This window comes from Tachyglossus aculeatus, chromosome Y4 (genome assembly GCF_015852505.1).
Source record: "Tachyglossus aculeatus isolate mTacAcu1 chromosome Y4, mTacAcu1.pri, whole genome shotgun sequence".
In the NCBI taxonomy this organism is placed as follows: Eukaryota; Metazoa; Chordata; class Mammalia; order Monotremata; family Tachyglossidae; genus Tachyglossus; species Tachyglossus aculeatus.
In genome coordinates, this window is record NC_052096.1 from 13,824,689 (window position 1) to 13,929,263 (window position 104,575).

Genomic DNA, 104,575 nt, shown 5'->3' on the forward strand with positions numbered 1-104,575 from the left:
TATTTATTTCTATTAACGTCTTTTCCCCCCTCTAGACTGTAAGCTCGTCATGAGCAGGGAGTGCGTCTGTTTATTGTTGCATTGTACTCTCCCAAGTGCTTAATATAGAACTCTACACACAGTAAGTGCTCAATAAATAGGATCGATTGACTGACAGACATGTTGAGTTTGAGGTGCCAGTGGGACGAGTCCCGGAAGCAAGAAGAGATGTGGGATTACAGGTTGCTTGAAAGAGGCCAGAGCTGGAACCTACTGTCTGAAAATCCTTCTTGTCATCATCATCATCATCATCAATCGTATTTATTGAGCGCTTACTGTGTGCAGAGCACTGTACTAAGCACTTGGGAAGTCCAAGTCGGCAACATATAGAGACAGTCCCTACCCAACAGTGGGCTCACGGTCTAAAAGGGGGAGACAGAGAACAAAACCAAACATACTAACAAAATAAAATAAATAGAATAGATATGTACAAGTAAAATAAATAAATAAATAGAGTAACAAATATGTACAAACATATATACATATACATGTCTCTCCCTGTTTGTCTATCGCAGGTCCCAGAGGGCAGGGCACGTGCGTCTTGCTTCTGTTCTCTCCTGAGTGCTTAGTCCAATGTTCTGGACTAAGCAGCGGCATGATCTAGTCAAAGGAGCACAGGCCTGGGAGCCGGAGGACCTGGGTTCTAATCCCAGCTCTCCCTATCGTCTGCTGGGTCACTTTACTTTTCCGGGCCTCAGTTACCTCATCAATAAAATGGAGATTAAGACTGGGAGCCTCATGTCATCATCATCAATCGTATTTATTGAGCGCTTACTATGTGCAGAGCACTGTACTAAGCGCTTGGGAAGTACAAATTGGCAACATATAGAGACAGTCCTTACCCGACATTGGGCTCACAGTCTAAAAGGGGGAGACAGAGAACAAAACCAAACATACTAACAAAATAAAATAAATAGAATAGATATGTACAAGTAAAATAAATAAACAAATAGAGTAATAAACATGTACAAACATACATACATATATACATGTGGGACAGGGACTGCGTCCTACCCTCTTTGCTTGTCTCTACCCTGGCGCTTAGTATGTGCCTGGCATAAAAACTAAGTGCATAACAAATAGCACGATTGTTATTATTACTATCTGCCTTCAGCAAGACACACAGGACAGTGCTCTGCACACAGTAGATATGGAGTTGGGGTTGGATAGAGGGTTGGAGGTGCAGCGTGGCTTAGTGGAAAGAGCACGGGCTTGGGAATCAGAAGTTGTGGGTTCTGATCCCAGCTCCGTCGCTTCTCAGCTGTGTGACTTTGGGCAAGTCACTTCACTTCTCCGAGCCTCAGTTACCTCGTCTGTAAAATGGGGATGAAGACCGTGAGCCCCATGTGGGACAACCTGATTACTTTGTATCTACCCCAGAGCTTAGAACAGTGCTTGGCACATAGTAAGTGCTTAACATGCCATTATTATTATTAGATAGCTGATATGGTGCTGTGCCCTGCACGGATGCTCGGGAACAATGATCTGCCAACAAGAGGTGCCCAGTTCAGTGCTTGCATTAGTCATCCCCTTCTCCTATAATGTAGGGGTTGGGTTTTGACAGGATCCTGTGTTCAGGGAAACAGGAATTGGCATCTGCAACTAGCATTCCATGCCACCACCATCTTTTTCATTCATTCATTCATTCAATCGTATTTATTGAGCGCTTACTGAGTGCAGAGCGCTGTACTAAGCGCTTGGGAAGGACAAGTCAGCAACATGTAGAGATGGTCCCTACTCAACAACGGGCTCACAGTCTAGAAGGGGGAGACAGGACAACAAAACAAAACATGTAGATGGGTGTCAAAATCATCAGAACAGATAGATTTAAAGCTACATGCACATCATTAACAAAATTAATAGAATAGTAAATATGTACAAGTAAAATAAATAGAGTAGTAAATCTGTACAAATATATGTACAAGTGATGTGGGGAGGGGAAGGAGGTAGGGCGGGGGGGATACGGAGGAGGAGAGGAAAAAGGGGGCTCAGTCTGGGAAGGCCTCCTGGAGGCCTTTTTCCTGCACTGGGTGGTGCTGAATCCAGACCGACTTGTGTTATCGGAATAACGTAATGTCATTCTGTGGTCGTGTTTTAGGCAAAGTACAGAATCCAAACCGCCCTCAGGGCAGGACTGGGTGTGGACGGGATCCTGCCCCCACCCAGCACAGTTTGGGTATGTGTGTAGGTACAAGATAAGCAGGTCTGACACAGTCCCTGTCCCACATGATACTTCAGTCAAAGAAGGAGGAAGAGCGGCAATTAAATCCCTATTTTACAAACGAGGAAACTGAGGCACAGAGAAGTTAAATGACTTGCCCAAGTGTGTGTCCGGCCTTCCCTGCCGGACCGGCAGCCCCTAATAATAATAATAATAATTGTGGTATTTGTTAAGCATCTAGACTGTGAGTCCGTTGTTGGGTAGGGACTGGCTCTACCTGTCGCTGAATTGTACTTTCCGAGCGCTTAGTACAGTGCTCGGCACACAGTAAATGCTCAATAAATGCGATTGAATGAATGAATGAATGAATTTACTACGTGCCAAGCATTGTTCTAAGCATTGCCCGCACCCTCTGCTCCTCTGCCGCTAACCTCCTCACTGTGCCTCGTTCTGGCCTGTCCCGCCGTCGACCCCCGGCCCACGTCCTCCCCTTGGCCCGGAATGCCCTCCGTCCGCACATCCGCCAAGCTGGCTCTCTTCCTCCCTTCAAAGCCCTACTGAGAGCTCACCTCCTCCGGGAGGCCTTCCCACACTGAGCCCCCTCTTTCCTCTCCCCCTCCCCAATCCCCCCGCCCTACCTCCTTCCCCTCCCCACAGCACCTGTCTATATATTTGTACAGATTTATTACTCTTTTACTTGTACATATTTACTATTCTACTGATTTTGTTAACGATGTGCATCGGTAAAATGGGGTTTAAGATTGTGAGTCCCACATGGGACAACCTGATCACCTTGTATCCTCCCCAGCGCTTAGAACAGTGCTTTGCACATAGTAAGCGCTTAACAAATACCAAAATTATTATCTAGCTCTACTTCTATTTATTCTGATGACTTGACACCCGTCCACATGTTTTGTTTTGTCGTCTGTGTCCCCCTTCTAGACTGTGAGCCCGTTGTTGGGTAGGGACCGTCTCTATATGTTGCCAACTTGTTCTTCCCAAGAGCTTAATCCAGTGCTCTGCACACAGTAAACGCTCAATAAATACGATTGAATGAATGAATGAGTGAGTGAATGAATGAATGAATGAATGAATGAATGAATGAATACAAGCAGATCGGGTTTGATGCAGTCCCTGTCCCACGTAGGGCTCACAGTGTTAATTCCTTTTTTACAGATGAGGGAACTGAGGCCCAGAGAAGTGAAGTGACTTGCCCAAGGCCACGCAACGGGCCAGGTGGTGAAGCCGGGATAAAATCCTTGATCTATAGACTCCCAGACCTGTGGTCTATCCACTAGGCTACGCTGCTTCTACTGCTTTGAATTCTGCACTCCCAACCACCTAGGAATAATAATAACGATAGAGGTAACTGTTATTTCCTGCTTAGACTGTGAGCTCAAGTGGGCCAGGGACTGTATGGGACCTATCTTGTATCTACCCCAGCGCTTACTACAGTGTCAGACACATAGTAAGCGCTTAACAAATATCATAATTATTATTAGTAAGCGCTTAACATGTACTACAGTTGTTATTATTAGTTAAGGGTTTACTACAGGCCAAGCGCTATACTCAGCTCTGGAGCAGAACCAACATAATCATGTCAGACACAGATGGGGCTTACTGCTTAAGTCTAAAGGACAACCTGATTACCTCGTATCTACCCCAGTGCTTAGAACAGTGGTTGGCACATAGTAAGCGCTTAAGGGGAGGGAGAACAGGAATTGAATCCCCATTTTACAGATGAGGAATCTGAGACACAGAGAACTTAAGTGAATTGCCCAAAGTTATGCAGCAGGTAAATGGCAGAGCTGGGATTAGATTTTACGTCCTCTAACCTCCAAATAGACTTGAACTCTTTCCACTAATAATAATAATAATAATGATGGCATTTATTAAGCGCTTACTATATGCAAAGCACTGTTCTAAGCGCTGGGGAGGTTACAAGGTGATCAGGAGGTCCCACGGGGGGCTCACAGTCCTAATCCCCATTTTACAGATGAGGTAACTGAGGCCCAGAGAAGTGAAGTGACTTGCCCAAAGTCACACAGCTGACAATTGGCAGAGCTGGGATTTGAACCCGTGACCTCTGACTCCAAAGCCCGTGCTCTTTCCACTAAGCCACACTGCTTCTCTAATGCTTCACCTGTAGCAATACTGTACCCGTGGCTTTACACACTCAATTACTTATGCACTCACTCATCTACGTACCCACTTTTCCTTCGTCAGTCAATCAGTGGTACTTATGGAGCGCTTACTGTGTGCAGAGCACTGTACTAAGCACTTGGGAAAGTACAATATAATAAAGTTGGTAGACACCTTCCCTCCCCACAGGCTTACCCATCTAGAAGACTTCTTCCTATTTGTAATTTATTTTAGTATCTGTCTCCCCTGCTTGTATGCTCCCAGAGGGCAGGGATCTTATATTCTAATTCTACTGCACACCCCTTCATGCTTGTAAATAATAATAATAATAATGGTATTTGTTAAGCGCTTACTATGTGCAAAGCACTTTTCTAAGCGCTGGGTAGGTTACAGGGTGATCATGTTGTCCCACGGGGGGCTCACAGTCTTCATCCCCATTTTACAGATGAGGTAACTGAGGCCCAGAGAAGTGAAGTGACTTGCCCAGAGTCACACAGCTGACAATTGGCAGAGCAGGGATTTAAACCCTTGACCTCTGACTCCAAAGCCCGGGCACTTTCCACTGAACCACGCTGCTTCCCCATAATAATAATAATAATGATGGCATTTATTAAGCGCTTACTATGTGCAAAGCACTGTTCTAAGCGCCGGGGAGGTAACAAGGCAATCAGGTTGTCCCACGGGGGGCTCATAGTCTTAATCCCCATTTTACAGATGAGGTAACTGGGGCACAGAGAAGTTAAGCGACTTGCCCAAAGTCACACAGCTGACAGTTGGCAGAGCTGGGATTTGAACCCATGACCTCTGACTCCAACGCCCGGGCTCTTTCCATAAATACTGTTGGTTGATCAGTTGGCCACCCAGTCTTGCGGCTCTCACTGAACAGCCATTTAGCACTCACCTCCCCCTGCCTCTAATCCTGGTGCTTGAGTCCCATTTGGCTTGGGGTCCACTAGGCCCCCAGCCCCTTGACCCTGACACCACCCCCCCCAAGGTGTTACCTCAAATCATCATCATCAATCGTATTTATTGAGCGCTTACTATGTGCAGAGCCCAGACTGAGCCCCTTCCTTCCTCTCCCCCTCATCCCCCTCTCCATCCCCCCATCTTACCTCCTTCCCTTCCCCGCAGCACCTGTATATATGTATGTATGTTTATACATATTTATTACTCTATTTATTTATTTATTTATTTTACTTGTACATATCTATTCTATTTATTTTATTTTGTTAGTATGTTTGGTTTTGTTCTCTGTCTCCCCCTTTTAGACTGTGAGCCCGCTGTTGGGTAGGGACTGTCTCTATATGTTGCCAATTTGTACTTCCCAAGCGCTTAGTACAGTGCTCTGCACATAGTAAGCGCTCAATAAATACGATTGATGATGAAATACGATTGATGTACTAAGCGCTGGAATCTTTAACTGACTTTATCCCTCGCTACCTAGGATCTCTCCAAAATTTACCACCTGCCTCATTTCTTTCTGACCTGCGGCCTGGGGTTTCTGTATTATTTTTCTAGGTCTCCCCCTGCTTGTTTTCCCTCCAGCTGCAGAGGAGGGAAAGTACTTAGTCCAGTGCTCTGCACACAGTAAGCGCTCAATAAATACGATTGATTGATTGATTGATTGATTGTAGAGTCGCCCCCTGGTGCGCAGGATCGCTTACTGTGTGCAGAGCACTGTACTAACTGTTTGAGAGCGTACAGTATAATCAATCAATCAATCAATCGTATTTATTGAGCGCTTACTATGTGCAGAGCACTGGACTAAGCGCTTGGGAAGTACAAGTCGGCAACACATAGAGACAGTCCCTACCCAACAGCGGGCTCACAGTCTAGAAGGGGGAGACAGAGAACAAAACCAAACATACCAACAAAATAAAATAAATAGAATAGATATGTACAAGTAAGATAAATAAATAAAGCGAGTAATAAATATGTACAAACATATATACAGGTGCTGTGGGGAAGGGAAGGAGGTGAGGTGGGGGGGATGGAGGGGGGACGAGGGGGAGAGGAAGGAAGGGGCTCAGTCTGGGAAGGCCTCCTGGAGGAGGTGAGCTCTCAGCAGGGCCTTGAAGGGAGGCAGAGACATTCCCTGTTTTCCTACCTATAATTTATGCTTTCTGTCCGCACTTCTCGAGTGTAAACACTCTTAATCAACCAGTGTTATTTATTGAGCCCTTACTGCTTGCGGAACACTGTAGAGTGCTTGGGAGAATACAGTGTAACAGAGTTGGTAGACACGTTTTCTGACCTCATGCGATTATGCACGTGAACACAAATTTATTTAATATTAATGCCTGTCTCCCATTCATTCATTCATTCCTTCAATCGTATTTATTGAGCGTTTACCGTGTATAGAGCACTGGACTAAGCGCTTGGGAAGTCCAAGTTGGCAACATATAGAGACGGTCCCTACCCAACAGCGGGCTCACGGTCTAGAAGGGGGAGACAGACAATAAAACATAACATATTAATAAGAGTAAATACGTACAACTAAAATAGAGTAATCATCATCATCATCATCATCATCAATCGTATTTATTGAGCACTTACTATGTGCAGAGCACTGTACTAAGCGCTTAGGAAGTACAAATTGGCAACATATAGAGACAGTCCCTACCCAACAGTGGGCTCACAGACTAAAAGGGGGAGACAGAGAACAAAACCAAACATACTAACAAAATAAAATAAATAGAATAGATATGTACAAGTAAAATAAATAAATAAATAGAGTAATAAATATGTACAAACATATATCCATATATACAGGTTCTGTGGGGAAGGGAAGGAGGTAAGATGGGGGGACGGAGAGGGGGATGAGGGGGAGAGGAAGGAAGAGTAATAAATACATACAAATGTATATACATATATACAGGGATCTACCTTTGTACTTAGCACATAATCTAATGCTTAACAAATCCCACAATTATTACTGTTTCAGTGATCTTGGTACATTTCAGGGGAGAGTTGAAATTAAGACCTAAGAGAATAGTCGTTTACGATGCCTGTGACTTACAAAAATATGGAGGTTGGGGAGGGACCAGAAAGAAATGTATATGTCAGAAAATGTATCTACCAATTCTGTCACCAGTATCAGGTGGGGTGAATATCAAGTGCCTAAAAAGGTACGGATCCTTCTGGGTAGGAATCACATCTACTAACTCTGAACTCTCTCGAGCGCTTAGGACAGTGTGTTGCACAGAAAGCACTCAGTATCTATTGATTGATTAACTGAAAGGTGTAAAAGGACCAGGGAGCCTAATCAATATCATTCGTCTTGGAAGTACTTTTTTCTGAGTCCTCCCCTTTCCCAAGCTGACCTGCAGTCCACCCTCACACAATCTCCACATTTTCCAACTCAGCAACCTTCTTGCTGTACCTCGATCTCGTCTCTCTCGCCCGAAACCTCCCTCTGGCCTGGAACGCCCTCATTAATTCATTAAATCATATTGATTGAGAGTGTACTGGGAGCAGAGCACTCTACTAAGCGCTTGGGAGAGTATAATATAACAAAAAACAGGCACATTCCCTGCCCATAACGAGCTTACAGTCTAGAGGCGGGGAGAGGAACATCAATACAAATAAATAAATTACAAATATGTACATAAGTGCTGTGGGGCTGGGAGGGGAGAGAACAAAACCCTCCTCCTCAAATCCAACAGACAGTTTCTCTCCCTGCCTTCAAAGCCCCGTTAAAAGCACATCTCCTCCAAGAGGCCTTCCCTAAGTCCCCCTTTCCTCTTCTCCCATTCCCTTCTGTGTCATCCTAGGCCTGTCCCCTTTAATAATAATGGCATTTATTAAGCGCTTACTATGTGCAAAGCACTGTTCTAAGCGCTGGGGGGATACAAGGTGATCAGGTTGCCCCACGGGGGCTCACAGTCAATCCCCATTTTACAGATGAGGTAACTGAGGCACAGAGAAGTTAAGTGACTTGCCCAAGGTCACACAGCTGGCAATTGGTGGAGCCAGGATTTGAACCCATGACCACTGACTCCAAAGCCCGTGCTCTTTCCATTGAGTCACGCTGCCTTTATTCATATGCCCTCCCAGCCGCTCCCGGCTCCGCCACGTCTGCCGTGACCTTGGGCAAGGCACTGAACTTCTCTGTGCCTCAGTACCCTCATCCATAAAATGGGGATGAAGACTGTGAATGCCACGTGGGACAACCGGATTACCTTGCATCTACTCCAGCATTTAGAACAGTGCTTGGCATATAGTAAGCGCTTGTCAAATACCATTATAATAAATAATAATAATAATAATGGCATTTATTAAGCACTTACTATGTGTAAAGCACTGTTCTAAGCGCTGGGGAGGTTACAAGGTGAGCAGATTGTCCCACGGGGGGCTCACAGTCTTAATCCCCATTTTACAGATGAAGGAACTGAGGCACAGAGAAGTCAAGTGACTTGCCCAAAGTCACACAGCTGACAATTGGCGGAGTCGCGATTTGAACCCATGACCTCTGACTCCAAAGCCCGGGCTCTTTTCCACTGAGCCACGCTGCTTATTATTATGTACATATCGGTAATTTATTAATGTCTGTCTCCCCCTCTAGACAGTAAGCTCGTTGCGGGCAGGGAATGTGTCAGTTTATTGTTATATCGTACTCTTCCAGGTGCTCAGTACAGTGCTCTACTCACAGTAAAGACTCAATAAATACGAATGAATGAATGAATGAATAGCAGCGAGGCAGCGAGAACACCCGGACCCCCAGCCCCCCGGGTCCCCAGGCCATCCCCTAGGACAACAACAACAACAACAAGAACCTCGACTTCACCACATGTCTGCTGTGTGACCTTGGGCAAGTCACTTAACTTCTCTGAGACAATGATGATAATAATAATGATGGCATTTATTAAGCGCTTACTATGTGCAAAGCACTGTTCTAAGCGCTGGGGAGGTTACAAGGTGATGAGGTTGTCCCACGGGGGACTCACAGTCTTCATCCCTGTTTTACATTCATTCATTCAATCATATTTATTCATTCATTCATTCCTTCAGTTACCTCATCTGTAAAATGGGGATTAAGACTGTGAGCCCCACGTGGAACAACTTGATCACCTTGTATCACCTTGTAGGAGGCCTTCCCAAACTGAGCCCCTTCCTTCCTCTCCCCCTCGTCTCCCTCTCCATCCCCCCATCTTACCTCCTTCCCTTCCCCACAGCACCTCTATATATGTATATATGTTTGTACATATTTATTACTCTATTTATTTATTTATTTTACTTGTACATATCTAGTCTATTTATTTTATTCTGTTAGTATGTTTGGTTTTGTTCTCTGTCTCCCCCTTTTAGACTGTGAGCCCACTGTTGGGTAGGGACTGTCTCTATGTGTTGCCAACTTGTACTTTCCAAGCGCTTAGTACAGTGCTCTGCACACAGTAAGCGCTCAATAAATACGATTGATTGATTAATAATGATGGCATTTATTAAGCGCTTACTATGTGCAAAGCACTGTTCTAAGCGCTGGGGAGGTTGCAAGGTGATGAGGTTGTTCCACGGGGGCTCACAGTCTTCATCCCCGTTTGACATTCATTCATTCAATCATATTTATTCATTCATTCATTCCTTCAGTGACCTTATCTGTAAAATGGGGATTAATCAATAATCAATCATATTTATTGAGCACTTACTGTGTGCAGAGCACTGTACTAAGCGATTTATTTTACTTGTACATATCTATTCTATTTATTTTATTCTGTTAGTATGTTTGGTTTTGTTTTCTGTCTCCCCCTTTTAGACTGTGAGCCCACTGTTGGGGAGGGACCGTCTCTATATGTTGCCAACTTGTACTTCCCAAGTGCTTAGTCCAGTGCTGTGCACACAGTAAGCGCTCAATAAATATGATTGATTGATTGATTAAGACTGTGGGACAACTTGATCACCTCGTTTCCCCCCGCAGCGCTTACAGCAGTCCTCGGCACACAGTAAGCGCTTAATCAATCAATCAATCAATCGTATTTATTGAGCGCTTACTCTGTGCAGAGCACTGTACTAAGCGCTTAACAAATGCCATTATTATTATTATTATTGTTAACAACAACAAGAAGAACAGAGAAGGAGCGTGGCTCAGTGGAAAAGAGCCCGGGCTTTGGAGTCAGAGGTCATGGGTTCAAATGCTGGCGCTGCCAATTGTCAGCCGTATGACTTTGGGCAAGTCACTTAACTTCTCTGGGCCTCAGTTACCTCATCTGTAAAACGGGGGTGAAGACTGTGAGCCCCCCATGGGACAACCTGATCACCCTGTAGCCTCCCCAGCGCTTAGAACCGTGCTTTGCACATAGTAAGCGCTTAATAAAGAGAAGCATTGTGGCTCAGTGGAAAAAGCCCGGGCTTTGGAGTCAGAGGTCGTGGGTTCGAATCCCGGCTCCACCACGTCTCATGTGTGACCTTGGGCAAGTCACTTAACTTCTCTGAGCCTCAGTTACCTCCTCTGTAAAAATGGGGATTAAGACTGTGAGCCCTACGTGGGACAACTTGATCACACTGTATCCCCGCCAGCGCTTAGAACGGTGCTTGGCACTTAGTAAGCGCTTAACAAATGCCATCATTATTATTATAAATGCCATTATTATTATTATTATTATTATTATAAGAACACGCCCCTCTTGAGGAGTCATGTCAAGCGGCCGTAAACTCCCAGACTCCCCCGCGCGGCCCCGTCGCACCTCCTGACGCGCGGGCGGCCCCGCCCCCCTTCCCTCCCTCCCCAGGCGGACTACAACTCCCGGCATGCCTCGCGCCCCGGCGCGGGCCCCCGGCGAGCGGCGCTTCCGGCGCGGGGCCCGCCGGGAGCCGTAGTCCTCGGACCCTGAGGCGACGCGGGAGGCGGGCGAAGGGGCGGCCATTAGTCGGGGGCCGCCGCGGGGGGAGGAGGGCGGCGGCGGGCGGCGGTCCGGGGCCATGTCGCTGGTGGCCTACGCCAGCAGCGAGGAGAGCGACGCGGACGAGGCGGAACCGGGGCCCGTCGAGGAGGAGGAGGAGGACGAGGACGAGGAGGAAGACGAGGAAGAGGAGGAAGGGGAAGAGGACGAGGAGGCGGTGACGGGCCCGGGCGGCCTGTTCGCGTCGCTGCCGCCGCCGCCCGCCCCGGGCTTCCCGGCCCTGCTGCTCCCGCCGCCCCCGCCGCCTCCACCGCCGCCCCCGTTCGGCCCGGCCGGGTTCCCCCCCCCCGCCCCCGCCGGGGCTCCCGGGCCCCGCGAGGCCGAGGAAGAGGACGGAGCCGGTGCGCATCGCCGCCCCCGAGCTGACCCGCGACGAGGTGAGGAACCGCCGCCGCCCCCCCCCCCCCGCCCCAAGCACAGCCTCATCACCCCCGATCATCATCATCATCATAATGATTTAATTTGTTAAGCGCTTACTATATGCGAAGCGCTGTTCAAACGGGCCATTTGATCATGGGACGACCTGATCACCTGGTAACCTCCCCAGCGCTTAGAACGGTGCTTTGCACATAGTAAGCGCTTAATAAATGCCACTATTATTATTATTATTATTATTATTATTATTATTATTCAATGCACTGTGGAGGATACAAGGTGATCAGGCGTCCCCCTCTAATAATAGTAATAATAATGATGGCATTTGTTAAGCGCTTACTAGGTGCACAGCACTGTTCAAATGGGCCATTTGATCATGGGACGACCGATCACCTGGTAACCTCCCCAGCGCTTAGAACAGTGCTTTGCACAGAGTAAGCGCTTAACAAATAATAATGATGACATTTGTTAAGCGCTTACTATATGCGAAGCACTGTTCAAACGGGCCATTTGATCATGGGACGACCTGATCACCTGGTAACCTCCCCAGCGCTTAGAACAGTGCTTTGCACAGAGTAAGCGCTTAATAAATGCCACTATTATTATTATTATCATTCAATGCACTGTGGAGGATACAAGGTGATCAGGCGTCCCCCTCTAATAATAGTAATAATAATGATGGCGTTTGTTAAGCGCTTACCAGGTGCGAAGCGCTGTTCAAACGGGCCATTTGATCATGGGACGACCTGATCACCTGGTAACCTCCCCAGCGCTTAGAACAGTGCTTTGCACAGAGTAAGCGCTTAACAAATGCCACCATTATTATTATTATTATAAGCACTGTGGAGGATATAAGGTGATCAGGCGTCCCCCTCTAATAATAGTAATAATAATGATGGCATTTGTTAAGCGCTTACGAGGTGCAAAGCACTGTTCAAATGGGCCACTTGATCATGGGACGACCTGATCACCTGGTAACCTCCCCAGCGCTTAGAACAGTGCTTTGCACATAGTAAGCGCTTAATAAATGCCACTATTATTATTATTATTATTATTAGTCAATGCACTGTGGAGGATACAAGGTGATCAGGCGTCCCCCTCTAATAATAGTAATAATAATGATGGCATTTGTTAAGCGCTTACTAGGTGCAAAGCGCTGTTCAAACGGGCCATTTGATCATGGGACGACCTGATCACCTTGTAACCTCCCCAGCGCTTAGAACAGTGCTTTACACATAGTAAGCGCTTAACAAATGCCACCATTATTATTATTATTATTATTATTATTATTATTATTCAATGCACTGTGGAGGATACAAGGTGATCAGGCTCCCCCCTCGTCCCCCTCTAATAATAATGATGGCATTTGTTAAGCACTTACTAGGTGCAAAGCACTGTTCAAATGGGCCATTTGATCATGGGACAACCTGATCACCTTGTAACCTCCCCAGCGCTTACAACAGCGCTTTGCACATAGTAAGCGCTTAACAAATGCCGCCATTATTATTATTATTATTATTATTCAAAGCACTGTGGAGGACACAAGGTGATCAGGCTCCCCCTCGTCCCCCTCTAATAATAATAATAATGATGGCATTTGTTAAGCGCTTACTATGCGCGAAGCGCTGTTCAAACGGGCCATTTGATCATGGGACGACCTGATCACCTGGTAACCTCCCCAGCGCTTAGAACAGTGCTTTGTACATAGTAAGCGCTTAACAAATGCCACCATTATTATCATTATTATTATTATTATTCAAAGCACTGTGGAGGATACAAGGTGATCAGGCGTCCCCCTCTAATAATAGTAATAATAATGATGGCATTTGTTAAGCACTTACTATGCGCAAAGCACTGTTCAAATGGGACATTTGATCATGGGACGACCTGATCACCTTGTAACCTCCCCAGCGCTTAGAACAGTGCTTTACACATAGTAAGCGCTTAACAAATGCCACCATTATTATTATTATTCAAAGCACTGTGGAGGATACAAGGTGATCAGGCGTCCCCCTCTAATAATAGTAATAATAATGATGGCATTTGTTAAGCGCTTACTAGGTGCAAAGCATGGGCCATTTGATCATGGGACAACCTGATCCCCAGCGCTTAAAACAGTGCTTGGCACATAGTAAGCGCTTAACAAATGCCACCGTTATTATTATTATTCAAAGCACCCCCCCCACCCCGTCCCCCTCTAATAATAATGATGGCATTTGTTAAGCGCTTACTATGTGCAAAGCACTGTTCTAAGCACTGTGGAGGATGTAAGGTGATCAGGCTCCCCCCTCGTCCCCCTCTAATAATAATAATGGCATTTGTTAAGCGCTTACTATGTGCAAAGCACTGTTCTAAGCACTGTGGAGGATATAAGGTGATCAGGCTCCCCCTCGCCCCCCTCTAATAATGGCATTTGTTAAGCACTTACTATGTGCAAAGCACTGTTCTAAGCACTGTGGAGGATACAAGGTGATCAGGCTCCCGCTCGTCCCCCTCTCCATCTTAGCTCCTTCCCTTCCCCACAGCACCTGTATATATGTTTGTACATATTTATTACTCCATTTATTTTACTTGTACATGTCTATTCTATTTATTTTATTTTGTTAGTATGTTTGGTTTTGTTCTCTGTCTCCCCCTTTTAGACTGTGAGCCCGCTGTTGGGTAGGGACCGTCTCTAGATGTTGCCAACTTGGACTTCCCAAGCGCTTAGTACGGTGCTCTGCACACAGTAAGCGCTCAATAAATACGATTGGTTGATTGATTCTAAGCACTGTGGAGGATCCAAGGTGATCAGGTTGTCCCACGTGGGGCTCACAGTCTTCATCCCCATTTGCCAACTTGGACTTCCCAAGCGCTTAGTACGGTGCTCTGCACACAGTAAGCGCTCAATAAATACGATTGGTTGATTGATTCTAAGCACTGTGGAGGATCCAAGGTGATCAGGTTGTCCCACGTGGGGCTCACAGTCTTCATCCCCATTTGCCAACTTGGACTTCCCAAGCGCTTAGTCCAGTGCTCTTTACACAGTAAGCGCTCAATAAATACGATTGATTGATTCTAAGCACTGTGGAGGATCCAAGGTGATCAGGTTGTCCCACGTGGGGCTCACAGTCTTCATCCCCATTTGCCAGTCTTTTAGACTGTGAGCCCACTGTTGGGTTGGGACCGTCTCTCTATGTTGCCAACTTGTACTTCCCAAGCGCTTAGTACAGTGCTCTGCACACAGTAAGCGCTCAATAAATACGATTGATTGATTGACAGATGAGGTAACTGAGGCACGGAGAAGCAAAGTGACTTGCCCAGAGTCACACAGCTGACAAGCGGCAGAGCCGGGATTTGAACCCATGAACTCTGACTCCAAAGCCCGTGCTCTTTCCACGGAGCCACGCTGCTTCTCTAGCCACGCTGCTTCTTTATACCACCATCATGGGTTCAAATCCCGGCCCCGCCAGTTGTCAGCTGTGCGACTTTGGGTAAGTCGCTTCACTTAGAAGCAGCGTGGCTCAGTGGAAAGAGCCCGGGCTTGGGAGTCAGAGGTCAAGGGTTCAAATTCCAGCTCCGCCACTTGTCAGCTGTGTGACTTTGGGCAAGTCACTTCACTTCTCTGGGCCTCAGTTACCTCATCTGGAAAATGGGGATTAAGATTATGAGCCCCACATGGGACAACCTGATCACCTTGTGTCCTCAATGCTTAGAACAGTGCTTTGCACATAGTAAGCGCTTAACAAATACCAAAATTGTTATTATTATTAACTTCTCTGGGCCTCAGTTACCTCATCTGGAAAATGGGGATTAAGATTATGAGCCCCACATGGGACAACCTGATCACCTTGTGTCCTCCTCAGTGCTTAGAACAGTGCTTTGCACACAGTAAGCGCTTAACAAATACCAAAATTATTATTATTATTATTATTATTATTAACTTCTCGGCCTCAGTTACCTCATCTGGAAAATGGGGTTTAAGATTGTGAGCCCCACATGGGACAACCTGATCACCTTGTGTCCTCCTCAGTGCTTAGAACAGTGCTTTGCACATAGTAAGCGCTTAACAAATACCAAAATTATTATTATTATTAACTTCTCTGGGCCTCAGTTACCTTATCTGGAAAATGGGGATTAAGACAGTGAGCCCCCCCGTGGGACAACCCGATGACCTTGTAACCTCCCCAGCGCTTAGAACAGTGCTTTGCACATAGTAAGCGCTTAATAAATGTCATTAAAAAAATAAACCATCATCCCCAGTCCCCCTCCGGGACCCCCACCCCCCAAGCACAGCGCTTACCCTGTGAAGAAGTAGCATCTGGAAAATGGGGATTAGGAATGTGAGCCCCACATGGGACAACCTGATCACCTTGTGTCCTCCTCAGTGCTTAGAACAGTGCTTTGCAAATAGTAAGTGCTTAACAGATGCCAAAATTATTTATTATTATTAACTTCTCTGTGCCTCAGTTACCTCGTCTGTAAAATGGGGATTAAGACTGTGAGCCCCACGTGGGACAACCTGATCACCTTGTATACCCCCCCAGCGCTTAGAACAGTGCTTTGCACATAGTAAGCGCTTAACAAATACCGCTATTATTATTATTATTATTACCCCCACCCAGCACAACTATCACCCCCAGACCTCCCCCCCGCACGGTGATCAATCCCAGCCCAGCAGTCACCCCCAGTCCTTTCCCAGGGCTCCCGCCCCCCAACGCTGCCATCTTTCCCAGCCGTCCCCCGGGACCCCCAAAATCCCGCCCCTCCGTGACCCCTGTCTTCTCCAGACACAACCGCTCACCCCACTCGGAATCTCCCCCCTCCCCTACTTCCCGTGAACCCCCCCCCCCCCCATGTTTGTCACCTGTCTCCCTCAGTCCCATAGCTTCCTGCTCCCGAAAACGATCCATTCTCCAGTGGGGTTGAAGCTGCAGGCCGCAGCGTGGAGGGGGGCCTGATGCCATGATTTCCCCGCGCCGCTTAGGGGTGGGGGCCCGTGGGGAGCGCTGATCCAATCCCCGGGGTCTCAAGGAACAGGAAGTTTCAGGCTCGGGGCCCTCCCCGGGACTCGGGCGGCAAGCAGGGTCGACTTCCAGCCTCGAGGATCCCGTGCGCTGTCCCGACCCGGGCCTGTGTGATCTGCCCCGACTCGGGGCCCGTGTGCTCTGACCCCTTCTTTTTCTCCTTCCCTCAGTCCGATTCTGAAGAGGATGAACCCAAGAGGAAGACGTCCCTCCAGGTGAGGCCCACAGGTCCCTCCGCCCTCCATCGCCATCGGCGGGGGCTGAGCTCATCCCCGTAGGGGGGAGGGGGTGGGCGAACAACGAGGGGAGGGCTAGGTTTCTTGGTCAGTGGGGAGTTTGGGCACGCTGAGCCTCATCTGCAAGGGGTGGAGTGTCCTTCCCAGCAAGGAGAAAGGAGGCAAAGGAGAGGCCGGTACTTTCTGCGGCTTCACGGGCCGTCTTCCCAGAGCATCGCTCGGTCCGCGTCTCTCCTCTCCCCAAAACGCTCTGCGCAGCAAACAGAAACTCCTCGCGATTGGCTTTGAGGCACTGTACCACCCGGCCCTAGTTTGCCTCGCTGCTCTCTTCACCCGCTGTCGTCACTTCTCCCGAACCCACCTTCCAGTCACACCTCGCTGTCGATTGTCACGTCCATCCCCTCGCCCCCTCTGCTCCCCGGGCCTGGAACTCCCTCCCACCGCTCGTCGGGCAGACCGCAACCCTCCCTGCCTTCAAACCCCAGCTCTCCTAAGATCCCACCTTCTCAGACGATCCATTTGCAATTACCGTTCTACTCCCTGAGCAGTAGCAACTCCTCAACCGACCCTAGTGCTTTTACATATGACACGGTTAAGTGTCTGCAACTTGCTAAGCACTGCACTAAGCATTGGGGTGGATTTGAGCTAATCAGATTGGACACGGTCCAAGTCTCACACGGGGCTCACAGTCTTAATCATCATCATCAATCGTATTTATTGAGCGCTTACCGTGTGCAGAGCACTGTACTAAGCGCTTGGGAAGTACAATTTGGCAACATATACAGTCCCTACCCAATAGTGGGCTCACAGTCTTTGCCCAAGGTCACACAGCAGACAAGTGGTGGAGCCGGGATTAATATGCAGGTCCTCCTGACTCCCGGGCCTGGGCGCTATCCACTAGGCAACGCTGCTTCTCCTTCCTTATTTTCCTTAGCACTCAGGTGTTTATGTCTACTTAGTTTATTGCGCCTGTATTTTTATGTTTGTCTCTCCCGTTAGAATGTAAGCCCCTTATGGGCAGGTAACTTGTCACTTTGTTATTCCATGGGTCTCCCCAAGTGCCTGTTATAGGGCACCCAAGTGGACATTCGGTAAATGCCGTTATTAATACTACAGGGAGAGGGAGAGAGGAATGAGGGCAGGCGTGGCCGGGGGCAGGGAGAGGAGGGGCTGGTTAATGGGTGATCCTGCCTCAACTGTCCGTCGCCCCTGACTAATCACTTCCTCTGGGTCTGTCCCCCTGCCCGCCCCCCCCCACCCCCAACTTCTTGTCTACCTGTGGCTCCGCGTGCCCAGGGGTCGGCTGGGGGCACCGGCCTGTCGGCCCTGCTCCCCCAGCCCAGGAACCTGACGGTGAAAGAGCCCGGTCGCGCGCTGCTGCCTCACGCCTTCTCCCGCAAGCCACCCGACGGCCCCCCCGCCTCCCGGCCGCCCCTGAAGGCGGCCGCCAGGGCCCCGCCCTCCGCCGCGCCCTTCCCGTCCCCCTCGGCCATCAAGGCTGCGGCCAAGAGCGCTGCCCTTCAGGTGGCCAAGCAGATGGCTCAGGATGGGGGCGACAGTGACGGTGAGGACCTGGCCCCCGAGAACTACTTCTCCCTCCCGGATCGGGTGGAACCGCCCCCTTCCTCGGCCGCCGCGCCCACCCCGGCCCCCCCGGCCCCCGCCGCCCCTTACCTCCCCTACGTCCCTGACGCCCTGGCGGCCGCCGCCGAAGACCCGCCCCCCGGCACGGAGCCGGAGCCGGACTTCCAGGGTGGCGCGGCGGACGCCCCGCTGGAGTTCAAGACGGCGGACGGCTGGCGCGGGGCCCCCTGGGTCCCCAGGGCCGGCGAGGAAGGCGAAGGCGGCGCCGGCCAGACTTCCGGGGGCCCGTTCCCCCCGTACGGCCAGCCGGGGGTCGCCGGAGCTTACTACCAGGTGGGTTGACCTCGGGGGGGATGGGCCTGGGTCCCGGAGAGGTGGGGAGGGCATTTGGGCCCCAGAGGGATTGCTGGGTGCGGCTGGCCTCCGGGCCTTGGTGTCACGGGGGTCTCGGCGGCGGCGGCTCTGCCCGCCTCCAGGGGCCAGGGGAGGGGTGGGTTGGGAGCTGTCCGTCCTCTTCCATCCTGTTCCTTCCGGCTCCAGGACTACTACGGCAGCGGCTACTACCCCGACCCTGACCCGGCCGTGGGGGCCCCCCAGGATCTCACCCCCGACGCCTCCTTCATGGATGATGAAGCGGTAACTTTGGGGCCGAAACGGTACCAGACCTCTCCCTCGCTGGGCATTGTGCAGCCCCCCGGAGCGCCCCCCGCCGCAACCGTCTCCTCTTCCCTCCCAGTTCAAGCGGCTGCAGGGCAAGCGGAACCGTGGGCGCGAGGAAATCAACTTCGTGGAGATCAAGGGTGACGACCAGCTGAGCGGCACCCAGCACTGGCTGGCCAAGTCCCTGACCGAGGAGAAGACCATGAAATCCTTCAGCAAGGTCTGGGCCGCGCCAGGCACCGGGCCGCTTGCTCCTCGCTCCCCCATCCTCCGCCCCAAGCTGGGGACCCTCACGGGCTTGACTGCGTGGTAGGGGCCGGGGCCGGGGGGTGGGGGGGGCTGGAGACCCCGGCATCCAGTGATGAACCCTAACCCCTCCCCTGCATGCTGACGCTCGGGTCTCTCTCCGCTCCTCCCCCCAACAGAAGAAGGGTGAGCAGCCAACGGGCCAGCAGAGGCGGAAACACCAGATCACCTACCTGATCCACCAGGTGAGTGAACTGTGGCTGCTGGTTTTTTTCTAGCCACAAAGTGGGGCTGTCGTTGGGGGGCTGCCCACCTTCCCCTTCCCTTTCCCGTGGGGGGCGGGGGCTGCCCCAGCCCGACTTTCGGTCCCTCCTCCCCAGGCCAAGGAGCGGGAGCTGGAGCTGAAGAACTCGTGGTCGGAGAACAAGCTGAGCCGCCGCCAGACTCAGGCCAAGTATGGCTTCTAGTCGGACCTCCGGACCCCGGGACCCCCTCCGCGCCCCGAGCCGAGGGCCCCGGCCGGGTCGGCGGATGGCCACCGCAGAGACTCCGGGCCCGGCCGCCGCTCCCGGCACCTCCGTTCAGGGCCATGAACTGCTGTTAGACGCCCCCCTCCTGGTTTTATAAACCCCAGCCCCCACCCTCCAAAACCCAACTCCAGGCGCCCTCCCCGCCCCCAACCCCCCACCCACTGGGTTTCTGTTTGTATCGTGGGTAAACACCGTCTCCACCCAGCCGGCCCGGGTGCCTCTTTCTGGGGTGGGAGCGGGGTAGGTGATGGGAGGGACCTGGGGGGGGAAGGTGGGGCCCAAGGGCAGGGAGTGGGCTTGTGGGGACGGGGGCTCCAGTGAGAAGTGGGCCCCGGAGGGAGGGCTTCAGGGAAGGGATTCGTTGGGAATGGGGGCCTTGGGGGGGGGGCCCGAGGGGAGAAGGGGACCATTAGGGAGGGAGGGTGCCGGGTTTCCGGTTCCCGGTCACCGCCCAACTCCTCTTTAGTACAGGAAACCCACATCCCCCGTGACCTGTGTTCTGACCTATTTACATCCAAACCCAGGCATCGTGGGATGAATGCGGGGGACAGTTACTGGTGCTGCCTCTTCCCCTTCCCCAGGACTCCTTTCACTGACCTGGTCCTCTCAGGTGCAGGAGGACGTTTCATTATGCACACGCACATACTTCACATGTGTGCACACTCTCCAAGGGGCCAAAACAATCAGTTTGTTGGTGAGGGAAAACATGGCAACAAGTATAGCTGGAGAATTTCATTTATCTCTGGCGGGACCTGGGGTCTCCCGGTCGCTCCCAGCTTTCTGCCGGCTCACAGGTCTTGCTGGGTCCAGGTTTTCGCAGTGTGACGGAGGCCTGGGCCGAGGGGCGAGGTGGATCCCGGCCTCCAGCTGAGATCGGTCACACACATGTCCGTGTGGGCCTGGGCTCTCCCTAACCATGGGGTCCTCCTTTCTGAGGTCTAACCTCACTCTCGTCCGTGTCCCTCCGTTTTCCCTCGCCCGGACCTTGGAAGGTACGGGGCGGAGCTCAGTGCTGCAAAGGCCTGGGTGGTCCTCGGCCTGGAGCAGGATCCCCCCCAGACCTCCAGCGGGGTCGATTCTGGGGCAGGGTCTGACTTTGGGGCTCCTGGGGGCCACGGCGGCTCGGAGGTATGGGTTGGCCGTACTCGATGACGTCCAGCTCCTGGTGAGGATTATTGGAGGGGTGGGATTACGGGATCAGCGGGGCCTCATGTCCCCGTTTCCCCCAGCCAGCCCAGCTCCCCCTCCCCGTTGGGTCCTGGGTGCCCTTTACACACCCACACACCCACACACGTACACACGCTCACACACCCCCCCCAACCCAATACCTGGGCCCTGGGCAGTGGCTGTGAAGGACTGGGCCGGAGGCGGCCATGGCTGTGAGCTGGGAGAGGTCTGTCGGGCTCCCGCTGGATCCCTTCGGGCTTCAGCTTTACCTCGGAGTAGACGTTCTCGGACTGGGGGGCCCACCGCCCCATCCCGCCCCCTTCCCAGCCCATGGCGTAGAAGGCGATGGGGTCATCGGGCTCGTGATAGATGGGGAGGGAGGAGGCGGGGGGCGTCAGGCTGCCCGGCCCCCGCCTCTGCACCGGGCTGTACAGTTCATCTAGTGGTGGCGCTTGGGTCTGGGGGGATGAGACAGGATGGTCGGCACCCGGACCTGCCTCCCACGCCCAACCAGGGGTCCAGACATGGTGAGAGACACTGCCCCGGTCCTGTTTTACCCCTCATGTGCCTCCCCTTTATTCACTTGCCCCCTTCCATCCTTCCCACCGTCACCGCCCCCCCCCCAGCCCCAGCCCGAACCTTCTGTTCTCTTGGGTCATCCTGTCCAGTGCCCAGCATGGGAAGCGATGGGAGGGGGGGGGTCCCGGGAAGGGTTCCGGCCCCTCTTGCAGACTGGGGCGTATTGAGGCGCTCCAAGGGTCGTCACTTCGGGTGGGCCTTGGGTCTGGAGCCCTGAAGTCTCCGAGGGTCGGGGGAAGAGGCCGGCTGGGAGGGACCCTTGCTGTGGGCAGGAGACAGGTGGCGGGCAGGACAGGAGCTCCTGCAGTGGGGGAGTGCGGGTGTGTGTGGGGGGCATGAGGCTTCCTGCTGGGACGGGGTGGACTTGGGGGGCTCCAGTTGGAAGGGGTAGGGGTGGGGTGCAGGCCAAGCCGCTCCCCATAAGGACTGAGAGGGGGGCAGAAGGGTACCCGCAAAGGGTGAATGTGGGGTAGGGGTGGGGTGCAAGTACCTGTCGGAGGCAGGGCGGTCCAAGCCGCTCCCCGTAGGGGCTGAGAGGCTCCCGGCCGTAGTGGTCCAGCAGGGCCTGCAGCCCAGGGAAGGCCCTTTCCTCCCCCAGCACCACGTGCTGCCCATCCCGGCCCTGGGCCAGGAGGAAGTGGCGACAGCGGTCCTGACCCCTGGGGAGGGAGCCCGGTTAATCGGGGGAGGGGCGTGGGACGGGCAACCCCAGGCCGCCTTCCACCCCCTCCCTCCATCACAGTGGCCAGCTGACGCCCCCCCCGCCCCGACCCCCGTCCCATCCCCTGCCACGTTCCACCTGTAGGACAGCACGAAGCCGACGCCGCTCTCGCTGAATCGCACCAGGAAGACGCCGTGGGGCCCCTCCTGCAGCCGCTGCTCTGCTTCCCTAAAAGACGGGAGAGGTGAGGGAGCCGGGCGACCCCGGCCTCCACCCCCCTACCCCTCGGCTTTGACAGGCCCGGAGAGCCCCGTGATTCCAGAACCCGGTTCGCCGACCCTCACCTGCGGGACACGAAGCCGTGGAACCAGGCTGGAGCCACCCCGTGAGGCAGGAGCTCTGACGCCTGGGTCCTCTCGAACCAGGCGAGGGTCTCGGCCCGGAGGCCCGGGCCCTCAGAACGGTCATCCCCCTAGGCCGGCAGAAAGCAGGTGAGGGGCTGGTGTGGCCAGATGGCAGCCGAACCCTCTCTCCCCACGACCTCCCTCCCTCCGGCCTATCTCCTGAAGGAAGCCCTCCCTCAAGGACATACTAGGGGCACCCCCCTCTCCCACCTTTCTCCCCACAGACCGGCTGCAGGGTGCAGGCCCCATCCCGCTCACCTCGACTGGGGCCCTGAGGGGTCCCGGGGGAGACTCTGTGTGGCCAGGCAGGTGGTAGCTTGGTTGGGTCTCCCCGCTAGCTCCCCGCCTCGTGCCCTGTGGGTGGAAGGTGCTGAAGGTTGGAGAGGGGGCTGCTCCTGCAGGCAGAACAGGTGTCCAGTTGAGAAGGCGGGAGGGTCTTCTCCATCCCTCGCTCCTCTCTGGATCCACTTGGATCCCCTCAGCCTGCCCGGGGGCCGCCCTCCCTGTACACGTGCTCCGGCCCACCCCGATCTCACCCGCCAGGTAGAGGTAAGGGGCTGTGGGGTTTACCTGGAAGAGGAATTGGGGTCAGGTCCATGGGGGGCTTGGGGTGTGTGAGTGTGTGTGTGTGTGTGTGTGTGCGTGTGCGTGCAAGCGAGTGTCTGTGGCAGGAAATGGAGCGCCGTGACCCACGACCCCGACGTCATGGAAACCAGCAGTACTGCTGACAGTCACCCGCCCCCACCCCAGGGCCTTGCCCTCCACCAACCCGCTGGCTGTGGGGCCCTCCTCCCCCAGGTCCCCAGCCCCCTCCCCTGTTTTCGTTCTCTACCTTCCTTCCTACTCCTCCCCACCTGCCTGGAGCACTGTACTTGTTTGGGCATGGAGGCAGGGGAAGGACCAGATGCCCTACCCTAGAGGGAGGTTCGGTCGTGATGAATCAATCCTTCCTTCCATCATTCAATCGTATTTATTGTTTGCAGAGCACTGTACTAAGCGCTTGGGGGAGTACACTATAACAATAAACAGACCCATTCCCTGCCCACAATGAGCTTACAGTCTGGGGGGGGGGGGGCAGACATTAATATGCACGAATTGTAGATAAGTACAATTCCCTTCAAGGCCCTACTGAGAGCTCACCTACTCCAGGAGGCCTTCCCAGACTGAGCCCCTTCCTTCCTCTCCCCCTCGTCCCCCTCTCCACCCCCCCATCTTACCTCCTTCCCTTCCCCACAGCACCTGTATATATGGATAGATGTTTGTACATATTTGTTACTCTATTTATTTATTTATTTTACTTGTACATATCTATTCTATTTATTTTATTTTGTTAGTATGTTTGGTTTTGTTCTCTGTCTCCCCCTTTTAGACTGTGAGCCCACTGTTGGGTAGGGACTGTCTCTATATGTTGCCAACTTGTACTTCCCAAGCGCTTAGTACAGTGCTCTGCACACAGTAAGCGCTCAATAAATACGATTGATGATGATGATATGTACATATTCATTTAACCGTATTTATTGAGCGCTTACTGTATGCGGAGCACTGTACTAAGCGCTTGGGAAGGACAAGTCGGCAACATATAGAGACGGGCTCACAGTCTAGAAGGGGGAGACAGACAACAAAACAAAACATGTAGACAGGTGTCAAAATCGTCGGAACAAATAGAATGTGGGGTGGGCGGGGCGGGGCTAAAAGATGGGAGCAAGTCAGGTCGACCCAGAAGGGAGTGGGAGAGGAGAAAGAGAGGGCGTAGTCAGGGAAGGCCTCTTGGAGGAGATGGGCCTTCAGTAAGACTTTGAAGGGGGAGAGAGAGTCATTGTCAGATACGAGGAGGGAGGGCCTGTGAGCCCGTTGTTGGGCAAGAATTGTCTCTATTTGTTGCCGAATTGTACTTTCCAAGTGCTTAGTACAGTGTCCTGCACACAGTAAGCGTTCAATCGATACAATTGAATGAATGAGGTCCTTCCATGAATGAGAAGCAGCGTGGCTCAGTGGAAAGAGCACGGGCTTTGGAGTCAGAGGTCATGAGTTCAAACCCTGGCTCCGCCAATTGTCAGCTGTGTGACAATTGGGCAAGTCACTTAACTTCTCTGGGCCTCAGTTACCTCATCTGTAAAATGGGGATTAAGACCGTGAGCCCCCAGTGGGACAACCTGATCACCTTGTAACCTCCCCCGTGCTTAGAACAGTGCTTTGCACATAGTAAGCACTTAATAAATGCCATTATTATTATTATTATTATTCCAGGCCAGAGACAGATGAGAGTGTCATTCATTCATTCACTCGGAAGTGACTTAGAATCCCTCCCCCACCCCACCCGGGGTCATTCCAATCATCCCCCTGCCTCCTCCTCCTTCCCACTCCCTGGGAAGGTGACTTTGTGGCTCACGGGTTTTCTCTTCTCCGGATGGGGGGGGAGACCTCCTTCCCGTCTCACAAGCCCGCAACCTTGGTGTCATCCTCGACTCCGCTCTCTCATTCACCCCTCACATCCAAGCCGTCACCAAAACCTGCCGGTCTCAGCTCCGCAACATTACCAAGATCCGCCCTTTCCTCTCCATCCATCCATACCGCTACCCTGCTCATTCAAGCTCTCATCCTATCCCGTCTGGACTACTGCATCAGCCTTCTCTCTGATCTCCCATCCTCCTGTCTCTCCCCACTTCAATCCATACTTCATGCTGCTGCCCAGATTATCTTTATCCAGAAACGCTCTGGGCATATTACTCCCCTCCTCAAAAATCTCCAGTGGCTACCGATCAATCTGCACATCGGGCAGAAACTCCTCACCCTGGGCTTCCAGGCTGTCCATCCATCCCCTCGCCCCCTCCTACCTCACCTCCCTTCACTCCTTCTCCAGCCCAGCCCGCAACCTCCGCTCCTCCGCCGCTAATCTCCTCCCCGCCGGCCCACGTCCTCCCCCGGGCCTGGAATGCCCTCCCTCTGCCCATCCGCCAAGCTACCTCTCTTCCTCCCTTCAAGGCCCTACTGAGAGCTCACCTCCTCCAGGAGGCCTTCCCAGACTGAGCCCCTTCCTTCCTCTCCCCCTCGTCCCCCTCTCCATACCCCCCATCTTACCTCCTTCCCTTCCCCACAGCACCTGTATATATGTATATATGTTTGTACGTATTTATCACTCTATTTATTTATTTTACTTGTACATATCTATTCTATTTATTTTATTTTGTTAGTATGTTTGGTTTTGTTCTCTGTCTCCCCCTTTTAGACTGTGAGCCCACTGTTGGGTAGGGACTGTCTCTATATGATGCCAACTTGACCTTCCCAAGCGCTTAGTCCAGTGCTCTGCACACAGTAAGAGCTCAATAAATACGATTGATGATGACGATGACCTCGCCCGGGCCCCCAACCTGGTGTACGTCCCGCTTTCCGCGCCCTGCCGGAGGCGGAGGCCTCCCCGGAGGCGGGGCCCCGGCCGTGCCCGCCCCCGATCCCTCGCCACCTTAACGTTGGCCCCGCCTTCCTCCTCCCCTCCGCTTCCGCGGGGCCGGGCGAGGCCGAGTGGGGCCCAGGCGGGGTGGGCTTTGGGATTGGGAAGACCCCCCACCCCCTCCCCGTCGGTGGACGCGAGCCTCGGCCAGGGCCTGGGGTGGCCAGGCCAGACCCGGGTTGGCGGCTGGACTTGGGCGTTGGGAAGCAAAGGGCCGCGGGCAGGGAGCAGGGAACAAGTGGGAGCGAGCAGGAAGCAGGGGGCAGGGAACAAGTGGGAGCGAGCAAGGTCCGGAGATCCGGTATCCGAGGCGGAGTCGGTCACCTCCCGCCGGCCCCAGGGTGGCGGCGGACATTGGGTCCCGGGCCCCGTCCGGGGCCCCGGAGACCACGGCGTCGGCGTCGGATGGGCCCGGGGACCCGGTGAGTCTCTCCCGGGGAGGAGAGGAGGTGGGGGGCGCAGAGGGCAGGGAGCTCCTTTTAGACTCTGAGCCCATTGTTGGGTAGGGACCGCCTCTATATGTTGCCAATTTGTACTTCCCAAGCGCTTAGTACAGTGCTCTGCACACAGTAAGCGCTCAATAAATAAATACGATTGATGATGACCGTGCGCGCCTGCATGGACCTGCCCCGACCACCACCGCCCTTGTGTGTGCATTTTTCCCAAACCCCGCCCCTTCCCAGAGCACGCCCCCTCCCTCCGCCCTGCCGCCGAGCTAGCTCTCTTCCTTCAAAGCCTTACTGAGAGCTCACCTCCTCCAGGAGGCCTTCCCACACTGAGCCCCCTCTTTCCTCTCCCCCGCCTTACCTCCTTCCCCTCCCCACAGCACCTGTCTATATGTTTGTACAGATTGATTACTCCATTTTACTTGTACATATTTGCTATTTTATTGACTTTGTTAATGATGTGCATCTAGCTTTACTTCTGTTTATTCTGACGACTTGACACCCGTCCACATGTTTTGTTCTGTCGTCTGTCTCCCCCTTTTAGACTGTGAGCCCGTTGTTGGGTAGGGACCGTCTCTCTATGTTGCCAACTTGGACTTCCCAAGCGCTTAGTCCAGTGCTCTGCACACAGTAAGCGCTCAATAAATATGATTGATTGATTGATTGATCTAGCTTTACTTCAATTTATTCTGACGACTTGACACCCATCCACATGTTTTGTTCTGTCGTCTGTCTCCCCCTTGTAGACTGTGAGCCCGCTGTCGGGTAGGGCCCGTCTCTAGATGTTGCCGACTTGTCCTTCCCAAGCGCTTAGTCCAGTGCTCTGCACACAGTAAGCGCTCAATCACTAGGAATGAACGAATGAAGGAAGGAACGGTCAGCGGCTAAGCCGCCGGCTCCGGGATTGGGCGGGCCGCTCCCCCGCCCTCGCCTGTTTCCGGCCGGGCCGGGCCGGGCCGTTGGGACCGTTGCTCCCCGGTAACGGCGGCGGGGCCCGGGGACCGGGCCGGGGCCCCGGAGAGCCCAGCCCAGCCCAGCCGTAGGGCCCGGAGCCAATCGCCGAGGTCCGATCGGGGGCTCGTGTGGATGCGGGGGGGGGGCGGGGGGGACGGCGCCTGGGAGAACGCGGCTCCACCCGCGGAGGGCTCTCCCCAAACCGGGCCACACCCCGCCCCCAGCCCGCCCCACACAGCCAGGACCCGCCCTCCCTCTGACAGCCTCCGGCCGGCCCTCCCTCCATGTGACAGGCCCCAGCTTCCCTCTCCCAGCCTCCCTCCCTTCCTCCCTCTGCCAGGCCCCATCTTCCCTCTGCCAGCCTCCCTCCCTCCCTCCCTCCCTCTGCCAGGCCCTGCCCTCCCTCTGCCAGCCTCCCTCCATCCCTCTGCCGGGCCCCGCCCTCCCTCTGCCAGCCTCCCTCCCTCTGCCAAGCCATGCCCTCCTTCTGCCAGCCTCCCTCCTTTCTTCTGCCAGCCTCCCTGCCTCCCTCCCTCCCTACCTCTGCCAGCCTCCCTCCCTCCCTCCGCCAGCCTCCCTCCATCCCATCCCATCCTCCCTCCCTCTGCCAGGCCGCGCCCTCCTTCTGCCAGCCTCCCTCCCTCCCTCTGCCAGCCTCCCTCCATCCCATCCCATCCTCCCTCCCTCTACCAGGCCCCGCCCTCCCTCTGCCAGGTCCCATCCTCCCTCTGCCAGGTCCCGTCCTCCCTCTGCCAGCCTCCCTCCCTCCCTCTGCCGGCCTCACCCCCGCTTTGTGCCCCCAGGTAGGGCCGGCCGGGCCCCGGTGTCCTGGAGCCTCCGGGCCCGAAGAGGATCGGGGCGCCATGGCCCACGCCAGGGCAGGCAACGTGGAGGAGATGTACGAGATGCTGGAGAAGCTGGGCAGGTGAGGATGGGGAGAGGCCCTGATCCCTCCGCGGAAACTGCCCGCTCTGACGCCTCCAAACACCTCCTTTTTTACCCAATCTAATGGCCACTACCCCATTTTAATCCTCCTCGACCTCTCAGCTGCCTTCGACACTGTGGACCACCCCCTTCTCCCAGAAGCAGTGTCCAACCGTGGCTTCATGGACACTGTACTCTCCTGGCTCTCCTTCTGCGGGCTCCTCTTCTGCCTCCCACCCCTAACTATGGGAGCCCCTCAAGGCTCAGTTCTGGGTCCCCTTTTATTCCCTGTCTACACCTGCTCTCTCGGAGGTTGTAGGTTCTAATCCCACGCTTAGTCCCCTGCTTAGTACGGTGCCTGGCACATAGTAAGCGCTTAACAAACACCGTAATAGTCATTATAAATACCACTGACTGATTGAATGAATGATTGACAGGCCACCAGCCTCTCCATACTCAAAGCCGGAGGATATGGGTTCTAATCCCGGCTCCGCCTCTTGTCTGCTGTGTGACCTTGGACAAGTCACTTAACTTCTCTGCGCCTCAATTCCCTCATCTGTAAAATGGGGATTAAGACTGTGAGCCCCTCGCAGGACAGGGGCTATGTCCAACCTGATTAGCGTGTGTCTACCCCAGCGCTTAGAACAGTGCTGGTTATATGATAAGCGCTTAACAAATACCACAGTTATTATTTATTCAGTGTCACAGCACTTATGTTCATGTCTGTAATTATATTAATGTCTGTCTCCTCTTCTAGACTGTATCCTGTGGGCAGGGAATGTGTCTATTGTTGTATTGTCCTCTCCCGAGCACTTAGTATAGTGCTTGGGATGCATGAGAAACAGCGTGGCTCAGTAGAAATAGCCCGGGCTTGGGAGTCAGAGGTCATGGGTTCTAATGCCGACTCCGCCACTTGTCAACTTCGTGACTCTGGGCAAGTCACTTCACTTCTCTGGGCCTCAGTTCCCTCATCTGTCAAATGGTGATGAAGACTGTGAGCCCCATGGGGGACAACCTGATCACCTTGTATCCTCCCCAGCGCTTAGAACAGTGCTTTGCACATAGTAAGAGCTTAACAAATACCATTATTATTATTACTATTATTAATAGAGAAGCATTAATTAATTAATTCATTCAATCAATCGTATTTATTGAGCACTTACTGTGTGCAGAGCACTGTACTAAGCGCTTGGGAAGTACAAGCTGGCAACATATAGAGACAGTCCTTACCCAACAGTGGGCTCACAGTCTTCATTCAATCGTATTTATTGAGCAGCGTGGCTCAGTGAGAAGAGCCCGGGCTTGGGAGTCAGAGGTCATGGGTTCGAATCCCGGCTCCGCCACTTGTCAACTGTGTGACTTGGGGCAAGTCACTTAACTTCTCTGGGCCTCAGTTACCTCATCTGTAAAATGGGGATTAAAAGTGCGAGCCCCACATGGGACAGCTTGACTACCTTGTATCCCCCAGCGCTTAGAACAATGCTTGACCCGTAGTAAGAGCTGAATAAGTGCCATCATCATCATAGTAAGCGCTTAACAAATGACATCATCATTATTATTATTATAGTGCTGTGCACACAGTAAGCGCTCAATAAATAGGACTGACTGACTGACTGACACCCGCCGCCCCCCACGCTGTGGGACGGGAGTCCCAGCTCCTCCCCTGACCTGACCCCTTCCCACCGTTCCCTTGTGTTCATTCATTCATTCATTCAATCGTATTTATTGAGCGCTTACTGTGTGCAGAGCACTGTACTAAGCACTTGGGAAGTACAAGTTGGCAACATATAGAGACGGTCCCTACCCAACAGTGGCTCACAGTCTAGAGCCCACTGTTGTTTCTTTGTGTGTTGTTTCTCTGTGTGTCTGCCCGCATTCCAGCGGGCACTTTGGGTTTGTGCAGCGCTGCCGGGAGCTGGCCACGGGCACCTGCTTCGCCGCCAAGTTTGTCAAGGTGCGGCGGCGGCGGGGCAGCCGGCTGGGGCTGGACCGGGGCCAGGTGGAGCGCGAGGTGGCCATCCTGCAGGCCTTGAACCACCCGCACGTCATTCGCCTACACGACATCTTCGCCAGCCGGGCTCAGGTGGTGCTGGTCCTGGAGCTGTGAGTGGCGGCGGCGGTGGCGGGCACGGACTCGGCGGGCACGGGCCGGGTGGGGGTGGGGGACTCGGCAGGGGAGCCGTGGGCGGGAAGGCCTGGGAGTCGGCGGGGGGGGGGGGGGGGGGGGGGGGGAGTTAGGTCGGTCCTCCCGCCAGCCCTGGCCCCGGCCTCGCCCCCTCCTCCCACCCCGGCCCCAGGATCCAGGGCGGGGAACTGTTCGACTTTGTCGCCGAGAAGGAGGCGCTGAGCGAGGTGGAGGCCATCGAGTTCCTCCAGCAGATTCTGGAGGGGGTGGCCTATCTGCACAGCCAACACATCGCGCACTTTGATCTCAAGGTGGGGCCTGGCCCAGACCCTCCGGACCCTCCCCCGGCTCCCCTGACCCTCTCCCACCTCTCCAGGAGCGGCGGGACTAGTAAGAATAGGCATTTGGCGCTGTACTGAAAGCTGAAAGCGAATCCCCAGGTGGGAATCTGGAAATCTCTCCCCCTTCTAGACTGTTCTCCCCCTTCTAGACTGTGAGCCCGTTTTTGGATAGGGACCGCCTCTCTATGTTGCCGACTCGTACTTCCCAAGCGCTTAGTCCGCTGCTGTGCACACAGAAAGCGCTCAGTAAATACGATTGAATGAATGAATGAGGCACCGTCCCTGTCCCGAGGGGTCGCTTACTGGCTCCCAACCCCAGGGTTCAGGGTTGGGTTCAACCCCAACTGCCAACCTAGTGCTGCCCTTGGAGGCCGAGTTGCCCGAGGGTCTTCAGGCTGGGGGGAGGGGTAGCAGGGGCAGTGGCAGGCACTGAGGCTGAGCCCTAAAAGCGCGCGCGCGCGCGCGCACACACACACACACACACATATCTATCTGTCTATCCCCCACCTCCCCCCCCCAAGCCTGAAAACATCATGCTGAAGCAGAAAGACACAGCCCGCCCCTGGATCAAGATCATCGACTTCGGCCTGGCGCAGCGGCTGCAGGAAGGCGTGGAGTTCAAGAGCACGTGCGGGACGCCCCAATATGTGGGTGAGCAGGCGGGCTCGCTTCCTGCCCCCCTCCCTCTGGCCCCAGGCCCCCGGCCCCAGCCCCTCGTTGCCGATTCCCTGGGAGCCCCTCTCAAGCCCTCCCACCCCTCCCCAAGTTTCAGCCGCCTCCTCCTCCTCCGCGCCGGCACCCATCCAGGGCACAGAGCGGTAGCCCCGGCCCCGATGACCAGACCATTTCCCCTCCAGCACCCGAACTGGTCAACTTCCAGCCGTTGGGAGTCCCCGCAGACATGTGGTGAGGCCCGCGGTGGGGGCCGGGGGTGGACAGGGCCTTGGTGGAGGCGGCGTTGGGGGTGGGGGGCGGCCGGCCGGCCGGAGCTTTGGGTCCCCGTCTGTCTCTGACCGCCCGTTCCCCCCCCCCCCCCCAACCCTGGCTGAGGGTGGCTCAGCCTCGGCCCTCCGCCCCGCGCCCCCAGGACCTGTCTGCCCTAGGGGCTTAGAGATCCCTGGCCAAAGCCACGGGTTGGGCTGCTTTGGACGCTGCCCCTGGAGAAGGAGTTGGGGGGAAGGGCCTGACAATAGCCTCTCGTGCCGGGACCCAACCTCACCTTTCCCCCTCTTCTTCCAGGAGCATCGGAGTCATCACCTACATCCTGTAAGCGCCCCTCCCACCCACCCTGGAGAGGGGAGGGACGGGGAGGGGGGGAAGACGTCCAGGGCCGCCCGCTGGCCTGCCTGCCGCCCCCCCTGAGCCCCTCCCTCCCTCGCTCCCTCTGCTCCCCCCAGGCTCAGCGGCCTGTCCCCGTTCCAGGGGGAGACGGACCAGGAGACGCTGGCCAACGTGGTGGCCGGAGCCTTCGAGTTTGAGGAGCAGTACTTCGGCCAGACGTCAGACGAGGCCAAGGACTTCATCCGCAGCCTGCTGGTGCAGGACCCCAGGTCCCGCGGACGCCCGGCCCCCCGGACCCTCCTCTTCCCCGCCCCTCGGGTCTTCATCCCCATCGGACAGATGAGGGAACTGAGGCCCAGAGTAGTGAAGTGACTTGCCCAAAGTCACACAGCTAATAAGTGGCAGAGACAGAACTAGAACCCATGACCTCTGACTCCCAAGCCCGGTCTCTTTCCCCTGAGACCCGCCGCTTCACGCTGAATCTTCCTGAAGGGCCCCTGTAACTCGGCCCCCCCCCCACCTCCCCCCCACGGGCCCTGCCCGGCCCACGCCCACCCCGGAGCGTCCGGGGCCCCAGGGTGGGGCGGGAGAGGAGGGGGCGACCTCCTCCTCGGGTCTGCTCTGCAAGGGGCTTCTCACCCTGTGGTTGTCAGGGAGCGGATGACGGCCAAGCAGTGCCTTCGACACCCCTGGATCCAGGTACCTTGCTGGGGCAGGAAAGGTGGGGGGCGTCGGCCGCTGGGCGGGGGGTGGGCAGGAGGTAGGGGATGGGAAGCGGGGGAGCGGACGCCGCTGAGCGGGCCTGCCCGCAGCCGCTGACACCCAGGCAGGAGAAGAGCCGCAGCCGCTCCTCCATCAACATGAAGAAATTCCGGCAGTTTAATATCCGGCGCAAGTGGAAGGTGAGCGGGAGAGACGCACGTGGTCCCGCTCCCCTGAGGCCTGAGGGGCCCCTCTCCCCACCGATCGTCGGGGTCTGGGCTCTTCCCCTCTTCCATCCCCCCTCGTCCCCCTCTCCATCCCCCCCATCTTACCTCCTTCCCTTCCCCACAGCACCTGTATATATGTATATATGTTTGTACATATTTCTTACTCTATTTCTTTTACTTGTACATATCTATTCTATTTATTTTATTTTGTTAGTATGTTTGGTTTTGTTCTCTGTCCCCCCCTTTTAGACTGTGAGCCCACTGTTGGGTAGGGACTGTCTCTATATGTTGCCAACTTGGACTTCCCAAGCGCTTAGTACAGTGCTCTGCACACAGTAAGCACTCAATACATACGATTGATTGATTGATTGATTGAACTGATCCCCCAGCTCTCCTACAACATGGTCTTCGCCTGCAACCGCTTCTGCCGGCTGGGGCTGCTCTGCAACCAGGGGCTGGAGGACGAGGAGCTGGTGAGAGCCCCCGTCCTTCCGTCCCCTCATCCCCTCCCACCCCCGCCGGGGCCTCGCGTGGGACCACCACCCCACCGGGTCCCGGCTGGGCCGCTCCCCGCGCCCCCTCCCGCTGGTGGGGTGTGAACCCAGCCCCTTCCCCTTCCCGCCCTCAGCGCGACTGCGAGAGTGACCAAGAGGAGAACGATCACCCGGTCTCCCTCCTCCGCCGCCGCCGCAGCAGCAGCTCCTGAGCCGGTGAAAGGGGGGGACTGTAGTAGGGGTGGCGGCTGGGGGAGGGCAGTCGGAGGCCACCCCTCATTTCCCCCTCAACATGACCCGCGATGTCTTCCCTCGTCCGTGTGCTTTTTGGGGTCGGGGGTGGCGGTTAGTGGGACCGTCCTCCTGGAACCGAGGCCCGCCAGCCCCGGGCTAGAGCTGCGGGCAGCGACGCCGGAAGGGGATGGGCTGGGGGCGCTTACTCCAAGCGTGGCCCCCCGTGCCCCCCGGATCGGGCAGGGGAGTAGCGACAGTCCTCACTCAGCGATGGATGACTTTGGGCAAAGTACTGTACTAAGCGCCGAGGAAGAACTGACGGATGAGATAGCCAGAGTCCCCTGGCCTGCCCGGCACAGCAGCCGCCCCAGCCCCTGGGCCCAGCGCTGCCCACCGCCCTTTCCCCGGATGCCGCCTGACTCTCCCGGACCTTGTCATGAATATAATCATCATCATCATCAGTCATATTTATTGAGCGCTTACTGTGTGCAGAGCACTGTACTAAGCGCTTGGGAAGTACAAGTTGGCAACATATAGAGACAGTCCCTACCCAACAGTGGGCTCACAGTCTAAAAGGGGGAGACAGAGAACAAAACCAAATATACTAATAAAATAAATAGAATAGACACGTACAAGTAAAATAAATAAATAAATAAATAGAGTAATAAGTATGTGTTTTGTTAAGCGCTTACTATGTGCGAAGCACTGTCCTCAGCCCTGGGGTGGATACATGGTGGTCAGGTTCTCCCACGTGGGGCTCACAGTCTTCATCCCCATTTGACAGATGAGGGAACTGAGGCCCAGAGTAGTGAAGTGACTTGCCCAAAGTCACACAGCTAATAAGTGGCAGAGCCGGAATTAGAACCCATGACCCCTGACTCCCAAGGCCGGGTACTGTTTCCACTGAGCCCCGCTGCTTCACGCTGAATCTTCCTGAAGGGCCCCTGTAACTCGGCCCAAAGCGCGTTGGGTCCCCGGGGGTCTTGGATGCGCTGGCCACGGGGCTGACCGAAAACGGACAAGAATAAGCCCCCCAGTTGCCGGGCTAAGGGGGGCGCGTTGCTACTGCTCCCTCTCGCCCGAGAAGAGGCTCTAAGTCGCCGGCCCAGCCCGCCCTCGGGGCCTGCCCTGCCACCTTATTTCCCCCAACAGAACCCCCCCCCCCCCCCCCCCCCCCCCCCCGTTATCAGGATAAATATTTTGAATTCAGCCGCGAGGAAGCACTGTCCACCTCCTCCCCCTCAGGCGCAGGGTGACCCCGGAGGTCACCTGGCCCGGGGGTCTGGTCGCCGGGCGCCACGGTTCGCCGGTACCAACGCCGGCCCAGGCCGTTCCCAAGCGCTTAGTACGGTGCTCTGCACACAGTAAGCGCTCAATAAATACGACTGACTGAATGAATGGCTGATTAATAACAGTAAGCGCTCAATAAAAATGATTGAATGAATTAAGGGAACTAAAGTTTCAACATCTGGTGCTGGGCCCCCAAGTAACTGAGTTTGTGACCAGAGTTCAGTTAACTGCACTGTGTTCCCACACCGCACTTGATCTCTTTGTCCCTTCAAAGCCCTACTGAGATATCACCTCCTCCAGGAGGCCTTCCCAGACTGAGCCCCCATTTTCCTCTCCTCCTCCCCATGCCCCCCACACTACCTCCTTCCCCTCCCCACTGCACTTGTATATATTGGTACATATTTATTACTTTATTTTACTTGTACATACTTACTACTCTATTTATTTTGTAAATGATGTGCATGTAGCTTTAATTCCATTTGTTCTGACGATTTTGACACCCGTCTACATGTTTTGTTGTCTGTCTCCCCCTTCTAGACTGTGAGCCCGTTGGTGGGTAGGGACCGCCTCTGTATGTTGCCGACTTGTACTTCCCAAGCGCTTAGTACAGTGCTCTGCGCACAGTAAGCGCTCAATAAATACGACTGAATGAATTCCCCACCCCCTGCTCCCTTCCACTTGTTCCCCTTCCCCCTTCTCCCCACCTAAGAGGTTCCCCGGCTTCCAGCTCCTTGTTCTCCAGCCCCTCGCCACCTCTCCGCTTCCTCCCATGCCCCCTGCCCTCCAAGCGGCGCGGCTCAGTGGAAAGAGCCCGGGCTTTGGAGTCAGAGGTCATGGGTTCAAATCCCTGCCCCGCCACTTGCCAGCTGTGTGACTCTGGGCAAGTCACTTCACTTCTCTGGGCCTCAGTTACCTCATCTGTAAAATGGGGATTAAAACTGTGAGTCCTTCGTGGGACAACCTGATCAACTCGTATCCTCCCCAGCGCTTAGAACAGTGCTTCGCACGTAGTAAGCGCTTAACAAATATCGTCATTATTATTATTATTATTATCGCCGCCCCGCCCGCACCGCGGCCAGCAGGGGGCGCCAGAGGTCCGTCAGTGCCCCGCCCCACGCCGCCGCGGCCGCCAGGGGGCGCCAGAGCCCCGTCCCTCTCAGGCCCCGCCGCGGCCAGCAGGGGGCGCCACAGCCCTGTCCCTGCCCCGCCCGCCCCCCCCCCCCCCCATGGTCCAGCCCCTCCGGCCGCAGACAGTGTCCCGCCCAGGCACAGTCTCAGCTCGGACGAGGTCTCTCTGCCCTCTCAGTCCGTGGCCCCTCTGTCGGTCTTTCTCCGCGTGGTGGGCCGAGGAGGGGAGGCCATGGTGACCCCCTCAGCCCCCCTGGGGCTGCCCCTCGCCTGCTTCCTTCTTGGACTCCTCCTTGGGACCCAGAGCCGGGACCCCCCCGACGGTAAGTCCTCCCCGCGGGGCCTCATCTCCCCTCTCTCCCTGGGTGGCAGCCCAGTCCCACCAGCGCGAAGGAGCTGGGCTAGCCTGCGGGGCAGCATAGCATAATAATAATAATAATGTTGGTATTTGTTAAGCGCTTACTATGTGCAAAGCACTGTTCTAAGCGCTGGGGAGGTCAAGCGCTTAGTACAGTGCCCTGCACACAGTAAGCGCTCAATAAATACGATTGATTGATCAGGTTGTCCCACGGGAGGCTCACAGTCTTCACCCCCATTTTGCAGATGAGGGAACCGAGGCACAGAGAAGTGAAGTGACTTGCCCAGAGTCACCCAGCTGCCAAGCGGCGGAGCCGGGATTTGAACCCATGACCTTTGACTCCCAAAGCCCGGGCTCTTTCCACTGAGCCGCGCTGCTTCTCAGTGCATAGAACTCGGGCCTGGAAGTCAGAAGGTCAGGAGTTCTAATCCCGGCTCTGCCACTTGTCTGCTGTGGGACCTTGGGCAAGTTCCTTCACTTCTCTGGGCCTCATTCCCCTCATCTGTAGCATGGGGATTAAAAGTGTGAGCCCCACGTGGGACAACCTGATTAGCCTGTATCCACCCCAGCGCTTAAAGCAGTGCTTGGCACATAGTAAGCGCTTAACAAATACCATTATTATTATTATATCACCCACTGGCCCAGTATAGTCCGGGTCTGGCGAGGCGCAGGGAGTGGATGAGGGGGGGAAGGTCCTGTTCAGAAGGTCCAGGACCCCAGGGCTGTGGGCTGGGCGGGACTGGGGTTGGATGATTCTGGGCACCCTCCCTGCGGATCTGCCCCTCTCGCCGCCCTGCCCTTCCACGGCCCTTCTCCCGAGAGCGGGGGGCTGGGGGGCATCCGGAGATGCCGCTCTGCTCTGGGACGTCATGTGGGTGGGGGACAAGAAGAAGAGGCGGGCCCCTTCTTGACTGTGAGCCCACTGTTGGGTAGGGACTGTCTCTATATGTTGCCAACTTGGACTTCCCAAGCGCTTAGCCCAGTGCTCTGCACATAGTAAGCGCTCAATAAATACGATTGATTGATTGATTGATCGACAACAAAAACAGTGAGAAGCAGAGACGGGCAGAGATGGAGGAGACGAGGGGGATCCAGGGTCGAGGGCGGTGGAGGCTGAGCAGGCCCTGGAGGGGACGAGGGGAGGGTTTCTGGACTTTCCCGGTCAGTCGCATTAATGGAGGTGACCCGGGTCGGCTAGTGGGCAGACGGCCGGGTAGGGAGATGGCACGGTGCCCAGCGCGGTGAGAGGCCGGCTGCCAGAAACCTCGGCTTCTCGGGGCCGGAGGGACGAGGCCGGGCCGGGGGTGCCTGCGTGGCCAGAGGGAGCAGGAGGCTACTTCCCCGCTCCCCCCCTCCCTGGGGCCCCTGGAGCAACCCCACCGACAGCCGCAGGTCGAGGTTATTCATTCATTCATCTTTCCTTCCTTTCCTTCCCTTCCTTTCTCCCATCCTCCCTCCTATCCATCCAGCCAGCCAGCCTGCCTGCCTTCCTCCCACCCTCCCTCCTATCCATCCAGCCAGCCAGCCTTCCTTCCTTCCTCCCACCTTCCCTCCTATCCATCCAGCCAGCCAGCCTTCCTTCCTTCCTCCCTCCCTTCCTTCCTTCCTCCCTCCTATCCATCCATCCTTCCATCCTTAGTTCCTTCCTTCCTCCCTCCTAGCCATCCAACCTTCCTTCCTTCCTTCCTCCCTCCTATCCATCATCCTTCCTTCCTTCCTTCCTTCCTCCGATCCTTCCTTCCTCTGATCCATCCATCCATCCTTCCTTCCTTCCTTCCTTCCTTCCTCCCTCCTATCCCTCCTTCCTTCCTTTCCTTCCCTTCCTTCCTCCCACCCTCCCTCCTATCCATCCATCCTTCCTTCCTTCCTCCCTCCCTTCCTTCCTCCCTCCTATCCATCCTTCCTTCCTTCCTTCCTTCCTTCCTTCCTTCCTTCCTTCCTTCCTTCCTTCCTTCCTTCCTCCCTCCCTCCCTCCCTCCCTCCTATCCATCCTTCCATCCTTCCTTCCTTTCCTTCCCTTCCTTCCTCCCACCCTCCTTCCTATCCATCCTTCCTTCCTTCCTTCCTTCCTTCCTCCCTCCCTCCCTTCCTTCCTCCCTCCCTCCTATCCATCCTTCCTTCCATCCTTCCTTCCTTCCTTCCTTCCTTCCTTCCTTCCTTCCTTCCTTCCTTCTGTACTTACTGTGTGCAGAGCACTGTCCCGAGCGCTTGGAAAAGTCGACTAGAGCAGTACAGAGACCGTCCCTGTCCCTGCCCGCAAGGAGCCGAGCGCCTGGGTTAGCCCCGGAGCCCCCGGGAGGGCGGAGGTCAGGGGCGGGTGGGGTCGGGTCGGGGGTGGTCCGGGGGGTGCCCGCGCCCCTCCGACCCCTCCCGGGCGCCCGGCAGTGTGCCCGAGCCAGGACATCCGGCACGACGTGAGGCGGCTGTCGGCGCTGGAGAACTGCAGCGTCATCGAGGGCCACCTGCAGATCCTGCTCATGTCGACGGCCACGGGCGACGACTTCCGGGCCCGGCGGTTCCCGCGGCTGGTCATGGTGACGGGCTACCTGCTGCTGTTCCGCGTGTACGGGCTGGAGAGCCTGCGCGACCTCTTCCCCAACCTGGCCGTGGTCCGCGGCGCCCGCCTCTTCTTCAGCTACGCGCTGGTGGTGGTGGAGATGCCGCACCTGCGGGACCTGGGCCTGCCCGCCCTGGCCGCCATCGCCCGCGGCGCCGTGCGCGTCGAGCGCAACCAGGAGCTGTGCCACGTGTCCACCGTGGACTGGGGGCTGCTGCAGGGCGGCCGGCCCGAGGGCAACCACATCGTGGCCAACAAGCCGCCGGAGGAGTGCGCCGAGCTCTGCCCGGGCCTGCGGGGCGGCGGGGAGAGGCCCTGCGCCCGCACCACCGTCAACGGCCGCAGCGGCTTCCGCTGCTGGACCTCGGCCCACTGCCAGCGGGGTGAGCGGGCGGGACGGGGCCGGAGGGACGGGGCCGGAGGGATGGGGCCAGCGGGACGGGGCCAGAGGGCCGGGGCCAGCGGGATGGGGCGAGAGGGCCGGGGCCAGCGGGACGGGCCGGCGGAGGGGACTTTAGAGGGGCAGCGTGGCTCAGGGGAAAGAGCCCGGGTTTTGCAGTCAGTGGTCGTGGGTTCGAATCCCCACTCCGCCAATCGTCAGCTGGCTGACTTTGGGCAAGTCACTTCCCTGCCCCGGGCCTCAGTGACCTCATCCGTAAAATGGGGAGGAAGACTGTGGGACAACCCGACACCTGGTAACCTCCATCAATCAATCAAATTTCTTGAGCGCTTACTGCGTGCAAAGCACTGTACTAAGCGCTTGGGAAGTACAAGTTAATGATGATGGCATTTATGAACCGCTTACTCCGTGCAAAGCACTGTTCTAAGCGCTGGGGAGGTTGCAAGGTGATCAGGTTGTCCCACGGGGGGCTCACGGTCTTCATCCCCATTTTACCGATGAGGGGATTGAGGTCCGGAGAAGTGAAGTGACTTGCCCAAAGTCACCCAGCTGACAAGCGGCGGAGCCGGGACTTGAACCCGTGACCTCTGATTCCAAAGCCCGGGCTCTTTCCATTTCTCTATATGTTGCCAATCTGTAATTCCCAAGCGCTTAGTACAGTGCTCTGCACATAGTAAGCGCTCAATAAATACGATCGATGATGATGATGATTGAGCCACGCTGCTTCCCCAGCCTCCCCGGGGCTTAGAACAGTGCTTGGCACCTAGTAGGCGCTGCGCTTCATCATCATCATCATCATCAATCGTATTTATTGAGCGCTTACTGTGCAGAGCACTGTACTAAGCGCTTCACAAATACCATTATTATTATTCTTATTGTTATTATGTAGGGGGCGGGCGCCAGGGGACACGGGCCCCAGGCTCGGGACCTCCCCCGCGGTCGCCGTCCCCCGGGGGCTGGGGGAGGCCGAGGAGAAGACAGCGGGGGCGTGGGGGGTGGAAGCGGGGCCCCGCTGCGTGTCCTCGGGGGGCGGGCGGCCGGCCCGCTGTTTTGGGTGAAGCGGCTCCTCCCGCCGGCCTTGTTGGCTGTACACAGCGCCCGGGCCCGGCCGCGCTGTTTCCTGTCAACACCCCCGCCGGGTCCCGGGTCCCGGGTCCCGGACCCCCCCCCAGCATCCCGCCCCCCCCCCACTCCGGCTCCCCCTCCTCCCTCGGCGAGCCCCCCGGGAGGGCGGGCCGGCGAGCGGGAGAGAGCGCCGGCGCTGACTCGGCCTCCGCCCGCCCTCCCGCAGTGTGTCCCTGCGAGGGCGGCACGTCCTGCACCGCCGCCGGGGCCTGCTGCCACCCCGAGTGCCTGGGGGGCTGCAGCCGGCCCGACGACCCCCGAGCCTGCGTGGCCTGCCGCCACTTCCACTTCGGCGGCCGCTGCCACGGCGCCTGCCCGCCGGGCACCTACCAGTACGAGGGCTGGCGCTGCGTGACGGCCGCCTACTGCGCCAGCCTCCGCGCCGTGTCCGAGGCGGCGGCCGGAGGCTCCTCCGACTTCGTCATCCACGGGGACGTGTGCCTGGCGCAGTGCCCGCCCGGCTTCGCGCGCAACGGCAGCAGGTGGGCGCGGGCGGCGGGGCCGGGCCGGGCCGGGCCGGGCCGGGCCGGGGCGCGGTTCCCGGGCGCGGGGCCCCGAGCGTCGCTCACAGCCTCGCCCCGCCACTCCCCGCCCGCAGCATCTTTTGCCGCAAGTGCGAAGGGCTGTGTCCTAAACGCTGCAGCGTGGGGACCAAGACCGTCGACTCCCCGCAGGCCGCGCAGGAGCTGACCGGATGCACCCACGTGGACGGGAATCTCATCTTCAACCTGCGCCGTGGCAGTGAGGCCCCCCCCCCGCCCCATATTCCCTTACCCGCCCCCCGACGGGGACCCCACGCGCGGGGCACCGCCCCCACCCCCGCCCGGAAGGCTCCCCCTTTCCAACCCCGCCCCTCGGCCCCGACCTCGCTCCTCCCCACTCATTCATCATTCAATCGTATTGACTGAGCGCTCACTGTGTGCAGAGCACTGTACTATGTGCTTGGAAAGTACAATTCAGCAGTAGAGGCAATTCCTGTCCACACCGGGCTCACAATCTTGAAGGGGGAAGACAGACTTCAAAACAAGTAGTCATCAATATAAATAAATAGAATTATAGATCTATGCATATCTAATCTATGCATAGATCTATGCATATATAGATCTATCTATCTCTATATATATAAATGTTGTGGGGTGGGGAGAATGGGGGAAGAGCAAAAAGAGCGAATCGAGGTGACGCAAACAGGAAGGGGAGCTGAGCGGGGCTTGGTCCGGGCAGGCCTCTTAGAGGAGGAAGGGGCTTTGGAGGGGGGAAGAGGGATTGTTCGGCGGGTTTGAGGAGGGAGGGTGTTCCAGGCCAATGGTAGGACGTGGGCCAGGGGTCGACGGCGGGACAGGCGAGGACGAGGCCCGGTGAGAAAGTAAGTGGCACCAGAGGAGTGGAGTGGGAGGGCTGGGATGGAGAAGGAGAGCGGGAAGGTGAGGTAAGAAGGGACAAGGTGATGGAGAGGTCTGAAGCCAATAGGGAGGAGTTTGTGTTTGATACGGAGGATGAGAGGCAACCGCTGGAGATTTTTGAGGAGTGAGGTGACATGCCCAGAGCGTTTCTGTAGAAAGATAATCAGAGTGAAATATGGACTTAAGTGGGGAGAGACAGGAGGTTGGGAGGTCAGAAAGGAGGCTGATGCAGTATTCCAGTCGGGAGAGGTCGAGTACAAACGTGGTAGCAGATGGAGAGGAAAGGGCGGATTTTGGCGATGTTATGAAGATGGGACAGGCAGGCTGTGGTGACAGATTCGATACGTGGGGCGAATGAGAGAGTCGAGTCGAGGATGACACCAAGGTTGCGAGTCTGTGAGATGGGAAGGATGGTTGTGCCGTCCACAGGGTCGGGAAAGTCAGGGAGAGGACAGGGTTTGGAAGGGAAGATAAGGAGCTCTGTTTTGGACATGTTGAGTTTTAGGTGGCGGGAGGACATCCAGGTGAAGATGTCCTGAAGGCAGGGGGAGATGAGAGCCTGGAAGGAGGGAGAGGGAACAGGGGAAGAGATATAGATTTGGGTGTCATCCGCATAGAGATGATCGTCGAAGCCGTGGGAGCGAATGAGTTCTCCAAGGGAGTAAGTGTAGATGGAGAATCGAAGGACACCAAGAACTGAACCTGGAGGGACCCCTTCAGTTAGGGGTTGGGGGGGGGTGGGAGCCCGCGAAGGAGACGGCGAAAGAACGTCCAGAGAGATAAAAGGAGAACCAGGAGAGGACGGAGTCGGTGAAGCCCAGGTTGGATAATGTATTGAGGAGAATAGGATGGTCCACAGTGTCTAAGGCAGCTGAGAGGATGAGGAAGATTAGGATGGAGTAGGAGCCGTTGGATTTGGCAAAAAGGAGGTCATTGGTGACCTTAGAGAGGGCTGTTTCGGTGGAGTGGAGTGGGTGGAAGCCAGATCGGAGGGGGTCCAGGAGAGAGTTGGAGGAGAGGAATTCGAGGCAGCGAGTGTAGCGACTCGCTCAAGGAGTTTGGAAAGGAACGGTAGGAGGGAGTTGGGGCCATAACTGGAAGGGGCTGTAAGGTCTAGGGAGGGCTTTTTTTTTTTTAGGATAGGGGAGACGTGGGCCTATTGGAAGGCAGTGGGGAAGAAGCCATTGGAGAGTGTGAGCTGTTGAAGGTGGTAGTTAAGAAGGGAAGGGGCGAGACTTTTTCTAAGGTGCGAAGGACTGGGGTCCGTTGTGCATGTGGAGGGGGTGGCACTTGAGAGGAGGCAGGAGATCTCGGCCCCGCTGTCACTCCGCGGCTCCTCCCCTCCCCGCAGCGGCCCAGTTTTCCCTTCCCGAGGCCCGGGCAGTGAGGCGTCCTCCCCCTCTCCCTTCCCCGTCCCACAGACAACCTGGCCGGGGAGCTGGAGAGGGCGCTGGGGCTGGTGGAGACCATCACCGGCTTCCTGAAGATCAAGCACTCCTCCGCTCTGCTGTCCCTCAGCTTCTTCCGCAACCTCAAGCTCATCCGCGGGGATTCCATGGTGGACGGGTGCGGGCTTCGGCTCCAGGGGCTCGCATTGGCCTGGGATTGGGCCTGGGGGCGCGTACGTGTGGTGTGTGTTTGTGTGTGTGTGTGAGTGTGTGTGTGTGTGTGTGTGTGTGTGTGTGTACACCTGTGGCTGTCCTTCGGTGTGAGTGACTGGGTGCTCATATATATGCCCATGCTTGTATATGTATGTGCCCATGTGACTGCGTGTACATGTGCAGGTGAGTGCTGCGCATTGTTGAGTAGTTGCTTGGAAGGACTTACTAGGTGCGATGTATATGAGAAGCAGCGTGGCTCAATGGATAGAGCACGAGCTTTGGAGTCAGAGGTTCATGGGTTCAAACCCCGGCTCCACCAATTGTCGGCTGTGTGACTCTGGGCAAGTCACTTAACTTCTCTGTGCCTCAGTTATCTCATCTGTAAAATGGGGATTAAGACTGTGAGCCCTACATGGGACAAACTGATCACCTTGTAACCTCCCCAGCGCTTAGAACAGTGCTTTGCACATAGTAAGTGCTTAATAAATGCCATTATTATTATTACTATTATGTACTGGGTATGGTGGGGGTTCCGGCCTTGCAGCCCCTCTCCCCCACCAGCCGCCTCTGCCCCTCAGGAACTACACGCTGTACGTATTGGACAACCAGAACCTGCAGCAGCTGTGGGCCTGGGGCCAGCAGCGGGGCCCGGCCATTCCCGTCGGCAAAGTCTACTTCGCCTTCAACCCCCGCCTCTGCCTCGCTGATATCTACCGGTTGGAGCAGGAGACCGGCACCCGCGGCCGGCAGAACAAGGCAGAAATCAACCCCCGGACCAACGGCGACCGCGCCTCCTGTGAGTGGGTGGGTGGGTGGGTGGGTTGAGGGGGGGATATCTTCGCCACACGGGCTCCAAGTGCCCTCAGAAGTGCACCTGACCGGTGGTGATAGCGCCTCCTCTGAGGGCATGCCCAGGCGGGGAGGGGGCGGGTTGGGTCCATCTGCCTGTCTGTGTGTCTCTCTGGGTGCCTTGCAGGCCTGAATATGTGCGTGTGTGTGTGTGTGTGTGTGTGTGTGTGTGTGTGTGTAGGGGTGGGTGGGACTGAGCAGCGGGGTGAGGCTCGGTGACAGACAGCCCCTGCCCCGCCCTCCCTCCGTCCCTCCCTCCATCCCTCCCTCCTCTTCCAGGCAGGACACGGGCCCTGAGCTTCGTGTCCAACGTGACGGAGCCTGACCGCATCGGGCTGCAGTGGGAGCGCTATGAGCCGCCCGAGGCCCGCGACCTCATCAGCTTCATCGTTTACTACAAGGAGGCGTAAGCAAAGGCCCCGGGGTCCTGGGGGCTAGGGGTCGGGGGGCCGGGGTCCTGGGGGCCAGGGGCCTGGGGACCCGGAGAAGGAGATGGGACAGGCAGGAAAGGGAGGGTGGAGGTAAGGACAGGGAGTCAAATGAAGGTGGGCAGGGAGTGGATGAGTAGAGGTTGAGGGACCGGAGAGCTGAAATCGGGAAACGGACGGTAAGCGTGCAGAGGGAGTGGCCCATGAAACTGAGGCTCGGACAGGGCTGCATCCCAGCCCGGGACGGGGAGTCAATTGCTGAAGACAGACCTGCATGGTGCATTGCCAGCCAGAAGGAAGCCACTCTCTTTGTGCAAAAACTTTGCAGGAAGAGAGAGGCAAGGAGGTAAAAAAGAGAGCAACGTCAGGCACTGGAAACATTAAGCACAACAACACAGCAAGAGGCAAACTTCTTGTGTGCCCGACGTGTCAGAGACTGTGATTCCAGAGTGGCCTGTTCAGCCACGCCTGGACTCGAGTGAACTTCATCATCAGCGGCATCTTCTTGGCATATGGTGGACGACCACAGCTCTGGCTAGAGCCATAGCCGCCTAGATATAGAGGGGCCAGGCTGCGGGCAGGGGGCTGAGGTGGTGGGCAGGGGGCCGGGCTCAGATTGGTGCTGAAAGGGGCTGAGGCTCCGGAAAGGAGCCCACCGGGCCCGACACGGGAACCACCAGTGGTAGAACCGAGGGAGGCGGGGAGAGGGCATTTGGGAAGCGGAATGTGGACAGAGGGCAGGGCCGGGGGCTGGCTCAGGGTCATCATCATCGTCTTCATCATCATCAATAGTATTTATTGGGCATTTACTGCAGGGGCAGGTAGGGTGGTCAGAGTGTGCGAGGAGTGGGGATGGGGGCAGCATTTGAGAAGGCAGGTAGACTCCACCTATCTAGTGTGAAGGCTGGGGGCTGGTCCTTTTGACCTCCGAGGGCCTGAAAGAAGCAGCATGGCCTAGTGGAAAGGCTTAACTTCTTGGTGCTTCAGTTTCCTCATCTGTAAAATGGGGTTAAATACCAGTGCACCTCTTAGGCCGTTCGCTTGATGTGGGACAGGGATTACATCCTACCAGATTACATCTTTCTACCCCAGCTTGGCAAATAGTAACAAATATCTTGATAATAGTATAATTATTAGTATTAATATAATATTATTTCAAGAAAATCCAGGATCTAGACAAACGCCATCATCCTTATCAACATCATCATTGTCTAGATCTCGGTTTTTCAGACCCAGTGAGGAGAAGGAAGGGGCAGGTGGATTTGTGCCAATGAGAGGATTGGAGTGGATAACTAGTGACATGCAAACGACTCGTTGGGGGACAGATTGAGCCAATCAGGTGGAAGATGCAAGATTAATTTAGGCATGCTGAAGCAGCCCCTTAGGGTGTGTGTGTATTTGTGTGTGTGTGGGGGGGGGGGGGAAGGGGAGTGGATGGAGAGGAGCAGGAGGGCAAGGGCGAAGAGAAGGGGAGCTACAATCTGTTAGGATTGTGGGTAGATCGTCACTTAATTATTTATTAACGAGGCTGACCATCTGTGCAGGAGGGAAACAGTGGCAGCTGCTGTGGCTCCATAGGAGGGCCGGACAGGAAGGAAGGAAGGAAGGAAGAAAGGAAGGAAGGAAGGAAGAAAGAAAGAGAAGCAGCGTGGCTAAGTGGAAAGAGCACGGGCTTTGGAGTCAGAGGTCATGGGTTCAAATCCTGGCTCCGCCACTTGTCAGCTGTGTGACTTTGGGCAAGTCACTTCACTTCTCTGTGCCTCAGTCCCCTCATCTGTAAAATGGGGATTAAGATTGTGAGCCCCACGTGGGACCACCTGATCACCTTGTATCCCCCCAGCGCTTAGAACAGTGCTTTGCACATAGTAAGCACTTAACAAATACCATCATTATTATTATTATTAAGGGAGGATGCTGGAGGGATGCGGGCTAGACTGCAGCCAGGGCTCGGGGCTCCGTGGCCGGGGGTGAGGAGGGAGAGAGGGAAGGAACCGGAGCCCCGACCCCCTCCCCACGACCCCCTCCCCCACGAGCCCGCCGCTTCCCCGCCCCAGCCCCTTCCAGAACGTGACGGACCACGTCGGGCCGGACGCCTGCGGGGGCCAGAGCTGGAGCCTGCTGGACGTGGAGCTGCCCCTGAGCCGCGACCAGCTGCCGGCCGCCTCGCTGAGGGGCCTCAGGCCCTGGACCCAGTACGCGGTGTTCGTGCGGGCCATCACGCTCAGCTCGGCCGGCGAGGACCGGCCCCCCGGGGCCCAGACCCCGGTCATCTACCTCCGCACTCTGCCCGCAGGTACCGGCCCGGGACGGCGCCTCAGTTTCCCCAGCTCTCCCAGCGCCTCGGTTTCACCAGGTCACCCGGTGCTTCCCCGATCGCCCGGCTGGGGCTTGACGGGGTCGGGGGGGAGGGGGAGGGATGTCCACGCGCTCCCTGCGGCCCCCCACCCCCTTAGAGAAGCTTAGAGAAGCAGCGTGGCTCAGTGGAAAGAGCCCGGGCTTTGGAGTCAGAGGTCATGGGTTCGAGTCCCGGCTCTGCCGTATGTCTGCCGTGTGACCTTGGGCAAGTCACTTAACTTCTCGGAGCCTCAGTTACCTCATCTGTAAAATGGGGATGATGACTGTAAGCCCCACGTGGGACAACCTGATCACCTTGTATCCCCCCGCAGCGCTTAGAACAGTGCTTTGCACATAGTAAGCGCTTAACAAATGCCATCATCGTCATCCTCCCCCCCCGCCCCTCAGTTCACCCCACGCCCGCACCCCGGGGCCCGTGCCTCTCGCGTCTCTTCTTCTCCTGCTCCGGGGGCGGAGGTGGAGGGGGTGGGGTCTCCCGGGACCTGAGCGCCCCCCACCCTGCCTTCGAAGCGCCCACGGGGCCCCAGGACGTCATCTCCGTGTCCAACTCGTCCTCCCACCTCCTGGTGCGATGGAAACCGCCGACCCAGCGCAACGGCAACATCACCTATTACCTGGTGCTGTGGCAGCGGCAGGCGGAGGACGCCGACCTCTTCCTCAATGACCACTGCCACAAGGGTGGGCGCTCCCCACCGCCCCTCCCCGCCCCGTCCCCTTGTCCCCGGCCCCGGCCCCAGGCAGTGGGGGGGGGGGGGGCCGGGAGGGGGAGGCTCCGGGGTCCGGGCCTCAGCCTGACGCTGCGAGCCCGCGGCCCCAGGGCTGCGCCTTCCCAGCAGCAGCGGCAGCGCAGACCCCCGCTTCGACGGGGACGGGGAGGAGGGCGGCGCCGAGGCGGAGGAGGACGCGGGTGCGGCCTGCTGCCCCTGCCAGCACCGCGAGGGGTCTGCGGCCCAGCCCCCGCCTGCCCAAGAGGCTTCCTTCCAGAAGGAGTTTGAGACCTTTCTGCACAACGCCATCATCATCCCCAGGTCAGGGGAGCGGGGTGGGGAGCTGGGGGGGGGGGGGACTCAGGGGAGAGGGCTGGGGTGGAGGGGGGGCTCCACGGCTCACGTCCAGCCCGCTGACCCCCGCCCCCCCCCCAGCTCAACGTCTCAGCCCCAGCCCTCGGCCACCTGCTTCCCCGGTCCGGGCTGCCCTCGTCCCCCATGCCACCGGGCTCCGCTTCCAAGTGCTGTGCCTCTGCCCCTCCTTCCCCCATCCACCCCCGCCCCACTCTCCCTGAGGCTCAGAACCCCGTACTTCGGCCCCCGGCCCAGGATCCCCCATTGGTGGCGTCCTGTGTCCCCCATTTCCCCGGAACCCGCCTCTTCGTCCTGTGCCTCTGCCGGTTCCCCCGACGGCTCAGTCCTAGCCCCCCCCCCGCCCCCCGTTCTCCCACGACTTCGCCTTCTCTAACCGCTGGGGCTCAACCCGGGCCCACTCGGCCCCCACATCCCCAGGCCCCCGTGGAAAGTGACGTCCGTGAACAAGAACTCGCAGGGGTGAGCGCGAGGGTGTGGCGGGGAGGGAGCGGTTCCGATGGGGGGAACCACGGTTCAGAGGGGGAGGGGGGCCGGCCGACCCTGGCGGTCAGAGGGGAGTCCCGATCCCGGGGGCGGTCCGTTGTGGGGGGGGGGCCTGGCCCCGGCGGCGGCCAGTGGTGATGGGGGGGGGGGGGGCCCTAATCGCAGGGGCGGGCCCACAGAGTGCTGAGCCGGCGGCGACGGCGGCAGGACGCGGGGGTCGGGGCCGCCAACGCGTCGGGGGCCGAGGAGGATTTCTGGATCCGAGAGGACAAGGTGGTGCGGGAGCGGGTGGCGCTGAGCGGCCTGCGGCATTTCACCGAGTATCGAATCGACATCCACGCCTGCAACCACGCCGCCCACACCGTGGGCTGCAGCGCCCCGACCTTCGTCTTCGCCCGCACCATGCCGCAGCGTAGGTAGCCCCTAGGTAGCCCCCTGCTCCCCCCCCACCCCTCGCCGCCGACCCCCTGACTCCCGCTCGTCTCAACACCTCGGTCCCTCGGACCCCGCCCCTTCCTCGGGCTCCGTCCTCTCCCCTCTCCCTTTTCCCCTCTCCGCGGCCCCGCCCGGGTCCCGCCGGAGCGCGGAGCTGCCCGGGAAAGTGATTGCCCCGTCCCTTACACGGTCACGATCCTTCCCCCGCCCCGTGGCCCCCGGCGCAGTGGAGGCGGACAGCATTCCCGGGAACGTGTCCTGGGCCTCGGCCGGGAAGAGCAGCGTGTTCCTGCGCTGGGAGAAGCCCCCCAACCCCAACGGCCTCGTCCTCAAGTACGAGATCAAATACAAGCGGGAGGGCGAGGTAGGGACGCCGTTCCTCGGCCTCGGCCACCGGCCCCGGCTCCGGCCCCCGGCCCCCGCTCCAGCTCCCGGCCCCGGTCCCCGCCCCGGCCCCGGTCCCGGCCCCGGCCCCAGCCCGTCGCTCCCCCCCTCGCCCCCCACAGGAGGTGGCCACGGTGCTGTGCGTGTCCCCGGCCCGCTACAAGTCTCTGGGGGGCGTCCACTTGGCCCTGCTCCATCCGGGGAACTACTCGGCCCGCGTGCGCGCCACCTCGCTGGCCGGGAACGGCTCCTGGACCCGCAGTCTGCCCTTCCACGTCGGCGGTCCCGGTACGGTGCGGCCCAGCCCCCTCCCCAGCCCCCTCCCCAGCCCCCTCGCTCCACCGTCCCTCCCTCCCCGAGGGCCGCATCCCCTTCCGCTGGCTGTGGGACGGTCTCTTTGGGCCTGATGTCCCCTGCGCCCCCCACCCCGCCCCGCCCCGCCCCAGTCCGGGGAGTCAGGTGTTGTGATGCCCACATACACCCGCTGCACTTCCCTGCACACACGCACACACACACACACACACACACACACACGCGCCTCTCAATGCTCACGGCTCCCCGGCCTGACCCCGCTGCCCTCTCCCAGTGGAGGAAGAAGGGGGGAGGAATCAAGTACAGTGATTCCAGGGCCAGCCCGGGTCCCCCCAATACACACCTGCCTCTCTTCTGCCTGACCCTGCTGCCCCCCACCCTAACCTCCTTGCTCTCCAGCCTGATCCTGCTGCTCCGGCCTGACCCCACTGTCCCCTGATCTGACCCCATTGCTCCCCAGCTCGACCCTCAATCAATCAATCAATCAATCGTATTTATTGAGCGCTTACTGTGTGCAGAGCACTGTACTAAGCGCTTGGGAAGTACAAGTTGGCAACATATAGAGACAGAGACCTTCCTGTTCCCCCGGCCTGACCCCTGTGGCCTGACCCCCACTTCTTCCCAGCCCGACGCCACCGCTCCTCAGCCTGACCCTCCTATTCCCCAGCCAGACCCCGCTGCCCCCTGGCCTGACCCCGCTGCCCCCTGGCCTGACCTTGCTGCCCCCGGTCTGACCCCGCTTTCCCCTGGCCTGACCTCCCTGCCCCCTTGCCTGACCCCGCTGCCCCCGGTCTGACCCCGTTACCCCCTATGCCTTCCCCCAGCGGAGGAGGACTCCAGCCGCCTCCATGTGCTGCTCACCGTCACCCCGGTGGGGCTGATTCTGCTCCTCGCTGCCCTGGCCGCCCTGGTTTTCTACAACAGAAAGAGGTGACCTCTTCCGGCCTTCCCCCTTCCCCTCTCCCCTCCTTTCCCCCCCGCTGCCATCTCCCTTCGCCGAGCCTTACCCCTCCCTCCTCTCCCCTCACGCCCAGGATCGGGGACGGCTACCTCAACGGGACCCTCTACGCCTCGGTCAATCCTGAGTACTTCAGCACGTCCGACGGTAGGTGCCCCCGCGGGGCGTGGCCCGGGGCCGCGGGGGAGGGCTGCCTGGAGGAGGGGGCTCTGTCGTCGTCCGAGCTGGCGGGAGGCGGGCGGGGGAGGGGGCCACAGGCTCGGTCCTGAGCCGTTGTCCTCCCCATCCCGGTCCCCGTCCCGGTCCCCGCCTCGCTCCCCGCAGTGTACGTGCCGGACGAATGGGAGGTGCCGCGGGAGCGGATCGCGGTGCTGCGGGAGCTGGGCCAGGGCTCGTTCGGCATGGTGTACGAGGGGCTCATGCGCGGGCTGGACCCGGGGGACGCGCCCACCCCCGTGGCGCTGAAGGCGGTCAACGAGCTGGCCAGCCTCCGGGAGAGGATCGACTTCCTCAACGAGGCGTCCGTCATGAAAGCCTTCCAGTGCCACCACGTGGTGCGGGGGGTCAGGGGTCGCCCGGGGGCGGGGGGCTCCCGTCCCAGGGAGGAGAGGCCTGGGGCCATGACGGAGGGGTGGGGGCTGCAGAAGCCCGGCTGCCTGGTTCGAGCTCCCCCACTCCCGCTGCGGGCACCCACTCGCCCACTCACCCCACCCTCCTCGGCCTCCCCGTTGGAGCCAGTTACCCCCCCCTCCCCGCCCCTCCCCGCGGGTCCCCACCTCCCCCCGCGGGTCCCCACCTCCCCCGTCCTGTCATCCCGCCCCAGGTGCGTCTCCTGGGGGTGGTGTCCCAAGGGCAGCCGGCCCTGGTCATCATGGAGCTCATGACCCGCGGAGACCTCAAGAGTTACCTGCGCTCCTTGCGGCCCGAGGCCGAGGTGGGAGAGAGCGCGCCGGGGACCCGAACTCCCCGCCCCCCGCCCCCAATCAATCAATCAATCAATCAATCGTATTTATTGAGCGCTTACTGTGTGCAGAGCACTGTACTAAGCGCTTGGGAAGTCCAAGTTGGCAACGTATAGAGACAGTCCCTACCCAACAGTGGGCTCACAGTCTAAAAGCCCCGCTCCACGGGCCCGTCCCTCCCAGCCCCCCGCTCCCCGCTCCGACCCGGGGCGGCTCCCTCTGTCCCCGCAGGACAACCCGGGGCTGCCGCGGCCGGCGCTCGGGGACATGATCCAGATGGCGGGGGAGATCGCGGACGGCATGGCCTACCTCTCCGCCAACAAGTTCGTGCACCGCGACCTGGCCGCCCGCAACTGCATGGTGTCCCAGGACTTCACCGTCAAGATCGGGGGTGCGGGTCGGGGGTGCGGGCTGGGGGGGGGGTCCTCGTCGGGGCCGGGAGAGGCGGGGGTCTGCCTCCGAGGCCGGCGGAGGAGCGGGCGCAGGGGACAAGGAGGGGTCCCGCCCGCCCCGGCCCCGCCTGGATCCCTCCAGACAACGAGCGTCCTCCCGGGCGGGACTTCTCCGGAATGGGGCGGGGCTTGACTGGGACCCCCTCCCCTCCCCTCCCCTCCCCTTCCCTCCCCTCCAGATTTCGGGATGACGCGGGACATCTACGAGACGGACTATTACCGCCGCGGCGGCAAGGGGCTGCTGCCGGTGCGCTGGATGGCGCCCGAGTCCCTGAAGGACGGCATCTTCAGCACGCAGTCCGACGTCTGGTGGGGCCGGGAGCGGGGCCGGGGCCCGCGGGGAGCGGGGCCGGGAGCGGGGCCGGGGCCCGCGGGGAGTGGGGCCGGGAGCGGGGCCGGGGCCCGCGGGGAGCGGGGAGCAAGGGGAAGCCGGGGCGGGGCGCGGTGGGCTGCGGGGTGCGAGGCCCGGGCGGGCCCGCCCTGAGCAGGTCGTTGCGGGGAGGGCGCGGGGCGGTGCGGGGTCTGAAGGCCGGGCCCGCCCTCGGCAGGTCGTTCGGGGTGGTGCTGTGGGAGATCGTGACTCTGGCCGAGCAGCCCTATCAGGGTCTGTCCAACGAGCAGGTGCTGAGATTCGTCATGGACAGCGGCGTCCTCGGGGAGCCGGACCACTGCCCCCCGCAGCTGTGAGGCCCCCTCCCCGCCGGGCCTCTCCGTCCTTCCCCCGGCCCCCCGCCCCCCGCAGCCCAGACCCTTCGTCCCCCTCCTCCCCGGAGCCCGGAGCTTCCGACCCTTCCCCGTCCCCCGGGCCTCGCCCCACCCTCCCCGACGACAGCCTCGGTCGCCCGCCCGCCCTCCCTCTCCTCTCCCCTCACCCAGCCTGCTCTCCCCGGGGGCAGAGGAGATGATCTGGGGTCAGGGGCTGCGGTCCCTCCCTCTGACCCTCCCCTCCCCTCCTCTCCCCGCCCCTCCTCCCCCAGACAGGAGCTGATGCACCGCTGCTGGCTGCAGAATCCGCGGCTGCGACCGACCTTCGTGCAGATCCTGACCTCGATGGCGGCCGGCCTGCGGCCCTCGTTCCGGCTCTGCTCCTTCTTCCACAGCCCCGAGGGCCGCGCTCGCCCCGCCCCCAGCGACCCCGAGCCGCCCACGGACAGCGCCTCCACGCACGGCGGGCCCCAGGCCCCGGTCCCGGTCCCGGCCCCGGTCCCGGCCCCGTCCCGCAGGGATCCTTCACGCACTGCCTGAGGCCTGTCCGCTGCCCTTACACACGCATCTCACATATGCACGACTCCCCGCCACAACAAAATAGACAACACAAACACCTACATATGCTTACACACGCAACTGACTAGACACCACACAATAGTCTCCCCTCCCGGACATCACGCACACACACAAACACACACACACCATTACGACCCCCCAATAAACCATCCCACCCTTCACCAGCAACTCGCCCCCACCCACAACCACAGTCTCAGGCTGGCGATGGCCTAGAGGTTGGGCAGCGAGGGTCAGGGGGCAGCAGACGATGACCGGCCCCCAGGGGATCTCCAAGCCCGTTGTCCCTTGCCCCCTCCAACTCAGAAGGAGACCAGACCCCACATGAGGCCCGCTCCGCCCACTTCCCTCTTTCCTATGTCTGGCACTTCCCGGCCTCCTCGCCCCTCGCTGACGGCCCTGGGGGAGGGGGGTGTCTCCAGTTTGCTTTGGGGCCTCTCTCGGTCGATCGATCCGTCCCTTCCCTGCCTCTCTGCCGGAGGAGGAGACACACAATAAAACTTGGAGTCTCTTTGTACCCCGGGTCCCGTTGGCCTTCCTGCCGCCTAGCGATGGCACAGGAAAGACGTGCTGCCCTCGGTAACAGCGAGCCTGGAAGTGGGCGGAGGGCAGGAAAGTGGGGTGGGAGTGGAGTGTGTGTGTGTGTGTGGGGGGGGGGGGAGACTGGCGTTTCGGCTTCCAGGTCCTGGCTGCGGATCGCTCTGATGGGGGGTGGAGAAGGAAGGAGGGCGGGTTAAGGATCGGTCCACGAGACGGACGTCTCGGCCAGGAAAAAATAAAAAGTTGGGGGCGACTCCCCTCAGCCTCTGGAGTCCGAAAGCCCGGGAGTTGGGGGCGCCTCCGGGGATGGGCTTGAGTGAAGACGGGGGGGATGGACGAGGCGACGTCCGGGACCGCGCCCCTCCAGCCCGGGGACGGGCAGCGACCCCGTGACCCGGGGCGAGCAGGGCCCAAGCGGCCGGTTGGGTCCCCTCGGAGAGCCAACGGGAGATAGACCGATCGACCGACCGATCGATCGATCACTTATTTATTTCCCCGAGAAACCGCCCGAGCCGACCTCGTCCGGCCCAGGCCCGCGACCCTCAACTCCCCCTTCAGCTCCGCCGGCCCCGCCTCCCGGTCCCTGCGGGGAGGCGGCCCGTCCCCTCCTCAGATCAGGCCGGACCCTCCCTGCTCGGGGTCAGAGGGGCCGGGACGGGGGGGCGCCCCCTCCTCAGATCGAGCCAGCCCCTGCTCGGGGGCAGCGGCCCGGGGCGGTCCCTCGGCCCCTCTTCCCCTCCTACAATGCAGCCGAATCTGGGGAGGGGCGGTCGCCGCTGAAGAACAGGCTCCTGGGCAGAGGCAGATGGGCCCAGCTGGGCCGGGGGCTCCGCGGGAGAGGGCCGGGGGAGCTAAGGAGGGGAAGGGAGCGGGCAGGAGGAGGGGGAGGGTCTGGAACCAGATGGTTGAGGGGCCGAGGCCACCAGGGCTCCAGCTCCTCCCCTTTAGGGCAGCCTCTCCCGGCCCCGCCCCCCTAAAGAGTCCCCGAGTGGGGAGGGGCAGGAGGTGGGGGGGGGGGGGTTGGGGCGGGGCGGGGCGGGGTCCGCCCGCGGATGGGGAGGGCGCGGACGGCACCGGGCGATGCTCAGAGCCGGGCAGGGGCCGGGACAGGCGGGCGAGCGCTCGATCATGGCGGGGCCGGCGGGGCCGGCGGGGCCCTGGGCGCTGCTGGGGTGGCTGTTGGCGTGGGCCGCGGGCGTCGGCGCCTGCCCGGCCGCCTGCACCTGTTGGGGCAGCGCGGGGCTGCAGTGCTCCGAGCCGGACCAGCTCCGGAGCCTGGCGCCGCTGGCCGCGATGGAGAACCTCACCGACCTGTAAGCGCCGCCCCCGACGGACGGCTCGGACGGACGGCTCGGACGGACGGCCCGGACCGACGGCCCGGACCGACGGCCCGGACGGACGGCAGAGGGGTCCGGGAGCGGGGGGTGGGACCTGGGGTCTTGGGGCCGCTGGGGCACGGAGCCGGGCACTGGGCCGGGGCACGGGGACAGGAGGGCAGGGGGACAGGAGGGCCGGGGGACAGGATGGCAGGGGGACAGGAGGGCCGGGGGCAGGAGGGCCGGGGGACAGGAGGGCCGGGGGCAGAAGCAAGCGCCACTGTGGGGACCGGCCGGGGGGGGGGGGGGGCGGGCGGTTGGCAGGCTCCGTGTCCCGGCGACGTTTGCAGGCGAGGGGCAGGGGCAGAAGGGGCAGGGGCCGTAGGGGCAGGGGTGGCGGCGGCGGCGGCGGCGGCGGCGGCGGCCGCGGAGGGATTAGCTCGTACCCGATGCCCCCTGGGTCGTTCTTCCTCCCCACCTGCTCCCCATCAGGTCGCGCTCCTCCGCTCTGCCCCGCCGCCCCCTGCCCCACCCAGGACCCCCGCTCTGCCCCGCCGCCCCCTGCCCCACCCAGGACCCCTGATCTGCCCCGACGCTCTCTGACCACCCAGGGCCCCCGCTCTGTCCAGCCACCTCCATCCCATCCAGGACCCCCGCTCTGTCCAGCCACCCCCATTCCACCCAGGACCCCCGCTCTGTCCAGCCACCCCATCCCACCCAAGACCTCCGCTCTGTCCAGCCACTCCCATCCCACCCAGGACCCCCGCTCTGTCCAGCCACCTCCATCCCACCCAGGACCCCCGCTCTGTCCAGCCACTCCCATCCCACCCAGGACCCCCGCTCTGTCCAGCCACCTCCATCCCACCCAGGACCCCCGCTCTGTCCAGCCACCTCCATCCCACCCAGGACCCCCGCTCTGTCCAGCCACTCCCATCCCACCCAGGACCCCCGCTCTGTCCAGCCACCTCCATCCCACCCAGGACCCCCGCTCTGTCCAGCCACCCCCATTCCACCCAGGACCCCCGCTCTGTCCAGCCACCTCCATCCCACCCAGGACCCCTACTCTGTCCAGCAACCCCATCCCACCCAGGACCCCTACTCTGTCCAGCAACCCCATCCCACCCAGGACCCCCTCTCTGTCCAGCCACCCCCATCCCACCCAGGACCCCCGCTCTGTCCAGCCACCAACTATCTCACCCAGGATCCCCATCTCCCCGTTGCGTCGCCCCCAACAGGGTCCCCGGCATCCGGGAAAGGGCGGGGTGAGTTTCAAGGCTCAGAGAGAGGGAGCAGAGATAAAAATAATAATAATGATGGTATTTGTTAAGCTCTTACTATGTGCCAAGCACTGTTCTAAGCGCTGATCTCTCCGCCCTCCGCACCTGGATCTTCCCCTCTGCAGACCCCCCGGCCATCAGCGGCCCCGGGGTCTGGGGAAAAACTCCCCCCATGAAGCTTCCTGGCCCAAAGAGGCGACAGCGCCCGTTCCTCCGCTCGCCCCCTCCCCGCCCCCTCCCCGCCCCTCTCCTGCCACTTCCCACCCCGGACACGCGGAGACGGAGCCTGGCAGGTGCACGGCCCGCTCCGGGAAAGGCGAGGGGCGGGGGGCGCCCAGCCCAAGGCTGACCCCTCTCGAGCCCACCGGCCTTGAGTGGGGGGGGAGGGGGAAGCCGTGTTAGGGTGTTGCGGGGTCTCTGGAGGCGGGGCGGGGGGGGGGGGGCGGCTAATGGCCAGAGCGGGGAGAACGAATGGGCATTGATTTTCAATCTGAATGAGTTATCCCACTCGTGCCAGCCCACCGGGAGGGCCTGGGCTGGGGGCTCCGCGCGAGTTGGGGACAAAGAGAGAGGCTGGAGCGGGTCGCCCCGGAACTCCTGGGTCCTCGTCCGCCCCCGAGTCTGGGGTCTGAGCTGGCCGGGGGAACAGTGAAGTGGTGGCGAGCGTGGGTCACACAGTACGTGTGGTTATCTGTGTTCACGTGTGTGTGGGGGGGTTATATGTATGTGTTCATATATGTGCGCCCCGGCCCCCGGCCCCGCCCGCAGGTATCTGGAGCAGCAGCCGCGACTGGAAACTCTGAGTCTCAGCGATTTGGGCGGCCTGCGGGAGCTGCGCAACCTGTGAGCCTGGACGCGGGGGGGGGGGGGGGGGTCCGCGCCCCTGACCCTGCTGGGGGCGGGGGGTTTCGCTCCTGACCCTGGTTTCAGTTCCGGCCCCACACCCAGACCCTCCCGCACCTACTACGGAACCTGTGGGGCCTGGGGATGCGTTGGCCCTACGCCCCGCCCCGGTCCCACCCTCCCAGCCCCACCCTCTTCTGCTGCGAAACCTGTGGGGCCTGGGGATGTCCTAGGGCGCCCTCGCCCCCATCCCCGCCCCCAGAGAAGCAGCGTGGCTCAGTGGAAAGAGCCCGGGCTTTGGAGTCAGAGGTCATGGGTTCAAATCCCGGCTCCGCCGTTTGTCAGCTGTGTGACTTTGGGCAAGTCACTTCACTTCTCTGTGCCTCAGTTCCCTCATCTGTAAAATGGGGATTAAGACTGTGAGCCGCCAGTGGGACAACCAATGTTCACTTTGTAACCTCCCCAGCGCTTAGAACACTTTGCACATAGTAAGCGCTTAATAAATGCCATGATTATTATTATTATTGTTATTATTGTCCCCGGCTCCATCTCCCGTGCCCCGCCCCTCGCCTTGATCTCGGCCCCTGGAACCTGGAAGCCTCTGGGGAGAGGGTTGGTCCCGGGCCCCGCCCTCGCAGCCCATCCGCTCGCCCGCCCACCCACCCGCTCGCCCTCCTTCCATGCGGGATCTGTGGGCCTCGGGATTCTCTCTGGCTACTCCCCTCCCTGCCGGCTGGCAGGGGCCGGGAGGTGGGGGGTCCCGGGGCCGGGGATCCTCCCGGGCCTCCTGACCCCCAGCCCCGTCTCCTCCAGCACCATCGTCCACAGCGGCCTCCGCTCCGTGGCCCCTGATGCGTTCAGCCACAACTCTCGGCTGAGCCGCCTGTGAGTGGGGAAACGCCTGCCCCGGGTCACGGCTGGGTCACCCACTCTTGCCTGCCTCCCCTGTGACTGGGGCCTGGCAGAAGGTTGGGGAGGGGACTGGGCTTTCGGCAGGACCCCGGGGGGTGGACAGCAGGTAGCTGGTGGGTAGATGGAAGGTGGGTAGTGGATGGATGGCTGGAGGGTGGCCGGAGGGTGACCAGTGGGTGGATTCATTCGGTGGATGGACGGTGTATGGATGGCAGGTGGGTGGTAGGTGGATGGAGGGTGGGTGATGGGTAGCTGGTGGGTAGATGAAGGATGGACAGAGGGTGACTGGCAGATGGACAGAGGGTGGGTGACTCCTTTCCCCCCTTATCTCCCTGGCCCCCCTCGCCCAGCCACAGCCTAGTGCAACTCATATTTATTGAACACTTATTACGTGCAGAACAGTGTACTGAGTGCTTGGGAGGGTACAATGCGAGAGTGTTGGTAGACATGTTTCCTGCCCACAAGGAGCTTACAGTCACAACTTGATCCAGCTGGGTCAGGGAGAAGGGAGATGGTGGCTGTCTTTGACTGTCACAGAGACTCTGTCTTGGACTGTCTGTGTGTCCGTGTCACTGAGTCTCTTACTGTCTTCATCTACCTTGCAGGAATTTCTCCTTCAATGCTCTGCAGAATCTTTCCTGGAGAACCTTCCAGGACCTTCCACTGCAGGAACTGTGAGTGGCTGTTGCAGGAAAAGGCATGTGGGTGCATGATGGTGTGTGCCGTATGTGTGAGTTTATAATAATAATAATGATGACGGTATTTGTTAAGCGCTTACTATGTGCCAAGCACTGTTCTAAGCTCTGGGGTAGATACAGGGTAATCAGGTTGTCCCACATGGGGCTCACACTTTTAATCCCCATTTTACAGGGGAGGTAACTGAGACACAGAGAAGTTGGATGACTTGCCCAAGGTCATACAGCAGACAAGTGGCGGAGGCGGGATTAGAACACACATCCTCTGACTCCCAAGCCCACACTCTTTCCACTAAGCCATGCTGCTTCTCTGTAGGTGTGTGTGTGCATGCGTATGTGTACATGGGTGATGATGTCACCGTAGGACGCTTCCCAGCTCCCCAGGATGCCAGCATTACAGAAACTGGCAGATCAAGATGAGGAACGGGGCGAAGGGTGGTGGGTGGGCCAAGCAGGACGAGCCCCGGGGCTCTGCAGAACACTTCCAAAACCAAAGTGTCCACTCGCTGCTAGGGACACTGCAGGCCCCTATCCATGCTTCCTTCGGAAGCCTCGGCCCAGGTGCGGAGGGAATTAGGCGGGAGCGGGGAGCCTCCCACATTCTCCTCCATCGCCCGCCTTCCACAAGCGAGGATGAGGCCTGCCCCAAGGGCAAAACCTTCCACCGTGTGAAGGCACAGCCTTTCTCCCATTTCCTGGGGAAGACCGTGACGGCACTCAGAGCCACGAGGGATGACCGTCCACGAGGGCCTCTGCACCCCATGGCAGCACTGCTCAGCTCTACACAGGCGGGGCCCAGACCCCCTGCTGAAACCCCAATCCAAGCTCTCCCTCAGCTTTTGCGGCCGTCCTCCATATTCCAAGCTCTCCCTCTGCACGTACCGCCATCCTCTGTATTCCAAGCCACCGCTAATGGTGAACTTCACCTACGAGAGCCTGTGAGGCCAAAAATTCGGCGACACTCGCACACACACAGAACCCCTGAGGAATGGATACAGGATCTCAATCACGCCACCACTGTCCCCATCATCAGGAAGAAAGGCACGAGATTGAACTGAGGCAATCATCGAGGCATCCTATTGCTCTCCTTTGCTAGCATGATTGCAGCCAAGTCTTCCTATATCAACCACCGAAGAATTAATGTGGATCAGAAACCCCCGGATCCTCAGCGGGACAGTGGGCCACGACGTGGCAGCTGGTTGCCATCACTGCTCCGGGTCTGTTAACGGAGAAGGGCAGTGAGCGGCCCCACAACCCCTGGGCAGGCCTGGCGGACTTTACAGAAGCATTGGATAGTGTCAGGAGATCTGGGCCCTGGAAAGTACCCGGCAGATCCAGCCCCCCTGAAAAGCTCATCCAAGTTCTGAGATGGCTTCTCCATGGCACGGCTTTGTCACGGCACAGCTGGTCGGGCCCGACCCCATCACCAGCGGGGTGAAGCAGGGATGGGAAGTGGGCCCGGTCTTGTTCAGTGTCACCTCCGCAATACAAAAAGTGCTCCCCTGACGGGGAGGGGGAGTAGAGAGCACATCAAGAAATAGGCATACTTACATGACTGGAACAACAGGAGGGATGGGGACCTTGGGTACCCAAGTGGTGGGGCGATAGGGTGTTGTGGGGGGTGAGATATGAATCAGGGAAGGCCTTCTGGAGGAGGTGAGATTTCAGAAGAGCCTCGATGATGGGGAGAGCAGCGGACTGCCAGAGGTGCAAGGGGGAGGGCGTTCCAGGCGAATGAGCTAGGTGTGGACGGTGAGAGGGAGGAGCACTGGGCTCAGTGAGTCGGTCGGCTTGGGAGGAGCCAAGTGTGCAAGAGGCAGAATGTTGGCCTAGATGGAGTGTTCCGACCGAGGGCCTTGAATTCCAACCCATTTCCTCTCATGAGCGCTGTTTGACTTCTCTCATGCCTGCAGCCTGATCTCAGTCTGCCTCGCTGCCCCTCAGCATCCATCTTTGCCTCCCTGTCTCGCTCTGTGTTTTAAAAGCCTCACCTGCGCACTTGTGTTCTACCTCGCATCCCTCCTGCTGTCTCAGCAGCCGCTGGCCCTGCCCTGGCTTCCAGTTTGTACCACTTATGGACCTCCTGTTTTAATTTTTTATGGTATTTGGTAAGCGCTGACCATGTTTTAAGCACTATTCTAAGCCCTAGGGTAGATATGAGTTATTCATATACTCCCGTCTCACACAGGGCTCATAGTCTAAGTAGGAGGGAGAACAGGTATTGAATCCCGATTTTGCAATTGAGGAAACTGAAGCTCAGAGAAATGAAATCACTTTTCCAAGGTCACACAGCACACAAGTGGTGGAGCCAGAATGAGAACCCAAGTCCTCTGACCCTCAGGCCCGGGCTTTATCCACTGGTCCCCACTGCTTCCCTGCATCTCTTCAAACTCTTTGGCTTCTCTCTGTCAGGAATGAATTCTAGTCCCCATTTTTGGCACTGGACTGTAAGCTCCTGGAGGATCAGGGATCAGGGATCAAGCGTACTAATTCTATTTCACTCTCCCAGGCGTTCAGTCTCTGGGGCTCTAGTCAGAGGAAGCTCAAAAAGTACCAGGACCAGATTGATCGACGGATCGATTGACAGGATCCGATGTGTGTTTCTGGTGTGAGTGCGAGGGGTGTGTGTTGAGCTTGCATGCCCAGGGCTTGCTGGAGAGGCACCCGGCTGGGGCTTGTGTGTCCCCTCCCTCTCCAGCACCCTCCCTTCCCCTCTCCTTCCCTCTCTTCCCCTCCCCCTGTAGGGTCCTGACCGGCAATCCCCTGCACTGTTCCTGTGGGATCCGGTGGCTGCAGCTGTGGCAGGCCCAAGGGCTGCTGGGGCTTGGCGGGCAGGCCCTGCTCTGCCAGGGCGAGGGGCCTGGGGCCCCCGAGCTCCTGTCTGACGCACCCATTGGGAACTGCGGTAAGTCGGGGACGGGGCTTACGGGTGGTCTCGGGCTGATCTGGGGAAAGTGGTCATGGGCTGATCTGGGGGTAGGGGTCTCAGCTGATCTGAAGGGTTGGTCTTGGGGGACAGGTCATGGGGTCTAACTGGGGGAAGGGTCTCGGACTGATCCAGGGGGAAGGTGACGGACTGATCTTTAGGGTAGGGGAGGGGACAGGAGGTCTGAGTACTTAGCCCCCTCGGTGAGGCCGAGGGGGTTCTGGTTGTTCCCGACTGACTGCCTGCTGCACCCCACCCCCACCTCCGGCCCCTCCCCAGAGCTTCCGATGCTGCAGATTATGTTTCTGAGCCCGATGCCGGGCGTGGGTGGCTCTGTGATACTGCTGTGCAATGTGAGCGGGCAGCCCCCTGCCCAGGCCCACTGGAATGGGGCAGAACTGGAGGACTTCGCCAGTGTTTCCGTGAGCTGGTCCCCACCCCCGACCTCAGCCTCCATCACCCCTGTGCCCCTCTGTGAACCCCCTCCCCACACTGTGACCTCTGTGGCCTGCTAATGACCCTTCCCTGGGAACCCCCCACCATATCTCCCATCCAGACCCCCAGAGGAGCCCCAGGTGCCATGCCCCCTGCCTGCCCCCAAACCCCTATGACCCAGCTGGGATGGAGGGCAGTGGGCTGGGAGGTCATAGTCGGTGGTCCTGAGCCCTGGTCCACCTGGGTGTTGGCATCTCTCCCACCAGGAGTCTTGGGAGGGCAAAGCCCCAAGTCTGACCCTGGCCAACGTGTCCCGGGAGCTGAACCGCAAGAACGTGACCTGTTGGGCCGAGAACGAGGTGGGGCGGACCGAGCGCTCTGTCTGGGTCAACGTGTCCTGTGAGTCCCGCCCCACTGCCTGAGGTCCTCGCCCCACGGCCTGGGGCCTCTGGTCCCTCTCTCTGATTTCACTGGCATCCCCTGCCCCACCCTGCACCAGTATCCCTTGTTTCGATGCCTCATTCTCTTGGGCTCCTCCACCCTGGGTCCCCAGACTCGCAACCCGGTGTCCTTGGCCCACTGCTTGGGGTGTCTGGTGTTTTTCTCTGATTTTTTTCCCCTCCCCAACCTTCACTCTGTCAGGTTCCTGCAGTCCCCGGCCTTGCTGCCCGATGTCCTCGGTCCCACCACCCCTGAGCCTCATGGTCCCCGCTGCCCCTGAGCCCCACAGTCCCTGCTGCCCCTGAGCCCCACAGTCCCCACTGATGGCCGCCACCTCCTCCCTGCCCCCGCAGTCCCAGCCAGCGTCCAGCTGCATGAGCCGGTGGCCCAGCACCACTGGTGTATCCCGTTCACGGTGGACGGGCAGCCGGCGCCGGCCCTGCGCTGGCTTTTCAACGGCTCGGCACTAGTGGAGACCAGCTACATCTTCACCGAGTACCTGGAGCCCAGCGCCAATGAGACCCTGCGCCACGGCTGCCTGCGCCTCAACCAGCCGACACACGTCAACAACGGTGTCTACACGCTCATCGCCTGGAACGCCGGTGGCCGCGCCCAGGCCTCTGTGTCTGCCGCCTTCATGAACAACCCGTTCCACTTCAACCCTGAGGATCCCATTCCCGGTGCGCAGACCCACTGCTCCCCCCTGCCTCCTTCCCGCCTCCTCCCTCCCCCCTGCCAATCCCTCCAGCCCCCAGCCCTCAGGGTTGGGTGCAGAGTGCCGGGGGGCTGTGCGGGGCCCTGGGCCGTGTGCTCGGTACCAGGCCGGGCCACGTGTAAGGTGCTGGGCCGTGTGCGGAGGGCCGTGTGTGTGCTGGGCTGTGTGAAGACAGAGCTCTGGGATGTGTGCATGTGTAGAATGCTGGGCCACATGTGCAGAGGGCCACGTGTGTGCTGGGTTACATGCAGAGTGCCGGGCTACAGTGTGCAGAGCTCTGGGCCAGATCAAATATAAAGCAGTGGGCCACGTGCAGAGAGACAGGTGAAATGTTGTGTTGTGTGAAGAAGGCTGGGCCACACGCAGGGAGCCGATATGTCCACAGCTCCAGATCGGGCCAGATGTAGAATGCTGGGTCGTGTGCAGAGGGCCTGGGGAAGTATTGGGCTGAGTACAGAAGGCCGGGCCAACTGCACAAGGCCATATGTGCAGAGGGCTGCATGCAGAGGGGGTTGGGTCACAGAAAGACGGTCAACCACACAGAAGAGATGATAGAGATCAGACACCTTCCCTGTGCTTAACGAGTTTATGTTCCAACAGGGGAGACAGACAGAAGCAGCATGGAATAGTACTTAGTACTTAGTACTGAGTACAAACCTGGGAATCAGAAGGTCAATGGTTCTACTCCTGGCTCTGCCACTTGTCTGCTTTGTGACCTTGGGCATCACTTCACTTCTCTGGGCCTCAGTTTCACCTTCTGTAAAATGGGGATTAAGACTCGGAGCTTCACATGAAACAGGGATTGTATCTAACTCGATTTACTTGTATTCACCCCGGCGCTTAGTACAGTGCCTGACATGTAGTAAGCAGTTAACAAATACCACAATTATTATAGTCAGACAGGCCAACAGAAGTGATTTACAAATAGCTGGATCAGGAGAGAGAACAAGACCACTGCTGTTGTTCTCAGGAGTCTGGCAGACTTAGAAGAGGAATAAACTGGACAGGGAGAGAATGAGGGGAGATGAGCAGGGGCTGAGGGTTAGGGTCCACCTTAGTGCTAGGGGGAAGTGAGCCCTGGGAAGGAGGAGACTGTCCGGCAGGCCTCCTGGAGGAGGAGGAGGAAGAGGAGGAATAGGAGGGATTTCAGGAGACTCTGAAGATGGGGAGAGCTGTGGTCCAGCAGGATGGGAGAGGGAGGGAGCTCCAGGGCAGAGAAACAACAGGAGGGAGCAAAGATGCTGGAGAGTCGAGAGTGAGGGCTGATGAGGCTAGCGAGGGAGTCAATCAATCTGTCCATGATGGGAAAAGTGAAGAGTGTGAGCTTGGAGGTAGTGGGAGAGGAGAGCAGATGAATAAGGATGAAAGTTGGTGAACAACCTCGGATCCAGTGGTTGAGAGCTGTATGATGCAGTGGGAGATGAGAGCTTTTGGAGGGTTTGGAGGAAGGGGAGGAGTGTGCTGAGGGATGTTTCGGGAAGATGATCTGGGCAGCAGGTGGGAGGAGGGGCAGAATCGGGGAGAGGAAAGGCTGGAGGCAAAGAGCCCAGCGAGGAGGCCGATGCAGTCATCTCACTCCCCCTTGTAAGCGCAATCCAGTGCCTGTCTCCCCAGGGCCCGAGTCCTCCCCCCTGGGGTGGGGGTTGCAAATGGCTAAGACCTCTGCCCTCAGGATAGAAGGGTTAACCCATACTCCACCCCCCCCCCCCCCGTCTGTCTACCTGTTTCTCTCTCTTCCCCCTCCCGGATTTCAGTCTCCCTGTCACCCGTGGGTGAGTACTAAGGACTTTATCAAAGGGGCCTTGGGCACTTACCCTTAAGACCTGTGGGAGAGGGAATTTTACCCCAATCCCTCTGGCCTAGGTGGAGGGTGGGGGGCAGACCCAGGACCCTGACTCAGTCTGGCTCAGTCTGAGAGGAGGGATTTGGAGGGCGGGCTGGAACCAGATCGGGGTCCTTGCTGCCTCCCCTCCCCCTCTCCCTAGCAGGTGGCAACAGTACCACTGGGGACCCCGTGGAGAAGCAGGACGACCCCCCTTTCGGGGTGAGTAGGAGACCGGGGGGCGTCACTGTCTGAGGGAGGAGCCGACTGAGATTCCCGGCCACCTTGCGGGGGTCACCACTCTTGGGCTTGGAGGAGGAAAAGGGGTAGAGGGGAGGCGTGAGACCTGGAGCTGAGAAGTGGGTCAGAATAAAGTTCTCGGACACCCCCGCGGGCCCGGTGCAGTCTGACAGGACCAGGGTTCTCCGACCTCTCCTAGCCGGGGACCTGATGGCTTTGTTGGGAGGGCAGAGGGGGGAGTCAGGGGGGAAAGGAGCAGCAGTCCAGAGCAGGAACTGGGAGCAGGGAGCAGGAGTCCAGGGGCAGGGAGCAGAAGCTGGGAGCAGGAAATCGGGGGCAGGGAGAAGGAGCCGGGGGTGGAGAGCAGGTGGGAAGGGGTGGCAGGGGTTGGGGAGGGTGGGGGAGGAGCCAGTGACGGTTGGGGGGGGGCACTTAGTCAATGTACCTCTCCCAGAGTCCCGGGTGGAAACCAGGAGCTGGTGCCGGGCTTGGAGTCAATAGAGCGGGGCCTCTGCTGGACGCCACTGGTCCTCTCCAGCCCCGTGCTGGCCCCAATCAGTTTGGCGGTTGGTCCTTCCCTCTCTCCCTCCCTCCCTCTCTCCCTCCCTCTCTCCCTCCCTCTCTCCAACCCTCCCCCTCCACCCCGCCAGGTGTCCGTGGCCGTGGGTCTGGCCGTCTTCGCCTGCGTCTTCCTGTCGGGGCTGCTCCTCACCCTCAACAAATGTGGGCGACGCTCCAAGTTCGGGTTTCACCGTGAGTTTTGCCCCTCACCTCCCTCCCGCTCCATCTTCCGGGCAACGTCTCTCTGTCTCTGTCCATCTCTGTCCATCTCTCAGAGAAGCAGCGTGGCTCAGTGGAAAGAGCACGGGCTTTGGAGTCAGAGGTCATGGGTTCAAACCCCGGCTCCGCCACTTGTCAGCTGCGTGACTTTGGGCAAGTCACTTAACTTCTCTGTGCCTCAGTTACCTCATCTGTAAAATGGGGATTAAGGTTGTGAGCCCCCCATGGGACAACCTGATCACCTTGTAAACTCCCCAGTGCTTAGAACAGTACTTTGCACATAGTAAACGCTTAATAAATGCCATCATTATTATTATTATCTGTAAAATGGGGATGAAGACTGTGAGCCTTCTGTGGGACAATCTGATCATCTTGTAACCTCGCCAGCGCTTAGAACAGTGCTTTGCACATAGTAAGTGCTTAATAAATGCCATTATTATTATTATTATTGTTATCTCTGTACTAGAGTCCCTCTGTCTCTGTCCATCTCTTTGCCAGAGTCTTTCTGTCTCTGTTTCTGTCTCTGGGTCTCTCTGACTCAGTGCCAGGGTCTCTCTGTATCTCTCTGCCTCTGTACCAGAGTCTCTCTGTGTCTCTCCATCTCCACACCCGAGTTTCTCTGTCTCTCTCTGTCCCCATGCCAGTAGTGAGGAGGATGATTTAAAAAAGTTCAAAAGTGCTAGAGTTGGTTGAGGGGTTGCTACGACTCAGAGAATAGAACATTAATCGGGGAAGACTTGTTGGAGGAGGTGGGACCTCTAACTCCAAAGCCCGGGCTCTTTCCACTGAGCCACACTGCTTCTCTTATCTGAGTGACCTTGAGCAAGTCACTTCTCTTCTCTTTGTCTCAGTTACCATATCTGTAATATGCGGGTTGGGACTGTGAGCCTCATGTGGGACATGGACTGTGTCCAATCTGATTTACTTGTATCTACCCCAGAGTTTAGAACAGTGCCTGGCACATAGTAAGTGCATAACAATTACCATAAAAAAAAAGAAAAATTCTATGGGGAGAGGTCATTTTTATCCTAGTTTAAATTCATGATTACGTTGACCTATGCCTTACAGAAGGTGACATTTGTTGTGAAACAAAATTATTCTCCTGAGTGGCAGATAAGCATAAATATGCTGTTTGAAACGGGAATATTATCCTGTGTCCACGTTTTGTTTTGTTGTCTGTCTCCCCCTTCTAGACTGTGAGCCCGCTGTTGGGTAGGGATGGTCTCTATATGTTGCCAGCTTGTACTTCCCAAGCGCTTAGTACAGTGCTCTGCACACAGTAAGCGCTCAATAAATATGATTGAATGAATGAATGAATGAATAAATACGATTGAATGAATGAATGTATGTATGTTTGTACATATTTATTACTCTATTTTCCTAGTACATATTTGCTATTCTATCTATTTTCTTTTGTTAATATGTTTTGTTTTGTTGTCTGTCTCCCCCTTCTAGACTGTGAGCCCGCTGTTGGGTAGGGACAGTCTCTATATGTGGCCAACTTGTACTTCCCAAGCATTTAGTACAGTGCTCTGCACACAGTAAGTGATCAATAAATACGATTGAATGAATGCATGATGGTTAGGAGGAGTGGGGTTTGAAGGCAGGGAAGGCTGCGGAGGTGGAGCAGGAGGAACAGGGGAAGCGAGGGGATGGAGGTAGCGGAGTCGGGAGTGAAATGCAGCTGGAAGGTGGGCTCGGGAGCAGCAGAGACTGAATTGGGGAAGAGCAGATGAAGGAAGCAGGGAGAGGAGTGAATCAATCAGTGGTATTTATTGAGTACTGACTGTGTGCAGAGCATTGTACAAAGCGCATGGGAGAGGTAAGGTGTAGCTAGGGGACAGAGAGCCTCAAAGGCAATTGTGAGAGGATTTTGTGTGACACAGGGAGGCAGTGGAAGGGAGCTGAGTGGCCTTTTGGAAGTCCATCTGGACAGTGGCAGCAACGTGGAGTGTAGAGCCGAGGGGGTGTTGTTGTTAATGGTATTTGTTAAGCGCTTACTATGTGCCAGTTGCCATTCTAAATGTTGGGTTAGATACAAGCTAATCAGGGTGGATACAATCGAGGTCCTACATGGGGCTCACAGTCTTAATCCCAATTTTACAGATAAGGGAATTGAGGCACAGAGAAGTGAAGTGAATTTTCCAAGGTCACATAGCAGACAAGTAGCAGAGCCAGGATTAGAACCGGGTGGGAGAGACCGAAGGCCATGAGCCCAGCAAAGAGGCTGAGGCAGTAGTCAGGCCGTGGCCCGGCCTCGGCTTGGACCTAGGGTCTGGGAGCAGGAGTCCAGATGGAGAGGCGGGAGCCGGGCCTGGCCCAGAAGGGTTGGCAGGAAAAACTGTAGGATGGGGCACTCTTTCTTTGTCTCCAGCCAGCATCTCTCTGTCTCTGTTTACCTCTGTGCCAGCCTCTTTTGTCTCTGTCCAGCTCCATGCCAACATCTCTGACTCCTCTCTGTGTCAGCATCTCTGTCTGTGGGCAATGCCAGCCTGCCACTGGGAGCATAGAGTTGGAAAGGGGACTCGGATTTTACTCTGCTATAGTGTACTCTCCCAAGCGCTTATTACAGTGGTCCCCGCACAATAAGCGCTCAGTAAATTCTATTGATTGATTGATGAGGTCTTGGGTGGGAGGGTGAGGGGCAGGCTTCAAAGAGCTCCTAGGCATGGCAGTGGCCGTTTTTGGCCTTTTCAGTCTTGAATGGGGGCCCTGGGGCCTGGTTGTAGGAGAGCCGGCTTTGGGGGTCGGGCAACCCCCTGGGACAGGGGGACAGTTTTCACCCCCATGGAGTGGGCACGTTGTCCTCTTTGTCTCTCTCCACTTCTCTGTCTCTTCCAACCTCTCCTTTGCCTCTCGATCTCTCTGGATCTCTGCAGTGAGCCTCACGTTGTTCAGTGTGGCGAGGGGCACGGGGGTGGGGGGGAAGGGAGAGGGCGGAGGAGGGGAGAGCGGGCCAGGCGGTGGATGTGGGGGAGGGGGGTGGCTGGGAGGGGTCTCCTTGCTCCCAGGCCCTGGGGACAGACCAGCAGCTGCTAATCTGTGCTTGGAACAGAGTCAAACACTAAGTGCAGCAGCAGCAGCAGAAGCAGCAGCAGCAGCAGAGGGTAGTGGCAGCAGCAGCGTCTGGGAGCCGGGCCCTGGGGGAAGCGGCGGGGGTGGGAGTGGGGGGAGGAGGGGAGGGGTGTGGGGACCTGAGACCCGTCCTGGACCCAGTCAGGCCTGAATGAGGGCTCTCTAACCCCTTCCAACCTCGGCCCAGAGAGACGGAGGCTGGGGTGCCCTGGTCTCCTCTTTCTACTCCTCCCCGCCAGCCTCTCCTCCCCATCAACATTCAGCTCCACGCCCCCGCCCCGGGGTGTGGGGGGCGGGCGGGGCCGTGATGATCCCCAAACGGTCTTGGGGTTGCACGGGGAAACGTGCGTGCCCGGGGTTCGGAAGGAGGGTGGGTAGGCTCCGTTTCGATGTGAGGTCCGTCTGTCTGGCTAGTTCTGGGTCTGTCTCTCTGGGGGTGTTGGTTGGAGTGGAGGGGTGTGTGTGTGTATGCGTGTATCTTAGGGATGTGTTTGGGCGTTGACCCTCCCGCCGTGTCCCCGTGTCTCCCCCCCCCCCCCCACGCTCCCCGGGCCCCCGCCCCCAGGCCCTGCGGCGCTGACCCCCGAGGACGGCCTGGCCATGTCTCTGCACTTCATGACGTTGGGCGGCAGCCCCCTGTCGCCGGCCGAGGGGAAACTGGACGGCCTGAAGGGCAACGTCATTGAGAATCCACAGTATTTCTGCGACACCTGTGAGAGGCAGGGAGGCGACGGCCGAGGGAGGCATCGGGCTGGGGGGCGGTCACTGGCGGGGACAGAGTCGGGGGGGGGGGAGGGGGCGGTCACCGCCGGGGAGAGCGAGTCAGTGGGAAGGGGGCGAGGGCTCCTGGGGGTGCTGACCCTAACTCGACGCTCGCGACCTTCCCCGCCCGTCCCGGAAGGCGTCCACCACATCAAGCGTCGCGACATCGTGCTGAAGTGGGAGCTGGGAGAAGGCGCTTTCGGAAAGGTGTTCCTGGCCGAGTGCTCGCACCTGCTGTCGGAGCCCGACAAGGTGCTCGTGGCCGTCAAGGTGAGGCAGGGGGGCGGGCGGGCGGGCGGGCCGCAGGGACCCTCGGCCGCGACCCTCCCAGCCGCCCCCAACGGCCGCGACTCCAGCCTTAACCCCGGGGGCCGGGGGCTGCGGGCCGCCATCTGGGCCAGGGCCAGGGCCAGGGCCAGGGCCAAGGGTCTGCTGACCCGCTTGGGGGTATTGCGGGCAGGCGCTGAAGGAGGTGTCGGAGTCGGCCCGCCAGGACTTCCAGCGGGAGGCGGAGCTGCTGACCACCCTGCAGCACGAACACATCGTCCGCTTCTTCGGGGTCTGCACGGACGGGGACGGGGACCCGCTGCTCATGGTCTTCGAGTACATGCAACACGGGGATCTCAACCGCTTTCTCAGGTCCGCCCCGGCCCCCCTGCTCCCCGCCCCGCCCACCCTGTCCTCCAGCTCCCCACTCCGGCCTCGCCCCCCGCTCCTGGTAATCAATCACATTTATTTAGCGCTTACTGTGTGCAGAGCACTGTACTAAGAGCTTGGGAAGTACAAGTTGGCAACATATAGAGACGGTCCCTACCCAACGGCGGGCTCACAGTCTAGAAGACATCTGGTCCTCACCCTTGCCAGCTTCCAGGCTGCCCCCCCCCTCCCCGCTCCTTGCCCCCCGTCCCAGCCCCTGTGACCTCCCCCTCTCCCTCCCCCAGGTCCCACGGCCCGGACGCTAAGATCCTGCAGAGCCGAGGAGGCCCGGAGCTGGAGTCGGGGTCAGAGCCCGGGCCCGGGCCGGGGCCGGGGCCGGAGCCGGAGCCGGGCTTCGGCCCACTGAGCCTGGGTCAGCTGCTGGGCGTGGCCGTGCAGATCGCCTCCGGCGTGGTCTACCTGGCCGGGCTGCACTTCGTCCACCGAGACCTGGCCACGCGCAACTGCCTGGTGGGCGCCGGGATGGTCGTAAAGATCGGAGACTTTGGCATGAGCAGGGACATCTACAGCACCGACTACTACCGGGTGCGGGCCGGGGGCTGGGGGAGCTGGGGGACTGGGGGCGGTGAGCGGGCTCGGCACCGAGCGCGGCCGGGCCGAGGGCTGAGACGGCTCCAGCCCTCGCTCGCCCCTCCCCGCGCTCAGTGCGGGCCCTTTGCCCCGCCCCCGCCCCGGCCTTGTCTCCCCGGGCTCCCGGGGTCCTGGCGACTGGTTGGGATTCTCAGATTTTCCCTTTTAGCCTCGGCCCCAGGGCCCGATCCAGAGGTAATGGCCAAAGGGGCGGGGGGCAGGGAGAAAGGGAGCAATTAGCCCCTCTTCATCCCTGCGGGCACCAGGGCGGGGAGGGGGGAACTACTGCCTCCTCCTCCTCCCCCTCTCCCTCCTCCTTCTCCTCTCTCGCCTCTCCTCCTCCTCCCCCCCGCCTCATCTCCTTCTCCTCTCTCCCCCTCCCTCTTCCTTTCTCTGTCCCTCTCTGCATCCCCCCTCTCCCCTCCCTGTTTCTCCGTCTCCCTCTTCTCCTTGTCCGCCCCCTCCTCCACGCCGCCCCTGGGCCCGACCTGCGCGTCCCCCAACCCCGGACTCCGGCCCGGTCCCGACGCGTGTCCGCTGAGCGGTCGCCGGTGTCCGTGTGTGCGGGCAGGTCGGGGGCCGCACGATGCTTCCCATTCGCTGGATGCCTCCCGAGAGCATCCTCTACCGCAAGTTCACGGCGGAGAGCGACGTGTGGAGCTTCGGCGTGGTCCTGTGGGAGATCTTCACGCACGGCAAACAGCCGTGGTACCAATTGTCCAACCTGGAGGTGCGGGACTCCTCCCGCCGCCACCCCCAGCCTCGGCTCTCCTCTGCCCTTGACCCCATTTTCATTCCCCGGGTGCTCGGACACGGTCGGGCGCCACCGAGCCACCTGGTCTCTCGAGTCTCTCCCTTCCCGGCCCGAGCACCCAGGGATTTCTGCGCGCCTTGCGCTCCGGCGAGGGGCTTGGAAATGGCCGGGGAGCGGGGCCGGGAGACCCGTGAAGGGGGGGGGGGGGGTGGGGGGCTGTGGGAAGGGTCAAGCGGGTGTCGGCAAACTCGCCGATCGACTGGACGTGGAGGGATGGAGGGATAGACAGACTCACCCACCCCTTCTCCCTACACTCCCGCCCGACAGAGGCCAGCCGCTCCCCTCTGATGCTTCCTTCCTTCCTTCCTTCATTCAATCGCATTTACCGTGTGCAGAGCACTGTACTAGGCGCTTGGAAGAGTACACTAGAATGACAGACACAGTCCCTGCCCACAACGAGCTTACAGTCTAGAGGACGCCGACTCTCCCCCAACATGGCACAGAGGCTGAGCCTTCCCCCCCCCCGACGCCAACCGCCCCCACCCCCCGACCCCCTCCCGATAATCTGAACTCTCCCAAGCGCTTAATACAGTGCTCTGCACATAGTAAACGCTCAATAAATACCATTCAGGCTAATGATGATGATACAGCCCCCCCTCAGGGGGCAGAGGCCGAGTGAGTCTCTCCCGATACCGCTCCCCTCCCCCGACCCTCCTCAAGGGTTAGAGGCTGAGTCCCCGTTGTCCCCCGTTGTCCCGCCGCAGGCCATCGAGTGCATCACGCAGGGCCGAGAGCTGGAGCGACCCCGGGCCTGTCCGGCGGAGGTCTACGGCATCATGCAGTCTTGTTGGCAGCGCGAGCCGCAGCAGCGTCACAGCATCCGGGACATCTACAACCGCCTGGAGGCCCTGGCCAAGGCGCCCCCGGTCTACCTGGACGTCCTCAGCTAGCCCCGCTCCCTCACGCACCCTCATCATCCGGAGGGGCCCAACTAGCCTCTCCCCCACCCTCGCAGCTGGTCGGCTTGGACATTTCCAGCTAGTTCCCCCCCCCCTCTCCCCCAACCCGGTCTTTCTGAACATGCCCACCTAGACGCATCCCCATGTATCCCGTCTGTCTGGGCATCCCCAGCTAGTTGCACCCCCATGCATCCAATCTATCCGGACGTCCCCAGATCGTTGCAACCCCATGCATCCAGTCTATCCGGATGTGCCCAGCTAGTTGCACCTCCAAGCATCTAGCTAATCTGGACGTCCCCAACTGGCCTCACCCCACGTGACCAACTTTTTGGACGTCCCCAGCTAGCCCCATCCCCACACTCTTGGTTTATCTGGACGTCCCCAGTTAGACCTACCCCTCCACGTGCCCTGTCTACCTGGGCATCCTCATCTAGACCCACCCCCACGCTCTTGGTTAATCTGGATAACCCCGGCTAAACCCACCCCAACACGCAGTTCTTCAGAACATCCCCAGCTAGCACCCTCCCCCCCCACCACACACTCTAGGTTTTTCTGGGAGTCCCCAGCTAGACACTCCCCCCCAACGTGGCTGATCTAGCTGGAAGTCCCCAGTTGGCCCCACCCCCACACTTCCGTGGTATTTGGACTTCCCCAACGAGCCCCAGCCCCACCCCCATGCTCCTGGTCTAGCTGGACGTCCCCAGCTGCCCCCCTCTAAAGGGAAAATGCCCTTCCAGCCCTCTGTGGCTCTTGACCTTGTCCTCCAGGCCTGCCGAGGAAGGGGCTGGCGAGCGCTGAAGAGCCTCCCAGTCTCACTCCCGCTTGCTCTATATCTGTCGGAGTCTCCATCTTAACCTGAAGAAACATGGGTGGGATCCCGGCAGCGGGAAGTTCAAGCGGATCGGTGCTGAGGGTCTGGGGGTCCAGGTTGGGGTGGGGTGGGGAGAAGGTGCTGTAACGCATGGATTACAGAATCATGACCATAATATTTATCCTTGCCTCTGACTTTGCTTCTATTCTTGGGGACTACTGGGGAGGGGTGGGGGTCCCCACAGTTTTTCTCTCAGCCCGGGGAGGCCAGAACCAGTGTGGCATAATGGAAAGAGACTGGGCCTGGGAGTTGGAAGACCTGGGTTCTAATCCCAGTCGTCGTGTTTCCTTGGGAAAGTCACTTGACTTCTCTGTGCCTCAATTTCTTCATCTGTAAAATAGAGATTCAGTCCCTGTTCTGTCTCCCTCTGATATGGCGAGCCCCATGTGGGGCAGGGACGGTGTTCAATTTAAATATCTTGTCTCTATTCCAGGGCTTAGTCCCGTGCTGGGTACACAGTAATTACTGAGCACATACCACGATGATGATGATGATGATGATGATTAGGAACCTGTGAGGGCTGCAATTCTCCCATCATCCTCTTCCTGACCCTGGATAGGGGGTGGTTGGAGATGGGAGGGTCCCTAACCCAGAGGTGATTTGGCTGCACTAGCTCATCTGGCTCCAGGAAATGGGGGGGGGGGGGGGGCGGAGAGGGGCGGAGAAGCCCCAAACCTCTTGCAAAAAGTCTTGCCCCACCCCCCACCCATCTGTCTCGTACTGTCCCTGACTTCCAATCCATCAGTATTTACTGAGTGTCTACTGTGTGCAGAGCACTGCATTAAGGAAGCAAGCAAGCAGTCATATTTATTGAGTGCTTACTGTGTGAAGAGCACTGGACTAAGCTCTTGGGACAGTACAGTATAATAGAGTTTGTAGACACGTTCCCTGCCCACAATGAGCTTCCAGTCTAGGGGGGAGACAGAATAATAGACATGAATAAATAAATTACGGATATGGACCTAAGTGCTATGGAGCTGAGGGAGGGTGGATTAAGGGTGCAAATAAAGAGCAAGGGCAAGGCAGAAGGGAGTTTGAGAAGAGGAAATGAGGGGTTAGTTGAGCTTTAAAGGACTCATGGAGGAGATGTGGCTTTCATAAGGCTTCGAGGTTGGGGAGAGTGATTGTCTGTCAAATATGAAGAGGGTGGCTGTTCCAGGCCAGAGGCGGGATGTGGGCATAGGGGTCTGTGGCGAGATGGATGAGATCAAGGTACAGACAGTAGGTTGGGATTAGAGGAGCGAAGTGTGCGGGCTGGGTTGTAGCAGGAAAACGGCGAGGTGAGAAGCAGCATAGTATAGTGAGAAGAAGCATGGTGTAACGGATAGAGCACGGGTCTGAAGGTCATGGTTCTAATCCCAACTCTGCCACTTGTCTGCTTTGTGATGTTGGGCAAGTCACTTCAGTTCTCTGTGCCTCATTTACCTCATCTGTAAAATGGGGATTGAGATTGTGAACTCCACTTGGGACGGACTGTGACGACGATGATGGTATATATTAAGCACTTCCTATGTGTTAGGCTGTGTCCAACCTGATTTGCTTGTATCCACCCCAGTGCTTAGAGAAGCAGTGTGGCTCAGTGCAAAGAGCACGGGCTTGGGAGTCAGAGGTCATGGGTTCAAATCCCGACTCTGCCGCTTGTCAGCTGTGTGACTTTGGGCAAATCGCTTAGCCTCTCTGTGCCTCAGTTACCTCATCTGTAAAATGGGGATTAAGATTGTGAGCCCCACACGGGACAACGTGATCACCTTGTATCCTCCCCAGCGCTTAGAACAGTGCTTTGCACATAGTAAGTGCTTAACAAATACCAAAATTATTATTATTATTATTAGTAGTATAGTTCCTGACACATAGCACTTAACCAATACCACAATTATTAATTATTATTATTATGACTAGATAGGAGGGGGGTGAGGTGGTTGAGCACTCTAGACAGTAAGCACTCTAGACTCTAAGATCCCTGTGAGCAGGGAACGCGTCTTTCAACTCCTTTGTAGTGTACTCCCACAAGGGCTTGGTATAGTGCTCTGCACATGGTCAGCGCTCAATAAATACCACTAACAGATCTTTGGGGTTAGTACATCAGAGTAAGGAGATACGGTTCCTGTCCCCTGCGAGTTCATAGTCTAGGGGGAGAGACAGTAATTGCAATAAATGCCAGTGGCTCCCGGGGACCAGGCTGGTCAAACTCGAGAGGGGATGGGGGAGGGAGGGGGGCTCTCCTGCCGGCTCCTGGATGTGGCTCAGGGAAGGTTCGGGGGGGGGGGGGGTCAGTGCAGCGTTGGGAGTGGAGGGGGCTCCATTTGAGGCAGGGGGATCTTGAGGAGGCTGAAGCCCCAGTCCGGGCCAACTCTGACCAGTGACAGTGGTGGACCTTGGCCGGAGGAGGAAAGGAAGGATTCTGGAGAGATGGTGAAGCGAGAACCGTCAGATGAACATGGAAAGTTGCAAGAGAGAGATGAGCCGAGAGTAATGCCAAGGTTGCAGACTCGAGACTTCTCGCTCAGTCCCTCTCTTTCTTCCCCTTTCTCCCCATCCTCCCCATCCTCCCCATCCACCCTCTTCCCCGCTTCGCTGTCCACCTCCTTCCCTTTCCCCTGGTTCTCGTGCTCCCGCGCCTCCCCTAATCGAGTCAGCCTCCAGGTGCGCCCCCCCCCCCGCCCCCACCGGGAAATCAAACGTAGTCAGAGCCCTCAGGCCCCGCATTAAACCAGCGCCCCCCACTCCGCCTCCGGTCCTTTAATTACATCTGCTTCTTATCGCCCGCCACTGCCCGGGGGCGGTGGCTAATGCGCCCTTGACCTGAATCGGAGGGCTGATTGCTGACACGTGATCCCACTCCTCCGGGAGACGGGGGATGGGGACACGGGGACGAGGGGGGGATGTGGAGCCCCCCCGTCCCCGGTCCCCGTCCCCGTTCGTCCCGGGTCAAGCCCGAGTGGGAGTCTTCTTCTTCCTGGGGGATAGAGGAGAGGAGACAGATCCTACCCCACACGCCCCTGCCCGCTTCCCCCCTCCCCCCACTCCCAAGGTTGCTCAGAAGCAGGGCGAGGGACGGGATGGGCCGTCCCCGATGGCGCTTTGAGATCCCCGGCAGATCGGAGATGGGGGCGGGGCGTGCCGGGAAAGGGCCGGTCCGCGGGGAGGGAAAAGGGAAAAGTTCCCGTGGGCGGCCCGGGAGACGCAACTGGAGAAGCTTCATCGATCGGGGGCAAACAGGAAAATCAATGTCCTCGCACGGACCAGACACCCGCCCCGCCCCGGCCCCTCTCTCCTTCCCCCCGAATTGACCTAGACCTTCCCGGGTTTAGGTCTCTACCCCCGGCCCAACTTTAGACAATCCCCTCCCCATCCCCGCCCTCCGGCCCCTACCTAGACCACTCCCCACCCTCCCTCCAGCCAGGGCCTAGGCCCTTCCCCATTTTCCCTCCGACCCAGACCTAGACTCCTCCCCCCCCCTCTCTCCAGCCAAGGCCTAGATCCCTTCCCATTTTCCCTCTGACCTAGGCCTAGACCCCTCCTCACCCTCCCTCAGGCTTGGGCCTAGACTCCTCCCCACCCTCCCTCCAGCCAAGGCCTAGATCCTTTCCCATTTTCCCTCTGACCTAGGACTAGACCCCTCCTCACCCTCCCTCAGGCTTGGGCCTAGACTCCTCCCCATCCTCCCTCAGGCCCAGAACTAATTCCCCCTTCCCTTTCCCACCCCACAGAATCCCCAGACTCATTCTGCCCGCTGCTCTCCAGGGCCTCTGTCCCTGGAGTCTCTGTTCCTCCTCCTCCTAGTCCTCCTCCCCCACCCTAACTCAGCTCCTTCCAGGAAGCAGGGACGACGGCAGTCCGCCCGGCTTCTGCCAGGAACCCCACCCGGGGAAAGGGGAGGCTGGGAAGGGGCCTAGTGGGACCCGGGAGCTTCTCTTGACTTCCCCACAGCTGTGAGGGTACGGGAACTTGGCTGGGGCATGGGGAACGAGTGTGGGGCTAGGGTGGGAGGAAGGGAGGGGATAGTTTGGTTCTTCTCCAGCCTCCTCCCTGAACTGCTGGGTTTCTTTGGGCAGATGGAACACTTTCTCTGGGCCCTCCTGGCGAGGGGGGAATCCTGGGTTCTGGCTCCACAAGGGTCCTTGGGACCCTTCTCTCTCTGGACTTTTTCAGAGTGGATTTGGGTGGGGGGACGGGGAGGGCAGGGAACGGGGTTGGGGGCCACCTGTTCTCCATCCCAGCACCCCCTCTGCCCTTCTCTTCCTCCTCTCTTTCCTCCCCCACTCCACCCTTCCTCCCCTCCCCACTACTCCCTCCCACCCCTTCGACTCTCCCCACTACACCCTAGCTCACCCCTTCCCCCTTCCTCCCCTTCTCCCAACTCCCTAGCTCATCCTGAATCTTCTCCCTCTCCAGCTCCCCCTTCTCCTCTGCCCCTCCCCCGGCTCCCGGGGGTTCCCCGTCCATCGACCCCCGCTCCCGCACTTTCTCCATTTCATCTCTCTGGCCGCTGGGCGAACGCGGCCTCGGGGACCGTCCTAATGTACTGACCCCGCGAGGTAATTAACAGGCGCGGGCGGGGGGCCGGACCGGTGGCCTGGGGCGGGGGAAGAGAACGAGAGCGGCAGGGACTGAGGGGGCGGGCCTCGGGAGCGGGCGCATCTCCGTCCGAATGCCCACCTAACCGCCTAGGCTGGTAGCCCCGCGCTCCTTCCGAGAGCTGGTCCTCGGGGTGGGGGCTGAGCTGGGGTCTGCCAGAGAGACGAGTGGGTGGGGTTGGGGGCGGGGTCCGTCGGCCCCCTTCCCTCCCTCCTTCCCGGCTATTCCTCTTCCCTTTTCCCTTCTCCCACGGTCAGCGGCGCCTGGAGCCTCAGCCCCCAGCCCCCCGCCCCCTGCCCCCCGCTCTAAAATGGAAAGTTTCTGGGCTCCGGCGCCATGGCCGTCCCAGAGAGGAGGCCGGAGCCCTTCGGCTCCCTCAACTCAGGTTCATCTCTGGCGGGAGCCTGGCCGTTCCGACCAGCTCCTCTCCGGCCCCTTTCCCTCCAGAGACCTTCAGAGACCCCAGACCCTGGCTGGGGTAACCAGGGCGGAGCACAGAGAGCGTTGTGCCCCATCTCCAGAGTCCCGCGCCTTTAGGCGGTGGCCTTGGGGCGAGTAACTGGAGGGGCGCGTCTAGCCGGGGGAGGGGGCGGGTAACCCCTCTCCTCTCCTCGTGCTTTCCAACGGGGAGGGCCTTTGAGATCTCTGGCCGAGAAAGAGGGGGAAGGGACATTTCGGAAGCTTCGCTGGCCCGCTGCCGGGATCCATGGCGTTGCCGGGAGAGGGGCTGGGAAGCTGGGGAAGTCAGGGGGGACCGCGGGAGAGGAGTCGGAGCCTTCTCCGCCGAATGGGCCTCAGTTTTCGGTTTCGACAGCTCAGACTGGTGGTGAGGGGGTGGGCGTCGGAGGGTAGGGAGGTGGGGAGATGATGGGAGGTAGGGGTGGGGAAAATTGGGTGGGGGGGTGGAAGGAGGGAGATGGGGAAGAGAAGGAGTTCTGGATGGGTTTTAGGGGTTGGAGGTGAAGGAAATGAGGGGTGGTGACAAAGGGAATAAAGGATGGGGGCGAGGGGGTTGGGGCATGAGGATGAGGGCGATGGGGGGGATGAGGGATGGGGGGAGTTAGGGGGGGCGCAGCATCGAGACCGAATGGGCGGTGCCTCTGTGAACGAGCTGCAGCCTCTACACTCCAGTCCTTTGGGGATCTCTATGGGGATCCTCCCCCCTCCCTCCTTCTCTCCCTCCCCGAGGGAACAAGGAGGCGGGGTAAGACGCTCCTCAATCCCCGCCCGCGGTCGGTCTCGCCCCCCCCTTCCCACTCGCTCTCGGCGCAGGGAGGGGGCAGGAGGTAATTAAAGTCTGAGAGAGGCAGCCGGGTCCCTGGGGAGACGGCCCTAATGTCCAAATTAATCTCCGTCCGGCCTCGGGGGGGACAGCCAGGGCCCGCCCTCGCGCCTCCCCCCCCGCCCTTCGGCTTGCCTGCGGTGGCGGCGGGGGTCGGTACGCACAGGTCCGAGCGGCCAGGAGCCCGGGGACCCGGCCGTCTCCCCGCCCACCCCTTCTCTTTTCCCATCTCTCCCCCACCCCGGCCTCCACTTAGCTATTCATAGAGCTGGTCCATTAGACAACCGCAATTGATGTCAAGTCGCTGTTAATTGTCTTCCCGCGTTTCTCTAATCACTTCAGCACTAGCCCCTCCCCACCCCCTGCCGCCCAGGCGGCACATTAGCGAGGCCCCAGCCGCCCCCACCCCTTCTCTAGCAACCCCAGCCAGACCACGTATGGGCTTTTCTCTCTCTCTCTCTCTCTCTCTCTCTCTCTCTCTCTCTCTCTCTCTCTGTGTGTGTGTGTATTTGTGTCGGAGCCGGGAAGCAGGGGAGCTGGATATGTGACTGAATGAGTGTAAACTGGGACCGGGGGTCAGGGTGTGATGTGTGGTGTGCGTGTGGTGTGATGTGTGTGGTGTGCTTGTGAGTGTGCTGTATGTGTGTGTGGTGTCTGTAGTGTGCGTCCGCTTCTGTTGTTTTTGTGGCAGGTTGGAGGGTATTTGGGTATGATATGAGCGTTGCGTGCGTCTGTCTGGGTGTGATGTGTGTGTCTGGGTGTAATGCGTGTGTGGGCTGCGTCTGGATGTGATGTATGTGCTGAGTGTGGGCATCTCCTGGGCGGGCACCTTGTCGGGCACCCCTAGAGGCGCCATAGGCTCTGGGCACCTCCTATGTCTATTTACCATCTTTTCGCTTTCTGGCGACTCCCAGCTCTATCCTGTTTCCCTTTCTGCTTCCACGAGGCGAATGCGGGATACCCGCATTCTGCATACTGCATACTGCAAAGAACAGTGCTTTGCACATAGTAAGCGCTAAATAAATGCCATTATTATTATTATTATTATTATTATTATTCTTACCCGTAGCCCATTACCAAGCGCCCACGAAGGTTTTGACGCGCAGGGGCCATCGGCCCCGGAAGCGACTGCAGCCCAGCGCCGATGCCCCCGTGGTCAGGAGCCAGGTCCACGCCCTTAGGGACCCCAAACGTCTGACCCTAGGCAGCTCCTGCCGAAAGCGAAGGCCCCTGCTCAGCCGGCGCTCACTAAACACCGTAGTACTCTGATTATTTGTCCAGCATCTCCCCCGGCCCCGACACACACACGCTTCCAGGTGACAGCCACTGGACTAGGGGCTTGGGGACTGAAGAATAACCAAGTGATATGTTTCTGGCCCAAGGAGTTTATCTTCTCACAGTGGAGACAAACATTTATTTTGTAGTGAATTTTTCTTTCCTGAGTCGAGCAGACAAATATGACGAATAGGAGGCCTTCCCAGATTGAGCCCCCTCCTCCCCTCCCCATCCCCCCTGCCTTACCTCCTTCCTCTCCCCACAGCTCCTGTATATGTGTATATATGTTTGTACATATTTATTACTCTATTTATTTATTTTACTTGTACATATTTATTCTATTTATTTTATTTTGTTAATATGTTTGGTTTTGTTGTCTGTCCCCCCCTTCTAGACTGTGAACCCGCTGTTGGGTAGGGACCGTCTCTATATGTTGCCAACTTGTACTTCCCAAGCGCTTAGTACAGTGCTCTGCACACAGTAAGCGCTCAATAAATAGGATTGCATGAATGAATGAATGAATGAACGTGGGTAGAGATGGCTTGTAGGGGTGATCTGACTCGGAGTTGGGAAATAGCTTGTTGGAAAAGGTGCGATTTTAGGGTTAGGGATTCGCCCTCTCCAACGGTCTCCAAAAGCCCCCGTTTCCCTCGTCATTTCCGGTGGGGTAAACTGAGTCAAGGGGAGGGGGTGGCTGAAGAGCCGGGTGAAATGCTCCATTTTAAAGGCGTGGTGGGAGGGGAAGGGGCTTCCGGGTTTGGGGTGTCAGATGAGGCGGGGGCTGGCTCTGGGCCGCTGGTCTCTGCTGCCATCCCATGGCACTGGACGGCACCACACGCTGGCAGATTCCTTAATTAATAATAATAATAATAATAATAATAATAATAATAATAATAATAATAATAATAGCACTTGTTAAGCGCTTACTATGTGCAAAGCACTGTTCTAAGCGCTGGGGAGGTTACAAGGTGATCAGGTTGTCCCGCGGGGGGCTCGTAGTCTTCATCCCCATTTTACAGACGAGGTAACTGAGGCACAGAGAAGAAAAGTGTCTTGCCCAAAGTCACACAGCTGACAACTGTCGGAGCCGGGATTTGAACCCATGATCTCTGACTCCAAGGCCCGTGCTCTTTCCACTGAGCCACGCTGCTTCTCATCAATCAATCAATCGTATTTGTTGAGTGCCGACTGGATTTAGAGCACTGTACTAAGCGCTTGGGAGAGTGCAATATAACCGAGTTGGTTGTCACGTTCCTTGCTCACAACGAGTGGATAGAGCAGAGGCCTGGGAGTCAGAAGGATGTCTGATGTGTGGCCTTGGGGAAGTCACTTAACTTGTCTGGGTCTCAGTTATTTCATCTGTAAAATGGGGTTAACAGTGTGAGCTCCATGCGGGACAGGGATTATGTTCAACCCGATTAACTTGTATCTATCCCAGTGCTTACAACAGTGCTTGGCACATAGTAAGTGCTTAACAAGTACTATTATTACTATCACAGTCTAGGGGAGTGGTTCAGAAATTAATATAAATAAAAAATTTACAGACCTGTGCATAAGTGCTGTGGGGCTAGGGTGGGGTGAATACCAAATGCCAAATGCTTACCGTGTGCACAGCATTGTACTAAGTGCTTGAGGGACTCTAATATAACAATAAACAGACACATTCCCTGCCCACAGTGAACTTACATTCTAGAGGGGGTGACAGACATTTATATACATAAATGAGTTATAGATATGGATATGAATTCTGTGGGGCTTGCTTTGGGGGGAGATGAATAAAGGGAACAGAAGGGAGTGGGAGAAGAGAACAGGAGGGCTTAGTCAGGGAATGCCTCTTGGAGGAGATGGGCCTTCAGAAAGGCTTTGAAGGTGGGGAAAGAGGGGCAGCTCAGCCAAGTCCCACAGAGGGGTCAGTCATGTGTCCCGCCACGTGCAGCTGCACCATTGGTGCGAGGCCTCAATGACTTGATTTCGGGGAGGGAGCCAGACACCCTCTGCAGCCTCAGCATGTTGCAGGGGCTGGCCGGGAGGAAGGGTCGACAGTGGTGCGCCCCTTCCTTGGGGGCAACAGAAATGAAGAGAAACCAAATGAAAGTCAGGCAGTGGGCCAGAAGAAACACAGAGCCGGAGAATCCCTGAGAAGCCATCAGGTCCGGGCCCCTGCCTTCGGATCAGGGAGAGAGGCAGGAGCATCCAGGCAGGAGGCCTGGACTAGACTGTGAGCCCGCCTTCTAGACTGTGAGCCCGCTGTTGGATAGGGACCGTCTCTATATGTTGCCAACTTGGACTTCCCAAGCGCTTAGTACAGTGCTCTGCACACAGTAAGCGCTCAATAAATACGATTGAATGAATAAATACGATTGAATGAGTGAATGAATGAGGCTGTCTGTTTTCTCCCGGAGGGTGTCTGGAGCCACGAGCCCATACTGCCCAGCCCCGAGTGCCCCAGACAGGCTCTGCCTGCTGTTGCCCAAACCCCTGACCAGGCACTGTCCCGCATCCCACTCCTTGGGAGTGTCTCACCTGCATTGTGATCTCTGTGAAGGGGAAGTACCCCAGGGGGACAGCCCCAGCCTGATCCCCCATCCCAGCAATGGCAATCCCCTGCCTCGGGTCTCTGCCTTGGCCAAAGCTGGACCCTTTCTCAGCCACTATCCCTACATTTCAGAAGTGGAGCAGCTTTGAGCGGTCCTGGGCTCCCTGCCCATCTCCGCCTGAGCCCCTAACTTTCTGCTTCCCAACCCCCTCCACTCCGCTCCCCATCCCCCTCCGCTCCCTGGCCCCCATCCTCCCCAGCCCCCATCCTTCCAGACCCCCTGTCCTCCCCGGCCCCCTCTGTTCCTTGGCCCTGCCTGGGCCCTATCCCCTTCTGCTCCCCATCCCTTTCTGGATCTCAGCCCCCTCCACTCCCCACCTCCCATTTCCCAATACTTCCTTCTCTCCCTGACCTCTCCATTCCCCGACCCCTCAGCATCTTAGCCCCCTCTGCACCCCGAACCCCTTCCCCCTCTCCCCCCCTACTCCCCACTCTGCCAGAACTTCCTGACTCCCCCGGCCCCCTCTGCTCTCAAGCCCTCTTTGCTCCCCACTTGGGTGTCTCCCTCATCTAGACAATTGGTCCTCACCAATTGTGAGGGGAAGAGTTTCCAGCACCTGCACACCTATACTGTGGATGGACATCTTAACACAAAGATGCAAGTGTTCGCAGGGGAGCACACGCTCACGTAGAGAAACTCAGGCCTATGTAGAGGTGGGCACATATGCACGCGCACACACACACACATGCTCATATAAAAGAAGCACAGGCACACTCACTCTTGTGGATGTCTCAACCCAGAGACACAAATGTTCACAGAGAAACACATGCTAACGTAGAAAAACTCAGGCCCACCCAGAGGCACAAACATAGACACATAGACACATAGACACATGCTCACATAGAAGAAGCATATGCTCAGAAGCACACGTACACCTGGGGACACACCCAGAGAAAGACTCACATGTACACTACACATGTTCACAGACTCACATGCACATTCTGACACACATATGTACAGACATATATGCCCAGGCAAAGATGTCCACATGGAGATACAGAGGCTTATGCATGCACATGTGCTCACTGCACACTACTTTCACAGGGTATAGATTCACAATGGGGTCTTCCCTAGCCCTTCCTCCGGCCTTGGGAGAGAGCTAAATTGGAACCCTACCCCAGTGCTTCACTTCTAAGGCTTGCAGCTACTATTAGTAGTAGTTATAATGGTATTAGTAATTATGATGGTATTTGTTAAGTGTCTATTATGTGCCAGGCACTGTTCTAAACACTGGAGTAGATACAGGCTAATCAGGTTGGACACAGTTCCCACCTCACCTGGGGCTTCGAGTCTTAATCCCCATTTTACAGATGAAGAAACTGAGGCACAGAGAATTCATTCAATCATTCATTCAACTGTATTTAATGAGTGCTTACTCTGTGCAGAGCACTGTAATAAGCACTTAGAAAGTACAGTTCAGCCACAAATAGAGACAACCCCTACCCAACGGGCTCAAAGTCTAGAAGGGGGGAGACAGACAAAAAACAAAACAAAGCAAGTGGAGGCATCAATAGCATCAATGTAAATAAATATAATTTTAGATATATGCACATCATTAATAAAATGAATAGAATAATAGATATGTACATATATACACAAGTGCTGTGGGACGGGGAGAGGGGGTAGAGCAGAGGGAGGGAGTAGGGGCGATGGGGAAGGAAGGAGGAGCGGAGTAAAAGGGGGGCAGAGAAGTTCCATGACTTGGCCAAGGTTACACAGCAGACAAATTGCTGAGCTGGGAATAGAACCCAGGTCCTTCTGACTCTTAGGCCAGTGCTTTATCCACTAGGCCATGAAGTAATGGTATTAGTAATATGAAGAGTACTGGTACTAATAGTAATGGTATAAATAATGATGGTATTAGTAGCAACAGTATTAGTAGTAATAGTATTAATTGTAATGGTATGAGTAGTGATTGAAGGAGTAGTGATGGTATTGGTAGTAATGATGGTGGTGGTGGTGGTGGTAGTAGTAGTAGTAGTAGTAGTAGTAGTAGTAGTGGTAGTAGTAGTAATGGTGTGGGCTGAGAAGCCACAGGCGTGCTCCTCGCTGATCTCCCCATCCAGTCCATCCTTCACTTTTTCACCCAGATCATTTTTGTAAGACATCGTTATGCACGCACACAGCTCCCACTCCTCAAAACCCTCCAATGCTTGCCCATTCTTTTTTGAACCGATCAATTGTATTAGTTTAGTAGAAACTCCTGACTGTCAGCTTTCAAGCGTCCAATCAGCTTTCTCTCTTTCTCTTCCCCCCATTCCCAATATAGCCACTTTGTTTTCCCTCCACACCTCAGATAATAATAATAATAATAATAATAATAATGCCATTTGTTAAGTGCTTACTATGTGCAAAGCACTGTACTAAGCTCTGGGGAGGTATAAGGTGATCAGGTTGTCCCACGTGGGGCTCACAATCTTAATCCCCATTTTACAGATGAGGTAACTGAGGCTCAGAGAAGTTAAGTGACTTGCCCAAGGTTACACAGCAGACGTGGTGGAGCTGGGATTTGAACCCATGACCTCTGACTCCAAAGCCCGGGCTCTTTCCACTGAGCCACGCTGCTTCTCTAATCACCCACCTTGCTCCTCTCAAGCTGCCCTCTTCACTGTGCCTCTTTCTCACCTCTCCGTCTGCTAACCACTTCTTCATGCTGACTCTTGCCTGGATCCCCCTCCCCCTTCACATCCAGCAGACAACTCTCCCCATCTTTGAAGTTCTTGTGAAATCAGGCCTCCCCCAGGAGGTCTTCCTCAATTCATTTCTGATGTTTCTACATTATATCACCTAACTCTCATGTTGGTAGTCAGATGACAAATAAGCAGTGTGGTTTAATGGGAAGAGCATGGGCTTGGGAATCAGAGGTCTGGGTTCTAATCCCAGCTCCTCCACTTGAGAGCTGTGTGACTTTGGGCAAATCACTGAACTTCTCTGTGCCTCAGTTACCTCGTCTGTAAAATGGGGATTAAAACCGTGAGCTCCACATGGGACAACCTGATTACCTTGTATCTACCCAAGCGATTAGAACAGTGCTTAGCACATAGTAAGCGCTTAACAAATACCATCATTAACAACATCATCGTTTAATTATTCACAAGGTTCTGTAGTCCTGTTTGGTTGATTCTGTACCTGAGTTTCATACCCCTTTACCTCAGCACTAGCTCCACTCCTCCCTAGCTCAACCTCCCCCTGCACCTCGCTCCTGACTGCCCTCCCAGGCCCTGTGAGGCTGTCTGATGCCCACCTGTGCTTTCTTTCCCAGTGCTTCGAGCAGTGCTCAGAACAGTGCTCGGCACACTGTGAGTGGTTAATAAATGCAACTGCTACAAAGGACCTTCCCACCCCAGGCCTCTTCACCTGCCTTTGCCCACACATGGTCCCAGGAAGAGTCACTGAGAAACTTGGGAGGTCTGGCCCCTTTGCCCCAAATCTGTACGGTGCCAATAGGGTTCAAAGTCCTGAAGTGGGCATACAGGGCAGGCTTGCTATCTGGAATAGACACCATCTCTGCCCTCAGAGGCTTCCAGTCTAATGGGAGAGGCACAGAGGTGCCCCAAACAAGGGCATGTGCCACCCACATGCAGAATATGAGAAGAAAGAAAGAAGCCTGGGCAACATGGGTTAGTCAGGACAGTTTTTTTAGAGGAGATGAGCTTTGGACTAGCAGGATAGCCTAATGGCAAGAGCACAGATCTGGAAGTCAGAGGACTTGAGTTTTAATCTCAGCTCTGCCACTTGTCTACTGAGCGACCTTGGTCAAGTCACTTGACTTCTCTGTGCTTCAGTTGCCCCATCTGGAAAATAAGGATTAAGATTGTGAGCCTCATGTGGGACAGGGACTGTGTTCAACTTGATGCTCTTGTGTCTACCCCAGCACTTAGTATAGTCCCTGGCATATAGTGTTTAACAAATGTCATAAAGAGAGAGAGAGAGAGAGAGAGAGAGAGAGAGAGAGAGAGAGAGAGAGAGAGAGAGAGAGAGAGTGAGTGAACACTCCAAGCGATTCAATGTGGATCCCCAGGTTTACAGGAGCTTCGTTTCCCCTAAGACACACACGTGCACGCACGCACACACACACACACACACACACACACACACACACACACACACACACACACACACACACACACACACACACACACACACACATATCCCCCCCACTCCTCCAGCCACCATCTGGGCCATCATGAAAATAGTGTTCTCAAAGAAGCTCTCGGAAGGCATCGTGTGCCAGGCTCCTAAACGAACCACTTCTTAAATTGCAAAGGAATTTACTTGCAAGCTAGACTTTAAGTTGAACTGTAAGATCATTGTGGGCAGGGAATGAGTCTGTTATATAGTTGTGTTGTAGGGAAGCAGCATGTTCTAGTGGGTAGAGTACGGGCCTGAGAGTCGGAAGGACCTGGGTTCTAATCCCAGCTCCACCACTTAACTGGTGTGTGACCTTGGGCAAGTCACTTCACTTCTCTGGGCCTCAGTGACCTCATCTGTAAAATGGGGATTAAGACTGCAAGCACAATGTAGGACAGAGACTGTGTCCAACCTTGTAACTACCCCAGTGCTTAATGCAGTGCCTGACACATAGTAAGTGCTCAACAAATACCATGATATTATTACTATTATTGGGTTGTACTCTCCTAAGCGCTTAGTACAGTGCCCTGTACAGTGTAAGCTGTCAATAAATATGACTGATAGGGAATGGGGCAACTTGAGAGAAGAGCCCACATGCCCCAGGCTTTAAGGCCTGTACCACCTCAGCTTCCTCTCTCTTCCTGGGTAGCGTTTAACACAAACAGGTGCTTATCATCAGTGCCCATCCTTGCCCCACCCCAACCCCTTCATCTTCTGGGAGAATAAAGTTGATGGATTCTTTGGGATAGGCCATTAAGTTCCTAGTGAATAGAAGGGGGGAAATGTGTTTACTCATGACTGCAGGGTCAGTATAACTGGGGGAGGGAAGGAAAGGATCTGATTCCAGATCCTCTGATTCCTGTGAGTCCTATGTGGGACCGGGACTGTATCTGACCTGATTACCTTGTATCTTACCCCAGAGCTTTGAACTGTGCTTGGCATATAGTAAGCACTTAACAAATACCACTATTATTATTATTAGCCCAGTGCTGTTTTCACTGGGCCACACTTCTTATCTATTAATGATTCTGCATTAATCCAGACCTGTGAAGTGGGCAGTCACATCTGACTACTGCAAAGTGATGCATTTCCTGCTTACATTCCAAAGGGCCAGACTAAAAATTTTGCAAGAGTCATGTTTCACTGACACCAGTCCACAGCACTGGCAAACATGTATCACAGGTGGCTGAACTGGGGCCCAGAAACCGGGCTCTTGGGAATTAGCCATAAGGGGACTTGGAGAAAGTGGGATTATAAGGGGGCTCTGGGTAATTAGAGAGCTGAGGTTTGGTAGCTTGGGTGGGGAGGATTCTAGACTGTGAGCCCATTGTTGAGTAGGGACCGTCCCTATATGTTGCCGACTTATACTTCCCAAGTGCTTAGTACAGCGCTCTGCACACAGTAAACAGTCAATAAATACGATTGAATGAATGAATGAATGAGGGGTGAGGGGTGAGGGGAGAGTACTGAGAACTAGGTGACCTTGGGAGAGCTTAAGCAATTAGAGAAGCAGCATGGCCTAGTGGCAATAACACAGACTTGGGAGTCACAGGACATAGGTTCTAATCCCGGCACTGCCACTTGTCTCCTGTGTGACCTTGGCTGAGTCACTTAACTTCTCTGGGCATCAGTTACCTCTCCTGTAAAATGGGGATTAAGACTGTGAGCCCCACAAGGGACAACCTGGTTACTTTGGTAACTACCTCAGCACTCAGAATAGTGGTTTACTATTCTATTTATTTTATTTTGTTAATATGTTTTGTTTTGTTGTCTGACTCCCCCTTCTAGACTGTGAGCCCACTGTTGGGTAGGGACCATCTCTGTATGTTGCCAATTTGTACTTCCCAAGCGCTTAGTACAGTGCTCTGCACATAGTAAGCGCTCAATAAATACGATTGATGATAATAATAATAATTATTAATAATCAGGATCCCACATTGAGATGTCTCTACTGACCAAGGAGGGCTCCCAGGTGCAGATGGCCATTCTGGGCTGGGCCTGGCTCAGGGAATGCTGCGTGCGGGGTCACCTGTGTTGGGTCTGCAGTAGTGGAGAGGGTGGAGGCTTCTCTTTGGGGTGCAAAGGGGCCACCAGCTTCTGGGAGCCAAGACAGTCCCCAAACTGGGCCAACCAGGAACCTCCTCAAACCCCACCTCCCAACCCCCGAAACGGAGTGGTTAGTAGGTAGATGTCCAAGAGGATGTGTCTATTGATGAGAGACAGGGAAAGACCAACGGGTCCTCCGTACAGGAAGTATTCACCACATTGCCTCGGCCACGAGGCCTGTACCCCTTCAGTGTGGTTACAGAGCAGCTGCTTTCTGACTCTAATGACTCTAATCCTTGTGGAGACAAGGAGTAGGAGCCAGGACCTGTGCTGCCTCCTCTATGGGAAGGCGGTGTTTGTGGATGTTGACTAGATTGGTGTGTGAGTGAACACGCAGGATAGCTCATATCTAGAGGAGAAGAGGGAGAAGGGGACTGATACTACCATCACTGAGGCTGGTCCTGGAAACAGAGGGCCAGGGATCTGTGCAGGGAACTGGTTTTGTCTGACCTGAGAGTGGGACTGAGAAGACCTGGGGCCCTTAATTCTGTAGCTGGGTCCAATTTCCTTGTGCTCACAATCCTGTCCTGTCTGCAGGGTCACCCTGCTCCTACTCAGTCCCTGGAGAAGGGATCTTTCTGGGCCTGCCATTGATGACTCCAGGGGGCCTAGTGGGAGAAGGTGGACAGGGTCAAGCCACCCTGTTGTCCTCACGGGGTCCAAGGTGGACCCACAGCCACAGAGGGGGCTCTGAGAGGGGGCTGTGACCTTCTGATGTTGCTCCTCTCTTCTCCCCTGGCCCCACTCACCTGCACTGCCTGCCAAATGCACACCCCAACCCCAAAGCTGTTGCAGCGCAGGCTACTCAAGACCTTCACCCTATCATAGCTTGGGATCTACCCTAGCTCCCTGGGTTTCCCCAAAGCCTAGGTGTTTTGGGGGGTGTCCTCCAACTTCATTACATTACTAATTTAGTAATTGAGGCATAAAGAAATTAAGTGACTTGCCCAATGTCACACAAAAGGCATGTGACAGAGCTGGGATTAGGACCCAGGTCCTTTTGACTTCCAAGCCTGTGCTCCATCCATTAACCCACATGGCTTCTCCCCCACTAGACTGTAAGGTCCTCGTGGGCAGGAAATATACCTAAGAACTCTATTGCATTGTATTCTCCAAACTCCTTACGTTCATGTCTGTAATTTTATTAATTTCTATTAACGTCTGTCTTCCCCTCTAGATTGTAAAATTGTTGTAGGCAGGGGATGTATCTACCAACACCATTGTATTGAACTCTCCCTACTGCTTATGTACTAGCTGTAATTTTATGTTTATTAATGTTTGTCTTCCCCTCTAGGCTGTGAGCTTGTTGTGGGCAGGGAATGTGCCCGTTAGAGCACACCCTTCCAAGCGCTTAGTACAGTGCTCTGCATACAGTTAGCACTCAATAAATACAATTGACTGCTCTGCACACAGTAAATGCTTTAAAAATACAATTGATGGATTGAGCGATGGGTGATTAGAACGGGAGCAGGCTGAAAGGCCCCAGGCCTGAGGGTCAGAGGCTGTGGGTTCTAATCCCTGCTCTTCCACATGTCTGCTGCGTGACCTTGGGCAAGTCACTTCCCTTCCCTGTGCCTCAGTTTCCTTATCTGTAATATGGGGATTGGGATTGTGAGCCCCATGTGGGACAGGGACTGTGTCCAGCCTGAATACCTTGTGTCTACTCAAGCATTTCGAACAGCTCTTGGCAAAGAGTAAGCATTTAAAAAAAACCACTATTATTATTATTTTTAATAATATTATTCTCCCATGCCGTGGTCAGCGCCTCAGCGCCTCCGGGACAGCCACATCCCGCCACAACCAGTCGCTCGGAGTCGGGAGCAGAGGTGTGTGTGGGGGGTCAGTCAGGCGTCCAAGGATCCACAGAGGGCAGACCCCCTCCCCCGGAGCCCAGGAGATTCCTCAACCCCCGCCCCTCGCGCAGCCGGCCGGGCACAGCCGCGGGGCGGGTGGGGGGCTTTGTCCGGGTAGCGCTATGGGAGCAGGGCCACTTCGAAGGGGCGGGAATTCATCTCCTCCCCCTCCCATTGCCCCGCCCCTCTTGCACCGCCCCCCCGCTCGATAGGAGAGTCGAAATCAACCCAAAGGGTCAGTGGAAACTGGAATAATCACTTCGTCAAGCCCCTAGGGAAAAGATCAAATGTCGGACAATTAGCCTGACCTGAGCACGGTTTTCGAGAAAGTGGGCTCGGATGAGGCGATCCCGGGGAGTCTCGTTCATTCATTCAATCGTATTTATTGAGCGCTTACTGGGTGCAGAGCACTGTACTAAGCGCTTGGGAAAGTACAATACAGCAATAAAGAGACAAGCCCTGCCCACAACGAGCTCCCAGCCTAGCGGGGTGGGGGGTGGGGGCCGGGGATAGACATCAATGCAAGTGGAGAAACATCAATATAAATACATAAAATGACATAAACATAAATACGATTGAAGGAAAGTGCTGTGGGGAGGCGGGGGGAGAGCAAAGGGAGCGAGTCACGGTGACGCGGAAGGGGAGGGGGAGACGAGAAAAAGTGGGGCTTAGTTTGGGAAGGTCTCTTGGAGGAGATGGGCCTCAGTAAGGCTTTAAAGGGAGGGGTGGAGTAATTGTCTGTGGGATTTGATGCGGGAGGGCTTTCCAGGCCAGAGGCAGGACGCGCACCAGGGGTCGGCGGTGAGGCAGCTGAGATCGAGGCAACGTGAGAAAGTCAGCACCCGAGGAGTGAAGTGTTCGGGCTGGGAAGAGAAATACTACACACAGTAAGCGCTCAATAAATACGACTGAATGAATGAAAGTAAGCACTCAATAAATATGACTGACTGATCGATTCATTACCACCGTGCGCCGATACAGAGGCGCAGCCTCCGAGGACAAGCCTACTGCCACTAGGGGGCAACAGAGGCGCGGTCTCGCAGAATAGCGACTTGTGCCACCAGGGGGCGATAGAGAAGCGCAGGCCTGCAGGATCACGCCTAGTACCACGAGGGGGCGGTAGAGAGCGGACACAGCCTTACAGGACAATATCTGGTACCACCAAGAGACTGTATGGAGGCACAGCTTTGCAGAACAAGTGTTAGTGCCACCAGGAGAAAATAGAGAGGCACAGACCCCCAGAATAACGCTTGGTACCAACAGGGAAGACTAGCTATGAAGACCCTGGAAAAAGCCCTGAAATGTGCTGATGTACAATTGCCACAAAAATACAAAGTGCCAATTCCAGGGTTTAGAACAGTGCTGGGCACATAGTAAGTGCTTAACAAATACCATCATTATTAATAATTCTATGGTGTTTCCAGTGACAATGGAGGGATCCGAAAGCTGAACAGTGAAAAAACAGGTTAGAAATAGCATCGATTCTTTTGAAATGTAGTGTTGAAGAAGGCTTTCGTAAATACCATGGATGACCCAAAAAACAAACTGTCGGATTTTGGAGCAAATTAAGCCAAAGTGGTCTTTGGAAGGTCAAGTGACTCGAATTACATTAACATATTTTGTACACATAATCAGGGAGACTAATTCTCTGGAGAAGACACTATTGCTAGGAAAAGTCCAGGGAAAACGTGGAAGAGGCAGACCAGCAGCTAGATGGATAGAGACCATAACAACGATAACGGAAGAACCGTTAACAAGTTTATGGACTATGGCAGGAGACAGGACGTTCTGGAGAAAATATATCTACAGAGTCGCTATGAATGGGAGACGCTTCGATGGCACTTGATAATAATAATAATAACACTAATAACCACCAGGGGGCAATAGAGAGGCGCAGCCGTCCGAACAAGCCTACCGCCACCACCTACTGGCGATTGAGAGGCACAACCCCCAGGATAACATTTGGTGCCACCAGGGGGCGATAGAGAGGCACAGCTGCCTAGAATAACATGGATCTCGTCTGTCCGGCCGCCGACCCCTTACCTACATCCTCCCTGTGGCCTGGAATGCTCTACTTCCTCAAACCCGACAGACTTTCCCTGCCTAAGCCCCCTTTCCCTCTTTTCCCACTCCCTTCTGCGTAGCCCTGACTTGAGAGAGGGATTTCAGAGTTGGTGAGGGTGGACACAGTGCAGCTATAGGAGATGATGAGGTCGAGGGTATGACCAAGTTGGTGAGTGGGTGAGGTGGGGTGGAGCAAGAGGTTGGCAGCGTCGAGGAGAGATAGAAGGTGGGCGGCAGAGGAGTCACCAGGGATATCCATGTGGATGTTGAAGTCACCGAGGATCAGAGTGGGCAAGGAAAAGGAGAGAAGGAAGGTGAGGAAGGGGTCAAAATCGTTAAAGAAGTTGGAGGTGGGGCCGGGGGGGGGGGGGGGGGCGGTAGATGACGGTTACAAGAATCTGGAGGGGGTGGTAGAGGCGAATAATGTGGGCTTCAAAGGAAGGGAAGGAAAGGGAAGGGGGAAGACCTGCTTATGTACAGGTCTGTAGTTTTATTGATGTATATTAATATTTGTCTCCCCGCCAGTCTGTAAACTTGTTGTGGGCAGGGAAGGTGTCTGTTATATTGTTACACTGTACTCTTCCAAGCACTTAGTACACTGCTCTTGTACTCTTCCAAGCACTCAGTACAGTGCTCTGCACACAGTTGGCATTCAATAAATAAAACTGCCCGACAGCTCTAGGTTCAGGAAACGCTCAATCAATCAATCAATCAATCGTATTTATTGAGCACTTACTGTGTGCAGAGCACTGTACTAAGCACTTGGGAAGTACAAGTCGGCAACACATAGAGACAGTCCCTACCCAACAGCGGGCTCACAGTCTAGAAGGGGGAGACAGAGAACAAAACCAAACATACTAACAAAATAAAATAAATAGAATAGATATGCACAAGTAAGATAAATAAATAAATAGAGTAATACGTATGTACAAACATATATACATATATACAGGTGCTGTGGGGAAGGGAAGGAGGTAAGATGGGGGGATGGAGAGGGGGATGAGAGGGAGAGGAAGGAAGGGGCTCAGTCTGGGAAGGCCTCCTGGAGGAGGTGAGCTATCAGGAGGGCCTTGAAGGGAGGAAGAGAGCTAGCTTGGCAGATGGGCAGAGGGAGGGCATTCCAGGCCCGAGGGATGACGTGGGCCGGGGGTCGATGGCGGTGGTCGATGATGATGGCTCAATTGATACGATCCGTCAATCGAAGGTCGATCGGAGCGGGAGGAGGCTGAAAGATTCCAGGCCTGAGAGTCAGAGACCGTAGGTTCTCATCCCTGCTCTGCCACATAATAATCATAATCATAATTGTATTTGTTAAGCACTTACTGTGTCCCAGGCACTGTGGTAGATGCAAGGTAATTGGGTTGAGCACAGTCCCCATCCCACATAGGGCTCACAGTCCTAGTCCCCATTCTCTGGAGGAGGGAACTGAGGCCCAGAGAAGCGTAGTGACTTGCTCAAGGTCACACAGCAGACAAGTGGCAGAGCAGTTATTAGAACCCAGGTCCATCTGATTCCCCAGTCCGTGCTCTATCCACTAAACCCTCTTCTGGGTGACCTTGAGCAAATCACTTCACTTCTTTGTGCCTCACCTTTCTCCTCTGTAAAATGGGGATTAGGATGGTGGGGCCCACGTGGGACAGACACCGTGCCCAGCCTGATTACCTCGTATGTACCCCAGCGCTCAGAACAGTGCCTGGAACATAGTAAGTGCTTAACAAATGCCACAGTTATTATCATTATTCGCTCTCTGAAGATCCAGAGAAAGGGGGTCCCCCTCCCCCGGATGGCAGGGGACCCCCCTCGCCCTCCAGGGGCAGACGGCCGGGCAGAGCCGTGGGAGGGGGCTTTGTCACCTCCTTCCCGAGACCCCCCCACCCCGCCCCCACCCCCTGCTTCTCAGGAGGGGCCAAATCCAACCAAAATGTCAGTGGAAAAGGGAATAATGACATTGTCAAACCCCCGATAAAGAGATCAAATGTGGGGCGGCTAGCCCGCTGTGACCACGGCTTTCTAGAAAGTGGGTTCACTTTGGGGGGGTCCCGGGGAGACTCCTGGGCCCCGCCCCACCCTAGCCCCCCTCCTCCATGGAGGCCTCTGTGATTTCCTCCCAGGAGGCTACCGACCCCACTCCATCCCCAGCCCAGGTGTTCCTCCTCCAGCCCGGGAGATGAGCTACTCCTGGACGGTCCGGCCCCTGCTTGCTTCCCACCCTAATCAGCTGCTCCCAATTAAGCTCCCTGACCCATATAAGCCTCCAGGGAGGTGGCAACCTTTACTGGGCTGCTTCTGTGTGTTCTGGTGAAGAGCTGCTTTCCTTGCTGGAGCTTGGTGAGTGGGGGTTATTTTGGGTTTTCTTTGTTCTTTTTTTTGGGGGTAGGGGCTCTTGCTCTGGGGTAGTATGCCATGTTGATCCCGGGTCGGGGGTGGGCAGTTAGTTGTAGGTGTGGTGGGTGTGTGGGTAGGGGGCTGGCACTGGTTGGGGTTTTGAGGACCAGCTGACTCATCTATTTCCCTTTTCACTGTATTGCTGAACTAATTCATTCTGAGTAACTTTCTGCATTAATTTTCAGATGTCATGTGACCCAGAACCTGGTGGTGACTTAGCTATTTCTAACCAACCCCCCCCCCCCCAAGATGAGTAATGCAAATGCTCTGTTTTCTTTCTTACTTTTTTTCTCTTTCTGCATCCAATATCAATTATGGTAAGGATTTTTTTTGTTCTCTTCTCTCCTGAAACTCACTCCTGCAATTTGTTCCCCCACACCTCTAATTCTCTCATATCAGTACAGGGACCAGCTGCTTCTTAAGGAAGCAGCACGATACAGGGGATAGAGTATATTCCTGAGAATGAGAAGGACTCGAGTTTTAATCTCAGTTCTACTGCTGGGGTACTGAGTGACCTTGGGTAAGTTACTTCATTTCGCTGGTCCTCAAGGATTTTATCTGTAAACCGATGATGGAGTTCGTGGATTCCATGAGGGGCAGGGACTGTTACACATCACTTGCTTGTTTTCACCCCCGGTCTTAATAAATATCTTCTAGGCAGTCAATCACCTTCTCTCTTCTGCCTCCCCTTTTTTTCTCCTGTACGCCAACTCACACCAGACACTCTTTTCTTCCAATGCCACCCTTCTTACTGTATCTCTATCCTATTCTCTTCTTTAGTAATTCAGCTGGCTAAAACCCAGACCTTGTACTCCATTCCACCACTTAAAAATCTATTTTTTTACTACAGTGCAATCTCCTTTGCCGCTTTAACCTGTTTCCCTGATACCCACTATTTTTGTTTATTTTGGAAGCCCTTTTATCTGTCTTCCACCACCCCTCTGCCTGCCCCAATCTGAATCTGGGAAAGAAGTCCCGCACCCTCAATCCTTCCCTCTGTACAGGCTGGGGGGCGGGGGGTGACTAAGGGCAGACTCTGACCAGGTATTATTATTTCCACAGACGTTGCCTGATGAGGACCATCCATCTGCCATTTGGATTGAGGTCAATTTTGAGACCTGACCTGCCCTGTCATCGAGGTGGAGCTGTGGGCTTCAAACCTTCAAAGGGAAGGCATTGGGAGGTGGGTTTTTTTTTTTTTTTTTGGATGTGTGAAGGGGGTTAGGATTAGTTGGGTTGGGGGATGGAGTGGTGAGCCAAGGGAGGCCACTGTGGACAACAGAAGCTGCTTCTGGAGAAGGGTCTGAGGCTCTGTGCAGAGAACTGGTTCTGTTTGATTCGACTGTGGGTCTGAGAAGGCCCGGGACCCTTAATTCTATAGACGGGTCTGATCTCTGGTTACTCACAGTCCTGTCTCCAGAGTCACTCTGTATATCCTCGGTCTCCTTCGAGGGGACTCTTCTGTATCTAGCAGTTGCTTTTGGGGGGAAAAGAAGTGGGACGTAGTTCTAGGAGAGAGAGGCAGGGAAGGGCACTGTCTACTTGATTCTCTAGTAAGAAATGCTTGTCATGAGACAAATCTGAGGTACAATGAATGAGTTACATAGAGCCTGGAGAGCTGAAAATGCAGACATTTGTACTATAAACTCACTTTTTCCAATATACAGAGGTGTGGGGTATCTTTGGAGTCAAGAATATCAATCCTACAGGTCTGAAACTTTCTCGGTGGTGAAGAATCTTTGGCGTGGAGAGAGGGATCCAGTGCAGGGGTAGGGGAGAGCATAGTCAACAATTCTCTCATCGGATCTGCTTTACACATCCGTAGTACCCACAGAAATGACTCTTTTTATATCTGTAAGGGGTTACTTACAAGGGAGTGAGGGGTCAGTGTCAAGATGAGGTAGAAGGGTGGGTGTGTGTTTGTGTCCCCACCCCGTTCTTCTCTGAAGCCCCATAGCCTCTTCTATGAGTTGGGGTAGGGAGCATAGAAAGCAGAAATGGTCCTGGGTATTGTAGGTTTTCCCTCAGCCCCGTTTATTCAGCAGTTGCCCTGGAGACCACCCGTTTTTTGTGTGGAGACCTTAACTAAGCTAGGGGGAGGGAAGGGAAGAGTGGAGAATCCAGGGTGCCCATGGGTGTTGTCTTATGCATCTTCATCAATAGGCAGATTTGGGGGTGGGGTGGAGGAATGCATCCTTCAGAGAAACTGAATTGTTTGCATTTCTTCCCATTTCCTTCTCAGCATCCAGGAGCACCAACAGCTCTTCTACTTTCCAGCTTTCATGCCACAGAGGGAAGCTGGTGTGAATCGGGCACTAGGACTATGTCCGAGCAGGTGAGAAGGAATTCAAACCTTGCTCTGCCTCGCTCAGCAACAGTGGTTCCCCTCCCTCATTGACTTTCCTATTGCCTTCAGCATGGGTTCCAGACTTAACTCTGCCCTGAATCCCTAGTTTTCCTTACCTCCTCCTTGTCACTGAGGTGACTATCAGCACTTAGTACAGTGCTTTGCACTTGGCAAGTGTTTAATAAATATTATTACTACTATCCTATCCAGGAATCTGATACCTGAAGCCACTGGATTCTTTCCCTTCCCCAAATATTCCACATCAATCCTCATTGTTCTCAGCTGTAACACTTGCATCACTCAGATTAGTCTCTTCAAGCTTTTGACTACCTATGCTTCATTCACATCCTCTCTTCTTCTCTTCCCGATGACCAGTTCCAAGCTCTCCTGCTGTGCCAAATTAAGTTTCTTCATGCAGCTACAGTGGCTGCACGTGTGGGTGTGATGACCACAGGGAGATTTTTATTTGCTATGACTCTTGTCTACAGCAGATGTCCAATACTTTCTGGCCTCGAAGACCATCCCTCTGCTGCTGGGACCTTGGGCTTAAATTTCGGAGCTGCCCTGTCACTGAGATGGAGCCATGGACTGTACTGCTACCTCTAAGGGAAGGTATTTTTTGTTGTTGCTTAGTGAGCGTGTGTGTGTGTGTGTGTGTGTGTGTGTGACAGAGAATGGAGGGTGTTTAGGGTTAGCTGGGTTGGGAGAGAGGGGAAGAGGAGGCCACTGTCAACACAGAACCTGCTTCTGGAAATGGGGGCTGGGGCTCGGTGCAGGGAATTGGTTCAGGTTGACTCAACTGTGCATCTGAGAAGACCCAGGGCCCTTAATTCTATAGATGGGTCTAATCTCTGGGTGCTCACAGTCCTGTCTCCAGAGTCACTCTACATCCTCAGTCTCCCACGAAGGGACTCTTCTGTGTCTGGCAGTCACTTCTGGGAAAGAGAGGAGGAAGATGTTCTTTGAGGAAAGAGACAGGGAAGACCATGGTCTCCTTTACCCTCTTAAACTCAATTAAGGAGTCTTCATTGTGAGAGATGTCTGTGGTGAGACAGATTGAGGAAGCGAGAGAGTCACAGAGGCCGGAGGGCTGAAAATGCAGGCACTGTACTAGAAATCGACTTTATGATATACAGAAGTATGGGGTATCTAAGTCAGAAATACCAGTCGTACAGGTACGATACCTGGGGCAACATGGGGAGGGATCTCTAGGGGTAGAGGGGTCCAGTGCAAGAGCAGGGTAGAGCATAGCGCACAGTCCTGGCATCGCAAATGCCTTACACATCTATAGTTTTCACAGAAAGGACCTTTCTTTAGCTGTAAGGGAACATTCTCGGGGAAGAGGGAAGTCCGTGTCAAGACTAAGTTGGTGTGTTTTTGTTTGCCTACCCCTACTCTTCTCTGGAGTGTTGTAGTCTCCTGAGTCTTGGCAGGGACCATAGAGAGCAGATGAAGACCCGGGCACTGTAGGCTTCCCCACTCAGTCAGCAATTGCCCTGGAAACCTCTTGTTTGTGTCTTGGCCTTTCCTGGCCTGGATGTGTGGGGATCCAGGGGGAGGGAAGTGTGGAGAAGCCAGGGTGTGTGTGGCTGTCCTCATGTGTTTTGAACAATCAGTTGATTTGGGGGTGGTGAAGGCACGTGTGCTTTAGAGAAACTGCATCGTTTGCCTCTCCTCTCCTTTCCTTCTCAGCCCCCAGGAGCCCCATCAGATTGTTCCACTCCTACTTTCTTGCCTTGGAATGCTGTTGGGTGTAGTATGGGCACTAGGACCCTTCAACCCTCTCAGCAGGTGAGTGAACTTAACTACTGTCACCTGTGACCAGCAACAACGATTCCTCTCCATCGTTAATGCCCATTCCTATGGCCTTTAACCTCTGTTCTAGACTTGTCATGCCTCAAATCCCCAGTGCTCCTTACTCCTTCCTTGCCACTGAGGCAGCTACCAATGCTCAAAATAGGGCTCCTTTTTCTGAGAGTATTTAATAAAGACTATTACTAATAACCGAGTAGATGGTGCTCCTCAAGCTACTGGATTTGCTCTGCTGCCAAATCTTCCTCACCTGTTCCACAGTAATCCTCATTCTTTGCAGACATCACACCTGCCTGAGTTCCAAGTCATTCTGTCAACTTTGATTCCCTTTAGTTCACACATTCCAAACACTCCCATCCCCTAGTCTTATCTTCCCAATGACCATCTTGTACTATTCCTTGTGTTGAGTTACATCCTTCCTTAATCCTTACAAACCTGCCCCAGTTCCACTAATTAAAAAAAACCGGACCCACCACTCTAGCTTTATATTTTTTATAAAGTTCTGAAGTCTCCATACTTGGCAGTGCACAGGTTATGGTAGGATGACCAAAGTGAGACTTTGTTTTTGTTTCCTCCCCCTCCCCCCACCACACCCCTAGTTTCTCTACAGCAGATGCCCTGTGCGTTTTCCTGGCCTTGAGAATCATCTATTGGCTGTTGACTTTTGGTTCTAATCAGACCAGCCACTGAGATGGAGCTGTGTACTCTGCTACATAAAAGGGAAGGAGTTGTCTGTGCCTGCGTGTGAGTGGAGGGGGTTAGGGTTAGCTGGCTTGAGCGGGGAGAGCAGTGAGGAAGAGGAGACCACTGTGGACACAGAAGCTGCTACTGGAAATGGGGGCTGGGGCTCTGTGCAGGGAACTGGTTCTGTTTGACTCGACAGCTGGTCTGAGAAGATCCAGGGCCCTAAATTCTATAGGTGGGTCTAATCTCTGGGTGCTCACAGTCCTGTCTCCGGAATCACTCTGGGCATCCCCTGACCCCCTGAAGGAACTCTTTTTTTGTGTCACACAGTTGTCTTTGGGGAATAGAGGAGGGAGATGCCTTGTGAAGAGAGAGGCAAGGAAGGTCATTATCCACTTGATCTTCTGGGAAACTGAATTATGTGGAGTTGATTGTGAGATGAATGTCAGAGGTGAGAGAGAGCATGAGTAGGTTGCCTAGAGGCTGGAGAGCTGAAACTGCAGGCATGGTGGTAGAAACTGACTTTCCAATCTGCAGAAGTGTGGGATATATTTGTCAGAAATACCAGCCTTACAGGTCCAATACTGAGGGTAGAAAGGGGTTGAGTGCAAGAGTAGGATAAAGCATAGTGAACAGTCCTCTTTGGAACTGCTCTGCACCTCTATAGAGTCCACAGAAGGAACGTTTTCTGTATGTGTAAGGGCTTGCACTCAGGGTTGAGTGTGTGTGTGTGTGTGTGTGTGTGTGTGTGTCCCCACCCCATTCTTCTCTGGAGTATTGTAGCCTTCTACCTGAGTTTGTTATTGGTAGGGAACATAGAAAGCAGAAAAAGTGTTGGGCATTGCAGGCCTTAACACACCCCTGTTCAGTTAGTAGTTGCCCTGTTGTCACTTTTTGTCCACACTATCCTTGGCGTGGGTTTGTGGAGATCCAGTGTTGGGGGAAGGCAAAAGTGGAGAAGCCAGGCTGTTTGAGTGGGTTCCTTGTCATGTATGGTGTGTGGCTTTTTCTTTTCTTTTTTTTTTTTTTGGTGCAGTCCGTTGATTGGTGGTGGAGGAGTGTCCCTGAGAGAAACTGCATCGTTTACATTTCTTTCCCTTTCCTTCTCAGCCCCCAGGAGCACCATCAGATCTCCTCCACTCCTTGCTCTTGTGCCCCCGGTGTGCTGCTGGAGACCATCCTGGCACGAGGACCACCTTGGTCATCTCATGGCAGGTGAGAGTGAATTAAACTTTGTTCCCTCCTGTACTCAACAACAATGGTTCCCTTCCCTCATCGACAGCCAGGGTATTGCCTTCGCTCTCTGGTCTAGACCTAGCTCCGGCCTTAAATCTCCACTGTTACCTACTCCCTCCTTGTCTACTGAGGCAAATGCCAGTGCTCAAAGCAGAGTTCTGTACATCAGAAGCATTTAATAAACATTATTACTACTACCCAAGAGTCAGGTGCCTGTGAAGCTCCTGGATTTACCCTGTCCCCAAATGTTCCTCACCTATTCCACATCCATCATCATTCTTCCTAGTTGTCCCACCTGACTTGTAAATATTCCTTCCACCTTTGCTTCCCCCAGCTTGGTACATCTGAAACTCACAACCACTTTTTCCCCTTCCCGGTGACCGTCTTCTACCGCTCTCTGTGCTGAATTATTTCCTCATTGCTATCACACATGGCCACAGTTTTCCCTAAGTAAGAAAACAAAACAAAAAATAGCCTGCTACTCCAACTTTATATCCTTTAATCATATGTCCTGCAGCCTCAACACCGGCATAAGCTGGGGTGGGAGGCCCACAGTGATTTTTTTTCTTTTCTAATTTTTTGACTAGCTCTTAATTTCTCTACAGCAGATTTCCCAATGCATTTCCCAGCCTCCTGGACTCTCCCTCTGTTGTTTGGACCATCGGGTCAAGTATCAGACTTGCCCTGCTGTTGAGATGGAGCTGTTGGCTGTGCTGTCACCTCAAAGGGAAGGTGTGTGTGTGTGTGGGGGGGTTTGTGTGTGTGTTTTGAATGGATAGGGTTAGCTGGATTTGGGGAGAGAGCAGCGAGGAAGAGGAGGCCACTGTACTGTGGACCCAGAAGCTTGTTCTTGATATGGGGGTTGGGGCTCCGTGCAGGGAACTGGTTCTGTTTGACTCGACTGTGGGTCTGAGAAGACTCGGGGCCCTTAATTCTATTGACGGGTCTAATCTCTGGGTGCTCACAGTCCCGTCTCTGGAATCACTCTGTACATCCTCAGTCTCCCACGAAGAGACTCTTCTGTGTCTGGCAGTCACTTTTGAAGAAGAGAGGAGGAAGGTGCTTTTTGAGGAGAGAGGGAGGGAAGATCATGGTCTCCTTTATCTTCTTAAGCTCAACTAAGGAGTCTTCTTTGTGAGAGAGACCTGTGGTGAGACAGATCGAGGACTGTGAGCCCACTGTTGGGTAGGGACCGTCCCTATATGTTGCCAAGTTGTACTTCCCAAGCGCTTAGTACAGGGCTCTGCACACAGTAAGCGCTGAATAAATACAATTGATTGAGGAAGTGAGGGAGTCGCAAGGAGGCCAGAGGGCTGAAAATGCAGGCACTGTCCTAGAAACTGACTCTACGGGTGTGGGGTATCGTTCGAAGTCAGGAATTCCAGTCGTTCCGGTCCGATACCCGGGGCTAACTGGGGAGGGATCTCTAGAAGTAGGGGAATCTGGCACAAGAGTAGGGTAGGGCATAGTGAGCAGTCCTTGCATCGTAAATGGCTTGCACAGCTGTAGCTTCCACAAATGGAACATATCTGTAGCTGTAAGGGGTTGCTCTCAGGGGAGAGGGAGGTCAGTGTCAAGACTAAGACCGTCCTTCTCCGTATCCCCACTTTTCTCTGGAGTGCCGTAGCCTCCTGCCTTTTGGTAGGGACCCTAGAAAGCAGATCGGGTCCCGGGTATGGCAGGGTTTTCCTCATCCCCGTTCAGTCAGCAGTCGCCCCAGAAGCCTCTCGTCTGTGTCCCGGCCTTTCCCGGCCCGGATGTGTGGGGATCCAGGGGGACAGAAGTGTGGAGAAGCCAGGATGTCTGTTCTCGTGTGTCCCATACAATAAATCGAGCCGGGGGTGGTGGGGGAATGTGACCTTTCAAGAAACCA

At 56.6% G+C, this 104,575-nt stretch overlaps 5 protein-coding genes across 12 annotated transcripts; 4 read left to right on the forward strand and 1 right to left on the reverse strand.

Moving 5' to 3' along the window:
- Window positions 1-11,214: 11,214 nt before the first annotated feature.
- On the forward strand, window positions 11,215-20,068 carry PRCC (proline rich mitotic checkpoint control factor). The gene is given in 8 exon segments (XM_038768619.1): window positions 11,215-11,520; window positions 11,522-11,615; window positions 16,790-16,834; window positions 18,152-18,772; window positions 18,980-19,075; window positions 19,176-19,319; window positions 19,525-19,590; window positions 19,726-20,068. Coding segments are annotated over 8 exon segments (1,416 nt in total). The 5' UTR covers window positions 11,215-11,257; the 3' UTR covers window positions 19,813-20,068.
- Window positions 20,069-20,778: 710 nt separating this feature from the next.
- SH2D2A (SH2 domain containing 2A) lies at window positions 20,779-23,284 on the reverse strand. The gene is given in 9 exon segments (XM_038768926.1): window positions 20,779-21,037; window positions 21,204-21,500; window positions 21,682-21,741; window positions 21,743-21,883; window positions 22,112-22,280; window positions 22,421-22,510; window positions 22,627-22,754; window positions 22,945-23,081; window positions 23,257-23,284. Coding segments are annotated over 9 exon segments (1,206 nt in total). The 3' UTR covers window positions 20,779-20,881.
- A 2,978-nt stretch (window positions 23,285-26,262) lies between these two features.
- Window positions 26,263-33,939, forward strand: LOC119947195 (death-associated protein kinase 2-like). Of its 3 annotated transcripts, none has more exons than XM_038768778.1 (12): window positions 26,263-26,556; window positions 28,338-28,459; window positions 30,340-30,561; window positions 30,714-30,894; window positions 31,446-31,575; window positions 31,782-31,830; window positions 32,164-32,190; window positions 32,322-32,474; window positions 32,859-32,904; window positions 33,018-33,107; window positions 33,524-33,607; window positions 33,763-33,939. In XM_038768778.1, the coding sequence occupies exons 2-12, from the start codon at window positions 28,398-28,400 to the stop codon at window positions 33,838-33,840; spliced, it is 1,122 nt and encodes a 373-aa protein (XP_038624706.1). In that variant the 5' UTR covers window positions 26,263-26,556; window positions 28,338-28,397; the 3' UTR covers window positions 33,841-33,939. The 3 variants fall into 3 exon arrangements, with proteins under 3 accessions (XP_038624706.1, XP_038624705.1, XP_038624708.1); XM_038768777.1 differs by lacking the exon at window positions 26,263-26,556 and adding an exon at window positions 27,601-27,644; XM_038768780.1 differs by lacking the exon at window positions 26,263-26,556 and adding an exon at window positions 27,601-27,644 and having other exon boundaries at window positions 30,756-30,894.
- Window positions 33,940-36,456: 2,517 nt separating this feature from the next.
- On the forward strand, window positions 36,457-54,217 carry INSRR (insulin receptor related receptor). 4 transcript variants are annotated; one of them, XM_038768774.1, is made up of 22 exons: window positions 36,457-36,603; window positions 39,024-39,578; window positions 40,887-41,202; window positions 41,319-41,461; window positions 43,542-43,686; window positions 44,300-44,517; window positions 44,850-44,976; window positions 47,053-47,291; window positions 47,864-48,031; window positions 48,171-48,381; window positions 48,853-48,894; window positions 49,098-49,334; window positions 49,581-49,686; window positions 49,860-50,025; window positions 50,874-50,979; window positions 51,084-51,154; window positions 51,332-51,561; window positions 51,831-51,941; window positions 52,201-52,360; window positions 52,601-52,730; window positions 52,970-53,104; window positions 53,399-54,217. In XM_038768774.1, exons 1-22 carry the CDS (start codon window positions 36,513-36,515, stop codon window positions 53,664-53,666), a joined length of 3,975 nt encoding a protein of 1,324 aa, XP_038624702.1. In that variant the 5' UTR covers window positions 36,457-36,512; the 3' UTR covers window positions 53,667-54,217. The 4 variants fall into 4 exon arrangements, with proteins under 4 accessions (XP_038624702.1, XP_038624701.1, XP_038624703.1 ...); XM_038768773.1 differs by having other exon boundaries at window positions 49,098-49,330; window positions 49,581-49,717; XM_038768775.1 differs by having other exon boundaries at window positions 49,098-49,330; window positions 49,581-49,717; window positions 53,403-53,465.
- A 1,242-nt stretch (window positions 54,218-55,459) lies between these two features.
- NTRK1 (neurotrophic receptor tyrosine kinase 1) lies at window positions 55,460-74,397 on the forward strand. 3 transcript variants are annotated; one of them, XM_038768683.1, is made up of 17 exons: window positions 55,460-55,555; window positions 57,604-57,678; window positions 58,492-58,563; window positions 59,196-59,264; window positions 62,030-62,190; window positions 62,491-62,633; window positions 62,913-63,045; window positions 63,441-63,767; window positions 65,557-65,574; window positions 65,788-65,846; window positions 66,515-66,617; window positions 70,285-70,431; window positions 70,621-70,751; window positions 70,942-71,120; window positions 71,423-71,723; window positions 72,340-72,498; window positions 73,287-74,397. In XM_038768683.1, exons 1-17 carry the CDS (start codon window positions 55,536-55,538, stop codon window positions 73,470-73,472), a joined length of 2,283 nt encoding a protein of 760 aa, XP_038624611.1. In that variant the 5' UTR covers window positions 55,460-55,535; the 3' UTR covers window positions 73,473-74,397. The 3 variants fall into 3 exon arrangements, with proteins under 3 accessions (XP_038624611.1, XP_038624612.1, XP_038624613.1); XM_038768684.1 differs by having other exon boundaries at window positions 65,791-65,846; XM_038768685.1 differs by lacking the exon at window positions 65,557-65,574.
- Window positions 74,398-104,575: the final 30,178 nt, after the last annotated feature.

What these genes read in the sequence shown, in the direction of transcription:
- NTRK1 (XM_038768683.1), top strand. Translation starts at nt 55,536, where the DNA reads ATGGAGAACCTCACCGACCT. An exon ending in AACTCTCGGCTGAGCCGCCT is followed by an intron (nt 58,564 to 59,195) that starts GTGAGTGGGGAA and finishes TCTACCTTGCAG; the next exon opens with GAATTTCTCCTTCAATGCTC. An exon ending in ACAGCACCGACTACTACCGG is followed by an intron (nt 71,724 to 72,339) that starts GTGCGGGCCGGG and finishes GTGTGCGGGCAG; the next exon opens with GTCGGGGGCCGCACGATGCT.
- LOC119947195 (XM_038768778.1), top strand. Translation starts at nt 28,398, where the DNA reads ATGGCCCACGCCAGGGCAGGCAACGTGGAGGAGATGTACGAGATGCTG. An exon ending in GTGGTGCTGGTCCTGGAGCT is followed by an intron (nt 30,562 to 30,713) that starts GTGAGTGGCGGC and finishes TCCTCCCGCCAG; the next exon opens with CCCTGGCCCCGGCCTCGCCC. An exon ending in ATATCCGGCGCAAGTGGAAG is followed by an intron (nt 33,108 to 33,523) that starts GTGAGCGGGAGA and finishes CTGATCCCCCAG; the next exon opens with CTCTCCTACAACATGGTCTT.
- INSRR (XM_038768773.1), top strand. Translation starts at nt 36,513, where the DNA reads ATGGTGACCCCCTCAGCCCCCCTGGGGCTGCCCCTCGCCTGCTTCCTT. An exon ending in CTCGGCCCACTGCCAGCGGG is followed by an intron (nt 39,579 to 40,886) that starts GTGAGCGGGCGG and finishes GCCCTCCCGCAG; the next exon opens with TGTGTCCCTGCGAGGGCGGC. An exon ending in AGCACGCAGTCCGACGTCTG is followed by an intron (nt 52,731 to 52,969) that starts GTGGGGCCGGGA and finishes CGCCCTCGGCAG; the next exon opens with GTCGTTCGGGGTGGTGCTGT.